This window comes from Accipiter gentilis, chromosome 15 (assembly GCF_929443795.1).
Source record: "Accipiter gentilis chromosome 15, bAccGen1.1, whole genome shotgun sequence".
Lineage (NCBI taxonomy): Eukaryota > Metazoa > Chordata > Aves > Accipitriformes > Accipitridae > Astur > Astur gentilis.
The window spans coordinates 5,016,235-5,140,442 of NC_064894.1; the positions used below are offsets into that span (position 1 = coordinate 5,016,235).

General features: G+C 43.2%; 1 protein-coding gene and 2 long non-coding RNA genes across 7 annotated transcripts; all 3 read right to left on the reverse strand.

Annotated features, from left to right (window-relative positions):
- Positions 1-35,135: 35,135 nt before the first annotated feature.
- Positions 35,136-50,467, reverse strand: OGFRL1 (opioid growth factor receptor like 1). 4 transcript variants are annotated; one of them, XR_007508238.1, is made up of 8 exons: positions 50,029-50,467; positions 48,109-48,195; positions 47,479-47,560; positions 44,274-44,352; positions 44,115-44,181; positions 43,827-43,972; positions 37,055-42,268; positions 35,136-36,676 (listed from the first exon to the last, which is right to left on the reverse strand). XR_007508238.1 is itself a non-coding variant. In XM_049818188.1 (8 exons), the coding sequence occupies exons 1-7, from the start codon at positions 50,314-50,316 to the stop codon at positions 41,509-41,511; spliced, it is 1,509 nt and encodes a 502-aa protein (XP_049674145.1). In that variant the 5' UTR covers positions 50,317-50,467; the 3' UTR covers positions 35,136-38,761; positions 41,502-41,508. The 4 variants fall into 4 exon arrangements, 3 of the variants coding, with proteins under 3 accessions (XP_049674145.1, XP_049674146.1, XP_049674144.1); XM_049818188.1 differs by having other exon boundaries at positions 35,136-38,761; positions 41,502-42,268; XM_049818189.1 differs by having other exon boundaries at positions 35,136-42,268; positions 47,479-47,557.
- Positions 50,468-52,607: 2,140 nt separating this feature from the next.
- On the reverse strand, positions 52,608-59,131 carry LOC126046165 (uncharacterized). The gene is made up of 2 exons (XR_007508241.1): positions 56,203-59,131; positions 52,608-54,759 (listed from the first exon to the last, which is right to left on the reverse strand). It is a non-coding gene; the product is annotated as an uncharacterized LOC126046165 (long non-coding RNA).
- A 24,335-nt stretch (positions 59,132-83,466) lies between these two features.
- Positions 83,467-121,633, reverse strand: LOC126046164 (uncharacterized). Of its 2 annotated transcripts, none has more exons than XR_007508240.1 (3): positions 121,289-121,633; positions 113,738-113,849; positions 83,467-83,660 (listed from the first exon to the last, which is right to left on the reverse strand). It is a non-coding gene; the product is annotated as an uncharacterized LOC126046164 (long non-coding RNA). The 2 variants fall into 2 exon arrangements; XR_007508239.1 differs by lacking the exon at positions 83,467-83,660 and adding an exon at positions 94,828-95,292.
- Positions 121,634-124,208: the final 2,575 nt, after the last annotated feature.

A 124,208-nucleotide genomic window follows, 5' to 3' on the forward strand; every position in this document is an offset into this window, starting at 1 on the left:
TTAAGACACAATCTGGTTTGTTTCATTTGTTCCACTCTTGCTTTTTTGTTTGAATCCCATCTTATTAAAGTGGTGCAGAAATATGAACTGCAGCAGATATTTAACAGACATGATAATTGAAGTTACAGTGTTGGAATTAATAACCAGACTAAAATATATATATATATATATATATAGTGCTTTATCAGGACCACAAATTGCCAAACATGGTAGCATTTTCCTGTCCAGAACCCCTCTCAGATGGCAGTGTCATGCTGAGCTGATTTTCCTTGGCACATCAATTTCCATTTTGGAGAAAAGAAATTTGATCTTTGGACCTTGGATCCATCATACCACTGACAATTAATGATATTTTGAAAAAGGCTGTACATCTCAAAATCCACAAGAATATGTCTGGCCTGTAGCATAGCAGGAAAAGCAAATTTAACTATTGTAAAAATGTGCCTCCATTAGCCTCGATAACAGAAATGCAACAATATCTTGAACACTTCTAGTGTAAGAAATAAACAATAAATGGTTCCTGAGCAGTGCTTGTCACAAAGAGAGTAAAGCGCTTGCAAGGAAAAACTAGAAAAACAGATTTTTCTGGGTCTTTCCCCATAAGCCCACCACTTACCAGTGCTCTGTGATCGTGATGGGGACATGGTGCTCTTGTAAATGTTGCCTCTCAGATGAGATACGGGAGTCTTGATCAGCTGTATACGGGACCTGGCAGAGAAGTTATAGGGAGAGTTATTAGCCAGGAAAACGGGACTAAATCCTTCTTGGGTAATTTCTCTGCATTTAGTAATACCTTCAGGAAATGAAGTTGCTGTTCTTCACTTTCCGTTCTAAAATAATAAGTTACCTTTATAAATTGTTGGTGTGGAGCTGGATTGTGTTCCCCCAGGACGAGATTACTTTCCAACAGGTCCCTTATATAAAGACAGCCCTTAATTTAATGCCTTTTCCATTTGCCGTTGAGGTTGTCCCTGCCGCGGCAGCCAGGCTGCGTCAACCACGAGCGCTGCGCTCTGGATCGACCTGCGATGTGCCTGCACGGAGCAGCGGGCTGCCTCGTCCCCCGTGTTTCCACGACCCGTCTCAGGCCTGGGTTTTGGTAGGAAGGGACGGTGAAAATTCACGTGAGAAATAATGGGAGTGACACTGAAGGAAAGGGAGTTGAGTGGGGACTGGGGAGCGGGAGAGGGTAAGGAAAAGCAGCGAAGCTGAAGCAACTGGGAGACGTGAGACGGAGGGGTTGCGCTAAAGGCTGAGCGAAATTGCGCTGTCTTCTCTGAACGGCCATTGATTTCCCTTCTGCCCACGGCGGCAATTTTGCAAGTACTGTTACTAATTTGTCCAACTGTAAAAAGTTCAGAATGAAACTCTTAAAAGCGAACCTTTACAATACAGTCTCTAAGACATTTGGGGAGCTTTTAAATTGAAAAGTGCTACATTAAAACTAGGTTATTAGCAGTAATTACATGTTACAATCTTGCAAACCTCTGGTTCCTTCATTCCCATCATCAAAGCTTTTTATATCACAAGGTTTTTATTCATTTAATTGTAGCCTTATATTAGACTTGTCCTGCATTTTATCTACCTTCGGTTTCTGGAACAATAGCTTATCCTTTCAACTATGCAACTTTCGAGTCCCTTTGTAGCATGAGACAAAGATGAAGATGCTGAGTTGATTCACAATAATTATATTGTTCCGTTGTAAAGAATCGCAGAGCACTCTCCTTGAGTTCCTTAATAAAGACCTAGCTGTAATTAAGCATTAGTAAGACCTATTAAAACGTTAGTCTACCTGGAAAGTTGGTATCCTCACAAAAATTCATATCTTTGTTCTCCACTTTGATCGTTGTTATATTAGATGCTTTCTATGTAAATTAACTAAATGTTCTTTTTGAAATATTGTCCTCCTTTAAGCTTTCCATGATTAGCTAGAACTTTGACTTTCCAGCCGAATTCAGTTTAGCCTTTTCTCTCTGCAGCATACTGCAATTCCAAACTGCCTTTTCACTTATCCACTTTCACTGAGCTCTGAAATTTGGCCAATATTTAACATCTCCCCTTGGGTATCTAATCATGGGCTTAACTGAGGAAACCCAAAACTCCTCGTCTTCTCTGTCAAATTCTCAAACTCTCTCACTCTCTGCTACTGCTGCCATTGTCCCTGTGTTGCCCTCGACACTACGTGGGGTTTATTTTTCTCCTTTCTCCAAACATTCGGGCCACATTTAAATGCAGCAGAAACTCCCTCTAAAGCGTATTATCGTCGGTGCTTTGCACACTGTCATGCAGGACCCTCCTCAGCTCCCATAGCAGCTAAGCCTACTGTAACACATTTGGTTCCTTTTGCCCATATTACTCCTTTCAAAACTCTCAGAAGATGAGACAAAAGCCAGCGTGTTCCCCAGGCAGCAGCCCAGCTCTCCCACCTTGCTGGAAGTCTTCACAGGTTCACCCTTTCCCCTGCTGAACCTGAGATGTTACACCTCATGGCCGAGGCTTTGCACAGTTTCACCTTGTCCTACTTTTTTGATTTTGTCTCAGAACATGTCGCCCTTCTGCCTTTCATTACCATGCTACCAGCTTTGAAGGTTCCCTTCTCTGCCTCGCTCGCAAAAGACTGTCATCTTCCTCGCACGTCGCTCCTGGTACATGCTGCACTTGCCCTGCGGTGAGGCCACGATCCTGTTTAAAAACCTCCTCAAGACATCACTGCCTTCTGCAGCCTACATGTGTAGCCTCCACGAAATTAGTCATCCATTAACAGCCAAGACACACTGAAGCTGATAGTCTTGGGATTTTCTTATATTATACTTACAGAGTCAGACCTAGTGACTTTTTGGAAGCACAGAGCTGTGTTTTATGTAACCACAGCATCGTGATTATTCATCTTATCACTGTGCTCATCGTCCATCTGGTTCTTTACTCTTGCCACTTGTTTTGAATTCCATTTTAAACTCCTTGGGGCACAGACGATGGATTCCCATGTATCCATAGCCTTTCCAGTTCCAGAGGACCTTGTTCCCAGTTGAAGTAAGTCTTCGGGTGCCATCACATCTCAAATTATATTAAAGAACAACAGTAACATTGATTATGTTCCAGAGTAACAACAGAAAGCAAAGTTAATAGTAGCGCACAGGACTGAAGTCTGAAGTGTGTTTCTGGACAAGCAGAAATAAAGCCAATCCCTAGTTTTCTTATTAATCCTCAATAAAAAGATTCCAGGATAAGAGACATCCCACAGCTGCATTCTTACCGGTGGTCAAAGCAGTACCTGGGACAGACAGACAGACACATGACTGTACAGTGGTCCTAAGGCTAAGCGTATTTTGGTATTTTGCCTTTCCAAGTGAATTGTTCCAATTATGATCATCTTTTCGTATGCGTCAAGATACTTTAAATAGTGTTAGGCGGCTGACTTTTAGGAGACCAAGCGATACTGAAGCTGTGCTATACCATGTTTAAAGGGTTAGCATTTTTACGTGTTCTTAAAAACCGAAATTGCTCGGACGAGGTTCTGTGTAGAGCTGTTCACAAGAGGAGACAACTTTCCTAGAGGAAAGAACCGCGCAGCCCGGTGTGGAGCTTGTCGTGAGCCAGTGGGCTGTCCTGTCCTGCGGCATGCACTGAGGGAGCACGGCCTTAGGCAAAGCCTTGCAGCTTTCTCTGCTGGGTATTTCAGGGATTAGAATAGTACCCAAAAAGCACAAGTGGGATCTGAAGCTGTCATTTTGGCCTAAGCTGTAGCACAGCTGTAGGAGGCTGGAAGGGTACCATAACCAGATGGGCAGACACTTGGTGGCGCAAGGAAAGCCCATGCTGCCACGACAGTCAAATGCCAACGGCTGCTATAAAGAGCAGCAGACAATATCAGATGTGTCACTGAACGTGAGATACCAGTCTGCTTTTCCTTCAGGAGGGGTAGCGATGTCTAATAGTTTTAGCTTCTGAAAACTTAGGTACATTGGTTGCTGCTAGAAGCTGGGGCAGAGTTCACATGCGGTCCCCTCAACTGAGAGCTTGTCTGTCCTTAAATTGAAGTTATTAGAGTTACTTCTGAGAATGGTATTCAAATCACGCTTTTCAAGATGTTATAAAAGGAAACAAAAGGTTTCAGGTGGACTTTTGGCGAGTCTCCTTGAACAGGCACCACGATCAGGATTCAGAGACCACCACGTGGTTAGCCAGGACGGGCGCGTTACACGTGCCAAAGGCTGCGGGGAGGAGAAACGTGCTCTGAAACGTAGTGGTACAGGAGTCAAAATACACCCTGGAGAGGCAGCAAAGTGGGGATGCTGGGAAGCTGCAGCATCACGTCTCTGCCCCTGGGACAGGGATATACGGCAGCTCTGACACATCTCCGTAACAGACTGTATGCTCGTAGCACTGATTTAATTTCACAAGGTTTCCTGTTGTCTTCTGTGCCAATCCCCAGGAAAGTGAGCTCTGTTCCACGCGAGAGGATCATCGTCTGGGCCAACACAGCCTTTCTCCCCCTTCCTAGTCTAATTACCTTGTTAATTGTGATAGTAACATTTTGAGTGGATGTCCCACTGAAATAACGGACAATCCACACCACTTACTCTTCCTGGCATTAGTTTTAAAGCAATGATCTCTAACGACTTATTAATCCCTATTCATATGAATAATCCCAGAGGCATCAAAGCTCACGACTTTTTCTTTAGGTAAAAATATAAAAAACATCTGGGACTGCTCTGCAAAACTTTGTCTTTACTTTGTACTTTATTTTTAAGAGGTAGCAGCTCTTTTTTTTGTGATGGCAACATAAAATGGTAGAAATAGGAGAAGCAGTTAACACTGAGAGATCTCAAGAGGATTTTTTACCACTTGGGCCAAATGACAGGTTGACTTCCCAACCTCGTTGAAGGCTTAGCACTAATCAAGTTATATGAAAACATAACCATGCATTATCAAACACATCAATAAATGTCAAACACAAGAATTCTGGCAAAGCTTCTGTACAACTTATTTAGTTTAAATGGTTTTAATTTCTTTAGTTTTGCCTTTTTTACAGAGCTCTTCTGGTCACTGAATGAACAGTTGTGAACAATTTCCCAGGCATGTTACGCGCTATTCTTAAGACTAATCCCTGTCCTTTTTCTTCCAATGACTTTGCATGTAAATGGTAAAGTAAACAGGGACTTCCAACCACCGCCTGTGTTTAAGCGAAGCGCAATTTATAGGGAAAGGTCTCTTTTATTAGAGAAACTGATATAGTTGAAGAAAAATTAACTGGACAAGATATTGTGCCTGTAAGTCCTTTTTCAGGTGATTAGGGGTTAGAGGATTGGGGGAGCCCTGGAAGGAGAACTTGCCTAGCAAACAGCTTTGGAGAGGGTTTAGTGAGGGGAGAAGACTCTGGAGGCGTTACGGAAAGGAGCTGATGTTCGTTCTTCCCATCCACACAATGAGCTCCTAAACCTCCCTAATCTCTCTAGAGTGCAGATGCTGCTTTGTGAGCTTTATATTTTAACTACAGCCCAGTGACAATTTCTGCTAGTAGTTGCTCAACTTAGTAAGGTTTGACCTTTTCATGCAGATGAAAGTTGTAGCCAATGTCATTTTAAAATCCTAGGGCAATTTACTTTAGTGCTGCAGCATACACCAGAAAATAATATCCTAACTAACCAAATGTCAACAGAATGCAATTATTTAGGACAAATAAAATTACATCTTGAAGGCAGACCAGAGTATAGTCTTAGTGGAGTCTTCTTTATGAAAAAAAAATTGCCTTGGTGGGTTCTGTTCAGGAATGCATAACTTGTTCAACCATGCCCCATCGCTTGTTATCAAGTGAGATATTTAATAGATGTGATAACTGTAAAAAGACAGTAAAATTATTAGCCTATCATAACTTCCTAGGGACAGTATTTTTTTTTACAAGACTGTGCATACTGAGTGGAAATACATAACGGGAGGTAAGGAGCAACTATTTTATAGTATTACCTGTGAAATCCCCCTTACTTAACATTTGCTGACATCGCACTATCTCCCATAAATGTATTGCACGTATTTGTAATAAAAGCAAAATTTAAAGAAGAAAATAAATCACTGGTGTCCACGTTAAGAAGTAGCTTTTTTTTGGCATCATCAGAAAAAGCAGCAGCGATGCCAGTATCCCCTTTTATACAAATGTGCGGGCTAGAATTTGCCTTTAAATGCTGGCAACTGCGGTACCTCCGCTGGGATGCAGCGGGTGCATCCCTTTGGATGCAGTGAGCGAAGAGAAGCACGAAGCCCACCTGGGCCACCTCCTCCCTCCGTACCAAGGTGGACAGAGACGCCTGTTCCCAGGCACAAGCCTTGCCCAGAATTTCACACCCTCCTCTGCTGGGGGCTCTTCATATGCCCTTTCTTCCAAGAAAGTTCCTACAGTTCTCAACACACAGCAGGTCAGGGAGGATCGTGCTGTCTCTTGCTGGCTGTTATATGATAGAAGCAGTAAGAGGCCCCAGCTAAAACCAGGTTTTATTGCGCAAAAATAGTAAACGTGCTTGCCTTCTCTAGCGTGAGGCTCTCACAGCCTAACTAGCAAAATAGGACACATTTACATTTCCCCAAAGAAATCCTTTTGCTCCTCGTGTCAGAGGCTATTTCATCTCAGCTGTGGAAGGATTACAGGCTCAGCTGGGGAGGGAGCTACAAAACCCTCTCTCGCGAGCCCAAACTCTTTGAAGAGCTCCCTGTCCTTGCTGCATTGCAGGACTGGTGGGCGACCTCGAGGGGAGCGCAGGAGCTGCCCACAGGCCTCCTGCGTGTTTCCCGGGGGGGTGGACCAAAGGAAGCTCCATGTTTTACTCCTGTACGGGTGTGGGTATAATTCAGACAGGAAGATTTCTCTCCAGAGATACCTTCGTTCCAACATCGATTATTTAGCCGCACGCTGTCAATCCTGCTGCTGGTGCCTCAGCCAAACTGCAGCTGACCAAGGAAGAAAGATGATGCTTTCTCCTCTCTGTCCCTGGTGGACAATACCAAATGACCCTGCCCGGCATTTGCCTCTGCTACATTTTCTTGTAGCTGAAAGGTGCAGATTAACCCTGCAAAATGCATGGAGTTACTCTGAGAGGAATAAACAGTCTTGGTCGAGACCTTTTGCTTACCCCACACACTCCCCTTAGAGAAGGTAGCAGAAGGTGACGAAGAGACACATGTGGGTTTGGGTCTTTTTGCATGATCCATGTATAACGGGAAGAAAAAGAGTAAAGAACAAGCCTGTGGAAGCTCCCAGGGTTGCTAAACCGTGCGGTGGCCGAGGCAGCGCAGGGCTGCCCAGCTGCTGCGTGCGCCCTGCCCAAATCCGTGTCGGGGGGCCGGGCCATGGTGGAGGCATGTGGTCCTATTCCTCCTGCATCCCAGCCATGACAGTGGGTAAATGTCTCAGCCGTCTGCCTCCCAATTTATTTTTTATTACGTCTTTGGGACTGAGAATGTTTCTGACCCTGTGTTTGCGCAGTGCCTCTCTTTCTCTGGGGCTCGCTGTCCTTTTAGCTGTCCCTAGAGAAATTGTACTTTTAATACATACCATAAGGAGACAGAAATAGGGTTTTTTCACATAGCAGGAGGAAAAAAATGGCAGACATTAAATACTAAAAGTAAAGCAGAAGGCTGCTCGTCATTCTTTCTATGTATTTCATTTTAGACTAGGATTTGTAATTTATAATAAAGCAGTAAAGTTTTATGAATTCTGGTATTTTTGTTTTACTTCCTACTCAAACTTTTGAAATGGGGTTAGCAAAAAGAAAAACAAAGAAGACAATAATCTACAGAAGTGCTAGAAATGGAAGCACAGGGGAGCAGTTTGAAGCTGTACATCCAGCTGTGCAAAAATGTTGTGGTTTCTGCTACTGCCTCAAATTGGTCCTGGTTGTAGGGCTCAATTCACAGACCAGACCTGGATGCCAGTTCTGGTTTTCTAACCAATTTAAGTTTAACTCTCTGTTTCCTCTGCTCTTTTCATCTTTCCGCTAACGTCAGTCACCCTTGCTGTCTCCTGTGGTCCTCCTCGCCTACCCATCTAGGACCACCTGTCCTGCTGCCCAAAACCATTCTTTCAGTGCTTTCAGGTCTTCCAAATTGCTTTGGAAAACCCCCAAAATGGCTAGGAATGTAATTTAGAAGATTTCATATGTAATAAAGATAAAGAGTAAAGGATTAATTGTTTGCATGTTTTGCTTCTAGACATTGAAAATCCACATGCTGCCAAACAACTGTCTTTTAGCAGCAGCTCTTGTCCTTCCCATCTCCTCCACCCTTTTATCTCATAATCACCACCACTCACTGGGTCATGCCAAATATGTATTTGAGCTCCTCTTGGCAGGATCTCTGTCCTTACATGTTTGTCTGAGGTGTGTAGCGCATACCTGATGGCTTGAAAAATAAAGCAGGTGAATCATATTAATCTATTAAGACATGACTTTTAGAGAACTGAGGGTGGAAATTTCCCCAAAGCTCTGTGGATTTTTATGGGTGACTCCCAACCGCAAATCTCACAGAGATCTAACTCTGGGTCTGGAGCAGGGCTGAGGGGGTAGCCCACAGGAAAACTGCATTAAGGACAGGAGAGCTATGGCTCAGGTGCTAGGATGAAGCCCCTCCCTTGTTAGGGAATTAATTTCAAAATAAGCAACTCTTGAAAACTACTTTTGAGACAGCCAAGGGCAGGCAATTTCTATCAGAGAGTGACCCAGCAAGGCAGCGTGCCTCCAGCCAAGATTCTCACTGCTGTAAGTCATCCCCAGGTATAATCACGGAGCTCTGGCAAATCTGGGGTAGGATCTGTTCTGGCAGAAACAAAGCATCGACCTTGTAAAAGAAGTCTTGCCTATACAGTGAGTGTGAAGATGGATCCTTGCTGAATATAGGAGCAAAGAAAAGGATGACGTGCTGGATGGCAGCAGTAGAGGTACTTATGCTGATAAAGCAGCTAAAAAATGCTTAAAGTCTTGCCAGCAAAAAGGTGAAGAGAGTTTAATTAACAGACCGAAACCCTTTAAGTGACCCAGCCCCAAGCACAGGGCTTTGTTTATTTGTAGCAAGGATGTTTAACATTACCCTCATGGTGAAGTCACGTTTTATATTTACGGTGCAGATGTAAGTGATGACACAGATCTCAAGGCAGCGGTGATGTGATATTCAGTGGTGCATGTTTGATATTCAAAAAGAGAAAAGCGCTCTAGCTTCTGAATGTACTTTGTTGCCATACTGGAGAATGTTTTGGTGTTTCCATCACCCATTTTGGCCATTAGGCCAAACGCCTCAGTGGTACGTTCAAGGAAGCTGCAGGAATGGAAGATCAGCTACAGCATCAACGTTTTGGTCCAAACCCTAATCTTTACTCTACTTCTCTGTAACATTTATGTGCCAAATGCAGCAGTCTGATGTTCACTCATCTCTGCTAACCACGCTCAAACACTTTCAGATTTAAAAAATCACTTGGTTTTAATTTCTGTCAATCTTTGGATAAGGTCTGATAGATCCGAAGTGATTTCAAATTACAAAGATGATTCGAACTTTGCAAGTATTCTGAAATACACTGTAATAAATCCTTCCATTTCCTCTCCCGACACCCTAAGCCCCCAGGGTCTGTGCGATAACCACTCCTTTCTCCAGCCTGCTTCATCCTTCAGTGAAGCAGATTAATTTAATAACCTTAACATAGGGAATTTTGTATCTCTCTAATCCCCACAAGTTGGAGCCCTCGATACATATACCCTAGACACTGGCAAATTGAAACTTCATTCAGAACCAGAGCGATGGAAAGACCAAGGGAAATCGTGACACCCGTCAGTTCCCGTGGCAGCTCTGCTGCCGTCTGGGCTCGGCGGGGCTGACAGCGGGTCGGATCCGAAGGCGTCACGCTCCGAGATGGACCGAAATGTGCAGGGGAGCTGAAGACACTGAGGGAGCGTGAAGGCTTCCCTTGGACATCATGCTGTAAGGGGAAAATAATTGAATTAGTCTGAGGCTTGGCTGATGTTGACATTTGCAGCGAGAGGAGGCAACTTGTAAGCTTCTGCAACCTTCCGTCCTTGCTGACATAAAGTAATATAGCTTGTTCCTTGCAACATCTTATTCACTTAACATTTCAGATACAGTGTCTGAAGTACCTTGGGATCAGATCCACTCCCTACATAAGCCTAAGCTACTAATATAGAAGGATACTTTTTATTTCTTTGTGATGCCCTTTCCTCCACTCTCACTTTAACGTGAGTTTTGGTAAAAACCCACCAGATTGACAGCTTTATAGACTGCAGCTCTTATCCGGATAACAAGTATATTACAAATAGCAGGACGCCAGCCGTCCTCCTTGCCGCGCTATCCAAGCGAGTGCGTACCAGGGAGGAGCTGCCTCACCGGCGAAAAGTTCACTCACTGCAATGCTCGTTCAGTTTAGAATTGGTTTGTAAAGGTTGTTAATTGCTGTTCTAAAGTAAGCAGTGAGTTCCCTTGAGACTGGAGTTAGAGCATAAAAGTGCTGAAGAAGGGACCACCAGCACGGTATTAATTTCACCTAACTTTAAAGATCTTCAACACAGAGATGAGCTACTTGTCCAGAAGTCCTGCATAGTCCAGGGAAAGAAAAAAGGACCATCTAGAAGGATTTGTCTCAGGTACATTGGATCTTGTGTGCCTTGTTTGTATGCAGATACCTACATTGCAAGCACCTGAATTTGGATTGAAGAATCCCATCCTAAATGACATTTAGATGGCCAGAAAATTTTTTTAGTTTTTTTGCTGGTCTAGGTCAAATTCAAAGCTATGATTTCAAAGGGGAAAAAAAAGATGTATGCTGTGATTAAACTGTGATTTTGAAAGATGCTGTTAGTCCACTTGAAGTACTAAACTGCCACTTCAGAATGGATAATAATAACAATAAAAAGCAAAAAGGAATATATTTCGCAGATAGAGTGCCCTGTTTCCAGAGTCTTAAACTGCCCCCAAATAGTTGGTATTAGTATTATTTATTATATTAATTTTACCTGCAGAGTGCCAGAAACATTCATGCAACTTCACAGGGGAATAAAGGTGACGGGCCATGGTTTAAGAGCTTAAAATATTAATGAGACTAAACACAGGAAGTGATCACAACAAATGAATGGCTGAAGTGCGGCATGGAAGAATAATTCACAGCAGCATAACAGCGGGAGAGAAGCGCTTTGGGGTGGCTATCCCTCTTTAATTCCTCTTTGGCTCCTCTAGTTACTATTTTGTATGTCTGAAAGGGGTGATAGAAAAAAGTCAAAGGGCTTGCCCAAGAGGAAAAAGTGCCAGAATTGGGACTATAAACTACAGGAGTTCACCAGACCTACCTCAAGCCACTGTAGCAAATTACTCTCTGAAGAGTTCACAGCAGTGGAACAAGTAAAAGTCTGAAAACAGAGTCAGGTAAACAGTTCATTGTTCCTCTCCTTATTGGAAGAGGTTAAAACAACTGAAATAATAGAATTTCACTCAAACATTCCCATCCTGATGGGCAAATTTCAGTCCAATGTAATTGGAAATGGCATTGAAAAACCTTGATAAAAGGGGTTTAGATGAGAATGCTAACAAAGAGCAGTAAAAACTGGCAAGGCTAATGCAAGATTGTTTTTCCTGCTGTCCCCGCAGTAATTTTCTAACCCAAATATTGAATTTCTCATAATATTTGTTAGGTATCTCCTGAGGGATGCTGTGAAAACTGCCATTCAGCTGCTGTAAAGGAATCCTTATTGTCTGAATCGAGGAGAAACATTCAGCTCGTGAGCACAAACTGAGCTGCTTCTATAACTTCCAAGATTTTTTTTGGACAATGTTTTTCTCATATTATTGCAAATTATGGGCCCAATTCACCTTAGGCTACAATAAACTATGGTTTTAGTATGTTCTGGGAGAAAGATGATTGATTAGGTGCCTGACAGAACACACGCTGAATTATCTAACCCTTTCCAGTTAATTAAGATGTCTTCTGGGATGACCTGTCAATAGCAGCCCTCACACAGCATGACAACCCTCTCCTCAGGTCCTGACGGTCATCACCATTTTTGACCCTTCTACACAGATACCCCTCAAAATGACCCAAGATCATCGTTAAGGAAATACACATATGACCTTCAACCAGGGGTGACAGCATAGAGTTATGTGGATGGCTTCAATCGAAAGACGCACAAGAGACTGTGTGATAAGCCAGAGTATTTTTCTATAACGTTATTAGCAAGAAAGCCACAGCAAGTGGCAAAGAGGTTAATAGCCATGTACGAACCGGGCATGTGCAAACTGGGGATATCCAATGAAGGAAACCTTGCGCCTTAAACAGGAGGTGCAACTACCAAAATTGTTACAGGTAGGTCTGTAACTTAAGGCTCTTCCTGTATTTTATCTAGGGCAATTTCTCTTTTATTAATGGCACTGAAGGAAGGACCCTGTGACATGTTATTTTGCTGTTATTTAGAGTGATGTTTCTGAGTGCCACCAAATGTTGCAGCAGAACCTGTGTTTATCCAACAGAATGTTCAGGAGGAAAAAGTACTCTGTGCAGGTAAGAAATTATGTTTTGGGGTGTCTAAAGAAGGGCACAGCGCGGTGAAGGGGGGGTGATGTAGTGTGAAAATAGGTCACAGGAGAAATGGAACTGATTTCTGAATAAGGTATAGAGCATGTGTACACACTATGCTTCCATATACCACATAGAAAACTGATTATTTCTTTGAAGTAGCAGAAATAATCACATCTACATCTTTTAAGGAGGGAGTGAACTGGGATAATACATTGCTCTATAGCACGAAGTCTTACAGCATATTACAGAGAGATTGTGAATAACGTTGTACCATCTGGAATTCTATTTCTCCAAACCTTATATGTTAAAATAAAACTAATCAGTGAAATCTGAAATCAAAGCAGTCCACATTGCACTGAATTTCCTGTTGCTAGGCATCACTTATTCATACTGTGAGGCAAGGTGTTGTTTTGTTTCTAGTATCAAAAAAGGTGGTAAGATTTTCCCACCTTGTAAGCATTTAAGAAGGCAGTAGAACAGATAGGCAGGTGCCAAAAAGAAGACTGGCTACATCCATCATCCCAGGCAAATACAATAACCCAATCCAGGGAAACAGACTGTTCCCCATGATCATGTTCACACTTTTATGCTACCAGTTTTGTTCTCAGACTGGCAGGCTGGCTCCTATCTACTTAACCTTGGTTTGAGCCCAGTACCTGGGATTTCACTGTAGCATGTACTGCAGGAAATCATCGAGTTCCAACCTGAAAAGTGCCAAGAAACGGAGAAGCCACCCTTTCCCTGAAAGCTTTTCCCAAATTATTCACCCAGACTGCTTTCAAACTGAATGTGACTGGCTCTAGCTTCCAGCTACCAATCCCTTCTGCCTTCTCTTTCTCATCAGTAAAGGATCTTTCAGTACCTCATCTTTTCTCTCAGATAATTACACTATAATCAAGACTTCTCTTCAGTGTCTGTTGGATAAACTAAATTCATTGAGCTCTCTATGAATATCACTGAAAGGCTTTTCCTGTAGCTGCAAAATATTTCTGATATCATCTCCAGCATTTCAGCATCCTTGAAAAATCGCGGACATTGAAAGTAGAATTCAAATAATCTAAATTCAGTTGTCTAAAACACAGGTGTCTAGTCTAACATAATAGTTGTGGCGCTCTCTCCAGCCAATGAAGAGAGACAGACAGTGCCAGGAGGCAATTTATCCCACCCCTCTCAGGCACTTTGGACAGTCTGGATGCCCCGTGAAGATGTCTAACTGAATGCACAGGATGTCTGAACAGCTAGTTTAGAGTATATGCCTGTCTTTTAAATGGTGAATGCTAGTCAAGATGTGTAGCACCACAGAACTGTACAAATTCACATATCAATCAGAGAAGAAGATATCACCTCCCACTCATTCCTTACTTCTACTAGTAATACACCCCTCAACAGAAGTAGATTTTCCACTTGGAATTTATATTCAATTGCTCCTCTGCTATGAGCGCTAAATCCATTTTTAGAGGCACATTTACAGCATACGTTCACACATTCCGTAAATAGGCCTATGCACTCCCAACTTCTGGATGTGTATTTTTTATTTTTTTTTTTATTCAGTTGTTACAAAAATGCGTGCTGTGTGAAGATCAGCTTATCAGACACATCCATTACGACTCCCTTACCACCATGTCCTTCTCATTGTCATACACGTTTAGCAACACTTCATGCTGGTGTGGGCCCTAGAAATGCACTATACACTAGGACGCCGTGTGCTGGCAATAAAATTCACAGTGATGTCCCCGCTTTGGAGACATTACAAAGTAAAACAGCACATCTGTTCATCATTCATTGCAAATGGTGTAACATCCCATATTGCTTTAGTTCGGAGGAGAAAGAAGGAAAGAAACACACCTCACCGAGTGAATCTGAAGCCTGTGTTACACCGGCGCAGTACTTCGACAGGGACCATTATCGCAAACCTCTAAGAGAGGATTTGATGGAGAAGGGGATGCAGCGGTCTCAGATCACTTTGAATGGTGACCGCGGCAGGATGGCTTTTCTTAATCCAAAATTTTGTACAGCAAGATTGCAGCTGTTACAGTCTTGTCCAGACAAAACAGCTGCTGAGATAACTCCAGCTTCTTTCACATAATCCCAGCAGTTTAAGCAGAAAATACCAGAAGCTGCTGCTGTTAAAAAATACACTCTGTGTACAAATAAGCTGGCTTGCAGAGCTGTGGCTCCCTTTAAATGATGTGGAGGACTAATGTTAATCTGACTGCAGCTCTTCACAGACAATGCTGAAAAAGCTCCTGCATTACCACACCAAACTGAAGCTCATTTTGATGGAAGAAATGTGACAAAAATGTGCAGAAATGCCACTTCTTAAATCAGCATACTCGGATATCTTTGTCGGACATCACCACGCTCAGCGGTGACTTTGTCAAAGCTCAAAAGAACACTGCTGAAGCATTTTACGTGTTTTCAAAAGCAGTTTCCTCCTCACTGGAAGGATTAATACTATTCAGATCAAACCATCTCTGCTGGAGTAACAGAAAGGTCAATACGTATCTGATTTTTATTCACCAGGCAGAGGACAGTTTTGTAGTATACCTTCATGACAGTAGCTCCTTTTACCGTGTTACAGAATCACTTTTAAGAAAACAGCTTGTGTTTTGAAATCAAATTTGCCACTGGGGGAGTGTTTTGCTGTTGATTGAAAAGCTACTGCTGTAGAATTGAACTGAAACTGAATTTAACTGAAAAGAATTCAGTTGCTGTGTCTATTTTAATGGGGTCAGAAATACTATTGTTTACATAAACTGCCAAATTGAGAACACGAATACTTAGATGTCTGAGCTACAAAGGTTTAATCCGCAGTTTAATATTGGGTTCAATTTTAGGACTTGGGAATAGAACAGACACTGCACTTCATGAAAATGTCTAATAGGATAGGCGTGAAGTCACTCTGGCAAGAGCTGACATTATTTCAGGTCCTAGTACCGTGAGCACTACTGTTACTGCTGCCTCGGTTCCCTGCTTCCACCCCCGTGGCAGAGATGGCTGAAAGAGGACTTGAGCAGTCCTAACCCATTCCCGTGCAAATTCTCCATTTTAAGTTACATGGCAGATCAATCTAGTTTGGGATAACCTAGCTGATTTTATTTTAAAGTGAATTAGGCTGGGAAACAGCAGTCTCTTTGTAGAAATGATATGATTTCTTACAGATTCTACATGGCTCAATGTGCCCTGGGAAATGTATAATGGCCAAGGAAGCAATTACAGCTTTTGTTGTGATATGCATGTAAAATCACTGCTTTCAGCTGAATCCTTGAGTGCCATAAGTGGAAACAACCCTATTTATTACCATTTAACCCGCCCAGTGATTCTGCATCTATGTCTGTGCAGGACACCAATTGCTCTAGCTTGATGTTGGCCTTCATCGCTATGTCAGTGCTAGTAAACAATATGGACAAAGGGCTGTTACCTAAAAAATGCTCTTTCTCCCCAAAGAAGGGTGACCTTGCCCAGTGTGGTGGGTTGACCCTGCCTGGGCACCAGGTGCCCACCAAATCCGCTCTATCAATCCCCCTCCTCATCTAGACAGGGGAGAGAAAATATAACAAAAGGCCTGTGGGTAAGGATAAGGACGGGGAGAGATCACTTACCAGTTACCATCACGGGCAAAACAGACTCAACTTGGGGGAAATTAACTTAATTTTTTTGCCAATCAAATCAGAGTAGGGTAATGAGAAAATGAAACACAAATCTTAAAACACTTTCCCACCACCCCTCCCTTCTTCCTGGGTTTAACTTCAGTCCCGACTTTCTCTGCCTCCTCCTCCCCAACGGGGAATGGGGGTTGGGGTCAGTTCATCCCACCTTGTCTCTGCCGCTCCTTCCTCCTCAGGGGCAGGACTCCTCACACTCTTCCCCTCTTCCACTGTGGGGTCCCTCCCACGGCAGACAGTCCTCCACGAACTGCTCCAGCGTGGGTCCCTTCCCCGGGCTGCAGTCCTTCAGGCACAGCCTGCTCCAGCGTGGGTCTCCTGCTCCAACGTGGGATTCCCCATGGAATCACGGCCATCTTCAGGCACATCCCCCTGCTCCGGCGTGGGCTCCTCTCTCCCCCGGGCTGCCGGTGGAGATCTGCTCCCCCGAGGACCTCCCTGGGCTGCAGGGGGACAGCCTGCCTCACCGTGGTCTTCATCCCCACGGGCTGCAGGGGAATCTCTGCTCCGGCGCCTGGAGCACCTCCTGCCCTCCTGCTGCACCGACCTGGGGGGCTGCAGGGCTGGGGCTCTCACACCTTCTCACTCCTCTCTCCGGCTGCAGTTTCTGTGTCTCAGCAACTTTTTTTTCAATTCTTAAGTCTGTTCTCCCAGAGGCACTACCACCGTCGCTGATGGGCTCGGCCTTGGCCAGCGGAGGGTCCGTCCTGGAGCCGGCTGGCATCGGCTCTGTCGGACATGGGGGAAGAAGCTTCCAGCATCTTCTCACAGACCCCACCCCTGTAGCCTCCCCGCTACCAAAACCTGGCCACACAAACCCAATACACCCAGGGTGCTCACCGGGAAGCTGCCTGGGAATGTGCTGTTTGACACGGGCCCAGGCTGCTCCACGAATTACAGAACAAGAGGGACAGTCCCCGAGCGGGTGTTCGGGTCCCTTGTGCCCGGCAGTGCAGGTGTAGCCCAGAGGACCTGAGAAACAAAATTTTTCCCTGCTTGAGCACAACTGGATGAAAGACCAGATACATAACTCGTGTTTGTAACATGGCTTGACACCTGCTCCCTGAGCAAATCTGGGTTCTGATTCGACTTCCATTAGCATCTGTTCAGACTTAGAGAGGCCAAATCTTTCATTAAGCCAGTTATTAATGTTCATGATGTTGAAGTTCTTAGTTGTTTTTAAGTACTGTCTTAGCCTGTTCACAACTGACAGCAATGTACAGCACAAGTTATATATTGAAACTTTATAGTTAGAGAGACTTTCAGGTTATGTAAATGGAGCTTTGGGGATGCTGAATAATGTTATCAGCCAATATCCTATCCTTCTTGTTCTGTACTCTAGCTGTGGAGCACGAGAGTTATATTTAATATTGATAAAGTGTATTAAAAAGGCTGGTTTTAGTGGCTTCAGCATGTGTTTCTTAAAAATTAAATTCTGTTTCTATTTGAAAGAAACAACAGAAAAACAGCAGTGACAAAGAAAATATCCCTAGGGAAGTATCTGCTTGAAATTCCAGATGGAACTGAGAAAGGCAAAACGCAGCTGTCCCAGACAAAGGGCCCTGATATGAAGAGATATTCTCATCCTTGCAGTTATTTCCAGACTTCACATTTTTCAGGTATTCTCTGTTTCCCTATACAGTTTGTTTCTCCTAGAAAGCCCAGGCATGGAGCAGAGCAGCTATCGTACCAACGCGTAACAGAAAGACGGTGCTCGTCCCAAGAGTCTGAGGATGGGATCTAAAATACATGTAACTATTTATTTAGGCAGAATGTAAGGAGGCAAACAACAGGTGCCTTTTTTTCCTTGCACACACTTCCTTAGGGACCAAAGCTCGCCGAGGCACACCTCTGACCATTATTACATGCTGTTACAAACAGGTTGATAGGTATCAGCTACAGACACTCCAGCACTTCTTGCTAGACATCCATACCAAGATTGGGTTTTTTCCTGCTGTTAGCCAGCTAATATATACTCTTTTTTTTTTTTTTTCCCCTCCATTTTTTTTTTTTACTCAATTAGTTGTTTCCTTCATGAAAAGCTAAGGATGATTTTTTTTCATGTTAAATCTGTGCATTCTCTTGTCAGGTGGATCAACAACAAAAAAGGTTATGCATGTACAATAATTGCTTTATGCAGGTGAGTCATGCCCTGATTTGCTTCTGAATCTAGATTTTACTTCAAATATTTTGCTCAGGTTCCTTTGTGCTTTTTTTTCTGCTACCTGCTGTAAGAGTTAAACACTCAAATTTCCTGTGATTTAAGCTCTGAACAGACGGGTTAGAATAAAGGAAAGCATTGAGAGAGACCAAATGAGCCAGTTTTCTGTCACTCTTTCCAGGCTGATTACAAGTCTCATACTGTGCTATGCCCCCTTGGAGTATTTTACAAAAGATTTAAAATCTGTTGAAAAGGTAAATGAAATTCATCCAGAAAAAAAATAGAAAGATTTTTCTGACAGTCTTTGTTCTACCCAGATAAGGGACCGCTTCTGTATCATTTACAGTCTTCGTGCACAGCAAAGCTTGTTGACGTTCCGAGTGGCTTTAAGACAGTGTCACTGTACTTGGGAGACACCCTAGCCCACACCACGCTTTTTTCATGTTGGAATCGCCCTCCCCTCCAAATGGTTGCTGCCGCTTCGTGAAAAAAAATTCGGTTTTTCAGCCTTTCCCACAAAGCCTGTATATTATTCTCTGAAAAGTCTCATTAAAAAATAGGAATTTAACCATCTTTCACTTGCCTGAGTTTAAGACTGGGAAATAACAGGAGTGACATAAACTGTGATAATATTATTTTAATCACTGGGTTCTTTTAATCTGCAGCACATCAGAGGTAGAATAGCTTTTCCTGAAGAACAAAGCATTCAAATACATATTTTGTATTTTCCCCCACTGTGTTAATGAAACTGGGCAGGTTTCAAGGAAATCAAATTAGTCTCCTCTTTAAATATTCATTAATTTAAACAGGAGGACTGGAAAATTGGTCACTAGCTATTCAGTAAATAGCACTCTCAAATTGGCTATGTCCTTATGATTGCTATGATTTTTTTAATAACATTGATTTCTTTATGCAGTGAAAAAACATATTGATACAAGCACATTCAGGGCCATTAGTACGGTTATTGTTCAGCTGTTTTCTGTAGGGCTCCTGCTTAAAAAATGATACCTTGATGTGACCTTGTACATAATTTTTGAAGGTATTAAGTAATATTCTCGGACTGTCAAACTAGCGGCAAACCTCAGGGAGACCACAGCCAGAAACGCCGTAAAACTCAAAACAAAAAAGATGTAAGCACTTTGGGAAAATGTACCCTAAACCCTATTTTCGATGAAACAGACTCTTGAATGTGTAAGTGATTCTTGAACGTGCACCTTATGCTGTTATTTAGTTGCTTATTAAAATGCTACTTATATTGCAGATACCTGTATTACAGACCTGCCATATTTCTGTCCCAGATTTCCTAGGCAGAATTCTACGAACGTGCCCACGGCGTCTGCGGTGGGCCGGGTGTACCCAGCCTGCCACGCATCTACTGCTGGAATGAGGAGGATTCGCAGAGTAAGTCTGAGGTCTCCTCCACGCGGTGGGCTCGCTGAGGAGCACTGACCATCTGTCCAACACACGAGCAGTACATCTGATGCCTCATCATTCAAGTGCGTCCACCAAAGAGCTGAGCTGTGGATGCATAAGGGACGTTTATTAGGAATTTGGGGAGGATTGGAGAGGCTCCTGCCCTTGACTGACTGCTGGAGGTCTGGAAATCCAGGACTAGCATCTGGAGTCTTCTTTTTCCACCCATACTAAATTTTCTGGCTGGAAAAAGTACATCACGTGGAGAACCTTGGTAACATCACTTTTACGCACTGTAGGTAAAGCCCAGGGAGCATTTGAGCTGAGAATGCAGGAATCATTGATATTCACCCCCACATCACATAGCGCCTGGTCAGGGAAGATGCCGAGCGCTACCAGGAATCCCATCCTCGATGTACAATTAGTCTGTGCAATTTATCACTTAGCCAGTTCTTCGTTTGTTGGTCGCTGGCTGCTTTCGCGCAATGATGAATGAAACTGCCCGGTATGTTAAAGGGAAATTCCAGAAGACAAATGAGACGCACAGCTATAGGTCACAAAAATAATCCTACTTCCTAATCTTTACAGGAATACTTTACTCATAAAAAGAAAAGAAGCAGGAATATAAACATTCTATTATTACAATGTTTTCTTTGTAAAAGCCACAAATACCAATTTTTCTCAGATATTCTGAATAATAAAGTTATTCCCGACCCGCGGCAGTAAAACAGGACTACATTTTTTTCTTTTGATTCTAGAAATGTTATTTCACTGAAATCTGTGCTATAGAAAATGGTTGGTTCAGGACAGACAGAAAAGGTGCAGCCAGAACTCCTGAAATATAATTTTTGGAGAAAATACATGAGTTGGGCCAAGGAGGCAGGGTACCTAACACATTGCTTGGGGTTTATGTCCTTGACTCATTCTTCTATCATTCTCAGCAGGGGATGGAAATTCTGCCTGGGCTCCAGAGGAGGAGGTTGGTGATCGGTGACCTGAACCCCGGGACACAGCCCTGTTGCACGCGCGTGTGCACTTCACAGTAGCTGGGAAAGACTTCGGTGTCTGTGTAACCCCTCTGCCAGCCATCAGCAGAAGCCAAATGCCATCGTAAGCAAAAACGTCCTGGTTCAAGTCTTACTGGTTTTTTTTTAAAGTTAATAAACAATTAAAAACAAACAAATAAAAAAAGTTAATAAATGATTTTTTTAATAATATACCAACAGAAACATATTTTAGCAAAAGGAAAAGAGAATACGGGGATGTACTGGGTGCACTGGCCAGGTGCTGGCAGGGGGGCTGCAGGGTGGTCTCTGTGAGGAGCAGCCGGGGCTGCCCCGTGGGGGACTCCAGCCGACCCACCGCAGGGCATGGCTGAGCCCCTCAGTCAAGATGATGGCCCCTGGGGGAAAGTGTGTGTAAGAAAGAGCAAAAATGCCGGAGAGCAGAGAGGAGTCGGGAAAAACAGTGAGAAACACCCCTGCATGCTCCCAAGGTGAGAGAAGAAGGAGGGCAGAAGGCATTCCAGGCACTGGAGCGGAGATTTCCCCTCAGCCCATGGAGAGGACCGTGCTGGAGCAGGTTCTCCTGAAGGACTGCAGCCCATGGACAATCCACACGGGAGCAGGGGAGCAGCGAGAGGAGGAAGGAGCAGCAGGGACCAGGTGTTAGGGACTGACCACAACCCCTGCGGCACTCAGGGCAGGGGAGGCAGAGGAGTTGGGGATGGAGGAGGGAAACTGAGGCTGGGAAAAGGGGGAGGTTCTGTCTTTGTTTCTCAGCATCCAACTCTATTTCAGTTGGCAATAAATTAAATTAATCTTCACCAAGTCCAGTCTGTTTTGCCTGTGATGGTAATTGGTGAGCTATCTCCCTGTCCTTATCTCAACCCATGACCTTTTTCATCTTATTTTCTCTGCCTGTCCTGTTGAGGAAGGGGAGTGAGACAGTGGCTAACTGGGCATCTAGCAGCCGGCCAAGGTCAACCCGCCAGAGAGGAGCGTGGAGAAAATACTGCATCTTCACCCAGCTAGATATTTACCCCAGGGAAAAAAAAAGAACAAACCAAACCCCACTTCTTTCTATCTAACTCTACCAATCCTTTGCCTCACTTTCCCTACATGCTTGTTTATGTTTATAGAGGCAGTGGATCTATGAATATTCATTTTCTCCCTCTCTAATGTTATCTGTGCTTACTGTTGGTGAAGACACTTAGCCTGGCAATGCTTTGAGTTTTGACGGTCTGCTTCAGCTGGGGAGCACTGGGGCGAAGCAATGGAGAACCTGAAGGCAAAAGAAATCTTCCCAGGTATCTGTGGAAACAGGCAAACCAGGGGGACAATTCATTGCCACAAGCAAAAGGCAGTTATCCAGGGCTGGAACTCAGGTAAAGGCAGCAGGTTATGGCATTTTCATTCATTTTGCTTCAATGGGTCAAAACACTTAACAAAACCTGTTTTCTTGGCACTAGGGGTTTTCCATGCACTAGGCTGTCCACATGGCTGTAGACAATAGGCCAGTCCTTTAGGAGTCTGTGAAGATTTAGGATTTTTTTACTGCTTTTTTGTCATATCCAGCACAAGCATAGACTAGGTGATTTCTTTCCTCTTTGGAACTGTCCAAGGAGAGCTTGAAGCATTCACAGAGTCCTACAATGTCTCTCATTCAGTTTGTCTTTTTTAGGTTAACAGTCTGAGTCTGTTCAATATTTCTTTACAGGTCATGTTTTATAGCCATCTCAGCATTCCTGTTGCTCCATATCATCCTCAAAGCTGAGGTACAAAACCTTGGATCGAGACCTCTAGGTTTCACATTATTCAGCATTATTAAGGCTGAATTACCATAGCTCCACAAATCTATTCATACGACCTGTCACTAAATTACCTGTGCTCAGAATTTTCCTTCATGCTCCTGTTGAGGAAGATCTGCTTACATTCATTTGTCCTCGTATCACAGAATCATGGAATAATTCCATTTGGAAGGGACCTCGGGGCTGTTCAGCCTCTGCAAAGAGCCTGTCAATCTCTTGCTCGTTCTCCCTGACGGTGTGCAGCTGCTCACCTCCTCCCCAACTCCTTCGCCTGCCAACAGCTCCTCACCCAGGGCATGTATCCCGTCACAAGGACACGGATGCTGTCCCCTGCCTGAGACTGGGATGGTGGCATCCTCCCCCAGAACTCCATCTGGGTTGAGGTCTTCGATACGCTGAGGCCCATGCTCCCTCCTGGGTAGTAGACCATGTCCCATGGTGCCTCACCACCGTCTTGGGCTTATGTGTATAAAACCTTTCTGGTTTTAGGTAAATATACTCATCATTTTTATATTTTGGTTCTTCCAGTTGTCCGAAGAAGGCTTTATCTACTTCTTCCCGACCAGGTGGTCTGTAGCAGACCCCCGTCACAATGTCATCCATGCTGATCTACCCTCTAACCCTCACCCATAAGCTCTCAGCTGGCTCAGCACCCCTCCAGAGGCAGAGCCAGCTGCATCCCCCCTGCTATCTCGCATAAAGACAACTCCCAGTTGTGCTGATTTTCCAGCAAAGGTATGAGATCTCCCCCCATCGTGCTGTCATGTAGGCTCACCCTTATTTGGGTGCATACCCTTAGGATGGGCCACGTTCTGCCTTACACTGATTACAAAGTCTCTTGTCCACATCACCCCACACCCTTTGCTTGCCAACCGCTCCCTCACTTGATTATAGATCATCATCTCTCTCCCCCATCACTTCTAGTTTAAAACCTCCTTACCAGGTCGGCCAGCGTGTTGGCAAAGACATTTTTGCCCCACTTGGTCACAGGGATCCCATGTCTTCCAAGAAGTTCTCGATCATCAGAAAGGCTTCCAAGGTCTTGAAGACAAATCTTTGTTGTTGACACCAGCCGTGCAATCCCTTGTTGACCTGTAGATCCATCCACTTTGCCTCAAGACATTCCCAAGGGAATGAGGAGACACCGCTTTGGTCTCCCACCTCCGGCCATCCCACCAGGTGGGACGGGCAGTGCTGTGAGGGTCCGTGTCCTCGCAACATGGCTCAGGCTTGGCTCCCCAGCTGGGCTGGCCCCATCTCCGCCCCCCATCAGAGGAAGAGCCAGGCCCTGTATGAAAGGAGAAGACTTGGTTAGGTTGTTTGGGGTTTTTTTGTAGCCTCTTCTTTAGTTTTTCATGACTTTTTTTTTTTAATATAAAGGGTTATTCTTTTCCCCACTAACATTTTGTTGGCAAGCTTTGCTGGTACTTGCCTAAAGGAAAAAGATACACCAGTGGGGAGGGGGAATGCTTCGACAGTAAGCTCAAGTGCCATCAAGCCCAACATGGCTTTTTTGTCTTGAACAAATGTAGGTGAGAGGCTGCTGCCTTCGAGGCCTGACTGAAATCAGACAAGAAAACCAACAAACTGTGAAGACTGTGACCTTTCTCCGTGACAGAATTGAAAGGACAGTTGAAGAAAAAACTCACAACATAGTTCAAAGTTCTGAAAAGAAGAAAACAAACTGGAAAAGTGTGGTGGAGAAAGTTCTGGACTCACAGCACTTAAGTACAGGCTCAATTTTGGATGTGTCAGTATCCCACTGATCTCAGAAGGTCTGTTTAGCGAACTGAAACACATGCAGTCAAGTGCTTGGCTTAGCTCATGTACTTCTCAAAACACCAGGAGGTATTTCAAGCAAACAAAAATTCCATCAGTGGCTTGCTTATGGCTCAGACGAAGGTTTTTAAAAGGCGATGATTTTGAAAACCTGGAGGCAGAAGGCCCTGGGCTGGCTGGGAAGAGTGAGGTTTTGTTTTGTGAATGAGTTATCATAGTGTCTCCTGATTTAGACATAAGCAGTTGAAGAGGTGACCTGATTTTTACATTGAAAAAATGTTATCGATGTGACTAATTGGAGACTGGAGGCAGGGGAGAGCTTACAGGCACAGTAATTGTTCTTGTCTGATCAGAAGGATCAAAAGAGAATCCCTCAGAGAGCTAAATTAAAAAATGAGATTCCTGTGGCATGTTGATCATAAGATTGATTTTTTCTGGACATGCCTGGACAAGGAGAAAAGAGCTGAATATGATTAAACACAATTTTGCTGTCAGGGAGCTGAGGAATTTGTTCTCTTTACTACACGCCTTGTTCTATATAATGGTCACATTTCCATTTGTCTGCTCAACAGTTACCCTTTAAAAAAAAAGATACAGCTATTCTTTCAGGAACAGAGAACATACTACCTGGCTGTGAAATATCTGTGTTTATAGGCATTTCAGTGTTAGGGATCTGAGTGAATGACTGCTAGCAATGACTTTTAAATTGAAGAATTTTGTTTCAAGACCACGTTGACCCTCTGCCTTATGGCTGAGGACGCATAAAGACCACTCACATAAACTCCCGTGGGATCACGGCGTGCATGCAGTAACCCCAGAGTACTGAGGCCAAGGAGTGGGAGACCTTTGGAAAGCCCAGCCCAGCCACCACCAGCCTCCCAGTTCATCCTCCGAAGCCTGCCACCAGTCAGCACTTGGCCCTGGGGATGTCTGAGCTGCTGTGGCAGTTGATGCTGTGGATGAGCATGTCTGACTAGGAAAAAAGAGAGAAGATGCTGCTGTCCACTTTATGTTCACTCCTGTCCGCACGTGCTGGCATTTCCAAAACAGGACCTTTTTTTCCCCTGAATACTTCAAATCTTAATGCCACCAAATGCATATAAAGTAAATGAATTTACAGCTTTGTGATGGCGCACTGTACAAAATGCCCTTGGGAAATTCATCATAAGGGAATTTCTTTAGTATTATACAGCCTTATCCAAGAAAAGCCTCAAGGGGGGCAGATCCTGGTACACACACATGGGACATTCAGAGCAGGATGTGTCCCATGCCCAGCAAGTGCAGCTGGGATTCACTTCTTTAGGTTGTGCTTCAAGGTCTCCTATTTTTTTCAGCTAAACTGAGGTCTTACCAGGCAGGGACACAAAAACTGGTAAAATGGATTAAGTCAAGGATGGGCTGAAAAATTCCCAGTCCTTTCTCTTGAAGTAGGAGAGCAGTAGTGCTTGTTATGTCCCTCTTCTTGTTTTTCTAGTTGAATTCTTCTTTTTCAATAGATGCACAGCTAGCTCACACCACCCTGCTGACAGAAATAGCTGAGTTTCCTTCTCTACTTCTTGCTTTACCTTCACCACGGTACATGAGATAGACAGATACACGTACGTTGGTCTCCTTCTTAGTGTCCTCTTGACACACTAGTTACAGAGTAGTCTTCAGTGTTGAAGATATTTCTGTTAACCACTGCAGGCTTTTCTAGAGAGGTATCTTGTTAATGCCAGTGCCAGATCTTTGCATTCCTCTCTGCTGTTGCTTTTATCACCCATTTCTGCTAGCTAAGGATAGAAAAGCCAGCGCTGCTCTCTGTGATTGCCCTTTCCCTTTTGAGGCATTGCACTCAGTGCAAGCTGGACATAAGATGCATTTTTGTGCGCTGCTTAGCTAGGCACTTCATCTTCTCTGGCATTCGTGTCTTGCTACGTTTTTCTTCAGCTTAACTAAAGGGGTTTGCAAATTGATGTGCTACAAATACTAGTGTTTTCAGCTCTGGAGTGAATCCCAGAACAGAGAACCAGTATTTTTCCATTAAAAAAAAATAAATTAAAACCCGACTTTCAAACATGAAGAAAAGATTTAGAAAATATAGTATTCTACTAGAACAAAATGCTGATTTCTGTTTCATGTCTTGTGGCATGTATTTCTCTGTTGTTTCAGTATTACAGTCAATGATCAAAAATAGGTCAGTTCCCAAACCACATAGGACTGAAATGTGTAAGTTCGAAAAAGAAAGAAAGAAAGAGGGCAAGGAAGGAAGATACCATTATTTGTCTTCCTTTGTAAGTCTGGTTTAACTAAACTCAGACTAAAAGTTTTAAGCTTTCCTAATGCCCCATGAGAAGTAAAACCATTTTAAAATAAAAATAAGACAGGTTGAGCTTTCATGTAATTACCAGTTTGTGACATCAGAAGAAGAGAAATTTATCCTTTGGCTGATCTGCAGGAAAGAAAAAAAAAACCATGTTATCCCATTTCACAGATGAGGAACAGAAACATAAAAGCCTAAACTTTCCCTGTCCCGCTTGAACTTCCAGCTGGGACAGCTGTGTGAGGAGCAGCAGTGTTCCCTTTGGCGTTCACGAAGCGAAACCGGCACCTCCAGAGAACAGTTTCCTAAGGCAGCAATCATGCTACCTACATGAATACGCTCAACACTAACAACTCAGTGCTTTCACAATCACACGTGAGAATCCCAAAACCACAAACTGGTTCAAATCAGATTTAAGAAAATGCACTCGGGGGTTGTTCCATTTTCTGCAGCTGTTAGGTAGAGTTGGGTCACAGTTTTTTCTTAACCATACGACCCGAAAAGACTTTTTAAAAATATAACTGTAAGATTCTTGAGTAATCCCACATCTATTGATGTTAAGGTTTTAAGGAAAAAATGAGGCAGCTCTCACAAACTTCAGACTAAAGATGGAGAGCTGGCAACCTTCTATCTCCCGTCTCCAAATGATAGATTTGAAATGCCATTTTTTCAGCAGGGCTTCCCTCGCCTGACTGAAATTTTTTCTATTGTTGTTGCATGTAGCCAGCCTGACCAACGAAGTGGTAATTCACGGCTGGCCGGCTGCTATCAGATGCTCACCCTGCTGTGTGTCCCTGCCAAGGCTCTGCACACAATTCGCTCTATTGAAAAGCCAGCTCACTTCCACTTGCAGCCAGCTCTATTCATATTCCTCTCAGAGTTAGTGACAATAAATATTATAAAATCACACAAATCCAGATGGTGTGGGTTGGAGTTGCCAGCTGTTCTACCGCTTGTGAATTGCCTCTCTTGTCCTGCAGCTTGGCTTCCACAGAAAGCATCTCATCAGCTTCCTATGGTCTCATTGCATTTCTCTACAAGCCATCCTCATCCTGAGATATTTTCCACTTTCACCATAGATATATGGGAGAGAGAGGCAAAGCAAACTGGAGACAGAAAAATCAAAGAACCTTTCACCTAAGAAATGGAGGATTATTTTTCAACTAGTGACCTTAACCGCTCAGCAGCATCCCTGTTTTCACCTATGAAAAGAGACTACTTTAGGGGTCCGGCTGATTTTTACTAATTCTCTTTCGTAGGAGACTTAGAGCTAAAAGAGAAGCAAAGGTTCTCTAATCTTGCCGGTAGCTATCATTGCAAAAATTGGGAGGAAGCCAGTGCCAAATGTACGCAGAAACTGAAATGCTGTCACGACCGCTGCGAATAGCGTAGCGTAAATCCTAAACATTGTGACGATTACCTTGTTTTCGCTTTGAGTGTTTGCTCTGAGTTTGGACTCTTTGAGGCCGGGGTGGTATCTGCAGTGAAGTTACTGTTCAAATGATCACCAGGGTAAGGAGAAAGACTGCGACATAGCTATGCTTAGCAGTGCTGTCATTAACGTAGTTGTGAATATTAACACGATTAACAAATGTGCGACTGCCATTAGTTTTGGTCCTCATATTGGCTGTCGTCTTAGGTTTTTTGTTGAAAAGGAATGCAGACAAGAGTGAACAGGAGGCAAGGGAGGTGGGACGAGCCCAAAGCCCAAAGCCAGGAGAGCGGGGGAAGAGAAGGCCTGAGCCCAGAAGAGCGAGCAAAGCCACCAGCTTTGGCTTTTGGGACATGCTGGTCAGCAGGCTCTTGGGCTGCGGTGCCCGGCGGGAGCAGGCACCGGTTGGGCTGCAGATGCTCAGAGCTGCTGGTGCTCTGGCTGGTGCCATGGTTTGGGGCTGCGGTGGTGGGACGAGGGTGTCTGAGGAGGGGAGAAGACCCTCAGGGGCCCTCCAGGCAGGTGTCTGGGGCACCAACGTGTCTTACCAGCAGTCTATCTCATTACATTTGCAGCAAAGACTATTCAATTACATTGGTTAATCTACTCTTTCTCTTGTAGAGCTACAAAATTGAAAAATAACAGTGAGGCAGGTCCAGTCAAGCCATAAGTCAAGTCATCCGGAAGGTTTCAGTGAGGAGCGTGGTTGGCCAGAGGCACGGCCGCAGCATAGCTCAGGCAAAGCAAAGCCCAAGGATCAGAGGTTGAGCTTAACCCTAACACCAGCTCCCCGGCAGAGCAGGGGAGGCCCCAGTGAGGCACCTCACAGTTCTTTCTCCCACAGCTCTTTCCACCACAGTCTGACCCCAGGTTACAGGGCTGCCCTTGAGCACAGGCAGCCAAACGCCTCGTGGGACATTGCAGAGCCTGCTGGTGTACTCGGGGCCAAAAAAAATTAAGAATCGTAAGGACAGTTGCTCCACTGGGGTCTACAAGAGTGATTACTGGCCCTTGAGGGAATCCTGCTCAAGGTAGGCTCAGAACTTTTGAATAAAGCTTTTAGCTCACGTTACAAGAAGGTGAAATTAGATTTGCAGATCCATAAACACATCAGGATTCTGGAGGCGGCAAAAGCGTCTTTTGAAACATTCATCATTCCTACTTATCTCCAAGTCAGCGACATCCAGTCAGTTCTGGCTAAGAAAGCGAGTAGGAGAGGAGGGGAGCGCCCACCGCCAGTCTACACACAGCCCACCTCACAACGGCATGAAAGCTCCTCTTTTCATCCCCCAGCCATTACTTCAACAGTATCCTTGGGTAAAAACCCCTCCAATCCAACAGACTCTTTTCTGTGCCTTTTCTCTCAGCATCCCTCCCTGCAGCTCTCTGTAACATTTCATTAACTCCCATCTGCCTCCTGATGCTGGAATTTTACCATCAGAGCCTACCCAGAAGCGGGACATCAGGCATCTAGGAAAACTTTGACTTAATAGGTAAGACTTAATAGGTAAGCTGCTTTTAGGGTTAGGCAGCCACTGAACTGGAGTTATCTGGGTCACAGATTTCACATTTGCTATGCTATTTTTTTTTTTTTTTAATTTTATACTTTCATTTCATACCAAAGGGTTCAGTCACCAAAGTCCTACCTTCACCTTTGCTCTTAGACTGCTCATACCAAAAGACTGAGATTTATATAATCACCCAAATTATTTCTGGCAAAAAGTGGATGATGCTTGCTGGGATTTATTCAGGTGTCCATGGAAGAGTCGTCTCTGGCATAGCTTTCATCCTACTTCTAATTTCAACAAACAGGTCCCAGAAGAGTCAGATTCTCTCCAGCAAAGATCCTTGAACTACAATGTGACTCTTACTATATAAATTTATCATCCTTCCGAGTCTATATGAAAAGATCTTTGTAAAGTCCTGGCAAAACTCTGCCTTGAATTTGCCTGGTAGGACTCCTCTATTATCTCAGTAGCAGTGCAGCAAATGAGTCAGCAGAGAATGTGCCACTGGGTATATTACTTAATCATTCACATCTGCTGCATTTGGGGACACATCTGAAACAGGCATCGGTGTTCCCAGCCGTGCCCCGGGGAGACACTTACTTACCCTATGCGGGTGTGACTCAGCAACATTTCTTAATTATCTGATGGTTGCAGGAGATTTCAAGATTGAAATTTTGTCAGCAGCATTTTATCCAAAGTGGTGAAAAGCTTCTATAAAGCACTACTGGGACATATTCTTCCTAGCTTTATGGCACTGGGCCTTCATTACCATAAACAAACTCTGATACCTGAGTGTAGTCTTTTGGGGAATTTCATATAAAGCCACAGGAAGGCTCACTGCGATCGCTCACGCGTGTGCCCTTCCTTACAAGCAACGGTACTCCCCCACGCAGGCTGGACCCGAGGTGGGCTCTCTGTCTCCCGAAGGACGGTGGTCTTCCCTCGCTGCCAGCGAGGATGCGCTGCCTCGGCACGGGGCTCACGGCTTTCCTATCGTCTCACTGCGTGAACGGAGCTTGGCACCGGGTGTCTGCACAGTTTAAGGGTGGGATAACAGCGAAGGTCTTGGAAAATGTGGGCACCAGTTGAGCAGAGTCCCTACAACAGCTACCAATGCACTGATGGGCCGTTACCCATCCTTGAAAAAGTGCAAGGAAGAGACCTGGGAAAAGAGTGTTTCTGCTTTCAGCGAGGCAGCGGCAGCTGAAAGGGACCAAATCTGGGGGTGGGGAAGAGAAAACAGATGCCCATTTCAGATCCAGCTTTCCGGACTGAAGCGCTCTTGGGTGTGATCACTTCCACGACAGCGATTGATGCCATGAAGGGCAGAGGCCACCAGTGCTGGTGACACAGGTCAGCTCCGTGGTGTCGGACACTCACAGTCGGGCACGACCGCCGAGCAGGGATGGCTGTGAGCGTGCGATGGCAGTGATTGAGGATGAGTAAGAAGCAACCACCAGCGTGGAGGGTGTTGTTGATGCATGTCAACACAGCAAAGGTTTGTTTTACAGTTTAAAATGTAAAAAAGGTGTCATTATCACTGTGTCCTTACCATGAAAAAAAACCAAAACAAAACAAAAAAAAAAGAAAGAAAAAAAAAGAAGTCTTATTTTTAAGTAGAGTTAAAATGTGGGGTTTCATGATAACCTTTTCAAAACTGACTGAAGAACTAGCCTGCTCCTGAGCTTCCTCTGGATGCAGAGAAACCCTTCATAGACTTCCTGAGAAGACTCGTTAATTGAGTATCAGCATTAGGTGCCTTGTCGTTTTGGAAAATTCTACTACATTTCTGCATTTTTAGTTAACCAAGTACTACAGATTTGCCTCCAAGTGACTGTGGGTCCCATGTAGGGCTGAAGGTCCCAAGTCCTAGTTCTCTGAAGTAATTCAAGGCCCTAATTTCAGCTGCCAGTTTGGAAGCAGAAAATTAGAAACTTCCTTGTTTAAGCTTTCAAAGGAAATTGGAGAAGTGAAAATGTGAGGTTTCTTTTTTTTCTATTTCTATTCTGAAATTTGAAACAGCTGCCACAAAATGTTTATAACCATACATAGTGCTCAATAAATGTCTAAACCTGGAAGGAACTATGCATGAATTATGTCTGATTTATACATTAAATAAAAATAGAAAGAGCCAGTTGAATTTTAAATGTTCTTCCTACATTCACTAAGCCTTGGAATTACGATGTCTATAGAATATTGCCTGCAAAAACATCTAAAGAACTGCAGATACTATATCAAAAGACTTTATCAGATAAGGCAAATACTTGGGCCTAATTAAACCTTCTTAAATTGGCTTTTCATAGGGAGAATTATTGGAAAATAATTTTATTTTTAAGATCAGCCCATAACATGCAGAGGAAGATTAACCACAAGGCAAGGTCTGAGCTGCCGGTAATTGCTGCAAGTAATGGCACTCAGGCAGGTCAATAAACTCACCGGGCGCGTAACTTTGCCTGCAGGAATCAGACCCCCGTGGGGAGGCAGAACAACCCCCTGCCCAGCCCCGGACCCTGGCCATGAGTGGCAGATCCCAGGCCAGCTCTGAGATGGTCAAATCTTCAGCTCATCTCCTTGCAGGGAAACGAAGCATGTTTGATTACAGCATCTTTGGAGAGGTGGGAGCAAGGCCATGTTACAACCCTGACCCAAGACTCTGCTCGACTGGGTCTCTGTGCCAGCCAGGAGCGACAGCCTTCCAAGGTGGGGCCAAAACTGGGGTCTCCGGTGTTTCCGAACACCCACTCTTGCTGCCCCCACCGACGTGAGCCAGGCTTTAAAGAACAGGCTCTATGGAGCTGAAGTGCAACTTTCATATATGGTACAAACCAGTCAATAAAGTCATAATAGAGTTTTGACTACAATGTAATCCACCTCAGAGGATATGGAAGCTAATGTTTAAAAAGTGGTGTCATTATATACCTTTACTTAGTCGCAAAATACTTCGGTAGATACTTTTGCTACTGCCTTGGAGGATTATGTTTAAACTGCAGATACTCTCCAGTCACACGGATTTAACTTGGAAGTGATAGTCATAGAACAGTTTGGGTTGGATGGGACCTTCAAAGATCATCTAGTCCAACCCCCCTGCCCTGGGCAGGGACACCTTCCACTAGACCAGGTTGCTCCAAGCCCCATCCAACCTGGCCTTGAACACTGCCAGGGATGGGGCAGCCACAGCTTCTCTGGGCAACCTGTGCCAGGGCCTCACCACCCTCACAGGGAAGAACTTCCTAATATCTAATCTAAATTTACCCTCTTTCAGTTTAAAACTGTTGCCCCTTGTCCTATCGCTACACTCCCTGTTAAAGAGTCCCTCCCCATCTTTCTTATAAGCCCCCTTTAAGTATTGAAGGGACACAATAAGGTCTCACTGGAACCTTCTCTTCTCCAGGCTGAACAACCCCACCTCGTTCAGCCTGCCCTCATAGGAGAGATGCTCCAGCCCCCTGACCATCTTCGTGTCCCTCCTCTGGACCCGCTCCAACAGGTCCATGTCCTTCTCGTGTTGGGGACCCCAGAGCTGAAGGCAATATTCCAGGTGGGGTCTCACCATAATGGACCAGAGGGGGAGAATGCCCTCCCTCGACCTGCTGGCCACGCTGCTTCTGATGCAGCCCAGGACATGGTTGGCTTTCTGGGCTGCAAGCGCACATTGCCGAGTCATGCCCAGGTTTTTGTCAACCAACACCCCCAAGTCCTTCTCCTCAGGGCTGCTCTCAACCCATTCTCTGCCCAGCCTGTATTTGTGCTTGGGATTGCCCCAGTCCCATACTACTTGGCCTGTATTAATCCCAGGGAGTGAAGGTATTGAATATTTTGCCTTCTGGTTTATTACTCAGCCCACACAAACAAAGCAAAATAAATCCATCAAAATGTAATTTTAGGAAGAGTATTCCCAGGTTTTGTTAGCTAAATCACATTTTGCAATTAACGTGATCGTTATAAACATTTTAGGCCTTGCTCAAGATCATCCATGTATATCAAAATAAAATATTTTCATCCCAATTTTATGGCACAGCTCTGTTAGAAAAATACTTCAGCAAAACAACAAAATCAAAACAAAACCTTGTAGTTTAACTCCCTAAACAACAGAGGTAGTTTAGATTAATTTCAGCAGTCTCCATCGCCACTCTACGCATAATAAAAGCGCTTCCCAACTCTCCTTGCACAAACACAAGCATCGTCATCTCGATCGTTCCTTGCCGTGTGCTATTCCCACCAGAGCAGAAGCACGCTCTGTGTGCCCCCCGTGACCTTAACAGCTGAACATTTCCTAGATTTTATCCCCCAAAATAAAGCAAAGTAGGCGAATCCGCGCCCTGAGAGATACGCACATATTTCCATCCACCATCGTATTTTTGCGGAGGTGGGGACAGAGTGGTTGGCTCCCCTACCGACCCAGCGGCACGGACAGATGTCGTGTCGCTGTGTGCCCAAGCGGGTGCCTGCCCCTTTGGCTGGGGGAGGCAGCAGGCGAGGCGCGGGGTGCTGGGCCCATCAACCCCGTGTTCTACCTCCTCCAGAAGCTGGTTTGTCTTAATTTAACTAGGGCCAGCTAGACTTGGGATATCGGTCTACGCTCTTACCTTTGTAACGAGCCCCAAGAAAACTTTTCAGACGTGGCTCTGGCACCCACGAGCATCAGTGCTCTACCCAGGAACAATCTTTTTACTGCAGACATGCTCAAAGCCTGGAGTTGCTGGTACGAGGGCCGGCAAGTGTCTCCATACAGGCCATGGCCCTTCTAGTTGTGAAATCTATGCTCCAAGGGTAGGAGAGGGTAACTGCCTTGCAGCCGGTCTTTGCCAACGAGCAGATGAACCATCGCAGTTGCCTCAGGGAGCTGTAACTGAAGTTTCTGGGGAAACAACATGCTGACACATCGTGTTATTGCCTACCAGTTTGAGACCATCCCTGGGTGACCTGACAAGGTGGAGGTAAGTTAATATAGCCACATTAACGCCAAGCTTCATTCGAGACACTGACCATGTACGAGGCCCTCCTTCCACGTAAGGAGCACCTGCTCCTCCTCGCTTTGAGAAGAAACGTCTGAGAATAGGAAATCCTCTCCAAACCTGCTGAGCCCTTTAGAGAGCTACATAAATCTGCAGTCCCACCGTGCGAGTAACGGTTTACTACAAAACGAGGGCGCAAAGTAGCTGAAGCCATCCAATTCTGCAGCTTCAGCGCAGGACAAATACAACCAGCGGGTTAAATGTTTCCCTGCTAAGTTTAAGCAGCAGTAGCCAGTTGCTGGCACTGCTCCAGGGGGTTTCTGCCTCCACCATCATAACGGATATTTTACCCTTTAATGTTAACAGTGTTTTCATAGTATATATTTTTCTTAAATTAAAAAAAAAAAAAACCAACAAAACCCACACCACCCGAGCTTTTCGTAAAGCTCACTCTGGGCCTTCCCTTGTTCCTCTGCTATCTATGGTGGTTTTGCCACTGACAACAAAAAAGGAAGACCAGAGCCTTTAATGCCCTACTTTTAAGTGTTAATACATTTACAGAAGACTATACAAACAAGCGCTGAACAGCAATTACACATTATTAGAGCTACACAATATTTGTACATGTTGCTAAAACAATGCTGCTAAATGAAGAAGCTTTATTAGTTTAGAGTTTTTGGCTGCTGTTATTAAAAATATATTTACCTGAAAGGAAATCCAAGTATTTAATTTTACAAACGATTTAAAATATAGCAGTAAGCAACATAAACTATTGCTTTTTATGTTTATACAATTTTTTTGGCATAACACTGCCATACAGTTACAGAATTATAAAATATATCTTTATAGTGCATTACAAATCCAGAAACTGGTTACCACTCCTACCACATACATATGGTATTGGTACTACCAAACATGCACGGCATTCTGTAATTAAACACTGCAAAGGAATACAGAGAAGAGAGCAGGACCATTCATAAAAACTGACATGTAGCTGTTTCATTTTGCAAGTAAAAATTGTTGGGGTTTGGTTTGGGTTTTTTTACTGCACTTTTTTCTTAGAATACATTTTAACAGTGAAGTCTACGATATTTCCAAATTTTATCAGTGCAAAACTATACCTAATCACCTGTTGCTGAACTCAAACTGCATAAAAGGCAAACAACTATGGAATAGGTTAAAACACAGAAAAAAGAGCAACTAAGGATTAGCAAACATGCTTCAGCAGGTCCCCAAAATATAAACGCCATAACCTTTTTTACTGCAAAACAATAATTTTCACATAGTTAGCCACAGTAGTAAATACATTCAGTATATTTCACAATAAATTTTTGTTGATGAATACGCCACTAGACTTGTAAGCGTGGTAGAATTAAAAAGTGCTGAGTTTCTAAGAAGTAAGAGACTTCTTTCAGAACAATTTGCCAATTCTCACATTTGTTATTTTATAGCAAACAGCTTAATGCTTTTGAAAATAAAGGTGAAGATAAATGTAAAGCCAGAAGAGGTCTCTATTTAATTGGTCTCTATAGCTTTTGAACTATATTTTAGGAGTCCATTAGGTATGGCATGTATTAAATATACTCTTTAAAATAAACTCTTCCTTTCCCCGACGGTCTTAAGTAAGTATACTTAAGAACGTGGGCTGTAAAAGGAACACAGCTTACAGGAAAATAAATAGTTCATAGGCAATACAGAGCACAGAGATATTAGAGACACACAATTTACATTCCCCTTGGAGAACTGCATCTAAGTACCTGTTAGTAGTCAACCTATGGTGTTGACCTTGACATGAATGGAGGGCGGGTTACTCATGCTCAGGCCTTTTTGACCCATCCCTCATTTTCAGGCACCGATGGCCATCAAAAACACCTTTTGAGCAGTTACTCCAATTGCAATTTGAACCGGGGACTCGTATCAAAATAAGTTACCAAAATGTGGAATGAGGAGTATGGTTCTCAGCAAAACCCAGATAGTACTTCCATCTTCTACATGATCACAGCGTTACACCCACTGATGCTGGTGTCTCCACATCCAGGGTACCTCACTCAGATGTGGGCTAGGAATAGGTTTTGCCTTTGACTGATCTTGCTTTTACACTGATAGGAAAAAAAAATAAAATCTGTTTTGCAGTTGGAATCTGACTTTTAATACTTCATACAAAAGGATTTATGTATAAAAATTTATTCAGAAGGGACAAGCAAGATAATATTGTCATCAACATAGGACAAGTTTTCTTCCTAAGCAGACATCTTCTGCCTAAGGATAGAAACACAGGACATTTTCTGCCTAAGCAGGTATTTTCTCACTAGAATCTCCTACGGCTTTTAAAAACTGTCTTGAAGTGGGTTACTGTGCATCTTGCAGTACTTTTAGTAACTGTGTTTAAATGCACTATCAATTCTTGAATAAACAGATCTGAGGCAAACAAGAGATTCCTTTTCCCACACAAAACAGAATTAAAACATGGAACTCACAGCCACGAGGGATTGTGGAGGCTGAAAGAAACCATGAGCTCAAAAATGGAAAAATTCCTGGAGAAAAATGGGGTCACCTTAGCTGTTCTTTGTTTCACACCATCTGTTGGTGGCCACTGCTGGAGGCAGGATACAAGGCTAGAAACATCTTTGGCTCTGATCCACACTGGTAGTTCTTACGACAATGTACATCATTAGCGTGATATTGTCACACTTTTATTAATGGCAAAACTTACTTCATATACTTGCTTCTTATTCATAAATACTGCTTTTGTCAAGGAAATTCAACATGGTATGTTACCTGTAAAAGTATGGTGTAATAAGAGTTACATTTTCACTTAAACATGTATAACTTACTATATTTTGTGATCAGTAGCATCACAACAGTCAGGAAAAGAAAGGTGCAAAAAATAATTCAATTAAACAGATATACATAAATTTTATTTAAAAACAAACAAGACCCATTTTCCATTTGAATCTAGTAAATCTCCCTTGACTTACCTTATTAGCTCATCCATCAAAATTATACAAAGCTTCTAAAGTCTGTAAACTTTCTGGTTATAATACAGGTATATGCAACTGCAGATTATTAGAATTATCCTGGAATAATTCAAGGAAGCTTACACTAGGTTACATGAAATATTAACTATGATTATACAAATGCCTAATACATCAGACTGCTGCAATCATAGAGCAGGAAACTGGGGAGCTGACCAAGCCAGGGAACAGCTCTCAAAGGCTTATTGCAAATATTTTTAGCATCCTTCAGGTTCATGCCTTTAAATATGAGCAATATGGACACCGAGAGCTCAGTTCTGCCTAGACACATGCACACGCATATCTGCTCTTCTTATCTGAACGGTCTGCGGTGCACACCTCATGTACCCAAGCTTTCAGTCTCTACACCAACACCGAACCAGGTACCAAGGCAGAGTTACATCCTGGATAGTACGGCACAGAGCTGTAACTAAAGTGCTGCATTTTTGCATGATTTGTACGATTGCCTTCACTTCCACGCATGTACTCAGTAACATTTTGTCAAGTTGCGCATTCATATCTCCTCACCGCAGGATACATAAAATCAAATTCACAAAGGCATGTGCATATACACGTTACTTCTGCTTACCAGTACGAGAGGCTACTCAGATATACTTATTAGGAAAGAACACCTGTATGGGAGATTTTGTTCAATTAATAAATTAATAGCTCAGATTCCAGTAAAACACTGGGCCAAAACACATTATCATAGTAAGTACACAGAAATCCCTGAATACTTAAGCATAATAGAGAGACAAAACTAAGTTTTAACAGTGAGCAAATGTGCTGACTTTCTTTGCACATCCTTGGTTTCTAAAGTAACAGTTAAATAACGAAGTACTGGCACTTATGAGAATACATTCATTTCAACATATACTGTACTGTGAACCTGAAAGCCAATACTTAGAAACTTCAAGCAGAGGGTGCTTCTGGTTGCTAAGGCCATGATCCTGTAATGAAATGCATACAGTGCACCCACTTGATCCTCACAAATCTCAATGGGATGCTACACTGTATGATTGCCCTGCGATGAATCCTTCTTTTAAGCACTTGCAAAATTAGAAGAAACAACTCCTCCATGAAAAAGAATGATAAACATCACATTTTACATAGAGCAGAATTTGTTAGTCAAAGTTGAAGTGTCCCACGGGAGTAATTCTGTTGATAAAGCTGCAAGACAAAGATTACAGAGTGCAAGAGCCCACTTGACACAAAAAACCTCACTTACCATAGTTCTTTGTAGGCAACTGGTATGCCACTACTCTTCTCACTTCTATGAAAATTGATAGAAATATACTGAGTTGAGGATTTAAAAAAAAATAAATAAAAATTGCAAACTTAATATAAGGATATGAGTCCCAAAGTTCTTGACTGTATTTTCAGATACACTGGGCCCTTAATGCAGACAGCCCTGCCAGATTAAAAGTACATTAAGTACTTAATTAGGAGTAGAGAACCAGCAAGCATGTACAGGTGAAAGCTGTGTCACAGTAACAGAATACCGTACTGCAGAGAAATCTTTTGGATGCACATACCAAGAGCTTTCTGGTCTAAAATTAGAGCAAGATTTATCTTTTTTTTTTCTTTTTTTTTTTTTTTTTTCAGTAGACAAAAGATCTCCTGAGGTCATCGATGTTCAATCCAATTACAGTATAAACATAATAACACCCCCAGCATCCCTTATTTCACTTGAACACCATGCGTTTTTTAAAAGTGTTTAACCTTAATACTAAAGTCCATAAATTGAAGGCTCTGCATAACTACCTACCTTATAGTTATGTTCCTCATACACAGTGTATAAATTTTCCTTAGGCCATTCAAGAAATAACTATGTAAAAACAATGCTATTAAGTTGGCATGGTTAGGCACTCAAGATTTAAAAAGTCATAGGCAGAACATAAAGTTGTCCTCCCTGTGCGTACGCGTGGGGTCAGAGTCCTTAACTACACGGACCAATTTTATCTCAGCCTTTTCCTGTCCACTTCTGCTCTGAAGGTCAGAGGCAAACACGGACAAGGGGATCCTAGATCAAGTCTAGGATATTGTGAAAGGCTTCTCGGCACCATTCCAGCTTTAAAGAGGCAGTGGCTGCAAGTGGAATTCTCTGGGGCATTTCTGCTCAGACAGACTTAACGCCTCCTCGAGCAATCTGGGTTACCCTTAAAAAAATCCACACACATACATTCCTTTCCTTACAAGTCAGCACAGGAGGAGGAGGGATAGGTCTTCCTTCTTCCCTGCCTCTTTAGGATGGAAAGAGCCTGATCTTTGTCCATGGGTACCAAGATCTCTAACTGCCATTCTATTTGATCCCAAGAAACAGTGCTACCTGGGGAAAGCAACAGATGATGCACTGCCGTGATGGGAATTAGTGAAACAGAAAAATACAAGACATTTTGTCTATGCTCTGAAACCCCTGAAGACTTTGCCATCTTAAGTTATAAGACTTCAATAAAGTCCTGTACCACTCTCACACACACTAACTGTAGTTAGCCACTTGCCTCGTAACATTTCATCAAAAATACCTTAAAGGCAGTAGATAATATATACAATTCTAAATAGAAAATAGATACAGAAGTTGTAGACTATTTTAGGACTGTAGAAAGTGTGAGTTCTACCTGAATTATTTTTTAATTCATATTCAATTAACTTGCTGGGTACTATCTTGTTTGACTGAATGGCATGAAGTCAGAAGAGGCTACTCAGGGAAAGCAAACAGTCCTTCAGTAAAGAAAGTTGGGAAAGAACTTAACTGGGAAATTCCTACTTGCTGGGCTCCAGCTGGGCCAGCAGACTGGCCTGCCTCAGATTTCAGCTGATCATCAAAATAATATTAAACTGTGAAAGACCTCTGATAGAGAGCAAAGAGACAGCTGGAAGGAAAGCATCAGGACGGCCTTTCTCTCCCAGACCAGCAAGAGGGTGTTCAGCATTGTGCAGACCTTACCCAAAACTGGCCAAGAAACCTCCAAGTTCAGGTAAGATCCAGCTGGACCGGCCTGGTGACATTGTCTCTGATGGCTTTGATGATGAAGCAGTGCCTTCTGGTGAAGACACTGGTTTTCAGCTGTCCAGAGGCTTTCTAGGTGCTGAACCCAGCTGGGGGAGTTGTTTTGTTATAGCTGATCATCAGAGAGCTTTCACACTGAGACCAAATCTGAGTGATCAGAGATATCCCTCCCCCCAAATTAGCAGTAGCAACAAACGAGTCAAGAGAAGAGAGAACCTAACAGAGACTAAAAGAAGTCTAAAGCACAACTTCCTTTGTACCCAAAAGCTATGGATACAGTTTCATTGTAAATTAAACTTTAATTCAATGTACAATGATACCCAGCTGCACGGGACATTTTAATACCCATTATGAAGTGTCTCCGACAAGGATGCTAATCTAAGGTAAAAGATGCTGTGCAAATACTGCCTTTAAACATGAACAGAGTTCCTAAAAAAATATCCACTAGGGAAAAAACTGTGCTCTTGAAAGAATTTCTAGTCATTTCATAAAAGGAAATCAACACTTAAAGCATATTAAAAGAAACTCAAAAATTCCGATGTTCCAAGGCCTTCTAGTAAGTTACACTTTTTTTTTTTTTTTTTTTTAAATACTGGATTAATTTAATTTAATGGCAAAAAATAGATAAGCTTTTCTATGCAATCTGTCTGGAAAAGATAATGGATTTCTTAGCTTTGAAGATACACAATTGTTTTAAAGAGCCACACCTGGTTGACTGCTGATAAACAACTGAGTTGAAGAAAAATAAAATTCATTAACCAAACAGAAGCCTAATCTGATGCATTCACAACAAGCATAGTCTTATGAACATTTTATACTACACTAGATGGAAATTTCACCCAAAATGAAGGAGCAATGAATAATTTGCTTCATTCAATATGAAATATAATGATTTTTAACCTCAGACTCATGATTTGAGCTCATCCTTGTTTTTCGTGGTGGTACCCCCTGAAAGCATATCCTTATCAAGATTATCTTGTAGTTCTGCTGACGTGTTATTTGAAGAATTCTCAGTGTCACATAAATCTTTCTCTATAGTGTCTGGGTGATTTCCACAGTCACTGTTCAGATTTTCATCATCTTTTTTGGAATAAGAAGCATCCTCCTTTCTGTCTGAAGTATCATGAATTTCTTCCGATTTTGAAAGCAGACCGCTATCGGTATCGCTGTTCTTTTCACTGTTATTCTGCCTAACAGGATCACAGTTCATTTCTTGTTCATCCTGGTCGTTTTCTTCCCCGTTTTTTGTGAGTTCTACCTTTCTTTCTTCAGTTGTTTTACCAGCAGAGCTTCCACTTGCTGATGTATTCTTAGGCTCTTTTGGTTTCTTATGCTTAGGAATATAACTATTGTGAATAGAAATCGGAGATGCTGGCTTTTTATTTGTTTTGCTTGCCTCTGACTTCTGTTTTCTTGGGGGTCCCCAGATAAAATGCTCTGAGGGCGTATAGTGTTGCTGGGCAAATCTCAGGAGTTTCCTCCTTTCTCTTCGGTCTCTAATAGTATACACAAAATATTCTAGAGCACTTTGCTTAATGTTAGGAATGGTATCTTCCACAAGAGCTTCATGGAGGATAAATTTTACCAGGGGAGATTTGAAACTCTCATATCCAAGCTCGCCAAGGCTTTTCAGAATTCGAGTGATTCTCAAGTAGTTGTGTTGAGACCTTTGGAAAAAAAGGGTGAAAAAATTCCATTGCATCAGAACACCCCACCCCCCCACCCCCCATTACAGATACAGAACTGGAACTTCAATTCCTCACTCCTTTTTATCACTCCAGGTGTGTACTTCAGGCTTCCTGTACTTTAATTTCTCACAGCTGCTGAAGCCTGCTAGCACCTCCTTTGCTAGGATGTTGTGAGTGAAAATTAGTGTCTGCAAAATGTACTGAGGCAACAGGCTGACAAAAAATAAAATCAAAGCATGTACTGATTTTGATCCCTTCTGCTGTATGTATTCTTTCTGATGAGAAAAGCCAGTCACTTCATAAAATACAGGTTTTGTAGTGTATTGAAGCAATACAGCTATAGAACAGGATCCATTGCACTTAAGTTATTTAAAAGCTGGGTCTCCAGTCTACACTAGCTACCTGCACTTCTGATACAGTCAGTGCTGGGAGATAAACAGGCATCTCTGGAGAGCAAGTCCCACTGCCGTAAGAAGTGTCTAAGATAAATGGAACGAACTATGTTCTGGAAGTGTTTATGAAGAGCTCTTTCTCTCATAAAGTACACCTAAGTAAACAGTAAAACTTAAATGCCTAAATTTTAGATGGCTAAAATTAGGCAAAACCGTCCCAGTTCCTGACTTAAAACTGTGTAGCTACTCACTGGTGAGAATATAGCAATTACAGTGTAAAAATGTGCAGTGTGTCACACCTGAGCTTCCTGAAACCCTGTTTTATCTGTGGCCTGAGTCTGAGCCCACATCCCTATTGGCTCATATAGTATTTAAGTAAAATTAATAACAAATTATTCCCATTATTCAACCAGAATTACCCATCAGCAATTCTACCTAGGAGCTTTCATTTGCGTGGGGAAAACAAAATACTGCAAGGAAACAATCTTCAGCTCTAAGGTCAGAGGTATTAGGAAAGTGATCACAAGATGTGAAAAGAGATTTTGATACAATTAATCCACATGGGACAAAATTCAGTGCAAACTTATGCTCCACACAACGCCGATGAAAAACAACAGATGTGATTTGTCGAAATTTGGGCTAAAGTTTGACTTAATGCGTGATTAACCTCTCCAGTTAAGCACTGCAATTAAAAAATATTAGATACATAATATTTCTTTTTTTGAGGAGGGAGGGAAATCTTGTTATTTAGCTTCCATACAGGTGTGGAGAATTTGGCTTTTCTCAAAACGTGAATACAAAGGTAAACCACGTGTCCTTTCCAACTGAGAAGCAGCACTTTGGGATCAGGCGAAAACGCGTTCAGTAGCATGACTAATTTGGAACTGTGATCTTCTTCAGCACCATCTGAAGTTGTATTTTCAGGGAATTCAATGATGTCACTTAGACTGGTAATGGGCGAGAAGCACAATCAAAAAGAGGGGAACGAGCAACATACACATGCAGACACAAGCCAGGCATTGGCTATTCCTTTTTCTCTTTTTCCTGGCAATCTTTGGAAAATACATCTTCCCTTTCTCTAGAAAACAAAAGGCTAAAGACGTTCTATGGCAATTCTAGAGAGTGGAGTGCATGTCATTACTTACTCATTCAAATGCTGAAATCTTTCTTGCCAGTTAGCAGCTCGTGCTACGTTTCCAGTTTTATCAATTAGTTTTATTCCAAAAAACTCCAACATCATTTTGTAAGCCAAAAGGAATCTTCTAATTGCTTCTTTTGTTTTCTTGAATTCCTAATAAACAAAGAATACGTCCAAAATTCTAAGTGGCACTAAAGCGAGTACTTCTGCATTGTGTAAAACAACTCTACAGAACAAAAAGCAGTTATGTATCAAAATTAATGTGATGGTTTGTATTGAGCTCAATTTGTATTACCTCAATTTCATATGTGGTTAATTCTTTAGCATAGAAGTTCAGACCTTGTTCCCTCAGTGGGAAAAGCCTGTTAAAAGAAAAAGCACATTATGGCTCACAGTATATGAACACTTAATCAAATTAATGCTTTGAAACAGAAATATGGAGTAAGTGACCAACCACTGTATGTAAGTGTGGTTATGTTCCAGTTTTTCATAGTCTCCTTTCCATTTATTTAGGACTTCTTCAATATAAACCCCTGCATAAAAATAATTTGAAAACTATTAGGTAGCCATCAAAACCAGCATTCAGCTACATAAAGTACATGCCATGTTAACCAAAATGATAGAACACATACTTTAATTGTTTTTCACATACTATGTGAAATAAGGTCTATTACAGCCATGAATAAATTCATTTTAATTTAAAATTAATATAGTTACTAAAACTTAATTAAAAAAATAAGAGATATATCAAATTTCAATATAAATAAAACCAACTGACTTATACTGAGTTACTTACCAGCAGAGGGTATGTGACAATAGCCTCTCTAAAATACACTTCTCCGAAAGTTCTCATGTCCTAGATCCCTTTATCACACTGACTGGTAATTAACAAAGCACTTACATACAATATTGCATTGTGAATCACCTGTCATTGCTTTAACATGACAAAAATCTGCATCTCTCTCTATCTCAACTGAGTAGAACAAAGCCTCAACTCTAAGAAATCTCCCATTCCAGGAATCTCACCAGCTGCAAATAACATTACGATTAGGAAATCTTTCTCAGCTAGCTGTGGCCAAGAGTCTTCCTACCATTGCTATGAGTTTGACCTTGGGTTCTCAGGTCATGCTCAACAAATGAGAATTTCAGCTTTTAGTGGTCTCAAAACAGTTGTGGAGTTCAGTTTGTTCCTCTTGGAAAGACACAGTGATAGAAAAAGGGGGCAAAGTACATGCAGAAGGAAATTAATCATTCTTCACACTGAGACCGTGCTCATGAAATTCAGTCACAGGCCAGGGCACTTTTCCAGGCACTGCACAAATACACAAAGTACATAAAAGGATGTTCCTTGTTCCAAAACCTGTACAGTTGCTTTCCATGAATGAATGGTCAGCGTTAGCCTGTTTCTACTCTGAAACCAACAACAGTTCTATCACTGCGGCATGCCCTCTCCCAAAGTCAAATAGTATACGAGTGGCCTAAAGAGCCCGAAGTCCCACACAGATAGTCCCCTATTATACATTTGAGATCTCTCTCTCTCTCTCCCCCGCCCCATGAAAATTTCCACTTGAGTCTCAGTGACAAAGAGGAACTCATTTGGTACTTTTCTTCAAGAAATGCAGAAAGCCGCCAGTCAAAGGGGCTGCTAAGAACGTCGGGTTTCCAGTGCAGACAAGGCTGGAAAAGGACCTTGGCAAGAGGACCTCCCGCCGCCACCGCACTGTATCCAACCTGCCTTTCAAGTAGTGGAAAACTTGCTGCTCAATTCCAGGGCGGAGAGACAGACAGGCCAGCTCTGAGTCAGAACCACAAGCTAAATCTGTAGGTCATGGAATTAAACTTCAGATCTAGTACTGTGCTAGAAATGTCTTTTTTTAATAACATTCCCCAGTAGTTCAGTCCCTAACATGGTAGCTTAGACTCCGAACACACTCACAGAGCCACAGACTTAGGTCAAGGTGGTGGCTACTCTTTCCCATCCTCAATAAAACCTTCTGCACAGCCAGAGTTCACAGCCATCGACACTTCAGCCTCCATGACCTATGAGCTACTTTTGACACTACCTACTGTGGTTTTCTCCTAAAATACTAAAAGAACTTTTATTCTTTACAGATTTTAGGTAACCATCTCTTCTCGTGGCTAATCCTCTTGAATTTCTCCTTCATTTTGCACTTTAAAGGATTCCAACCCGCCCCAACCTCTTCTGGCTTTCAGTTTCAGGTTCACATGGACCGCAGTGGCCTTCTCTTTCTTTCTGTATCTGTTCCCTGCGTAGCGTCCCCTGAATTTGCTACTTCTGTACCGGTAATTCACAGGTCTAACTCTTCTTCCCGTCAAGCTAAAAACACAGCATCTGCCTGTGGGTATCTAGATAAAGCTCAAGATGATGAAAACAAAGGTCTTGCCTTCCTTTCACATAACCTGACTTGTTTTCTCACTTGCTGAGGATATTATCACTATCTTGCCTATAAACAGCTCTCATCTTCAACTTTCCTATACGTACATCTTTACATCCCTCTGCATAACATTCCTGCCCACCCAGCTTCCTACCAGAACTTTGACATTTTGCACCTCAACATCCCTTTTCCTGACCTTGAAAAGCATCCTCTTGTCATGCTTACATCTACCCTGAATGCTGCTGTTATGATCATGTTTCTAGACAGCCGCTTTTTTACATTGCCTCTTTTTTTGCTTTGCATTCTTCCATTGTGAAGCCCTTTTCTGTAACATTAAACAAAAACTATACGCCTTCACTTCCAAAGCCTTTTGTGACCTGTCCCTTCCTACCGTATCAGAACCTATTTGTTGCTATGAGACTGATCCTGCCTCCGACAGGATCCTGCCGCAATGGCAGCCTCCACATCTCACTTCTGTACTCAGATGTGCACTTCAGTATTTCCTCCCAAGCTGCTCTCATGCCGAGAGGATCTTTCTACAAACACCTTCAAAGTAACTTCCTCCTCATTCTTCTAAAACTCTCAAAAGCTTATTTTCGGCCTGCAAATTTTTTTTTTCCCCAATGGCTAAGCTCTTTTGTGCCAAGACTCCTGTCTGTCATGCTAACCAAGAGTGTTTTATTGCCTCCTTCTGCTTCCCCATCTGTCTGCTACCCTCTTGTCTCTCATACTTTGACTGCAAGCTCTCTAGAGCAGGGTTTGTCATCTTTCAGCTAGTCCTGTGCTTGTGCAGAACCCTGCGTATGAGGTTGCTGCTCCACTACCAAAACCACTAGGGACTTTTGAGAAATAATTGTATTATTGTTGTTATAATAATCTCACATAAGGTAGTTACATTCTTTTTCAACACCCTGATCCCTGCCACTCCTATTCAAGCAGCAAGAGTTTGTGCAGCATAGTGGAACAACTTTACCTTTGTTTAATACAAGGTAACGCCACTACTGTAAAATAGTGGTACAAACAACACCCTGTACTATGTCATGCTGAAAATGCATGAGCATTTTCACCTCCTCCCTAGAGCGAAAGCTAACTCTGGTTTAAGCATGTTATCAACACGCTACTCCAAGACGGGAGGTTCATCTGGTACAATATATAACTATACACCTTTAATTTCTCAGCACAGCAATTATCACTAGTTTCATTTTGTTACTATTATTAGTGAGCATTCTTTTGTTATCACTATTATTGCCACAGATTACTCACCATCAGGTTTAAACGGGATTTTATTTTTGTAAAAGCGGAGATTGCACAAGTCATTTTGATATCGAAGATCTTTAAAGTTCTGCTAAAAGAAAGGAAATAGGACATTATCAGCCTACAAAAACCTATCAAGAGTATCCAGAAAGTGATATTGTGCTCTTTGAATAATTCGAGGACAAAAAACATCTCAGAGTTGTTTTAGGAACCACAGAGTTTCATGCACTTAAAGACTCAGTTTAAGGATTTGCAAGTTCCTTCTGGCTGGTACCTTCTCCTACCAAGGCAGAGGTTAGAGCAGCAAGCATAGCAGCACCTTGACTTCAGTCTCAAGGAACTTGAAAGACAAATAATAAGAAGTCCAAACTCTATAATTTACCCTCTTCAATAGTCAAGGCACAAGCCTATTTCTGGGCTCCTACCACTGTTCCCAGGCTGACACATGCACGAACACCTGGGACGAAAAGACGTTGCGCTAGTTTCACTCCTCTCCCCCTGGCATACGTTGGGCCTCTGCATCAACTTTTTGATTCTCATTTCTCATATTTATTAGGCACCACAAAGGTTTAGGAATGCTTGGGTTGTGTGCTGTCTTCTACTGAAAACGCGATTTTAAACCATAGAATATTCTCTTACTGGATACTGGTGTCGGTACTTGTATAAGTCTCTTGCTGCATAGAAGCTTCTCTTTGGCTTGGCTGTCAGTTCAGTTCCATCACCACCCTGAAACAGTCAGAAAGTAGGTAATAACCATACACAAACACACTAAGTAGCGACCTTCTGTAATATTAAAATAATTATTTTTCATGATGGATTTCAGCAATGTAAACAAACAAGAGCACGCGTTTGCCTACTGTTTGGTCAAACACTGCAAATCTCCCTGCTGAACACTCAACACCACACACTTTAAACCTAAATTAAAAAAAATAAAATACAAAAGCAAAACTATGAAATGTCCTTCCAACGAGACGGAATTGCATTTAAATCAACAGGTTGATTGTAATTTCCAAATGCAAGACTTCAAAGTAACCTAGCAAGTGCTGGCATGAGATAAGTAGCTGAACACGAAAATGCAGAGACACTACTCATTTTGAACAGGAAAACATACTATTTGCGAAGACTATTTATCATGTGTACATTGACTTAATTGCTATCGTTGCATCCTGTAGAAGAAAATGAATAGTCATGGACAAGCCAAATTGCAGTTCTAACACCTTCTTGAACCATTTTCTATTATTTGTTTCTCAGAACTTAAATTTAAAGCCCAGTAATAAGAACAACAAAACCCCAAAGCAAAAGCCTGCTTAGAAAAAATATATATGTAGGAGAACTTGTACTGGCCTCCCGCTGTTCGGAAGCTGTGACCCGAAACAACCCGAGCCCATCAAGGTCAATGGAAATAATCCCACTGACTTCAGAGAACAAGCTGCACGCATTGAAGAAAAACAGAAAATGAAGCCTTAGTGTACAGAGACTTCAACTTGCTACCAACAACTTTATTTTCTTTGTAATTTCTTTAAAACCATACTGCAGCAAAGGGTTTTGTATTCTTCGGTCTCGTAAAATAAGTCTCTGCACTAAAACTAAAGGCCAAAGGGGGGGGGGGGGGGGGTCGCGGAATTAGTCCTATTCCTTGCAATACACATGTAATAGGTTAAAGTCAAGCCTAAAAAGGGAAGTTCCCTGTGACTGCACTGAACGTTTGCCTTTATTATTGCTCATCCCAATACTTATCAGTAGCACGTTAATGACCAGCGAGCATCTGTTTTCATTCTTCCTTTTGCAAGACCTACGGGCAACACAGGCTGGCTTGAGCAAGTGACGCCCCTTGACACTGTTATCGGGCATTAGTATCACCATCTATCAAGCAGAAAAGGGAAAAATGCTTACGCTTATTTAATTTTGGGCTAAAAAACTACACCTAACAGGTCCACCCTGCCTTCAGTTCCAACTCCAATAAAACTCGGGGCAAAGCAGCCCTTGATTTCCTTAGGGTCGGCACGCTCAAGGGTTCCTAAAAGAGAGGAACTTGCTCCGAAAATTCCTCACCTCGGACCCACCAACCCGCCGCCACGTACGCTCCAATGTTCAGCTTTTTACGCCGTTCAGTTAAGAGGCCGAGTTCAAGACTTCCTTGAAGGTAAAGCAGAACCCTCCCCAGAAGAAGCGGCAGCGGGACCGACAACGACTTCAAGGCCTCATTTTCCTCCCAAGAGCCCGTTACTATAACGGGGGGGAGAGGAGAAAAACCGGGCTCGCCTCCACCTCAGGCGCGGAGCCGGTTCCCTCAGCAGCCGCTCCGTGCAACGGCCGGGGCCGCGCGCCGCCTCGCCTCAGCCGCCGCCTCACCTCAGGCGCCGCCCGGGCCCGGGCTGCCGGCCCCGGCCCTCGAGTGCCGCAGAGCGGGGAGGGCGGGAAGGGAAGCGGGGCTGCCCCGGCCCGGGGGCTCGGCTCGGCTCCCCTCGGCCCGCTCTCCCTCAGCGGCGCGGAGGACCGACCGACCGGTCGGTCGGCCGGCCGCCTCCCCCCACCGCGGCCGCTCCTCCCCGGCGGTACCTGCTCGGGGCTGGCGGCGTCCGCCTCTGCCCGCTCCCCTTCCTCCGCCGGCGGCGAAGGGGGCGGTGGAGGCTCCTGGGGCCGGCGGTCGGCGGCGGGCAGCTCGGCCGGTTCTTCTTCCCCGCCTCCCGCGGCGGTGCACACCCCCTCCTGCTGCTGTTGCCGCCGCGCCGGCGGTTCCCCGGTTTTCTCCACCGCCTCGGGCTCCGAGTCGGTCTCCCAGGTGGAGTCGCAGTCCTCCACCGTGGTGGGCTCCTTGAAGCTGACCCCGCTCAGGAGGCTGCCCATCGGGCAGGGCAAGGGGGGCGAGGGGGGGCACGGCCGAGCCCGCCGCGCCGCCCCGGAGGCCGAGGGCTGGGGAGCGGCCGCCGGCTGCCTACGGCTGCGGCATGGCGGGGCGGAGCGGAGCGGCGGCCGGGGCTGCTCCCCCCCCACCCCAGCCCACGGACAGGCGCAGGGCGGAGCTGGAGGCGCCGGGATTTCCACGGGAGACACGCACGGCCTGCCCGCCCCCTTCAACACCCCCCACCCCGCTCCGCTCCGCTGGTTGGCGGCGCGGAGGGTTTGCACGGGGGTCTGCCCCGGCCGAGGGGAAACGGGTGTTCGGCGGGGAGATCGGGGTGTCCTTCTCTTGAATGAGAGCCCCGTGTGCCCTAAAGGGTTTCGGGGAAAGCCCCAAAAGGGGGGGGGGGGGGGGGGGAAGCCCTAAAAGGGGGGGGAGAAAGCCCTAAAAAGGGGGGGGCCCTAAAAGGGGGAGAAAAAAGCCCTAAAAGGGGGCGGAAAGCCCTAAAAGGTTGGGGAAAAAGCCCTAAAAGGGGGGGAAAGCCCTAAAAGGGGGAGAAAAAAGCCCTAAAAGGTTGGGGGGAAAGCCCTAAAAGGGGGAGAAAAAAGCCCTAAAAGGGGGAGAAAAAAGCCCTAAAAGGTTGGGGGAAAAGCCCTAAAAGGGGGGAAAGCCCTAAAAGGGGGAGAAAAAAGCCCTAAAAGGTGGGGGGAAAGCCCTAAAAGGTTGCGGGGAAAGCCCTAAAAGGGGGAGAAAAAAGCCCTAAAAGGGGGCAAAAAGCCCTAAAAGGTTGGGGAAAAAGCCCTAAAAGGGGGGAAAGCCCTAAAAGTGGGAGAAAAAAGCCCTAAAAGTGGGAGAAAAAAGCCCTAAAAGGGGGAGAAAAGCCCTAAAAGGGGGAGAAAAAAAGCCCTAAAGGGTCACAGTGTGGATGTTGCTCGTAAAGAGCGGGGACTGCCCCAGAGCAGCGTGAAGGAGATGCTTGTTTGGTGACAGAAGCAGGCACAGTACCAGTCGTCCGCGTTGCAGCGAGGTGGACCACAGGGAATATACAGGTGGCGGAGGAGATGGGAGCGGAGGGGGGAATAGGGTGGTAACCAGATGGTTTCGGCTCTTCCCAAAACTCCGGAGAGTTTGGGGATAAATCCAACGTGACATTCAAGGACGGATTTGGCAGGGGCAGTGGCAGGGTATTTTGTATTTGGCTAGAGCAGGCCTTTTGGACAGAAACACTGCCTGGAGCGAAGACCTGATGAGCTGAAGGCTTAGCACGTTGTTCCAGTGGCTGCTCTCACCCTCGTGATTAAAAACGTGTTCCTCATTTCTAACCAGCGTTGTCAGGCTTCAGTTCACACTCGTGGATTTCTGCCTTTTTTCCCCAAAGACAGTTCTGTGGTGTCTGGTATAGTGACTGCTCCTAAAGATAGGCACTACATTGAGTCATCTCAGTCCTCTTCTTGGTAAACGAAACAAGTTGAGCCTCTTCAGCCTCTCGCCGTAAATTACCTTCCCCGTTCCCTCACACGTTTTTGTGCCTTTTTTTTCTGCTGCTGCTGCTGCTTCAATGTTCTAGGGTCCTCTTCAAGCGTAGGTACCAACATTTTAACTGGATGTCAGGATCATCAGTGTAGAGGTGATATCATCTGTATATATTCTTGTTTCCCAGTCCACCCTCTATAAACCGAAAGATGATTGTAACTCAGGTTGCCGCAGCATCACGCTTAGATGCATTGGTATCACTCCCACACGTGACCCTCCTTCAGGTTCATTTGAAGTGTGCGAGCTGCACGCACCGGCACCGAGGACCAAGGGAAGTTACCGGGAATACCCTGGCTGTTGGGCCCCAGTTTGTAACTCTATTTGCAGTTAGATCTCGCCTCGATGCAGCCACAGCTGCGTGGCTGAGCCGTGAGCCTGTCCTACGGCTCGGTCCGCCCATGCCTCTGCCTCCCCCCACCATCACCTGCCTTGGCCAAGACACTTCTCCTCCTCCTCTGCTCTTCATGGAGATCAGTGAAGCCCATTCAGACTTTCCAACACCCTTTAGTCAACATCATGCCAGCCGCTGCCCTATTCAGGACCCAGCTACTCCCACTCAGTCCAAGATCAAACCTGGCGGTCCCAGCCAACACCCCCACCCCAACATTCAGCCCAACACCCCCTGCCTCTATTTTAGCCCCAGTACTGGAGCGGGGGTCCCCGTTCCACAATAATGGTTGGGACAACAGGATGATCAAACACAAATTGGTCAATCTTGCCCACTCTTCCAGCATTGAAAATGGTCGTTTACCTTACCAAAGGATTTAAGAAAAGTGACATTTATTTACCAGTCTTTACCCTGACATTTCTTCCCAGCTTATGGAAAATCAAAGCTTTAGAAACCTCCAGTGCAAAAGGTTGCATCTGAGTCTTCATTTTAACAGCCATCAATGGACCTGTTCCTATACCATTTACATACACTTTTGACCTCTGATACATAGTGAAACGATGTTACATAGTTTAAATACCTCTTCTCTAGTATATCTTTTAGAATACGAAATATTATAATTTCATTTGATGCTGGTTAGTTCTTTTTTAATGAGAAAGAGAGTATGAGTGTTCCCTATTTGCCTCCATGCTATTCACAGTTTTATAGACCTCTGTCACTTCAATACCTATTGTTTTTCTTCCAAGATGCAAGGGCCTATCCTATTCAGCCTTTCCTAGCATGAAAGCCATTGTGTTCCTCTCATCATCCTTGTGACCTTTTCCTGTAGGTTTTTGAGGTCTAGTGGAACTTTTTTGAAATGTGATATCTAGGAATGCACATAGTATACAGGAGGGTTCAGCCTCATTCTTGCCAGTGGACAGTGTTTTAATATGGAATAAAAAAATCCCCATCAGGAAGGCACAAGAAAGGTTATAAGAGGGTAAGCAGTAAGGCTGGATGCTAGAGCTGCACTTGGGGGAACGCAGTCCTTGATAAAACTCATGCTTATGTCTCACATTTTTGGAGAGTTCCTTCTTTTTTGGCCTTATCTGGACGAAGAGCAGATTTGTTTCCTGCTTCCACAATACCTCCTCCCACGCTGCTGGCACAGATTGAAGGAACTGACTTCAGAAATTCTGATGTCTGGAACCCATTTGACTTGACTGCCTGCTGACTACCTTCTTCCATTGACCAACATCAACTGGTCCCAGTGTAGACCAGCCCTGCTTCCCCTCCCCTGCTACAGCTTTTGTCAATACTCCTTCACGACTGCACTTATACTAGAGACAGCAGAGCCTCAAAAGCATGCCTTGTGCACGCATCAAAAATCAGGTGAAGATTTTGATGTTATTTAGTTTGCATGGCAATTAATCCCACAAACTGAAGATCTTCCTGCAAGAAATCTCTGTCTCTTGTGCAAATAACTGCACCTTATTATAGAAAGCTCAGCTCTACCTGAAGGGCGAAGCTGTCAGCCAAATGTCATCACAGAGCTTTAGGAGGATTTTTAAAGGATCTGGATCTCAGACCACTGACAAGAACTGGGAGTCAAATTAATAGACTTGGTATTGCTGTGGGAAGCCAGTGCCAAGAGCAGAAGTCTGCTTTGACTGACTTACAGCAGTCCCTGCTGCTGAGGTGAGGTGATGGAGTTCCCTGAAGTACTGGGTTGTATTTTTGGACTAGGTCTAGCACAATGCTCGCACGAAGTGACAGAAATGAGGCTGGCGGGAGCCTAATTCACTGGTGGTGGATTGCCAGGGTGGTGCAGGTTTTCCTAGCCAACCAGAACCGTTGTAAGGCGTTATTCACTGCTATAAAGGAGTTTATTACCAGCAGGTAGGCTAGAAGAACTCTCAGATTAGAAACTAAATTGACTGATTGTTAGTACAGCACTTTAAAAAAGGGCAAGTGGCACCAACAATGCAAGCCTTCAAAATGTTTCAAGTACCCAGACAAATAATACCCGTTTTAGCTGGAGTCAGCTCTCATGCAATTGGTTTTCATCCTTTAGCTTGCCATTGGGCAGTGCCTAGTTTCTAAGTGAGTTTGCTCAGGAAAGGAAGATTAAACAGTTCTTGCGTAGATCAACATCCAGCAAGAATCGCTAGTTAGACAGCGATGGGGCATCCGCTTTGTGCCTACTGAGAACTGGCTGCACCGTCGTGCAGCTGAACAAGGAGCAGAGTTCCTCCCCTGAAAGAGTCACCTGCTATTTTTGTCATCAGTTACTCGCAACCGTCTCTTAGCTGCCCAGAAGGACACGGGTTGGACCTTCTGAGATCAGAATACTCTAAGCTTTGGATGTGGTGGGGCAGATCTGTGTGGATTTTTCCTGTGAACAATGTCTTCTTTCACTGTTGCAGCGTATTGCTGGTTCTGGTTGTGAACTGGAGGCAGTCAGGATTCACGAAGAGGCTCTGGCACCTTACATAGCTTCTTAGGGTGGTATTTGAGAGCTTGAACGGATCCCCACAAGACATACCTTAATGAAAAACATTAAAGAATTAATTTCAGTTATCTCACAGTTGTAACTGGTAGTCATTTTTGAGAAGGTGGTAAACTTTTGGCACTTGAGTTCACCAAAGTATTCCAGTACAACGGAAGATGACTAAGTGCTAAAACCAGCAGGACCTGTTTCTATGAAATAGTCTGACTTACCCATAACACAGGCGAGAGGCGTTCTTACCCTACCCATTTTTGAAGAACAATAGAAGATGTAGGTAACTGCAAACCTCCATACATCGAATACAGACTTTCATAAGGCTTATAAAAAGAAATAAGCATTTTATGTCTGGTTATATACATGTATATACATTTTAAACAGCATGGATTAGTAAAGAAAATTTTTTTTTTTCTTTCATGAGGACATGGTTTTATAAGGACTTCAAAATAGAAACCACATCACTTTCTGGAAGCTAACGCTGCATGTATATCAGGGTGATAATTGTAAATTTTTATTAAAAATTAAATACGAGGTAATTGTAATACTTCATCATTATCTTGGGAGGATGTTTTGAATAGAATACCAGAGAGGTCCATTAACAACTCTGGAGAGTCTTACCAACCTAATATTAAGGTGATATAAAGCTGGGAGGGATTATGCATCCTTAGAGGATATGAGTAGACTACAAAACCACTTTGATAAATGGCAGAAGATGGCAAAATAAATAACATTGGTAAAATGAAATTTAGTCAAGGTAATGTAAAATGATTCATATCAGATACTTAGACATACAAAGGTAGATTTTAGAAATGCAGAAAGGCAGCAATACAACAGAAATATCTGGAGTTACTGTATTATTAACATACATTCAGACAAGGCTCCGAATATATTTGGACACCAACATATATTTGGGCAAGTGTCCAAAGCCAGACAGGAATGACAATGTTTTGTATGCCATAGCCGTAGCTGACTGGTATTTTAATGTGGTTTGTTACCGCATTATGTTGGCTTATTTTTGAAAGGAACCGGGCATTCTCAATGAATATCTGCCTATGGTGAATTTTAGTTCTCTTCTTTAGTTCAGTAATACCTCAGATTGCTAAATGCCAAGCCTGATGTAGTATCTATAGGAGGTGAACCTAATTTATACAGTTCTCCATAATTTTCCTCTAGTGAATGTCATTGGAAATGATTAACTAACTGGAAACTCAGAAGTCAGGTTGTATATTTGTGTAAATTTGTTTCTATTGAAACCTGAAATTAATCTGCAGCAAAGACTTCACATAGATCATACTAGACATTACAGATCAGCGTATTAAGCTCACGAAAGCAAGTGGAAGTTCTTCCATTTTTCACTGGGTTGTGATTACAACCCTGAAGACCTTAACTAAAGCCCTGTTTATTGCACTGTCTCGTACTAGGGCTCTGTAAAAGGTCACAGCCAAGGTAAGCACAGAACAAATTAATAAAAGAGTGTATTACCTTCAGATGGTCTGTCTAGGTGGTCAGAGAAGTAGTCTCAGTCTAGTCCTTAAGCCTCTAAGACTCTGCTCAGTTTCTTCCCAGAATGGCCGTTCAAACGTGGCACAAGAGTGCAGCCAGCTGCTTGAGAGGAAATTAATGCAATTGTAAGAAGCAACACGGCCTAAATGAGCTGCTGTGCAGCAACCCCTGATTTATAGCTAGGGTCCTACATTACCCTTGCGATGGACTGAAACCAGCTGCTTGGGTTAGCACGCTCAGCTTTCCTGCAGCAGGGCTTGACTAGGGTGCATCAGCAGGTCAGCTGCCTGACACCGCTGATAAGAAATGACATTTACTCGCCAGAAATTCACGCAGGGTTAGGTGATACCATTAAGTTCTGCTGAAGGGCTCCTGGACTGCATCAGGCAAGCTAGTTAATTTTGGCAGTGGAACCTGGAAAGAGGTTCTTCTTCCTGAAAGACAACCCGAGAACGTGATTCAGAAGCCCAAATGTAGGCGTCTAAGTGCCCTTGGAGATCCCTTAGCGTATACCTCTTCTGCTGCAGAAGGGCACTGGTGCTCCGTAGGCTCAGTACGTCCTCGGTATAGCTGCCAGCCCCACGCAGTCATCTTGGCTACTCTAGGACATCTCAAAGGGAACGATACTCCTTGTAGGTGTATGCTTATCGCATACGAGCGTAGGCCAACTACGCCTATATGTGACCGGTTGGTTGGCGGAATCACTCTGAGAGCTGCCTGGACTGCACTGACCAGAGCTCCAGTTATCTAATGGGCGCTTACAGCCCTAGGTAGCTTGTAGGCACACATCTATGCGTAAACAACTATATTTAGGTGTTTTACTACATACTCGATCCTACTGCCCCTAATCTCCCTGAGCACCCATATTTCTGTGGGGAAGGCGTACTACAGACTGTCTTTGCCACTGGATGTGTAAATGGACATTTCTGATCTGACAGCACACAGTATCTCCTGTCTTGACTTCCAGAATTCCTAAACCAGGCACTTTCTACCTGTGCCAGATGTAGGACTTGACTTATCAGTGTACTCAGAGTAGGCCTAAACCCCCCAAAACTGTGTGGTTGTGTTCTCCGGGACATTAACCAGAGACACAGACTGACATACTTCTTGAGCCTGAGCAGGCTTCTTATTTAGGGGATTTATATGCCCTGAGGCATTTAACGTGTAGATGCCTGGGCCTGAGATAATCACACAACACTCCTTGTGTAGTCAATGGAGAAAAACGGGCATCTCCAGAGGATGATCCATACCATCGTAAGACAGGCATTTTAAATATGTAAGCTAAATCACTGAAAAGCTCTCAATAGAGCAAGCGAGATGGTAAGTTTAAGAGATGAAATTCTGCTTCTAGTGACACTGGAGAGCTAACAAGGTGTAGGGAAGATCTTTTTCTGAGATGGAGAATCTGAGTTATGCATTAACAAATAATGGTAACAAATGTTCACTTTAGGAATCTGATGCAGTGACCAAAATTATCTGAACACAGTGAGCATGTGCAATATTCCAAAATTAGCCTGTTTCATTCTGTAATACGCCGTGTTACAGCGTGAAGCCACCTGGCAGCTGGAGTGCAGGCAGCCTTTGATGTGCTCAGGAAAGACATCTCTATTCTTTCACATCGGTGTTTGACCAGGCTGAATGAACCAGTGGCATCCAAATGGGCTCAATTCCGTCCTGAATAAAGAGACAAGCGAATAAGCACATCACTCTCCTTTTGCACGTGGCAAAGTGGGCCAGCAAAATATTGGTGGTAATGTGCTAAAATACAATGAGTGCTTTGTCCTCCATCAGTACATCATATCCAGGAGTTTGCTTGCAGCTGGATTTGGGAGGAATCAATTTGTCAAAAAAAAAAAACCCCAAAAAACAACTAGGTGAGCTGGGAAATTTCAGGATTTGGGGATTAACAAGTGAGTGCAAATTACATGTGTTAATCAATGGCATTGCTAAAAAACACTAAAAGCAAAACTAAAAACCCCCACATTGTCACCATAATTACAGATAAAATCAGAATTAACAGTGCATAAAGCTGCTAAAATACATTGTCAAACAAAGGTCATTACAAAGCAAACCACAAACCAGGACACAGGCAAAAGAGCACAGCCAAATCCAGACTCAGCAGGCAGAGCAGAGGACAGCCAAAAAAGAAAAGGACTGATCCAGGCCAGGGATGGGAAGCAAGGAGCAGCTTCCTTGCTCAGTAAACGCGGCTTATTGAGAAGACAGGAGGAGCCTTACCAAGAGGGTAAGAGCAACTAAACAGTATACTTGCTTCATCGTTGTCATAACCTAAAAAAATCCCCATACTCATCCTACAACAGAAATATATGGCTAACAAACCAGAGGCAATTTTTTATTCTTGAAATTGATGTTAAAAAAGGACAAAAACCAATTGGTTTTTTGTAAGAACATTAAAGCAACAGCATTTCCTGACTTGCGGTGCTTTGTGGTGGTGTTTCTTTGTAGTGGGAGCTACGAGTCAAGATCAGGAGATAATGTTAACATTGTAAGGAATGCAGGAGAAAAAAACACCATGATGCATGTTTGTGCTCATTAAATGAATTCTTCAAAGGAATCAGGATGAAAACAAAGTAAAGATTGCCAGCCATGCATGAGTAACAATATTGAATGTTCTGGATGTTTTTTAACAGAGCTGGCTGAAACCCTGACACAAGCAGTTCACCCTCATGCAGGTGTTCGCAGTTTCTAGACTGCAATGATCATCAACCTGTTCTGCTCCACATGAAAACAAGGATTAATTTTTGCATTACATTTCTACAAAATTTGTCACCCTCTAACACCACTCATAGCTCTCCTTAAGCAGGAAAATACTTGACAGGTCTGAGGGCCTGCCAGAGCGAAAAATAAAGCATCCACTAAGTGGTAGTGTAAGCATCATGTTAAGGCTAAAAAGATAGAAAAGCAACAGCCCTTTTCAGCACCATCGGTTTGAGCAGACACAGTGGTGGGACATGTATCTAACTTGTAACTGCTTCCGTGTGTTCTTTCATTTACATTACAAAGGAATGGTTTTGGCAGAAAGTCGGTGTAAGCAGCATTCATTATTCCTTTAAGGGCCTTGATAATTCAGTATGTTAATATGCTGCAGGCTACCAATGCCGTCAACCATCCACCAAGATATAAATTAAACATTGTTCCAGCATCACTATTTCTCTGCGCAGTCCTGAGATTAAACGGGATTGGAGCTCAGATCATGGGGTGAAAAGTTGTGATGGTTGATACTTCTGTGAGACAATTCGGGCCAGGCAGAAAACACCGGGAACTGAATAAAACTTGTGAAAGAAGCCATCATTAGCACACTGGGTCAGAAAATAACAGAAAACGAGACAAGTAATTCAATATGACAAAAAACTCCCCCCAACGCTCAAGAGGAATCCTCAAGTACATCTCTGAAGTCTGGCTCAGGTACAGAAAGGAGGAGTGGGCTTCTTACGCAGCTTTGGGCATCTACAGCATGGGTGTCTCTAAATCATCGCTCAGAGTCCCCTTATGGTCAGTGGAGAAAAACTGGGGCTTTTGGGTCATCAATCATTTAATCCTAACATAGACGTTTAAACTAGGCCTGATGAAGTGCCTCTTTCTTTGTCTTTTTTATAAAGGGAGAACAACTGACTTACCTACAGGTAGACATCTCCACTGAAGATACCTAAACTTACCCAAGAAGAGATCCATCTTCACTACCTAGACACATCTTAATATACCAGGCTAAGCTTGTTCTGCTTGGCCATCTGGTGAATGACTGACAAACTCAGCGGGTTTAAAGGACTCTGGCAAAGCTCGGTCCTGCCAGGACGGCAGCTCCGCACTGCAGCGGTGTCGCACAGAACTCACAGCGCAACCCTCAGCACCCAACTTTGCTGCAGTGAAGTAGCTGGCGAGCCTCCACAGACTTGCTCTATGGGGAATGAAGAAAGAGGGAGACTGCCATAGCAAGAGATTCAGAACTCTAATCGGACTTTGGTGCTTTAAGCCTGCATCTATATTAGCGTTTTAGTCTGGATCACGAAAGCTTTTAAAGCCAAGTTCCCAAGCCTTCCACCTAGTGGGCTTTGGTTCACATGATTCACTCACGCAGTCTCGGAGAACATGAACTTTATTTTTTTTAGATCAAGTAAACCAGAAGATGAAGTCCAAGACTATACCAAATATGCTCCAGATGCAATGGGCATTCAGTTCATGGGACCAGATTAGGACTATTCTGACAAAAGAAAAAAAAAAAAAATCCCTAACATTTTTATAGCGTGTGTGTCAGCACTGACTGTTTTGCTCTTCAGGTGTGCCATTTGTTTGCACTGCCCGCTAAGGTAACGTAAAGTGAATAGGGCCCTGGAAGAGTCCCTTGCTCCAAGCACTGCTCATCAACGGCCCATTGGTGTATAATTACCAACACTGCTTTAGCCACAAATCCAAAACACAGCACTCCATCCCAGCCAGACCACTACACCTTGGAGCTAATGCTCTAAGCGACCATTACAAGAACTGCTTCCTAAGACATTATCTATGAGCGCCTTCATTGCTTCACAAGCTTTACGGTCTTCCTCATGCAATGTATTTGCATACTTTCAGAGAAGTTACAAAACTCTCTATCCTTCCTGTAAACAAATGGACACTTTGATTCTCGGGAAGAAAAAAACTACATGCTTTGCATGCTTTGTTCCTTAATAATGCAGATTAAAAAAAAAAAAAGAAGAAAAAAAAAAAGATTTGGCATGTTTCCATAGTTACTTCTTTTTAAGACTAGTAAACTGTTTCAACCCTTCATAGTTTAATCTGAGTATGTGGTTGAAATTGACTTTTCCTGAGAAGGCTACACTGAGTTAAATTCTACCAAAGCTGCTACCAAAGGATCAAAATAATCTTTTTACTTTAAAAAAATCAACAAAACAACCCTTATGAAGTATATTGGAACAAGGATATCTCACTAGCTGTTTGCTGTGTAAAATAGGTGTATTAAGGAAAAAATATCTGTAGAATGACTTTAACTCTACACCTATAAAATTCAAACTTTGTGGCACCGATTTGCCGAGATAGCATAAAAACACCAGAAAGGCTAAACATAATGTTCTGCAAGGAACCACAACACACTCATTTTTGCACACTAAATACAAAACTAAAGGGACACAATTCAATACGTCTCGATAGCTAATGTTTTTTTAAAACCAGAAATTTAAAATCAATCCTTGGGATCTTTGTTCAAAAGTATTCCTACTTTCACTCAAATAAAATCAGGTAATAAAACAATTACAGCTTCTCTGCAAGGCAACAAAATAACACAGACAATTCTGGTCCTCTGTGGGTATCTCTGTGTGTAACACAGTCTCACACATTGACGTAATACTGCTTCTTCATTCTCTAACCCTTCCCATTCATTTGCAAAGGAGGTGTAAACTAAAATAACCAAGAATTCTTCTATCGAAAGCATTTACTTCCTCCTGGAATGGAGACAGGTAGCAAAGTTAAATGATATAACAATTTAGAGAAAATCATACAGCTTCAGCTGGGAACAAAAAGTTACATCCTTCCTTATGCCTACCTTTCGTAACAGCAGCATCACTCCCGTTCTACTTGTAAATGAACCTCTTATCGCTTGTGTTAAACCAACATCCAGTGGTTCCCATCAAGGATGCTCCTGTACAAAGCCACAGCAAGCTACGTCCCTGGCCTTGAGTAAATCACTTGAGATCTCAGTTCATGTAAGCACTGCTGCGAAAGTCATAGAGCGTATGGCAGTACAGCGGCGCTCTGCACCTGCAAAACCAGCTCTAAATTAAGACAAAACGCAACCGAGGGATGTGAAAAATGGAACACGGAGAGCGTGGGAGGCTGAACGAGATGGCTAACAACGAGAAAATGGCGTACCTTCGCTTTGGTGGGCTGCAAGCAGAAGGCGCAGGACTCGGGGATGGATCACTCGGTTTCTTGGCCCCTGGGTTTACCTCAGGTTCCTACCAGGCATCAGCAAAAGTCTGTGGGACGCCGTCGCCCGGCTTGTGCAACGCTATTGCCCTACACCCCCTGACGTGGACGTCAGCACCAGATTCCTGCCCTGAGGGCACGGACCAGAGGGTCTGGCAGCAGAGCCGACCCCTGCTTCCCCACCTGCAGGTGGGTTTGCTTGCTGCCAAGGTAGAAGGTTTGCACCCAGGCTGACACCAGCACAGGCTACAGAAATGCCCACACCGCTGTCCCCCGGTGGGTAGCTCCTGCTGTACCCACTCCCCGCAAAGCTGAGCCACCGGCTACAAAGCGCAAAGACAGCGTTCAGTTGATGTGGCACGCGTGACGAGGCATCCAAAACAAGAATACAGCATTGTCAAGGTAGTGGGGTAAATCCCACAGTAACCTAAAGAATTTAGCTGAGAACATGCTGTGTAGGATCTCTGCCTACTTGGCCCAGCTAGTGAAAATCGGCTTTCTCCCACTCCCATATCGAATTCTTTGACCCTAGTGTGATGTTAACTCTGCAAATATCTACGCTGAGCATTCCTCCAACGCCAGGCAAGAGCTAGTTGTGAAGCCATTCTTTCAGCTGCTGCTCTTATACCAACACTTGAGGTTATCCGAATGAAGATGTACACCATGTTCACAGGCTCTCGGCAGAATTCTTCAGTGGAGTGTGCGTGGGGGGGTGTGATTCTCAGGTGTCTGGTAACGTCTGAGATGTCCAGGGGAATCAGAGATGCCCAGTATAGCAAGATATGACACAGGGCTTCTGGTAGACTTACACCCTAAAAGCAGCAGCTGTCGGCCAAGCAGGACACCTGAGGACATCTCAGTTGGCAGACACATTTGCATGGACAATTTAAGAGACAGCACAGGATGGGACTCTGGTTGGAAATTTAGATGTTAAGTATTTGTTTACTTCTGTGCTGTGTCTCCAAGCTCCACAACGGTTAGTGGGAAATCTAACCAACATGGTCTACTGTAGTCAATGACAACCTAATCAACACAGCTCAGGAAGCCTAAAATTGATTTGCCTCCTTGCAGAGTAGAGACACGATGGCTAGTTAGCTGATGCTCTCTGCATTCACTGAAATGAGAGTATTCGGCAATAGCAAGGCTGTAGACACCTACACTGTGGGATCAGTCTCAAGCAGGATCTTTCTCACCTAGCCAGGGCATTTTTGACAACTGTGTTCTATAAGACAAAAAAAGCTAAAAGCATCATTGCTTAGTTTATATTTTCACGGCAGTGCATTGGTTTGGTGATGGGTTGTGGCAACTACAGCAGTGAGATATTCACACAAGAACCACATTGCAAATAGGTATCACAAAAAAAAAAAAAAAAAAAAAAGCCTTTCCTTACTTATTAGAAATGTTACAAAATGTTCCTCCTTTTCTTTTATGACAGCACAATGACAGTCCTGTTTATGTCGTATCTCTCCACTGAAATGATCCAAAGTCATAAAGCCTCAAAAAATTCCACTGAACTTAGATAGTTGCTAAGCTAAGACTGGCATCATCCTGACCCGGGCTGACTGTATTCCCCCATGCATCTATATCCATCTGCTATTTTCCTTCTGTTATGCCAAGATTATCCATCATTTGGGGCAAGGGAATGCCTTTTATTTTGTGGCCGTTCAGAACTAAGGAATAGGTGCTACAAGAATACAAATCATCAGTACCACAGTGCCTGTGATGATTTATTCTCCCCTACGAGCTTGCCTCTTCTGCAAGAGACCTGAAATCCTTGCATGCTTTTTATGAAGAGGCATGTACTTTTTTAACGCTTGCGCATCCAATAGCTGGTGAAAACAATTCAGGATAATCAATCTTTTAAGATTTACTGCTAAGCATCAACATACTCAGCGGAAGCCAGGACTACTGGTTATTTTCTTTAGATTAGCAACAGGTGTCAGATATTCTTGCCAACTAAAACCAGTAAAGACATGACAGGTATGCAAAGGGAGAGCTGAGCATGGAGCAAACCAGGGGTAGGTTTTGTTCACGGGTCAAGCATTTAGGCCAGGAAACAGGTCGAAGCCAGTAGAAGAGACTGGACTTCCATTACAGAAGCTTTCTGCTCATATTTGTAAAGTAATTACATCAGTAATTCTGCAAGAAGAAATCTCTGAGAAATCTGCTCCCACTAAGGAAAGTGCAGTAGCTATGGTTACTGAGCAAACGGGGAGAGGAGGCAAAGCTGAACCGTCGCTCTGGGCACCGTACACCATTTTTAACACCAAAAGCCTAGTTTTAGCTTTACAAAATACAACTATGAGAACAGCCACCCACGTTCCCCATTACAGCGTGTGCACGTATATATGTGTGTGTGTATATATATGTCTGTGTGTCTATGCATGTGTGTGTGTATATATCTATCTATATATATCTATAGTAGGATGAGGGGATGAGAAAGAGAACAAAAAAAGTAATCAGCTTTTAGAGTGTCATACAACTATGAAGTTCGTGACGTACTCATAGGCAACAATCTTGTACGCTCGGTTCGACAGCCCAGGGCCAGCGCCGCGGGACTCTCCCCAGGGAACTTCTGCTGCCACAAAGAAGAAATGGGTATCTTCATTTGCTCCTGAGGATTCCTCAAGAGGTACAAGCAGTTCCCTATAAAGGAACTAAGTCTACATTGCAGGCTTAGTGCAACCCTTCCAGAAAAGCTCCAATTAACCTTAAGGCTAATGAGCGTAAGTACTACTTGTAGTGTAGCAGCAGAATTACGGAACTTGGCATGTGCCATAAACCCCCCCGAGAAACTGGGTAAATATTTAAGCAATTAATCCACATTGAATTTCACATAAAATGGCTTCACGTAGTCATTGAGCTCATTAACTGGCGTTTTTCAAACAGGGTGGGGATAGTTTAGTGGGCTGCCTATACGGCCAATTCCCCAGGCAGGGATTCGGACCCAGGTGTACCTGCATAGCCACCTTCACATCTTCGATGGCAATGCCTTAACGCCATACCTATGCCACCTGATCAAAGTCCTCTCCCCAGTGGCCACGAGCATGGCCCATTCCACCTCCTCCCCACGCTGCTGTCTCTCAGTCACCAGAGACTTACTGCAGCGCAGTGCCTGCCACGCCGTCCGACAAAGCACCCTGGACGCTCGAGTTCCTGGGATATCTGGACAATATGCCTGGCTGTGCCTCGGTGCACACCTGCAGTCGAATCGTGGTTTCTTTAGCATACCATGTAGACATAGGCGCTGTGGCTGCAGTTCAAATTAGTCATCTAGGTTTCCTCTTCAGTCCCAAGGAAGAAGCAGGCACCGTCATCTCACTCATCTCAGGCACCTCCTCAGCACAAAACCCTTTCAAGGTTTTTATATCACTAAGCTAGTTATCTAGACTCCCTCTGTAGACTAGCTATGAGTTTGGTCACTACAGCTGGGTGAAATTAATCCCGTCCCTTACTAGAATCCGTTTCCTGAAGGTGCTTCATTCCGGAAGGTAGAATGGGCTGCTTCCAGTTTGTCCCCGTGAATCTCTTCTCCAAAAGGACAATAGGATAGCAGCGGCTGTTTGGTAACAGCTAGAGCAGGGCTTTCTGCTTTAACACCAACTTCTAGATAAAACAGTGTCTAATACCACTGAGACACTCTGGAGTACGCGAGATGTCCAGGCAGGGCTGGCAGACATGACACGAGACTTTTGTGAGACCAGTGTCCTTTTGGAGCAGTAGCTGGGAACTAGGAGAACATCTTGGCTAGCACTGGACACCTAATCGTGTCTACCTGACGGCTGGGTGCGTGACCTACCTGTAAAGCCAAGGCAGACGTAGTCAAAGGACTCTGGAGACTGATTCAGCTTGATCCACAACAGACACCACTGCACCAGAACACCCATACAAGGTTGGTAGGTAGGATGCAGGATTTAACAGAAACTCCGACTTCTGGAGCAGCAGCTGGAGGCCAGGCAGGATATCTAGTAAATAACCGCACATCTGTGCTTGGGGATCTCAACTGAGCCTATAGATTCTTGTTGCTTCTGTGGGCCGTTACTGGAAAGTCAAAGCGTTTTACAAGAAGTTAAACTAAAACCTGTACCAGCTTTCATCCACCTGTTTCCAAGAGATGGCAAAATTTAGTCTTCTATTCTTTTCTTATATAAAGTCTTTCTAGACAGTAGAGGCAGTCTTCAGGGTAGTTACATCTGCAGAGGGCTGGCCCGTGTGACGCTGGAGTCATGAGATACCGGTACCCTTTTGGACCAGAAGCAAACAGCCAGACAGGCCTCGGGCAGCAGTTGCCTATGCTGGATAAGCAAATCGCATTTATGTCATGGGCAAGATGCACATACTTTTAAATATTTAAGACATAAGGTTTAAATTGCTTTCATCTTGAAAACGAAGATAAACCAGTATACATTTAGTTTTAGGGCAGCAGGTTTTCATGGAGGGCTTCAGTTTCTAGCATCTTTTGGCACGATCACAGGCTGAATTCAGTTGCAATACAAATGAAGTTATGGGAATTCAAACCCAATTTCTTTCCAACATTGAAAAGAATAAGGCTTCCTTTATTCAAATCAGTATACAGACCTCCTGCACTCATACAAGAAGGAAACTTCTTTCTATGCTATAAGTAATATTAAATCAAACTGAAGACTTAAGAAAAGAATTCAGAGTAAAAAAACAATACTACAGACACTGGTAAGGAATTTCATCTTAACCAACAGAGCTCAAGAAAAATGAATCACAGAAACTCTCTCATCTTGAGAAATTTATGCATCCTATAATCCCCAAAGGGAACAATCGCATCTGATAAAAATCTTTAGACCAAAATTAAAAAGTAACAATAAAGCTGACAGAACTGCCTGAAATACATATTTTAGCAGAGAGTTATTAGAAAGTCAGCATAAAGTGCCTCTTAATCATACTCATCGTGTATCTAGTGGCAGTAAATCCAAGCAACCCTAGTTTCATATACCTCTGTAGACTTTATTTTATTGCTTACTTGCTTAGTAAATTTAAACTAGGTATATTGGCAATGTGTCTAGGGTGTCACCTGGAAAAGGTAAATTTCCATCACTCATTATGAACCTGCTTTAAAATATCCAGCGTTTGGAGCCAAAGGCATGAGTTTGCAAAGCTCAAATTATTGGTCAAACCATTAAAAAGATCCATCTTCAGAATATTTTTAGTCTTGGTGCAGTCACCTCAGTAACTCTGCTTTGAGGGGCACTCAGAAGTTTTAACCAGGGGTAGTCAAGATCTTAGGGAGGAAGCAGCGATAAACCTCCAATCCTCATCATTTCCACTTTTCATTTCAACAGAGTATCTACGAATCTAAACAGAAGATCTATATATACTACCTACCACATAATGACTTAGCAATATTGTCCATAAAAAATTATAGTGAACAAATCAAACCAGCAGCGATGTGTTATTGAGCTAAGGGCTAATTTCTGTCAAATTCTGGTCACCACATCTTTGTTAACTTCTACGTGACTTTTCCAGGAGAGAGTGCCCACCAAAAAGCTTACTCTGCAGGATACCATTTGGTATACAAATTGTAAGTAAGAGGCTTTGCAAATGTATTTAGTACATTAAACTTTTCAGTTACTAGCAATTCCAACAAATGCTTTAGAAGTTAAGAGTCTCTGAATCCCATAATCTCCTGGATCTCCCAGTTCCCCCAGGAAGAGACAGATAAACCTGGACTTCTTCCCAGTCCCACTTGCTGAAGAATGAATAGCAGTAACATTGCCAGAGCAGGATGTGAGGAAACACGCAACGCTTTCCATCAGGAACCATGAAGTCCCATGTCAGATGTCACAAGAGTTTCCGAGCTGTTTCATAGTGTTTTAACAAGCAAAAGGAAAAATTAATTCAGTGTTTAAAAATTAAACATTCAAGTTCTCATTGTAATTAGTGTTAAAACAGGATGGAGAATTTACATAATGTCCGACAACAGGCTTTTACATGCCAGTTGTAAATTATTTTTTAAAGCCAGTTATTATTTCAAATGTTCAAAAACTTCTGACAAGGGACTAATTCATAATATTGGATTACTGGTCTTAGTAAAATGGACACTATTGTCTCCAAAAGCCTAAATTATTGTGAAATCTCAGATGCATTATGTTGTCTGCTTTCAACTATATTTAACACTGCTTTATTACTTAAAAATACAACTTTGAAAGTAAGATGACAAGAACTAGATTTATTTGGCCTAAAGGGAGAAGAATTAAAGGAAACAGCTAGATAACTATATAAATATTCACAGAGAAAAATAATGAAAGGGAGAGAAATATTTCCACTGGGATTAGCTGTAATAGTGTAAAAGGCTAAAGCTGAAAAAAAAAAAAAATCAGTTTAAGCTCTGTATCAGGAAAAAGTGTTTTTGAAGACACTAATGTTGGCTGGACAGAGAGGAAACTGTGACTGCTTTTCAAGTGAATCAACCGATCCTCTTCCTTTCCTCCCTCCTAGGCAACTAGAGGGGTTCTTCAGCCCTTTCAGGCCTAATTTGCTGGGTTTTGCCATCTGATTCTCCAAGTCAAAGAGAAGCAGTTGGCTCTTGTTATCTTTCTGTGAGTCACTAAAATTATTTGAATAGTTGAAAGATTACAGGATGACAAACTCTTAGGAGCTTCTCTCCTCCAGTTTCACCCACTGCATGGATACCATTAACCAACGGAGAAGACGTCTTAGTTTCTAGATAACTTTCAGGAAGGTATGAAGACGGATGAGGAAGGTAACGAAAATATTGTGGTACCTATCAACGTACTCAGGCAGCGCAGGACTCTGAACCTACGTGAGATCCTGCCCATCAGAAGTACTGAGGCACTGCTGTAGAGGAGGTTTTGAGGAAACAGATGAACACTGGAGGTGACTATCAACTCAGTCCCTAGGTGGTGGGGAGGTATTCAAGATGGCACGATATCCTAAAGAATTATGCTTCAGCTTATACAGAAACATCTGCAGTTAGTCCTCAGGGCATTCGTTTTCATTTTGTGAGGTGAACAGGACTGTGCCTGCATATATGGCTAAAAATTAATAATTGGGTCTTTCTCTCATAAAAACAACACAGCAAAATCTGTTGTTCTGTTATTAACGTCAGAAAAAGCAATATCACGCCCTTCCCCAAAACAACTGCCACAAGAGTATAATGCCCCCCCTGTACCGCCCCAACAGGTTGGCATTTATGGATAAGTAATGCTGCAAAAGATGTTCTGGAATGAACTGCAAGCACAAAGGCTTGGCTTCTCTGGTTAGACAAAGCTGTAACATCCACATACCCAACATCCTCCAAAACCCACACGAAGAGATCAGCGCTGCCCTGTAAAAGACAGGGTGAGAGGTCCCGTACACTTCCCACTGAAACAAACAGAAACACACTCAGACTCATGGAGGGAAAAAAAAAATAGTTCATGTTTGTTGGAAAGAAACAAACCTATATATATATATAAAAAAAAGGTACATATACATTAAGCTAGAGAATAGCCACCAGGCTTTAAAGTATGCCAGGCTGTTTCTAACATGGATAAAATTCATGTCTTTGTTTTGACTGAATACCATACTACTAGAAGGTCCATAGAAAAAACAGAAAATAGTGTGTCCATGATTGATTTTTTTTCCTCTCCTTTCTGAGAGTCTCCTGCTTCCAGGTGCAAAAGAGAGAAAGCAAAAGAGAGAAAGCAAAAGAGAGAAAGCAAAAGAGAGAAAGCAAAAGAGAGAAAGCAAAAGAGAGAAAGCAAAAGAGTGTGCCTTGTAAAATCTGCTGTGCCAGCTGAGTGGCTTGCAGTGGTAACCACCAGCAGCAGATCGGTAACAACCCACAAGTAGGCAAGGTGGATCTCAGCCTCACAGCAATTTCCACGCTGATTTGGATCACCAGAGTCCCCGTATCCAAACACGTCTGTATTAGTTTTGGAAATCAGACCTGGAGCTTCATGCAATTAATTAGTCAAGCTCCTGTACAAGGACAGAGATAAAATCCACAATGAGCGTCTGGGGATTTTATGCTCCTTTTCTCCTGCTTCCTTAACTACTCCAAGCATGACTTTTTGCTTGGGTTTTCTGTTTGTTTCTGAAAGAACTTGCGCTTGCCAGTAAGCAGAGATGGGGACTGTGCAGCAAGTTGTTGCCGATTCACAGCAGAGAAAAGCAGGGCTCATTCAATAGAAAGTGAAATTAAAACCCAATTCTGTTTCTCCACCGAAGCTATTTAAAAGAAAATTTCTTCTGAACTGTGACCTCTGACAAAGGAGGAATAAAAACATCTTTCTTAACGGAGACAGCCAAAATACAGTTAACTGGTGGTTGAGATAGAGAAATAAAGATATATTAAAGCAGTCAATCAGTTTGTATTCGAAAGTCATCCCAGCTCTCCGTCCTGCCTTTTATGACAGCTAGATCCCAACCGCACACTGAACTCACTGTGCTTTTTCTGTATTCTCTGAAGACTTTGGAGGCTAAAAATGCAAACATCACCGAGCTCCCTTCATAATGAACATGCTTTTTAGGGGCATGCTTGGAAGCTCGTTAGAATTACCAGGAATGCACTAATTTCCACGGACTTTGGATCAGGCCAAGACTCCCTTGGCCAAGATGTAACACCAAATGACTTGGCTCTCAACGCAATTTTACGGCAAGTACCAGCAACAAGGATTTGCATCTAAACCCACACAGCTTTCTGCAGCACGTGACATGAATTGCTCCCACAGGAAGACGCTTCTTCCAAGTTGTGTTATCAAGAAATATTCCCTGCCTTTGGCATAATTGTTCAGTAATATGCATTTTGTGTATGGAATAAAACAGAAATGCTGACGGGCCAGCTTTTATGGCTGCTGACACAAACTTTCTGAGCGTAGCTGTGTAAGATCTGCTGACACAAACCTTCTCCTTGAGAACAGCTGCGATTGCCTGCTGCTTTGGGGAGGGGATGGGGTGGGCTTTTTTCTTTCTTTTTCTGCCTCCTGCGGAGAACTCCAAAGTGCTGGCTGTGCTCATAGGGCTGAAGTATCTACCAACGCCTGGTTATGCTACAGATGCGAGCATCTAAAAGACAAAGTCAGTTCCCCTCCTGGCTTCATCCTCCATTTGTCTTTCAGATTATTTAATAATCCCATGCTCAGCAGTATTTGGATAAGATGGACCATATCTAAAGTGCTCCAGTTAAAGCTGAACAGAGCATTATGCGTATTCTTCTAAACTGATAAGCACTAGGGATAGGCAAAATTCCCACAAAGAGTCAGATGCAAGGCACCATTTACTTGAAGGTTAGTGAGCATATTCACAGAAGACAAGCGCAGCTAGAGGGTAAGGCAGCAGCTTCTCGGGCTCTGCATTTCAGGGCACAGCTAGCATATAAGTGTTTTAAAAGATACTCGAGGAGCCTCCCAGCTCCCTGTTCAGCACAGATAATGAAGAGCTTATGTCTCCCCTTCACCAACAACAAAGTGCTTAAGGATACGCTTAAAAGCATTTTGCTGATTTAGGGCCTCGGTAACTTGTCTGCAACGATCTGGATGCCCACAACTCCCCCTTGAAAGGAAAAGTGCATTTGGGTCCTGGAGGAATTGATGTGCATTGCAAAGTCTTTCCTAACAGTTGCCACAGCAGAAACCTCATGGCTTAATTTAGATATCCTACAGCAATTACTGCCAAGTCATGCCTGGGTTGGTACAGTAGGCATTTTGAAATTCAAGCTTTTCTAGAGTTGCAAACGTTCATTTTATTGGTCCTACAGTTACCCTAACATAGCGCAAGGTTAGTCTTCTGACTTTCTAACCACCCTGTTATTTACAAATGTCTGAAGCTCACAGATTTTTTCAGCAGAGCTGGTCCCTTCCTCAGCATGACCATACTCGGGAGCGAAGGCGCAAAGTGCAGCACTCACCAGAACGGTTTGATTGTTTATCCTGAGCAACAGTCTAGAGCTCCTGAAAGAGCAATTGAAAAAAAGTCAAACTAACACCTTTGCACAATCACAAGTTACAATTAAAAAAAAACAACCCCAAAACCAGTACTTGTGCTGTAAGATACAGTAAGACTGGGGTGCTGAGCCTGAGTCAAGCGTGCTTTCCCACTGGTTGCAACAGAAGTTGTGTGTCAACAGACCTCAGGCACACACTCAGAAATGCATTTTTTTTCCTTCCCCATTCATGTCAAAGATGATTAGACCTTGAATAGTGTAATATCTGTCCGGTGAAACCCCCTGCGTTGCTGACAGAAATCAATGGAGCCACGTTGCTGAACTCAGTCGGATGCAGAGAGAAAGCCCGGGCGGACAGATGAAATACCGCAGTGACAGACAAGCCAGTACGCTGGGCTTTCTTGTAATGCAAATGAACAAGCCTTGCCTGCTCCCGATCTTTTCTTCTAAGAACCACAGAAAGTGAACCCTTCCACAGCTGCCCAGCATACTGACTTTATTGCCCAATTCTATACAGAAATTTCGATAGAATAATTTATCTTAAATTTCAGCAAAATGAAAACAGGAATCAAACTATTCCCCAAAGCTCCAGGGTTTAGAGCTGTCCGCAACCTTTCTTCAAATGAAAGATTTCCCTCTCCTGCACCAAAGGAATAATATGGAGTCTCATGCCAGCCTTAAAAAGCCATCTTGGATGGTATAATGTTATCATCTTGTCCTTTGCTGTCTTTCCTCAAAGATTTCGTCCAGAATATAGTGGGACAGAGAAGGTAGTATTCGCGAGGTGACAAAAATAAACTGAAAAGCGTTAGCAAGACGTAAGGTGCAGTCATAACTAGCCTCTGTCAACTGCGCAGCTTGGAGCTGGACCTCTATCTGAAAAAGCAAACAAGAGTTTTGTGCTTCTGCTAGTTTGAAGGTCTTACCTCTCCCCACCTCTACAAACACGGGGCGGGGGAGAAAGAAAGAAAAAAAAAGGTTTCCAAAACCTACAGACTGATTAGCAGCAAGACTTAGGTACTGAATGCTGGCACATTAAGAATTTTACAAAAGCAAGTCCTGTCTTTCTGCAAGCTGTTGTAAACATCTCTGCCTCAAACCCCTCCAAAAATAGGCCAAATCTGCTATAATTCACAGACTAGCTAGCTGCAAAAATATTTCAGAGTGCCTTAACTATCTATTGCCTAAATCCTAAATGAGCAGGGAGACAAAGTCACCCTGAATTATAGCAGAAAAATCACTTTTCCTGTCCCGAAACAGAAAACAGCAGTCGGAAAACAGGAGTTATTAAGCTCGGCTACATCCTCACTCATTAAGACCCGACCTTTATTACTCCATTGTTAGCTCAGATTATTCCGTTTCTCCTCGGGGAGCAAGGCCACGTGGACGGGCGATGGCAGGGGAGGCCGGTGGGACCGACCCCCTCGTACCGGCACCAGTCCAGCCAAACAGGCCCCAGAGAGGACTGAGGGAATCATTTTATTTCTTTTAATTCTGCCGGTAGGGATTTTAGATTGGTTTTTGGCTGGACGGAAAAGAGAGTGCGGGGGGAAAACAGCAGATTTGTGTTGTGCCAAACCAGCAGCAGCACTGAAGACTGGGGTTTTTTATTATTATTTTTTAGTGTTTCGGAGGCAGCAGGGGCAGCAGCCCCTCCTGTCCTCTATCAGCTCCACAGTCTCCAGCCACAAAAAAAATCCCCAAATATAAATCCACATTATCAAACTCATTTTCCACTCCGTTCTCGCAGCCCTGCCTCTGGTCCCCTCGCACCAGCCACCACAGGGACCCGCAGGAGTACAGACAGCTCCATTTTGTACCTCAGCACTTGATGAACCTTATAGACGCTGCAGATCTACCTCCAAAACACCGCTCCGGAGGAGGACAATGTTCAAAGGAGGCTTTCCCAAATCACTTGTTGATAGAATGTTGTTCTTAGAATAGCTTGATTTGGCGCAGGTGGTTTGGGGTAACATATTTGAATCCTTGGCTGCTTTATATATTGCTTTTTGTTGAGAATGGCCAAGAAGATAATTAACTCTCCCTCTCAGAATCAGGTTGCGAACCCTGGCATCTTCCTTTGATGGTGCAGGGGCTTTGGCTACGGGTGACCAGGGCAAAAGGCTTCTCCTTCCAGAGGAACGTGACCCCACAGACCAGGCTCTTAGCTGATGACCTTGCCCTTTCGAGGCTGAGCAATAGCTGGTTGTCAGTGGACTGATGTGGGAGGACCAGTCCTTCCTTCACCAAGGGAGAAACCCATGCAATAGGACTCACAATACGTATAGACGGTCTTTTCCAAACAATTACAAGTTCTCCCTGCATCAGCTGGACACAAGCCTGTTTCAAGCTAAAGGTCTATCAAGCCCCATCTTCAAAAAAGGTTCACTGGTACAGTACTTCCAGTTTCTCTCTCACGAGCCCGCAAAGGCAGAGCAGTCTCACATTTTGCTGCCTTTTGATTATATACACACACACACATTGCCTACTTTCTGCATTCTACACCCTCTTGTGCAAGATTTCATGCCATCTCCTCTCCTGCGAAATCAGCTGCTGATGCTCTTATATTAAGTAGCAAGCTCTGTCCTTCCCCAGGTTTGCTCTTCTCTTGGTTTCCCAAGACTTCTCTCTACTCAAGCCATCCTCAGGTTGCTTCTGCTAAGCCTTTCTGCAGTCCTGATTCTAGGTCTCTTTCTGCTGGCAACCATTCCAGCTTTAGCCCCTCTTGAACCTTCCTGGACACCTACCTCTTCTCAGCCCAATTTCTCTCAGTTCCTTAGCTACGAAACACAAGATGTAGGAGACAGATCAGCTGAGAGTTGGTCCTCCGTCCCCCTTAGTGGGATCGGGCACACACAAACCACAGTCTGGATCCAAGCACATTTCTCAAATATTCATTCGAAGTAGAGAATATTTCCACAAAAAGGTTTGGTTTTCAACAAATTGTCAAGAACTTGTCTATGCCTAAAAACTGTCTGTTACTATTAAAGCAGAATGTGCATTTCAAAGGCAATGGATGATTCAAATTATTTTTGGAAGCTCCTGTTCTATTCACAGAAGCATCACAGAGAGCTGTTCAGAACAACTCCATGTATAGGCAAGTCCCTGGAGCCAGGTAACAAGCCAATGTTCCTGCTTAAAAAAGTGAAGCTCTCTCTCCCCCTGCCTATACCTTTTGATGTCTCGGTTGAAATTCCCTTCAGAAGAGCAGACATTAAAAAAACACCTTAGATTGCTAAGCCATGTGAACTAGCCCTACTGGTGACAGCCGTATGCATTTGTCCATCTTTCAGGTTAATCTGAAGAGAAATGAAACTGGACAGACCTGTGAAGCTTCTTTGAAGTTCAGCAGGGGAGTCGGAGGGGAAGGTTTCACGGACACAGAGGTCCAGCCTGCTGCTCCTGCCCTGCTAACACCTCCCTCCGTACCAGCCCCAGCGCACACAGTCCGTGACCGTCTCTCACATTCCCGCAGAACTAGCGGATGGTACTAAACCAGCAATATGAAAAAGCCTGCGAACGCCTCACCAAAAATCTTTGCACAGTATAGGAATCTTGACTCAAATGGACCGAAGCAAAATCCTTACTTCCCCCTCTTCACTAGATGCAAATACAGAGAGAGGGCAAGAGGGGAGTAAAACCAGCCTAACGCTGCCTTAGACAATTCCAAAAACATCAAATAGATCAAAAGAACCGCATGATCTACTAAAAAAAAAAAAAAAAAGCAAGCAAAACCCCCAAAGCAACACCCCCCACAGCAATCAAGAAATCATTGTGAACTTTTATGCACCTAAAATCCACATATATTTTTCAGACTGCTGAAACTGGGAGATGATGAAAGCATAAACTACCTTTCCTCTCATTCCAGATTAAAATGTGAAATAGAAATTGTTAAATTTTGTTAAAATACTCAAAATAAGTCTTGCTTTTAAAATTAAGTGACAGACCACAATCTGAAGCAGGAACTTCTATATTCCTTTATAGGTAATTACCTTACTTGCTGTAAACAATGCATTTGGCATATGTTCAGACAACATTCCAGCCTGCAAAAATACTCAAAGAAACCAAACACAGGTATACATGTTTTCAAGCCCTAACCAACATTTTCCATTTCCCACCTCCGCATTTCCACAAATTTGTTCTATTGTACATATTAAAATCTTACATTTGCCCATGAAAGACCTTAAATCAACTCGGTTCAAGTCTTTGAGCCGGACCTCTTTCTTTTTCTGCCAAGAATCTGGAGTTTCTTTTCTGGCTGCCAATAATTATTCCGTTCCTGTAGACAAAGACATAAATCTGTGCTGTTCTCCATTTAGATTTGTCTTTAAAAATTCCATGGGGACTTCAGGGGAAAACTTTCCATTCAGTTTCTCTCTGGAGTTTCCTGAACTGACAGTTCAGACATCAACTTGTCTTTAATACTTTTCATTTTTGATCCTTTTTCTCCCCCACTTGGAAGAGCTCAGCAGTTCATAAAAAAAAAAAATCTTACCAGATATTTTCCATTCAACTTCTTTTGCCCTCTGAGTTTCAGTCCTACTCCTTTCCTATCCTAACCAAGCCATATGACACAGCGAGTTCACATAGCTCTAACCAAATCTCCGAAATAAAGAGCAGAAGAGTCCCACAAAAAAGCATTTGAACTAACACACACACATCTCTGCAGGAGACAGAAACATTAATGATAGGTAAAAACACGCTGTCAGCATAAAGTTTGCCACTGGAAGTATCAGAAAATAGATCTTCGTTAGCAGTAGAGCTTGTCTCCCAAGGTGGAGTATCACCAAGCTCCCCTCCGTTTGGGTACTTGCCGAGACTTGCAGAGCATGCAAACTTCAGGGAGGCTGATCACAAAAGGGAGCTGATACTTTCACTTTCAAGAGGGAAAGTAGGTGATAAATACACCCCTGGAGAGCCCTTTCCTGGGGTCAGAGGGGAGGCACTGCAATGGTCATCAGAAGCACCAGGGTCCCCAGAAGTCAACACGAAGGACTCCTAGCCGTGAACACGAGTGGCTGTAGGACTTTTCATGAGTATCAGGACCTTTCAGCAAAGAGCAGACAAGTTTGGTCACTCCTGGTTTTGCAAACCTATACCCTATGACACACGCTTACTCTGAGTGGCAACCAAGACAACTGGTTTTGTCACTTCTAATTTCAAAGGCTGTACGCTACACACAATTACCCCAAGGCAATAAAACATGATCTATTTCAATTTAGATTTGATCTGCTCTTCCATGCAGGCAGCACAAAGAATATTGTAGCATTTAATCAATTAGAATCATAGAATCCCTGAATCATTTAGGTTGGAAAGGACCTTTAAGATCGAGTCCAACCGTAAACCTAACACTGCCAAGTCTACCGCTAACCCATGTCCCTAAGTGCCACATCTACACGTCTTTTAAATACCTCACATTAAAGTGCATATAGTCAAGCTGCAAGATCTTAATTAGCAGCTCCCTTAATATCAATGCAGTGAGTACATTCACTGCTAAGAATAAAAAATAATAAATCTACCACTGTGCATATTTAATCTGTACTTCGTGAACTAAGCATAATCCAGTGGCATCTCAACATCCTTACCAAAACCGTTTGCAAGCTAGGCAAGTTGCACAAAGTTCAACTATTTATGAAGTTCATCGCTATACAGAGCCATCTATTTCTGGCCAAGGAACAGAACATGAATTTCATAGATCCTGGAATTGTTTCATTTGTCAATATCACCCTATCCCTTGCCCATGAGAGCAGAGTTATTTTAGCAGCACTTTTTCAGAACACCTGAGCCAGCAGGTGCTTTAGGCTATAGAGAAACAACTGGAGAAAGGCAGACTTCAAACGATCCAAAGCCCAGAAGTCCTTAGTTAGTGGCGATGCTCGCTGTGTTTCTCCTGAGCTAAGAGAAAAGAAACAGGGTCTGCTGGACCTTCCCGTAACCTAAGAATATACCCAGGGTACCAGAAAGTGGGGTGAGGCCGGCTTGGAGCTGACTTCCACGCTGCCGTAGCTGGGCAGCCCTCAGTACCCCGGCTGCTGGGGTACGACCGTACGAACCACGGGCTGCCCTGTATCACACGCTTAAACCCACCACTCCACTAGCAGAGGTGCCGTGTGCCCGCTCGGCACCTGTGGGAGGACGGCATCACACCCGAAGCACAAGAAGGAGCTCTCAGCAGCCTTTACGATAACCCTGCCTTAGGTCTTGTAATAAGCACATCCTTCCCGCTTCCCCAGCGGTACAACCGAACAGTGCAATCTATCTAAAACATAGCGAAAGGCTGGAACACAGCGAGACAAACCACCTCGTGATGGTATGATTTTGGGAAACACGCTTCGCCGCAAAGAGAGAGACTCCTAAACAACGCGCGCTTCTGCGCTTACAGAGGAAGCGCCGTCATCTTTCACAAAGGAGAAAACAAAGTGCAGAGAGTCTTGTCCAAAGCCAGGATCAGAGCCCATCTTTCCGCAGTATTATTTTAACAGCCTAACAACACGACCAAGGCAGCAACAAAAATCCCGTTAACTGTAACAGGAACAAAACTGGATCCTCTCCTGGAGGGGAGTCAGTGCTGCAAACGTAAGGCTTATGCAACACAGCCGCACTCTACTCTCCCTTTTGGAGAGGTAAATAAGGTGTAATTTAACTATCATATTACACTGTTTAAAATAAGCAAGCCCTCAGCTTCTCTTCTGAGGTACTTTGTAGTTACAGACTGCAATGCTTCACTGAAGTTTGCTTATTACATAAAGTGCTTGCTACAAAAGCATATTTCCATTTAATTCACCCTAACATCCTTAAAACCAAAGGTCAAAAATACAGAAACAAAAGCCTAACTGTAGCTAAGTAGGTCTTGGATGGAGCCCAGAGCTGACAATGAACCAAAGTTTCACACAAGAATAAAAGAAGCTTCAGGTTTTGTGTTCTGTTTAATTAAATGTGCTTTATAAGAGAATCAGTTTACAAAAAAAGGTTTTTAAAACACAGAACCTAATTTTGAAGAAAGCCTGAATCAAAGAAAAAAGAAGTGTTTGCTCACTTTTTAAGTTAATGTATTTTTAGAGCTTTAAAAATCTTTGTTTGCATATGAATGCATATTTGTGTGGCAGATGTCCCACACCTGTTTGCATTTTGCAGGACAGTTGTTTTTACATGTTTTTATCTCAATCCTAGCACAGATAAAATTCGAACCTAGAATCCCCTCTCTCATTTCAGGGGCAGTTATGACTGAAGTCCACATAATGTGTTTTTCTTCTCCTCTTTCACATTCAAAGCAAACTCTTTTTTTCTTCTTCCATGTAGATATAGGTCTTCAAAGTTAGAATAGCTTGTCACAGACCTTTAAATTCTCCCACACTGAATCAGAATCAGGGACAGTGAGATTTACTGCATAAAATGAACTCTACTTTTGTATAAGCATCAAGGACAACTGCTGCTCTCTTTTACTGTATCATTGCTGCAGTTTAACCCCAGCCAGCAACTAAGCACCACGCAGCCACTCGCTCACTCCCCCCACCCAGTGGGATGGGGGAGAGAGCGGAAAAAAAGTAAAACTTGTGGATTGAGATAAAGACAGTTTAATAGGAAAGAATGGAAAAAAAATAATAAAAAAAATTGGAATATACAAACCAAATGATGCACAATGCAATTGTTCACTATTCACCGATCGATGCCCAGTTAGTTCCCGAGCAGCGATCCACTCCCCACAGCCAACTCCCCCCAGTTTATATACTGGGCATGGCAGCACGTGGTATGGAATTCCCCTTTGGCCAGTTTGCCCTGGCTGTGTCCCCTCCCAACTTCTCGTGTCCCTCCAGCCTTCTTGCTGGCTGGGCATGAGAAGCTGAAAAAATCTTGACTTAGCCTAAACTCTACTTAGCAACAACACACTGATGTTTTCAGTTATCAACATTATTTTCATACTAAATACAAAACATAACACTATACCAGCTACTAGAAAGAAAATTAACTCTATTATCCCAGCCAAAACCAGGACAATCATCAAGTAAGTGTTTACACTTAAAATCAACAATATATTATTTTCCTCCTTTGGAGGATAAAGTCAGTCACCTCTCCTCCCCGTTCACCTCTCCTTTCCCTCACTAGCAGCTCTTTGAAGCTTTTAATACAATGTTTTTCTAATATTTCACTGTTAAACCTCAAGGTCAGGTCGCAATCTCCAAACAAGCAACAGGGCTACCCAAGGACTCCCACACATTCCTTCTTCCCACAGTCACTCCCTGTATTACCAAAACTGGATGTTAGGCAATTACCTAGAGCAACTATGTAATCAAGAATGTAGCTTAAAAAAAAAAAAAAAAAAAAAAAAAAAAAAAAAAAAAGAAAAGAAAAAATTCTGCTTCACCTCTGTGTTAAGAGTTTATAGGGAGAAAATCACAATACCTAAACTTAAGTTTAGAAATAAGGAAACATGATAGAACCGTCCTCCTCTTCATCATAGAAAAACAACCCAAACCAAAACACAATCAACGCAGCATGTTGAGCTTAACATGCAAGAATGATATTGTCCTGGGTAGTGCCAAGAATCACTTGGACCAAGTCACATTTGCATCTTGGCAGAACCCTACCTCAAGGAAAAAGAAATAAAATAAAAAAAAGCTCATGCCTACAATCAGCAATTTCCCACAGATGACTTGCTGTGGTAGCTATCCAGATTACCTCTCCATGGACCCAATCCAAAACTCATTACTGGCAACAGGCTTTTGAAACAGCTCTGTATGTTTTCTCACAATGGGAAAGCTCTATATTTAATTGATAGACTGGAAAGAATCTTAAACTCTTTGAAGTCTGAGATTAACAAGAGAAAAGGACACAACGTTTGCCTTTAGACTGGCAAGTGACACCTGGGGGAAAAAACCTCTGTGATCTAGAAATAATGCAATTTATACAGTGCTCAGTATGGCGGCAAGTACATCAGAAGATACCTTCACAATTAAAGGCCTAGAGGTAGCAAAATTACTGGTTGCTCCCTATTTCCAACACAACTTAGTTATTAGACTTTACAAACAAATCTTTCAGAGAAGCATGAATGGCGTTCTAAAAATGAAAAAATTTAATTAAAACAATTTTATCTGAATTTATTTTAGCACCATGCTTGCAATTGCATTCAAACAGCATTAACAAAATAATTTAATATCAAAATACGAAAATATACAAAATCCTGTAATTTCACCATTTTATTGTTTTAGGATTTCATAACCTATTTAGAATAAACTCTGCTCTAGCTCTTCAGAAAAGTGGCCATATTTGAAGGAATTAGCATTTTTAGTAGCATTTTAGCCCACAGCACAGTAGTGGAGTAAGTCATTACTCAGCTGGTCTGCATAAAAGCTGTTTTGCTTATTTAGTTTTCAGCGGGGTCAAGCCACTGAATTAGCTCGCAGTTTAAACAAACATGGTCAGCACAAGTAAAAGGGCAGGAAAGCGTGGCCAAGGAAGAACGTACGAGAAAGACTCCAGCGGTCACCTACACTGATGAAACTGAAGACGGAATTTCACTATTAAATGCTCAAATAAGTAACGCTAAATATAGCCAAGTTTTTCCCCGTTGACACAAAATAATGATTCTAAACCCAAAGCAAATTTAAGTGAGAATAATATAAAAAAACCACAGCCCACAAATTCAGGATGTTGCCTCCTTTCAGGAGGTTGTCCCTCCTCAACAGCATAGCCTACAACCAGTATCGCCATGCAGCGGAGGATGTAACCGCGCGCTCCACCACCCTCGGAAATCTCTCTCTGCCGAGGGAACCATGTGCACGAGGAAATGCTACCCTCTATCGTTTGACTAGTCTGAACAGCTAACGCCTCCTTAAAATGATCATTTTAGGAGGCTAACTCTGCTTTTTCTCTGAAATTCCTGCACAAATCATGAGTTAAACCCCCACAAACCTGAAGCGCCGGTGTTTGTTAGCGCACAGCCAGACCTCAACCTTCTTTTCACTCATCGACTTACTCCTTGGCTACAGCACTCTAACGGGCCCTGTGACTCTGGCTTGCCCTCCGATTGCTTTTTCCAAAAGGAAGGCAAGCCAGAGCCTGAAAAATAATTACTGCTTCAAATAATTGACTTTTTTTTTTTTTTAGCTCTGCCTAACAGTTGAATTCTTTTTTGTCCAAGTTGTTGAAGTACTACTTCAAACACTTACACAATCTTTTACCATTCTTCTGTTGTCTTCCCACTCCCATCACTTTCCAAACCCTGATATTTACACTTTTAGAACAGCTCTTATTTCAAAGATTTTATATTTAAATGCCTTTGCTAAAGAGCTGAAGCAGCAGGATCTGCAGACAGAAGAATGCTATTGCAAAAAGGAGCTGGAAAGCGATCTTTGAATTCAACTGTATTATGAAAATTTCTTAGAGCACAAAAGGTGTCCCCTTCCATAAATAAGAAAAAAAGAAAAAAAAGAGGAAACAATATTCTTTCTGTGAAAGTCACTGCTTAAGAAGAGCTGCAAAACTACACTTCATGAGGATTTCGACCATGCCAGCAGGATATTAGATTTAAAAGGAATTTTTTTTTTTTTCAGCTTATTCTACATTTAAAATGAGAAGCTCTACTTGTCTAATGGCAAATAGCATGCAAGAAACACAGGGAGGAAGAGGAAGATTCCCAGGACAAAGTACAAAGAATAATACAGTCTGGGGGGCAAGTGGCAGGGAACAGCAAGCGGAAAACACAAGGCAAATACCTTTGTATCTTTAATTCAGTTAATTTAGAGATGGAGTTAATCAGTGTTGACACCTCTGATGGGTTGACACCCTTTTGGGTAGGAAACAAGAATTGAGTGAATCTTAGAAAACAAAACCCAAACATTTAAGGTTGATTTTGATTAAATACACTACTGATGTGTCAACCTGAGGATGTCTACACTGTAACTTGTATGTACCACCACCTATAAAAAAACCCAGCGCGACGGGTCTGTTTTAATCACTGCTTAAGGATGAAAGTATTGTAATGTATTATTGCTACTATTTAAGTTTCCCTCAAGCTGGCAGTGCAGCTAAAGCATATTGTAAGGCCCTTTTGACCTCAGTCAGAACGTGAGACACCGATGACATGATATAATGCTATTATTTGTTTACTGACACCATAATGTAAAATATGAAATACAGGTTGTCAGAAACACAATCAACACAGGGCTCACAATATTCCACCCTTGTCCTCCAGACGATTTCCAAGGCAGGGAGAGTAAACAGCCTTCTCCCAGCTTTCTTAGTTTCCACAGCTGAGAGTGTAGGATGTTTACAGTACCTGTCACTCAGAACTCTCAAAAACAGACCAAATGTCAGCAGACCTAGTACAGACTTCATCACTGATTGCTGGAAACACGCAGATGTCAAGTAAAGGGAGGAAAAAAGCCCATACCCATGACTGTTTTATACCACGTGAATCCAAATCAATGTTAAGTCCTTTGCGCGCAGGTTGGGAGGTGTAAGAAAAGTTCAAAATAAAGCTGAGTTTTGGCATCTCCAGAGGACAGCCACTGTTATTGCCACCGTGGTATTGCAAGGCTTCCTGCCAGTTCACTCCAAAGTACTCCTGAATGTCTTGAAGTTGTGCCTGCAGAGAAGAGAGAATTCACCATTTTAGTAAGTGCACATAAATACACTAACAAACAATCAAGCAGAAAAATTGTATTTGCATTCCATAAGTAAAAGTAGTCACGTAATTCTTCCAAAGGCTGGAAGATTTCAACACAGTTTAAAAGCAATAACCTAGAGTGCTGGCTTAGAGGAATGCCTACAATATTTGGGTTATTATTAATAATCGGAGGAACGATGGTTCTGGGACACCTTTGAATACTGTGAAAAAGAGGATACTTTTAAAGACATGGCTTGGTAAATTAAAGAGTTCAGTATACAACAACAGATTACTTAACAGCAGTCTAGGTATATTTGAGATTATATTTTCAGATTAAGTATTCAGTTTCCTTAAATATATCACCTCTAAGGGAAAAGGAAAAGACAACATAAAAAATGAGAATCCAATCATAAATAACAAAAAGTTTTTCTCTTGTAGAACAAAAGCCAAAATGCTCAGAAGAGAAAAAATTCCACTTAAACAGATTTTAGTACAACATCAGAAACACTTTGAGACAAGATTATTAATAGTTTCTACTTTAAAAAACAATGCATGTGCAAAAAAACCCCATGTGCAAGTGACTGGGCACCTGAATTTTCTTACAGAATCACAGCAACCTACGTTAAGAAAAGTTAATCTGCTATTGAAGAGGCAGAGGAGCTTTACCCGAGAGCTTAACACATAGAAGGCTGCCCCAATACTGGCACTGTTCTCACCACTATATGAACACCATTTATAGCACAGTATATTGGCCAGGTTTCTGAAGAAACTGGCATAAAGTATGTTTCAGTTGGATGAAAGTAACTGTACAATTTTCTCCTCTACCATTACCCGCATCTCATTCCAGTACCTCTGAAAATCAGGACGCATATCTAAAAGCCCAGTTCTTGTGGCCACAAAAAAAATCACTGGTGAGGATCCCTTTGGTTGAGGCAAAGAACTACAGCAGCAGCAGAAGGAAAGAAGGGAACTATGTAATTGCACTGCCCACTTTAGCATTCATGAGAAGGCCTAGAGATTTGCAGGAGCCCGAGAAGTTGAAATAAATCTGAAGGTACAGATCACCTTCGCCTTCCCATCTGCTACAAAATAATAAAAACCACAAGAGCAAAGAAGGCAAAAATTGCAAGAATTAAAAAGTTTCCTTCTCAAGCTGTCCTGAATAAATCAGTTCTCTAATCAGCAGCTAAACAACCTACACTAGTTCTGCGCTCAGAAGATGCATTTCTCCTAAAAAAACTCCACTAAGTTTACATGTTGACTGGGGCCATGGGTTGGATCTCTCAAAGACACACAGCAGAAGAGGGAAATCCCTGTCCTTTAATCAAGCAGCCAAACCAGTCAGAGTGCCAGGAAAACTTGCAAGAAACCCTGGTGTTGGCTCAGCAATGAATCCAGCAGAAGAAACAAAAGCATAAAGTACAGAAAATCATAGAGCTGCACCCTCAGAGCAAGGGAAAAAAAAAAAAAAAAAAAAAAAAAAAGGAGTAAATCTCAGAATAATCCAGGTGTGAACACCTCTCAGGAGGTTGCCTAGTCCCAGCCACTACTGGAGGCAGGGCCAGCTTTGAAGTCTCATGTGAACAGCTGCTGGAGACCTTACATTCCTCATTCAAGGTTTTCCACATTAAGTATGATTTGCAGAAGACATTTCAACCTTTTACAAGAGAGCAGAAAAATAACATTGTGGTAGTCTCTGACTGAATTTACCACAGTACTCTCAACCTTTGGCAGCCAGGCATCTGATATTTCTATTGTTCACAGATCTTATTTTGATCCTCTAAGGGCTATGATGAAATTTTTTTTTATATTCAAGTGGTCAATCATGATATCAGATTGTTTTGCATCTTTTATTACTGTTGGTTAAAATTTCTATTTACTATTATTTTATTTTTCTGGTAAAATTCAAACTTCAGGGCTTAAAATCAGACAGTTGACTTTGAAAATGCTAACCGATGTTAGACCCTCTAACATTAAAACAGTTTTCCCAAGTTTAATACAGGGAAAATAAATGAAAAAAAAAAAAAAAAAAAAAAAGAAAATTACACCACTCCTCCCCCCCCCCCCCCCCCCCCCCCCCCCCCCCCGCAATAATCCAGTATGTCCCTAAGGAAAAAAAAAACCCTAACTGTAAATTCAGAGAGCATGGATATTGTATTTGCTAAAAAGTAAGTAGCAGAAAAAAACCCCAAAATGCCTGCTTTGGCTTTTTTTTATAGCAAGAATGAATTCTGCTTTCAAAATAAGCCTATGAGCTATTGGAGCTGTTGGCCTCATATCTAAGAAAATTTATGAGAGCTAGTGCAATAACAAGCAACATGCTGTCAGCACACAAAGGAAGAAAACTTGTCAAGGCAAATGATGCAGTGACAAGGAAATAAACAGGTGAAGGAAAAAACAATCCAGAAATTCAGAACAAGAAAAATCACAATAAAAACTAAGCAATATACTATTGTCTCATACTATTATGGAATCCCAAACACTTTTGAGACTTACTATATATTCTCCGGCTTCAGTATTTAAATGAATGACATAAGTGACTTAGGACTTTAAAAGCCAGTTTTGCATATATACTTCAGATACGCTTCCCACCAGATAGTCATAACAACTTCAAGCAATTTAAGGAAATCTTCTGGGAAAAGCATTCATATTCAACACAGTATTTCCTATTCGGAAAGGTTTACATTCAAAACAAGCGACAGGAGAACATGACAACAATGAAATGATTACAGTAAGCACAGGTCCACTATATTTCTCCTGCTTCTCTGTTGACTGCCTTTGACTTCCAAACCATTTCAGGTGACTAATTTTTACCAGTATTTATGAAGTCTGAACGATGCTTCTAAGGTGAGATACTTGGGGAGGGGTAGGAAGCTACACGCAACACATCCCTTTGCCAAAATAGATGCCTACCACTTGCCAGGCACAGTTCTTCATCTATGTCTAGGTACCCAGAGAGCACAAAAAAACCCCCAACAACAACAAAAAAAACCCAAAACAACAAAACCCCCCACCCAAAACACCAAACCCACCAGCTTTCATTGCAAAGCATGTCCTTCTATAGGTGTCTGAGAAGAAATAAAGCTGGCAATTTGCCTCCAAGTCCTGCGCAAAACTAGGCTAAAATTCTGCAGCTGAGGGAGTTAAAGGAAGGCACTACCTGCACAGATAGCCACACAGGTGATCATGGTCTCAGCAAAGCTATTTATCACAACAGTAAGGACAAACTGCTGCAAAAAAAAGCCTTCTCCTCCAGATCTCCAAGAGGCAAGGTGTTAGTGAAACAGTTATTTAGCTGATCCTAGAATCTGCTCTCCCTCCCCGGCCTTCATTATCCTACTCTTGAGGTTTACGACTGTAAACGATAATACAAAGTGCTACAAAAGAAGCAGCTGCTGAAAGAATACGGCGCTACAACAAAACCCAACCACCCCAAAACCCAGCTGAAGCACTGCCCTGCCGTCACCTGGAGGAAAGAGATTCCGAATTGCACAATGCAGGTCACGCTATAAAGAGGCTGCAGTCGTGCATTTGCTTTCATTTCACAACAAAGCATGAAATGGAAGGACTGAAAAGAAAACCTATTCTCTTCCCTTTTTAGCAAGTTAGATATTTAATTTCTTGTGATGACAAGAAGTTGGGCGCCAACACATGCAAATTACTCACTGCTCACTTTACAGAACATTTGTTACAGTCAAGAACCACTCGACTATATCAGCCAACAGCAGATGACTGGAAAATAAAGAAAAATGACCCTTAGTTTGTGAACAGGGAGAAAATTATCTATAGTGTGAGGTATAACACCTTTACAGCTTTGTTGGATGAGCCGACATCCTGCTACTTTCCATGTACTTGGAGCCCTCTGAAAAAGCTTCTCTTTCTGCTACCTCTGCATCAGACACACCACCGTGGGTGGGACCTACCAAATGGGGAAAGCATCACTGAACCTCATGAATATTATGGCATTAGCAAAACTAATGAGGCATTATTTATATGGTGAGCCCTCTTATACTGCCTTTTACAAACGGAAAAAATTCAAAACGGTCTCCAAAACCTCCCTCAAAATTCATCTCTAATGCGCACAGGGAAGGCTAATCTGCCTACAACGAGGCTACTGGATCCACCTGCAGCGACCCACTTGAGGGGCAAAATACTTGTGCTGTAACCCCCCTCCTGAATACAGAGAGCTTAAAAAGCAGCAGGCCTAGGGAAGACTTCGAAGTATTTCAAACTCTTCCTTCCTTGCCTGGTGGAGTCCTGGAGTAAAGACTGCGTGGTCTTTTACATTTGGAGATACATCCCAAATCACCTCTTTCGCTGAGCAACCAGCAACATACGAAGTGCAACAGCCACGTCAGTTTGAAGGAAGGGCTGAGATTTGGACTCGGGAAGGAGCAGACAGTGGCAGGCATCCTTAGAGCCTAGCTAGGGTCTGGCGGATCCCCCTTCATACGTCTCCATCCTCCGGTGGCAGCTGTGAAGACCACAAACCGCTCACTTCTGCTGCTCTCCTACTGCATGAAGCAGCGTTTTTCTCAAAATTGCCAAGTTTTTCCTCTCACCCGCCTGCTCCTGGAAGGGCGCGCAGCTTCAGTGAACAACTTCTGGTCCTGGTAACAACGATCTGTTACTGACTTTCTCCAAAAACAACCCTGGCATGATTCTAAGATTACTTCAAGCCTGTGCCAATGAATTCTATGTTTTTTCCTGTCCTGATCATTCTGTGTTACATTTTGGATACGTGCACTTACATATCTGGGTATGTAAGGAGGAACCCCAGGGTCTCTGTTAGATGGGGAAGACCTAAAAACGAAGGTGGATCTCAGAGCTTTCCTTTAGCAACTGTACGTGCCTTCGGCTTTGACGAAAGAAAACTATCCCATTCTTTTCCTTCACAAGCCTTGCAGCTCTTTGAAGGGATGGGATAAAACATAAAATAATAAATATGTTTCCTTTTCTATGTAACTGCTATAAGACACACACAGAATAATAAAAAAAATATATCTGAAACTAAAGTCCTTAGTACATTTTTAAACTAGCCAAAAGAAACATTAGTTTCAGTAATTTTAAACTTTTTTTTCCCCCGGGGAGTCAGAAGCAAGACAGTGGGAGAAGAATAGCCACCACATAGAAGCCACAAAATACAGTGGAACAGCCCAAAATACAAACGCAAGCAGACTGTGGATAGGTAATTGCCACCCCCCCCCCCCCATCTTTCTATGAAAAAGATTTCAAATACCATATGAATATATAAACTGCCACCAGATGTCAGTACAGCCCAGAGAATTGCTAGTTCAACCCTTCACTCCAGGCTGATAAGGATATTTATTTAACACACCCCCAGCTGTCCAGGTACACAAATCCAGCCCTGCCATCAGTCCTGAATGGAAAGAGTCACACAAAATGGGAAATCTCACTTTCATAGGGAGAAGCAGCCCCTGGTGCATGCTATATGATCTCATTTGCATGTTATCAACTTGCAAAAAAAAATTAAATACAGAGCTGGAAGAACAGGCATCATTTTCTACTGCCGCAGGACATCAAGAACCAGCTTGATGTTAAATAATCTTCAATTAAGGTTCAACGCCCTCCTTCCTCACGCTCGTCAGACTCTCTAGCTACGGCACACGTCTTCGCCCCACACGTTCGCATTCCCTCTGTTTCTAGATAACCTGAGTCTCCTTAGGTTATGCTGCAAAGTGTTGGGGAATATTTAGCAACGAGGTTGCTAAGCTAAATAAAGCTTTTCTGCAAAACAAGCTTTAGCATGATTGTCCTTGTGGTACAGCAGAGGCTTCTTCTACCTTCTCCCCGTCTCATTGATTTTTGACAAGAGTTGTAAGGAAAGTGTCTCCAGAGCATCTCCAGCTGAGGCGATTTTACTTAGAAAATTCTAACAGCAGCATTTATCTCATTTCTTCATGCAAACAAATATGAAAATTTACAATTTCTCAACGGTAGAAATTAGTTTCAGCAAGACAAATGTGGCACAAAAACATTTTTGCTGCTCAATGTCCAAATTCAGTTACGCATTTTGCTACTAAAGCTAATAACCAGGAAAGTTTCACAGGCTACTTAAAGGGCAGGACTTACTTTAGACCATTAGTGCATAGATTAAAAACAGTCAAAAAAGGAATGAAACCACTCCTCCATCCTAAATATAACCTTTATTATTGAGCCTTCACAAGAATTTTCAGCTTTCCTAGTTTATAGATTGAGCTTTCTATCCTACCACAATCAACAAGTCTTACTCTTGAAGCAAAAACACATATTAAGAGAACACTAGATTTTGTAGAAACCAAGCAAAGAATTCTCAAGTGACATCCTGATTACTGTTTTGTGAGAAATATGCAAGTAAGCAAAGCAACAAAAATACATTGACCTATGGAATTTTACATTAGGAGAACTTTGTTTTTAATTCATGTCTAAAGTACAAGAGTAATGTAAGAAACCAGGTTTATGGTTTGAATGCTGGCTCATTGCATGACTTTACAAAAAACCTCTCCAATTTTCTTACCAAATGCAGTTAACTCAGTGCACATATATTCTTACAGTCCAACGTAAGAAACTTTGAAAATTATATATTTTAAGGAAACTTTATGTTAAATTAAAAACCCGTGAACAGAAAATGAACTTTTTAGGCTGACGGCTAGGAAGGGAATTTGCTGAAACATCTCTGTCATGCCTTATAGGGCAGTCTTAGCACAGCTCTGAGGCTTCAACTTAAGTTTTAAGCCTATCGCACTCTTAGACTTCCTTTGTATGGTATCATATCTCAAGTAAAATTGGAAGAGCAGCAAAAATACAGATAGACAGAGTCTTTTTTGGAGCATTTATATTTTCTTAATATAGATGCTGGACAACTTGGATATTACTATGGAAAAGAGAAATAAAAAGCAGAGGCAGGCAGCATCCTAGAAGATTTACCTTAATAATTCTGAAGGGGAGATAGAGTACAAACTACCTAGTAGTTGAGCAGCAGCAACCGCAAAAAAATGAATCTGAAGTAAATCGCTTCACAGGAAACTCCCAAACCACTTAACATGGTATCAAAATTATGTCCAAAGGAAAAGCGCCTCTAACTTTGTACCAAAACTAAGCCCTGGAACCTCCCTCCAATTCAGGTGAGCTACGTAGTCTCAGAAGTTTCTCTTGGAGGAGTCTGATCACAGACTCGGGAGGGAAGGCAAGTTTTGTTGCAAACCTGACTAAGTGCTTAATTAAATATAAAACCTACAAGCATGTTTCACCTTGCTTTTGAGTTTCATCAGGAAACCTTTGCACAATTCCTATTTTGTTCCATACAACTGCAAGCCTTTGTCAGGTTAAAACAAGAGGTAATTTATGTGCACTCTCTAAACTGGAATTTTTAATTCATGAGTCTTGGCTCTAATTGTAGCAAAGACCCTTGAGGCTCATAGTTTCTCTCTGTTAACTTCTCTCCCTCAAATTCTCTACACGTAAACACTTGTTTCTACAACAGCTCTTCTGCAAGTCATTTTTCCTCCCCTTTTTGCACGTTCAAAACATGAAAAAACCAACCCCAAGTGCCTCAGTTTTACACGTGCCACTTGCTCAGTCTGAGTTCGATATGCCCAGGTGACAAGTACTATTCCAGTCACTCTCTCTTCAGGAAATCTCAAGAACATTACTAGCATCAAGAGGACATGACTCAACAGCCAGCTTGCACACTCTGCCAGAATAATAGAATAGCTGGCCCCTTTTCCCTAGGAAATCTAACTTCTTCAAAATCAAAGTTTTCAGAAGGAAAGAAGAATTTCAGCTTCTGCAGGAGCAAAACTGCAAAGCTGCATTTAAAAGCTACTTCATACTTCACATCAGCAGCAAAACTTGAGTAGAAAGAAGCTTACAGTCAGTTACTGTTTAGTGCAACTTCATTTCCTAAAACCTTTGAATTAAAAGTTTACCCTTGAGCGTCAAAGGGGTTTTTGCGTCCTTCTCCAAATTACCTAAGCTACGTTCAGCTAGCCTCTAACATTTCCTCTACACCCACCAGGCAGCTAGTTCTGCTGCTGAATGAACTGCAGCAAACGGTATTCAAGCTGTGTGACTTTGATAGAGGCTGGCATTTCAATAGTTACAAGGCAGTATTTGCATAACCGACCAGATGGAATATGGTGGATGCATCCTTTTTCCTCTACTGAAAAAAGTTCTAGATAAAGATGCTTTTAAGAAAAGGGAAATTGCCAACCTAAAATGTTGTCATTTTTACGTGGACAAGTAGGAATGAGGTTTGGCACAATGCTTGAAAGACTTGTACAGTCAATTTTTCTTGCCGCTGTTGGTTTAAGAGTGCTATTAAATTCACAGAGCAAGAATTAAGCAATGCAGGAAGCATTTCCTATTGCTAATGCTTAAGGTTACTATAACCATGTTAAAATAGTTTTGTTGGTTCATTTCTTTTTAATGACATTCCTTTTTTAAGGATTTAGAAGTAAGTTTTATGGAAATGTATGCATTATTAGGGAATTTCCATCCTTTAGCTATTTTCCCCATTTTAGATCCTTCAATCTCCTCACCTCTTCATTCACTACCCAGATTTTCATTTAATCTGTAAGCACACCACTCGCCTCAAGTTTCACTTTTCTATTTCCATCCTAGACCTTCTTCAGGTTAACTTAGCTAACAGTGTTCTTGCCAAAGTCCAAAGATATTTGCACTATTCCATCCCCATGCATTTTGAGTTGTCAATCATCTTTTCTGTGACAGCCCAGACCTAGCTCTCTTATTCAGCTACTTCCCTGCACCCCCCATCAGAAGATCTTCGATTTGTTTTTAAAGCAGAGATCCTGAAAAGCTCTTCTGGAGATTCAGTCTCTGGGTGATCTACTTCGCAATTTTTAAAACATTGCCACCCTTGTGAACATGGTCCGGAAAACTGCCTCTACTTCAAATCTGTGTCCAATGGTACATATGAAATCTTTCTTCATCTCTCCATCGCTTCAAGAAAAATATGCCTGCCAACTCAAACACGTCATTAATACTTGCAACTCCACAGACCCAGACCAACACCCAGTCTTGCAGAATCTTTATGCCTAAAATCTAAATTGCAGCCCTTTCAACTGATCCTTACATTTCTGTCCCATCCAGTGACTCTTCCAGGTTCACTTTTACACAACGTTCTCCAGTGAAGGAAAGGCAAAAAATCTTGCTGTGACTCCCATCCAGAAAACTACTGCCAGAAAGAATAGTCCTAAAAGTCATCCCTATACATTCTCTTATGACTACTCCTTCTCAGTTGAATCAAACAGCAGCTACTGTCATGGGCTAGGCCTGCCAAGGTCTACAATCATCCTTCCCCCCATTAAACCACCTTCTCTACCTCCAGTGATCACAATGTCAGCCTCTGCCCCCCACGGTGCAGTTTCTCTCAAGCCTCATTTGTGGTTTCCTCTACATTGCGCCTTAACAGAAATGCAATTTCCAACTCCATAGCCTCCCGCACAGTCCTCCTTCCTCTTCACGCTGCCTACGAAAAAACATTTAAGTAATGAACTGGTGTTACTGGCTTACCAGCCCCACCAGCGCTGCCTTGGCCCGTGCTCCCCCCGGCACATCCACCCGTTGTGATCCAGAGCTACATCAGGGATCTCGCAGAAACCACGATGCTCAGCACCGCCGCACGCTGTAGTCACACTGAGCAACTGACAACTTTTATAAGTTATTTAGCCCATTTTAGGCTCAGGCTGCCAAATCAACACCACCAATGAAAAAATTTGAGAGCAGTAATAGGTATTACTTGAAGCAGCAACCCTAAAACTGAAAAAAGGATTTAAACTCACCACTTGAACATAAAGATAGTACCAAAACTCACCTGAACATACTTCCTTTTCTCCTAAATAGGCAGTAAACTTAAAACTTCTTCATTAGTATTTCGGTGAGGCTCATCACTATGGTATGTGAGCAACCCATGAAGATCAAGTTGCTCATCTGTATTAAACAACAGTTGCTGCGGGATGAAAACAAGCAGGGCTTCAGTTTTACAGAAACTCAGCTGAGGTTTCTGTTTGGCAAAGACGATGTATTTGAAACAAGGCATGGATCCAGATCCCATTTGATCTGGTTTTTCCGGATGCATAGATTTCAGGTAAATTCAATAGCTCCTCTCCCTCCCCTCCACGCAACACAAAGCTTTTTCCTCTGTGTACTAACAGGATTAAGTGTCACATTTAAATTTCATCAAACTCCGCTTTGTTTTCTCACCCCCTCCCTCAATTAGCAGATTACTGCTGAAGTGGGCAAGGAACACACAGCTTCTCCCACTCCTTAACATCACGGACACGCTGTGGCATGAATCCAAGCTCTGTTTTCCTGCAGAGGATATAGCTCCTGTGGACGTGAACAATCTCCAGCGAGAGCTTAACGCATCGGCCCATTTCCTCTGTTGGAAGGGAGTCTCCCAACTCACACTCTGAACAAACAGAGTCCCGGAGCCAGCCCATGGACAGTGTTTACAGAAACAGCAATGTCACCGATAGGATACTTTGGAACAAAAATAGTATGAAGAAAAAAAGAAGCAAGCAGCAGTTTGGGGTTTGGTTTGTTGGTTGGGGGTTTTTTTCATTAAAAAGTAGTAAATTAAGCATTAGTCAAATGTTGATACATTTTTTTAGTTATTTTATATGAAGGCTTCTTTAAAAACCACATCTATTTTACTGCGGTTATAGTAAATCTTATGCTGAACAAAGGAACTGAAAGGTACCAATTTAGCAACAGTTCTGTATTTCCATCCCCACCTCTCCTCTTGCTGCCTAACTTATACACGTACAAATAAGGGGCTCAAATAGTGCCAATACAAAACAAAGGAATACTTTTTGGTTGTGTTTTTTTGATTTTTTTTTTTTTTTTTTTTAAATGCACTGAAAAACTTTGTATTTTCACAAAGTTTGGGCAGTCTAAAGGCAGGGGTAGCTGAAGCATTTACAAAGGTTCTGCACCATCTGTAATTCTTCATATATGCACTTTGACAACCCTATTTAATTAGCATCAACCTTTCACCACTTAGCATGCTGCTAAGTATTAGCCTATTTTTATTTTATTTATTTTAAGGAAGTGGAACAATACAGTGATCATCAAAAATAGTACATCAAAATAGTACATGCTGTACCCTATATTTAAACAAATAAACACAGACAACTATAATCCAAGGGTAGGATATATAAACCCTAAGCTTCACAAAGTTCATGAGAACTACAACTTTCAGAAAACCCCGTCCATCTGGTAATTGAAGAGTTTTCAAATCTCCGTTACTAACACAGGAATAAAGCAGAAAGCTGTTCTCTGCATGCATTTTGCCCACGCATCAAACTCCTAACATCCTACGGTCAACGTATAAGACAAGGCAAGCAGGCCTAAGAGAAAAACGCATCACATTTTTTTCTTGTTTCTACCTCACTTCCAGCCCTACAACCCGCCTGATGACTATGACAGATGCGGCTGGTAGGAAGCAGGAGGCAAAGAAGCGTCGGTTAGAGACAACGTGGATATCCAGGCTCCATCCGAGAAGCAGGAAGGAAGAAACCCGGGGGTCAGCAGCAGAAGATAAGGGCAGAGACAGGCTCCAGCATAAGAATTTTCGTAAGTAAATGGCCTGGCAATGGAAATAATATTTTTAAAAGTTTCCATGCCTCCTCCCCCATCAAGGCTGCTAAATCGCATCCTGTTGCCCCGCTCAGGGCTGTGAATCATTGTGCTAACCTGGAATGGTGCCACTCACCTCCAGAGCTTCTTTCTGCTACGAAGCTTAGCAGGCTACTTCTCACAAAAAGTAATTTACAAGAAACCCCTTCTAGACCCAACCATCAAACAGTGGACAGAGGCTTTGTTTTCCTTCCCAAGTCTTACAACACCAGGAAATCTCAGAAGCAGCATAGGAAAAAAAATGAAATAAAATTTAAAAAAAATAAAAATCGAGCGACCACCTACGGTTCTGCCTGTGCCCTTCCTGGCTAAAGATGAGAGCAGGCAGCTAGTATTTCAGATTGCTCGATATAAGTGACCTCTCCAACCACCACCCCATATTAACTTCCTGACCAAGCTAAGTGAAAGCCTGCCAAATATTAAAGGGAGAAGAAAGGGATGTAAGCAGCTCCGGTACTTCCTTTCTGGAGATATTTTTGACCAGCGCTGCAATTCTACGGGTCTTATCTGAAGAACTGACATGTTAGGCAGGGTTCAGCAACAGCCCGATTTTACCTTCTGCGCTAAACGCAAACGCGAAGAGAGGGCTGATGGCAAGTGCCACACGGGCTGTTTGTTAGGAGGCTACGCGAAATAATCGGAGCGCCTTGTGATGAGATGAAAGAGCCATGATGTCTACCTTCTCTCCTATTCTGACATGTTTCCAGCTAGAAATACCCTACTCTCTCTTCAAGATTGCAGCGACTGACATTTGCCTGCTCACAGCCCCGGCAGGCTGCACAAGCTGCACTGAAACTACCACCGGACAGTATCAGAAATTACTCTGTCGTCACCATTAGCCACTTCAGCAGAGGTCAAAACCCAAATTTAAGCAGCATGGTAACACATCCACCCTCTTCATAACAGAAAATCTGTCCTGGTGCCGTTCATGCCAATGTCAGAAAACTTTGTTCTCGAGAGCCCAGCAACATGACACCTCCCGCCAACACAACAGTAATGTCGAGAGATGCTAAAATGGGAACCGAAGAGGAAGTTGAAAGTTAAGTTAGGTTCAGATTTTAAATTTTTCAAACAATAAAATCCTCCATTCTGAAATGATAAATGTGGAAGTGAAGACTGCATAATGTTCAGTTTTACATCACGCATCTTCAGATTCTTTAGAAAGGTAGACGGTTGACACAATTTTTCTGCAGCAGAATTTACTGCAAACAATAGTAATTTCTCTGACCAGATTTGAAAGCATACACCTTGTTTTCTAAAATGCAAATATTTTGTTCTTGTTAAGTTTAAAGTGACTGGAAAAGGTCCATTAGTTACTTCTTTGGTCAGCTCAAAGAAACTTTCCCACCAGCAGATGGTTCTCTCAAGAGGAGAAAACTGGTTCCAGCAAATCAATTCCAGCAAATTAAAGCACAGTATTAGCGACACAAAACAAAATGCAATCAAATCAGAGACACGATTTATTGCTTACAATGAGAACTAGAGGATTTATACCTTCAGATGTCCTTTTCAGTAAGCAACTGAAATGCAATGCAAACTATTTCTCAATATACAATGGATGTCACAACCCTGATTTGGTTCATGATGCAATTTTTAGCACATGCTGTTTCCACTCACATACTTCACACGACAGAACAGATTTGCTGCAGCCGTGGAAACATCTTTAGAAAGTCAAAAACGACTTACTTTTAAAGCAAAAATGCTGTATCCATACATTAGACGTTGAACTGTACAAGTTTTATTAGGAGCTACTGAATCTCTAGCAACAAAGATACTTCACTATTATCTAAAACAGACAGCAGACACTCTACAGATGCAGTTAGGAGCATTTACTTATTCTACAGCTTTCCTAGAGGAGAATGCATATCTGCATATAACACTATCTCGTAACTCAATACCCCTGGCAAGTGTAGTCTGCCGCCAGTTTAGAAAACTTCTCTGCAAGAGAAGCATTGACAATGACCAAGTCTAGTCACCCATGTTCCCCTATATAAGACAGCAAGTGCCAGAAGGTTGAGGGACTTAAAGCACCAATACCCTTCCCAGAAACACTTTAAAATCTGTTTTAGCTACGATGAATGAGTACGCTTAGTCAGTCAAGAGAAACTGTGGACAATAAGCACTTCTGAACTCAAGGCAGACCGCGTGCACCTCACGGTGCGGACCCAGGCAGGAACACGTAAGCTTCAGCCCCGCTGCGCAAGCGCCTTCACGAACATCAAACAGCCGGTTGGCAGTGGAAAAAACCCACATCTATAACCACAGAAAAGTAGCAGACAGGCTTAGAACTGGGTCCAGCTGACACTACTGCAAGGAAGATGCTTTCCATACCTTTATTTTTACACTTGCAGGTTTTTGTCTGTGTCCTAATGAGAAACAGTTGCCCCTTCTTCCCCTCAACACACGTCCACTCGGCAGTATAAGGGCTAAACCAGTCTTAAATCAGCGATACTGACAAAAGATCCAAATCATTCTGAAATAACTCTATCCTCATAAGCAGCAAATGCAAAATGCCTGAGGCGAAAATGTGTTCAGTTCCAAATTTTAATCATTCTAACTCTGTACCGAAGCACTGAAACGCGTTCTCCTTTTTCCTAAAGCTACCCATTTAATTCCATTTAACTAACGTGGAAAAACTGCAGATCTTCCTGCTGAGAAGGAGAAATGCTCAGATTAGAAAACTTGCACATTATTTTTCGATATGAGTTCACAGCTCCTTTACAATCGGATTTTCAACTCAGCACACTGACATGGAAGGAAGCGTAACAGAAAAATAAGATCTTTTAGCAAAGCTGATACCTGAATTCAGTTCCTCCCAGGAATGAAACACCCAACTTTCCAAGACAGCACCAGATATGTTTGTGTAGTATCTTTGTGTCAGAAACAAACAAAAGAACAACAAGGCTTCTCTACAGATTTCCTCATACAAGACATGAAATCCTTCTGTGTAGATAGTTGCTATGGTGCAGACTTAAGGGGGAAAGGAGGGTAGATCAGAATTCTTGTTTACAGGTTTCCAATATACTCCATTTGATCCATCTTGACATTGAAACCCTTTAGCTTCCTGTCTTTAGGCTGTCAGATGGTAGAGGACAAACACAGCGTTACCAACTTCACAAAGCTCCCACGTGTTCTGCATATGGATCTACAGAAGAACATCCACGTGGATTAGACGACAGACAGGAGGGACAATATAGTTTCAAAAAGAATAAAAGCCATACTAAATCCTGAGAGACTTCTCAAGGGAAAAGAGACTTACTCTGGGAATGAAATGCCAGATTATCTTTGAACACTGTCAACACTTCACCACAATGTAACACTGCACAGACCTATAAAAAAATACGCCGTTTTGACATTCTCAGGCGAAATCCTGATTCTCCCTAGAACTTCTTACATGGGTTTTATCCAAACAGGTATGCCTGGCTATTTACAGATTCAAGAAGAACAAGACAAAGACATTCAGGGTAGGATTCAACTCCCAATAAGACACCTAAACCACATAAAGACACATAAACTTCCCCTACAGTCAAAAGAGCCTACAGAAAGATTCAGCTTATCCTACAGCAGACACTTGGGGTGTAATTCAGGTCCCTAGACATAGGTATCTGCTGTCAGTTTAAACATTCTGGGACTTCCACCTCACTTGCAGTTGCCGCTGTTGTAAACCCTGCAGGTCCCAGGTTGCATCCATCAGCATTATCCAATTTTCACCAGTGCTTTAGAGATCCTAACGGGCACTATGTTTAGGAAGGTGACCAGAGGGCTGCTATCCAGGCCTCAGTGGCTCTACCAACTAAATTTTTACCGACTCTGAAGAGAGCGAGCGTAGAAACTTGGTGCAGAAGTATAAAACTTAAATATTTTTCATCAGTCATGAACAGAATGCACCCTCTATTCTTTCACCAATTGACGAGATGCTAGCTATCACTTGTAGAATAGTCTTAGGCTATACATTATTGGGGTTTTGGTACTATGTAAGAGATTTGGCCTTTGCAGTAACTTCTTTAGGGTCTGATCTTCTAAAGAAGCAGCCAAATGTAATTTCTTCCCTAGATCAATTATTCACTTGCCAGAAGATTAGACTAGAAGCTTTTTGCCAGTCTTCTACACAAGCTGCCCGCGTGAACTGCCTTAATCAACTTCTCTTTAGTATAGTGCATAAAACCCACTCATACAGAACAGGTTAGTTCTGCCATTCAGTCAGTGACCTGTCTGGTTCTGCCATATATTGTATTTTTACTGAACGTGCAGGGTGGGGTAGAAGCAACTAGAGTATCCAGGATAATTCCAAGGTTTAGGAACTTAATGATGCAGTTTTCCTAAGTACAAGGTTCCCTGCACAGACAGAGATGCCTTTAAAGACCTCCAGAGGGAGATGCTGTCTAATTTTTGGCATCTAAATTGCTTCGAACATCCATCTTAGGCATCATTACTGGCCACACCAGCATCTTGCATAGCTTGAATGTTCTACTCTCTGTCAGGTTAGGAATACAAAATTAAAAAAAAATAAATAAAAGAGGAAACAAGACCTATGACAGCTTTCAAATTCCACAGCAGTTTTCTTGCTGTCTTTAGACTGCTATTTATTCATCCCCACCCACTCCACCCCCCAAATGCTACTGTTTGCCATCACCTATTTCTCTTTCTTCACCTGCTTACTTTTGCACAAAGTGTAAAAATACTATTTTCCGTATCATCACATATACCTGGAAAGCTTAACTAACGCCTCAAACCATTTGCTCCCTACTGCTAGCAAACAGCCTGAACTGAAACCGTACCATCTAATCTGTATTTGTGCTACTACCAGCACAAGAAATTTGAAGGGGGAAGAAAAAAAACCAAAACATACACTGAAGGGTATTAGCATAGACCTCTTTCCATTATTCTTTGGTTCCTCTATCTTCTGGGATTTGTTTCCAAGAGAAGATAATTAATCTCCTGGCTGTTAACCCAGAAGCCCTCCTGACTGTGTTCTGTCTACAGAAATCAGACCTTCACCAAGGCCAGACTTGGACAGAACAACCACTAACGTTTGAACACTGGAGAAAGCATTGTCCCTTCACTGTAAGGTTTACAAGCACACGCAGTCCTCCTTTCCCATTTATTTAACAAGCATCTGAATGATTCCACTAACGTAGCTGTAACCCAGTTCTCAGAGCTCAGAGACAAGAGACGCTGTGCAAGGAAACCACCCTGCACCCAGCGCTTCTATAGCTATACTCATTACACACAATCCACCCAGTAGTAGGAATGTTTAGGAGAGTCACAACGTTCCCATGGAGAGAGAGCTGAGATCTTGTCTGAATTAATTCCAAGTCTACTGAAAACAGAGAAGAGCTTTTCCAAGGCAATTTTGGCAAGTATTTCCAGCAGTAAGTATCCAGGCTTGCCAAACTGCATTTGGATTTTGCTGAACTTATTTTATTTACTTGTTCAGTATGCTCGGAGAAGTAGAAACATTTGTTGCTGTAGAGAGTTTGGCTTACTTTGAAGACCTGGAACAACACTTAAAAGATGAATCAGAGACTGACTGACTTAGGAATTTGATCTATTAACCTCAGCTCGTAGTGGTGTCGTATCCTGAAGTGTTAGAAGTAATCCGTAGCTCAGCTACTCCAGGGCCGAGACCGGACAACTCTCTGAACTCTCAAATGACACTTTTAACGCGTTATTTTTATATAGCCAAGTTCTACTCCTTTCAAAAACACCATCCAACACAAGCCATAAGAGGACCCTGAAGATCCTCTTTAGGAGTCAAAACAGCACAACCACATTTTCTGACAAAACCCGCATTCTTCGCTGACTGCGTAGAGATCAATCCTAAAGCCCTGACTTTCAGAAGACATTAAGCATTCCATCTCTCCTGCTCAAAAGCAAAGTTAGGGCCCCCGGGGACACCTTCAGCTAACGGCCGATCCCTCCCACGCTGTGGTCCCCCCCGGCTCCCCACAGGGCTGGTCAGTGCTCCGCTTCCACCCTCGCGCTGGGGCACGCAGAACGAATGCTTTTGGTCAGACCATCCGAGGTGCGTACGCTGCTGACATCGTGCGCCTCACCGTCACGCTCAGCTGCTCGACTCAAAACCCGGACTGAAAAAAAAAATCAAAGCATTTCAAAAGCATCATCTGCAGTGCTCGTTTTCAAGGTTTTGGTACCGGTTTTTCCCATGTTTGTCCATTCCACGTTTTCAGCTTTACTAGCTTGCTTTTTCTCATTTTCCTTTTTTTTGCTGAGCAAGACATTCCTTCTTCGTGCCTCCCTCTATTCCCCTATCTCTTAGCACTCCCCACTACCTTGCCTTCCCTTTTCCAACACAGAAGCTACATACTAGGTCATAGCCACGGTCCAACTATCCTCAAAAACACATACTGCTAGAGAAAAGCACAAAATACCACCCAGGCCTACGTTGTGTCATTTTTCTAACTCCTCACTGTTATAACATAAATTCATCCTGGAGGCATAGCATTCCACATAATTCTTTCCTTTGCCTTTTAAAAGCACATATTCTTACAACTCCTTCAACTCATCATCCAGTAGGCACCCGCAATGCATTTTTCACAAACAGAAAAGTGAACTATAAACACACCTTAATTTTCTGATTTCTAAACATGTATATATACATTTTGGTTGCGTTCAAGAGGAACAGTACCAGCTTGCTGCCCAAGAAATACAAGCACACTGCTATATGACCTGTTCCCATCTTCATTGTACCTTTCCAATATTTAATTCACTTGTAAGCTAACAGGAATAACTCTGGTTTCCTCTAAGTAAACCAACAAAAAAAAAAAAGAAACCAAGAGAAGATAAAGAATCAATGCCTACCTCTCTCCACCCCAGGGAAACATACCACTCAACAACAATTATTCATTGACAATTATAGTTTTAAATCTGTTCACCAATGTTTAATCCCTCTGAGACATCATATTTAGACTTTTTACTATTTCAATTTTTTTCCATCAGGATGTTTGGGTTGCCAAATCCAATATCCTGAAATAAATCATAAAGGCTAGTGTTTGTATGAAGCTACTGATCTGCCTGACTTAACCTGAAATAAAATTAAAAGATGACACAGTAGATGAGTTCCATTTCCCAGTATGATTTACTCCACTTACCTACTTTGGTCCAAGTCCTATTTCAGTACTTCTGTCCAAAACCATGTCAAGCTGACAGCCTATAAGCAGTCATACACTCTACTCACCCAGTTAAGCCCCAGCACAATTTAGTCTCTACCTGTAATTTGGAATACTCTAATTTTAGCTTAGCAGTCCACAGAGTTTCTCATATTACTCCTCTCTAGCTCCTTGATACAAGTTATTGGCATATTCTAAGTTACATCACATTTTAATAGCTGTTGTTAAACACGCTCCTGGCTTGCTGAAGTGGAAAGAATGCCATCAACGTTTGTATCTGACTAAAATCTAGCTTTTTAACTGCATACCTGACAAATCTATCAAGTATTGTTGTTTTTAGGCACTGCTCTATGACTTCGACTTCTACATGGCATCAACATTAGTTACTTTTGTTTCTAATAAAAATCTTTCTTTCTCTGACTGTCCAGCTGTCCTCCCTCCCTCCATGTCATTTTCTTACTAATTTTATACATTGCTTCATTATCTGCTAATTTATATTCATGGAATAAAAGCTGACAGCCATCTATTTAGGGATTTCTGGTGGCAGGAGGAAGGGAAAGAATATTTTTAAGAGCCATTTCCACCTCTATTCTCAGACATTTTATCTCTGCTATCTCCCTTGATTACGGATTCTTCCACAACTAGTAAGATTTTTGTAAGCCATTCCAAAGTGCTCCGCTTTTGCTGTTCATATTTCATCTTTCACTTTGTGTTGTTCAAAAGCTTTCTACCTTTTGAATTTCCTCCTTTGAGAAAAAGGGTTGTATTCATCTGACCACATACGGACTTCTATAAGCCAAGATACCCACACCTGAGCTAGTTATCCTAGACTTACTTTGAAGATAAAGGAGAGAAATAAGCAGGGCAACTGGGGACAAGTCATCCCACTCCTAAATATGTATCTAAAATAAATCATATAAATTGTCCTGTAAAAGGGCCTCTCCATCTTCATTAATGTAAGCCTAGAACAGTCCAGCTCAGACATATATAACTACAGCACAGCTCTAGTAAGTTCAGCAATGTGAATCCTTTTCACAGGTATTTCCTACCAACTTTCATGAACAATTAAATCCTCACAGAGCATTCAAAGGTAACGATAACTACACAAACCCACTGTGGGACAGAGAAACCACATTTCTAGTGGTTTTCCCACCTTAGGACAACACCTTACTTACTTTCAGAATCTTAATTCCTATTTGTTTCTTGGTGAAGAAGCTTAATTGCTCAGAAAATAAGCAAGTAACCATTTTTGAGGTACCCAGCTGATTCACATATACCTGTATTTACGTGACCTGCCAAACGGCTGCTATACCATTTCCAGGGCCACCTTTGGTCAGAGCTGTACACCTGCAGGGTCACAGCCCTGGGCCCCATCTAACAAGCCCTGCAGAATATATACAGCCATTCCAAAAGGGTCTGACCTGGGTCTTTGAAATATTTGTGAAGATGCTGCTGTGCATGCAGACTTGTTGGAGAGGAGCTGGAGAAGGTTTAGCATGGTTTAGCAGACAGGACATTGTGCCAACCCTGCAGAACTGTTTGAATGTTGCTTTATACTCTTTTCCCCACTGGTCCTACTTGGGTCTTGCCCTATAAGTCTAGGACCTAAGCCAGTTTCCTTCCTTCCACTGCTTTCCATGCATTACATAGAAGCTCCAGTTACTGGCTTGAGTGTCTCAAGGAACATCACTATTCATACAAAGACCAAAAACTCTCATAGCAGGTACAGTTGCAAGGAGTACGGCATCCTGCTCTGGGGTCCCCAACACGAGAAGGACATGGACCTGTTGGAGCGGCTCCAGAGGAGGGACACGAAGATGATCAGGGGGCTGGAGCAGCTCTCCTATGAGGACAGGCTGAACGAGGTGGGGTTGTTCAGCCTGGAGAAGAGAAGGCTCCGGGGACACCTTATTGTGTCCCTTCAATACTTAAAGGGGGCTTATAAGAAAGATGGGGAGGGACTCTTTAACAGGGAGTGTAGCGATAGGACAAGGGGCAACGGTTTTAAACTGAAAGAGGGTAAATTTAGATTAGATATTAGGAAGAAATCCTCCCCTGTGAGGGTGGTGAAGCACTGGCACAGGTTGCCCAGAGAAGCTGTGGCTGCCCCATCCCTGGAGGTGTTCAAGGCCAGGTCGGATGGGGCTTGGAGCAACCTGGTCTAGTGGAAGGTGTCCCTGCCCAGGGCAGGGGGTTGGAACTAGGTGATCTTTAAGGTCCCTTCCAACCCAAACCATTCTATGGTTCTATGAGGTAGTAAGTACTGTTGTAAATGTGTTTCACATAGGCCTTCCCTTATTTCACCACTGTTTAGTTAAGCTGTTAAAAACCCCTCCGTATGTTTTGAAAACATTTCAGGATGTTGATGACGAGCATTTATAGCTATAGAATTAATCACTGCTATGAATCCCAGAATCACATCAGATATGCAGAAAGGCTTTAGGGTTACATAGCTTTCAACAATCAAAATAGAGGAACTTCACAGCTCATTCTAGTCTCCATACATTAAATTGCTGACACACTAATAAGATCCGTGCTCTAAAGAGCGAGCAGCATTTGCTCTTAACTTAAACAGAATATTCGGTTGCTTTATTTTTTTTCAATGAACAATTTTTGATCAAGAGGTTCAGATGAGCACATATTCCACGGAATAACGTCATAAATAAAACACAGCTAGAATGCTTGAAACTAATTGTATTAAGAACTTCTAGAACACAAAGCTGGTCTACTCTGCTCAACACACACATCTAGGCAACAGGTGGAAAAAAAATGAGCCATTTGCACAGCCTCCTTTGCCTCTTTCTTCTTCTTCCCTGACACACGTACACATACATGTGTGTATACGCATATGTACACACAGTCAAAAATACAAGGCAGAGTATATCAGCCTTGTATAGTAGAATTTCTTAATATAATTAGTTCCAAGCACATATATATAAAGAAACATAAAGGATATACATGTTGCTATACAGAATGGTGAAAACCTTTCTGAAGGAAGTAAAATGTTTTCACCATTCTGCACAGGATAAAGCAGGCAGTTTCCCCAGAAGTGGCAGAACACATCAGAAATGCAGCTATCAACTCTGCAAAGTCAACACTGCAATAAGAAAATATTAATCCTACTCTCAAAGTATACAGAAGGTGATGAGGGCAAGGGAAAAAAGAAGTACTATAAACATTATTGTAAGAAGATCTCTTAACGGCTTATGGCCTTCAGAAGAGTGCACAAACTCTTCCCAAAGCTTTTACTACAACAATGTAGTTAGAAAGATTGTTGACTGATTAGCCTTTTATTTCTGAAATTGAGCAAAAAAGTTTGAAGAGTTTGAAAAAGACAGAAAAAGTTCAAGCCAGTAATGGAGAACAGCATTACAGGACAACTGGATGTGGGAGTTAATACATGTATAGGCCGTGATTGCCTTGAAGACAAAAGCAAGCAGTTTAAGTTGCATCTAATGAATAAAGGTGAGTCAGGGGAAGGCAGAGAGACAAGTGATCTGGTGAAAGCAAACAGACAAGAGACCTCTGCACAGCATCCTGGAGAGCTAAAAGCAAATCCTCTGCCCTTACACAAGACAAGAATAAAAATAAAAAAAAAAATTAAAAAATGCGCAATGAAGAGGACAGAACGGCTCAGAGCTCCTCCAGGCAGATGCTGAAAGACCAACTATTGACTGAAATATACCTGGATATCCAGAAGAGACTGCAAAAAAACCCTGAGCAATATCCCTCTCTTCCACTGATATTCTTGGCTTGCTATAGGCAGAAGCTCTGAAGTTCATTTTCTATGCTCTGCATTATCAAAGGAGGTATGTATTTAATCAAAGGGGGGAAGAAAAAGTCTTCAGCAACACAAGACAGAAACTTACTGAAAATATCTCCAATTTACTCACAAGAAAAATCAAGTGCCAGTGACAGGAAGTCTGAATAGGAGCAAAATGCCGGCCATCCATATTAAATCAAGAGAAGTATTGTTAAATAAAGAAGCTACATCTACATCCACAGCTAAAAAAGATGCCTCAAGCCATCATCTGGAAAAACACTATGTCACTGCACGGCACGTGGCTTCCTTCTCATATCCTTTGTTCGTTTATTTGTTTCATAATAACTGTTTGAAGCTTTAGGAAAAAACAGAACAGTCTGTATATATCAGTACAAAAAAAGGAGTGATTTCATGCATCTTGGTCTATAAATTACTGCTTAAAGGGAAAAAAGTTATAAACCCAATTCAACTCAGAAGAATCATCCTTTCCAATTCAGATTTGTTGTAGAGCTACAGGATTATTATCTTCTTTTACTGCTTTTAAACAAAACAAGCACATTGTATAACGCCTATTTCACATATCGTTAACAAAGAAAACTCCCCAAGAAGCATGGCTATTAAACACTGTCACTTTTCAGGCAAAGAGTTAAAGCACATATCTGAACAATTTACGGTTTTGAGTGTGGCTTGAGTAGGAACAGCAGCGCAGTACTGAAAGCTTTCCATTCACATCATCAACTGTATTCTCTTCATAACAAGTGCATATGTAGGCAGATGGATTGTGGCTTTTCCAACAGCTGCCCCGTCATTTTAAAGATGATTTCCATAAACAGCATGTGCGGGTAAGTAGCACTGGTTGACTTTCCCCTTTTCCTTCTCTCCTTCCCGGCCAGCAGACAGAACTTCTGCAGAGTCAAAACCGGGACCCCTCAGACAAAAACCGCTCTTCCCTTTCAAACAGGGCTGGGAAGGGAAGCGGCTTTTTTAAGAATACGTCCATTAATTCAGTAGAGGGGTGAAGAGAGCTTGACTTTACCTACCCAAATCTTGAAGCCAGGGCCTGAAAGCAAGACCCTGCCTTCCAAGTGAGACAGTGACCTCAACAAGTACCAGGTAAGACAACATACACCAGCATTCAGGGTAATGCAAACATAGCGGGCAGCGTCCGCCACAGACAGAAATTAAGGACCACTGCTCTAATGTTCTTCTGAAGTTTAGCCCTGGCAGGTTTTAAGAGGTAGCTGGCAGAAGAGCGGGTTACGTGTCTGAAGCTGTTTTTCTGGAAGAAAACTCCTCATGTGCATGTAGTGAGATTAGAGGCTGAAGAAAACAGTCCCAACGTACTACTACATTTTCCAAGAGGAAACACGCTGAACTTTGAGACGGTACGTAATTCAGGAAGAAGAGTAATAGAATGGGTATTGAAAGAATTTCCTGCCAAAGCACAAATACTATCAATATGTAAATCTTCACAGGAGGTACTTAATGCTTTTGATATTAAATACTCTGCCTATAGCAAGTTCTCTCCTATTGCTCAATCCTCTTCTTCAAATACATAGCGAAGCTTTCCAGATGAGGAGATTATGTCAAGAATCCTCTGCCTAGATAGCATTTCTCAAGTGTCCAAGTTTCATGAATTTCATTGCAAGGTCACTTAGGAAGTTCTCTGGGTTGTCAATAAAGGCGGTTCTAAGCCCAGAAAGGTTGCAGAAGCACTCACCTAAAAACTTTGTTGAACTACAACTCTCTTCGTTACTGTCCTACAGTCAGTTACTGTCAACAGTAACACCCATCTCTATCGTTCACAAATATAACCTCACTGTTGTCAGTAATTCTCATTTCTCTTTTGCCATAGATGCTCACAGAAAATTCAGCTACTTCTACAGTGAATGTAAGCCCTACCTCTGACATCTACCTTGGCCCTGAACTTGGTCAGTAGTACGTCACTAAGTTTGCAATACTTTTAAGTCAAATGTTGCATTCATATTGACTCTTCTTCCGAGTTCACTACAAGCTTTTCAGAGTTTCTCAGATTTGCAAGAAAAGGCTTTTGGAAACCTCCGCCCATTTCACCTGCTCCCTCTGCTGTACTTTGAAAAAAAGATCAACCTGAAAACACAGCTTCATCAGAGTCTGTCCTAACTTCAAATGCACATACCATCCAACCAAACCATCACCTTTCATGATATTTATAGCCAGACAAATAACTGGCTAAGAAGATATGTCTTCTGTCTTCATTTTAATTAGGCAGACAACTCAAAGCCACCTACACACGCAGACAGTTACTCCGAAGACCATCCCTCTGCCCCCTGGTTCTCCTCTCACTCTTCCCGTTTGTCCCCTGCCCACACCATAGGGATTCCACTTTGATGCCACTGGTCTCGAATTAGACTGTAATCCCTTGTTGGGAGAGCTTGTACCTTACTACTGACGGTGAAACACGCAAGATGATGTACAGTGCTAATCCTAACAGGAGCCTTCAAGAACTACTGAAACACAATATAAGCTGAATCTACGGCAAGTGTATGAATCTAGACTGAAAGCTATTTGCAAAGCATGGATTAGTGAAGTCTCCTCAAATATAGAGCATACTTTTTTGACACTGCACACACTGCTTTAGCTACCAACATGTCAATAATGTTTTATAACAACTCCGACCAGGACATTAGCTCCTTTAAAAAAAAGTCAGAAACTCCACAGAATCTTAGGTTATCTGTGTCTCATGTGAAACATAAAAGGACAGATTAATGCACAGATTATGTCCCCTCATACTTTTATATGAGCATGCATACATATATGAGAAACAAGGATACCGATGACAAGAAAAAACAAGTTAACAACAAAACGCTCTTTACTGAAGGCGTAGATATTTAACATACATACCAACAAGATGCATATCTTCTCTCAAGAGTGAATACACTAGTGCTTTCAGTATCAACTTAAATCAGTTATATGCTACAACCTCACTGCTCTTTTTCTGGTACGATAGCAATCATCGTTAAATACCGTCCCAATCACATAAACTGTTCTCTATGTCCTGGGGTCATATTTAAGCACAGGGGTCCACCCACACATAAAACTAGTTGGCAGGACCGGAGTCTTGAAATTGTCTCTACTGACTTCTAGAAAAGTATGAATCAGCATTCAGCACTTCCTCCTCTTTTTGAAAGGGAGGAGGGAAGAAGAATGAAAGGAAAGGGAGAAGGGGGAGGATCACTGAACCTCAGACAGCTGAGACGCTGTGATACATCAGAGATGAACCTGGTCGCATGAAATCTCCCTCACCTCCCCATCGTTTTGTAGGGTTGGGCCTCATCCAGGAAAAATTTTTTTTTTTTTTTTTATACTTTTCCTTTCCACAGTTGCTTTAATTGGTGTATTTTTAGTTTCCATAACTCCTCTAAGTGATTGCTTCCTACAAGGCTTAGGATTTCAAATTCTAAATGAACCATTGCAGAGATGCTAAATATGTGAAATAATCTTGTAAAAACTTTGTAGCAGAGTCTGGAAACGAAGCCAAGCAACCCGTACAGCCAAGCAAGCTGCACAGAAACTCACCTCTGAAAACTCAGAATTGAGTTTGCAGTTACAAATATAACCTAATTGATTTCATTTCTGCTCTTTTTCCTAGCAGAGGTTGGATAACTTCTAGATATTCAGACACAGACTTCACAAGAAAGATTAAGCAGTACGCAGTTTGGCCTAAATTCATATGTCTGTGATAAACCAAATAGAAGTTTTAAACAGACAACTATGCTTTAGGTGTCAAACATTTCTTGACGTCTGTGGCAGTTGGCAGCTGCAAACATCCGACTGAAAGCCCCATCTGCTGCTTCACAGCTTCCAGTCGAGGATGTTTACAGTCGCTCACTGTCAACAGCAATACACATTCCTCAGCTGTTTACTTTATATTATTAACATGCAGAGGCCTCCGAGCAGGTTAGTTAAGATCGCTACAACTTCTGTTGCTGTCTTGCTACCCACAGATGTACACGGGACTGTTTTCATAAGTATTTACAAATGAAATAAAAGTACGACTTCCAGAGGGACATTTGCAAACAGCCAGGCGTATTTTCTCTTCAAGCATTATACTTCCAGAATTATGTTGCCTATTCTACATCCAGTAAGAATTAAAATAAAGAGATATGAAAAGAGCAACTTGCTTCGACTGTCGCATTTGTTTTGTTCTCCAAGAGACTAGAGCAATCCCGTCACGTTCATTACATAAACTGCACTACTCCACAACTAAGTTTGCTTATCAGCACAGTGACTAAAGATAGCAACCAGCACGAAAATAGAACCAAACCCTTTCTAAGGGTATTTCACTACAGTGTCTAGGATGGATTCCTTCCCAACAGAGAAGCGGATGCGAGGGAATTATGTGATACTAGAAGTTAGTTTATGCAACACTTGCTTCCAATTAAAACCGTGGAAAAAACCCACCCAACCCACAGGGGACTGTGGGGAAGAAGGAGGAAGTCTTGTAGCAAACTCTGCAAAGGCTTCAATAAAGTTCAAACCTGTTAGAAGATATCTACAAATTATCCGAGCTAAGCAGTTGCTGCTACACTTCACATAGTTGGCAGAATGGCATTTCTCACCAAATGAAAAAGCCAAAAAGATTTGGCATAATAACGTCCCAGTTGTACAGTTCTGCTGTTTGTTTTTCATTCTATCTCCCATTTCCTTATTAAGTTAATGATGGGGAAAATTAAAGATTAATCACTCAACTATTTTTCTGAAGTCATATGAAACCGCAGCAGGCAAGCAGAGTGATTATATCACTCTAATTAGAAGGTGTTTTTTCGTTGAAACTTTCTTGCCCCCAAATGAAATTACCACACTGTAAACCGAGTAGGTTATGAAAAGACCATAGCTGGAACGCAGAAGCCCGCGGCGTATTTACTCAAACTGATAAGTGTGAAGGATCTCTATAAATCACTTTCAAAACTCAGGGTTATATTTTCTATACTAAGGTTAAGAAAATTAATCTTTCAGGCAGCAGGTGAAAACAAGCAGAATTATGTTGGGGCCTTTCCCTTTATTCAATATCAACTTTGAGCTATTAAAGCTTCCTAGGGAACCACATTTTCTCAATGGGTCAAGTCACTAGGGAAACAAAGCAAACTTTATCAGTGCTGCACAACTCCACATTCCAGGAATTCCTAGCACTTGGCATCTGTATACCACGCCAGAGCCACGGGATCCACTCACCCTCTCCTTAACACAGCTACCAGGACAAGCTATGAAACTCTCAGTAAGGTGCCCAACTTCACAAAGCTGCCACGGCGAGGAGGTACTGACATCCCTGCATGAGGTCTCCTGAAGGACAGGAGGGTAAGAAAATATATTTCCTATAACAATACTTCTGAAAAAAAGGAAAAAAAGAGTTCCTCTTCTGGCAAGTTCCACCTTGTTTATCACAAGCCAGCTAAGAAAAACACAAACAGTCACCTTGCAAGACAATATATATGGACTGTAAGAAAAAAAAAAAAAAAAGGCAGCAACAACAAAAAATCCTTAGGTGCAAATCACTGATTGCAGAATTAAAAGATTTCAGCTTAATTACACCTAGTCATGAAACAGAGATTAGCCTTGCATTTGTAAGTGCACCGGCCCAATATCTACAACATAAAGGGGGGAAAAGTAGGGAGACTATACAATCCTACTACTTGGAATTAATTAGATGAAGGACATTATGTCAGCAACAATGTGTAGTTCCACTCCATGTATGGCTTCCTTTCCGCTTTTAAAAGACATCAAACAGATCATATCTGTATGAAAGTCAAGGCAAGGTCAGTCTAAAACTGTGAGGCATTTTAGCACAGAGTATGGACTGTTAGGCAAGAGAATGCAATCAGTTATCTTTACTGCTCTGCTTTTTAATTTGTACAGTATTCGTATAGAGGTGTTTAGGCAGAAAGCGTCCAAGACTCGAGTATCAATTAACAGGCCTTGATACATGCTGATCTTGATAAGGTTTTGAACAAATACAGGTAAGAAAAAATGAACAACATTCTAACTTTTCAACGTCTTAATGAATTTACATGTCACAGAAGGAGAAAGGGGAAAACAGGTGGTGCCTAAGCACAATTCAGTTAAAAAAAATTCAATTGTTTTTCTCTCACTCTTCTGAAATTTCCAAGCAAGATGAATGGATTATTAGTGAGATTATTGGATTATTGTGAGACCCCACCTGCAGTACCACATTCAGCTCTGGGGCACCCAACACAAGAAGGACATGGACCTGTTGGAGCGGGTCCAGAGGAGGGACACGAAGATGGTCAGGGGGCTGGAGCAGCTCTCCTATGAGGACAGGCTGAACGAGGTGGGGTTGTTCAGCCTGGAGAAGAGAAGGCTCCGGGGAGACCTTACAGCAGCCTGCCAGTACCTAAAGGGGGACTATGACAAAGCTGGAGAGGGACTTTTTACAAGGGCAGGTAGCGATAGGACAAGGGGTAATGGCTTTAAACTGCAAGAGGGTAGACTTAGATTAGATGTAAGGAAGTTCTTCACTGTGAGGGTGGTGAGGCACTGGAACAGGTCGTCCAGAGAAGTTGCGGATGCCCCATCCCTGGCAGTGTCCCAGGCCAGGTTGGATGGGGCTTTGAGCAACCTGGTCTGGTGGAAGGTGTCCCTGCCCATGGCAGGGGGGGTTGGAACTGGATGATCTTTAAGGTCTCTTCCAACCCAAACCATTCTATGTTTCTGTGATCGAGAAAAAAAAAAAAGAAAGAAACCCCCCCCCACACACACACACACACAAAAAAAGTAACTAAACCAAAATTATCCAAGTGCTGCTAGAATTCAAAAACAAGGCCTTCACATTTTTCCATCACCTTCCATACAGATGAAGTGATATGGAAACTCAGACAGGTAGATTAGTTTTTAATCATATTAGAATAACACTGGAATACCAACAGATAAAAACACAAATTCAAAGCTGCATAGAACTTGAAAAAACTTGACTTGTGGCAATTGTTTCCTAACCTGCTTTGTAGCATACATTTTCAAATTTGCTTGTTAAAAGTCTTAAGATCATCATTAAATATGGGAAAAAATTATTCCTCCTCTTCCTGTCACTGACAGCACAGGAAGATTAAGCACACATTACTTATATGAACTCAAGTTCACAGCTGTTATGATACAGCATGAGTATCTCCAACTGTTGCCGATTAATCCAACTCTCCCAACTGCATTTGAACTCACTCTAAAATGCCTGAAGAAGCAGGCTCCCCCTGCACTGAGCAGACAGTTACAGACAAGTAGTTGAAATTACGCACCAAATGAGATACAGAACATCCAAATGTTTGGGAACGAGATGTCAAAACTATTGGTAAAAGTATGAACAAAATGTAGTGCATTTTCTTGAGCCTCTTCCCAAGAGTCTCTCCCCAATATCTAATCATTGGGGATTTTAATCAGCTTTTAATCCGTCTAGGTGAATGAATACTACTGTGGACCTCAGTAGAAATATATCTGGAGAAAAAACAAGAACTTACTTCTTGGATACTAGCTGATCCTACTTCAGTCCCCTTCACGTGAGATACCCACACCTCTGGGGAGAATTGCACTCGTTGGCTGCTGAAGACTGCTTCTCAGATTTCCAGGAATCTGTATCACACACATGAACAGAAGTTATTGTAATTCCAGTAGTTCAGATCACATAGTTCTCATTATTAGGTCTGTCTGCAAGAAGTCAGATAGCTTTTAAGAACCATTATTAAAACTGTGTCCTTTTCTGGTATGGTCATTTAAAACTTTGACTGTGTTTAAAGTGACACATTACTCCTGAATGCAGCTGTCTCTCAATTATAGGAGATAAAGGTTAACTGCCAAGGTAGTATAAGTATTCAGAACCTGTGTTGAAGCAGTTAAATTTCCCACCACAGACAGGCATAACAACTTCTCTTATTTATTATTTTAAGAAATGTACAGATTACACAACAAAACCAACCACATAATAAATCTGAGATTAAGCATCACTTCAGAAAAGCAAAATCCCCAGAGTCCTCCTAGTTAAGCCTTTAAGAAAGGGAAGGAATTTATTCACGCAGTCATTCTGGAGGAAGAGGGACATACAGAACCCCTCTGTAGATGGATGGATGGACAGACACACACATAAGACAGAACCAGATTATTAGGAGAAAACCAAAGAAATAGACAAATAGAGATTGAGAAGAGCATGGAAAGAACACAATAAGGGAACTAAAGTAAACCAATCTGTAAAAGGAGAAGGATACGCACGTGACAGTTCTGGAATCTCAGTTATGAGCACACAACAAAAGCAAAAGATATGCAGTAAGTAGGGCTTATTAACTGAAATGTATATATTCAAAATATATTATTTATCGATTTGCACTCCTGACACCTTTTGAAGGTACTTGAACCAGTATGTGACCGCATTAAATGAGGTTGCCTTTGATAAACACATCTCTGTCAATCAACCAGCTCCAGCAACAAGTGAAAGCTAAGGAGGGAAATCAGCGATATTTATGCTCTGGTATAGAATCAGTGAACAATACAGTGGCGTTTACTCCTCTACGTTTCGGTGTCACAAGGGCACCACTGTGAAGGCCACAAACCTTACGTACTGGCCAGAAAGAAAGGTGCAATGGGCTCCGCTGTCCTTTCATATCAGCCGGCAGAAGCGGGTGATGCCGGGTGGTACAGAGTATTACCCGGCTTGTTGGCAGAACCGACTGACCGCCCTGCCGGTTGCTGTTCCACCGCGGAGCGGAGCAGGTGACTGGCCTGAAGCTCTGCATAAGTATGCATTGCTGTGTCAGTTCCCAAGGCAGAACGTTTAAGTCAGTGGTTTTCTATTTCAGATAAATACAAAGACCATGTACCGGCTCAACACAAGAATAAAGAGCGTATATTGGACAAGGAAACAGCCCCCAATGGCAATAGCGCCTTCTCATGGTTACTTGGGAGAAGCATTACCCAAGAGAGCGTAACATACCAGATTTAACAGGGTGAACAAACTACCCATAATCAGCCTCACTGTCCATATTCAAAGGGAAGGCGAAATACAGCTGCAGTGAGAACAAGCCTCTGGCACAGGGGACTCGCACTACAGGCAGCAGGTGGCCCATATCCGAGATTCCTGCACACAGGAGGGAACATATGTTTGGGCTGACCAGAGCCATCCTCAAACACAAAACTCTGCCCCAACATATTCCAAGAATTTCTAGGACACTTCCATCCTGTATTTTGCAAACTGTCTCCCAACTCACATTTCTTATGTCCTTTATTCAGGACATCTAATCTGCTCTGAAGTCACATCTCTGGGGAACGTATTTTATACCCTGCTGTACTCTTGAAGAAAAGCAGGGACTGGAACTCCGATCCTTGCACTGGTCCAGTGAGCCACACCTCACACGCTACAAGTTTACCCTCGTATTTCTGACTTCAGGGTCTGGTAATTAATGCAGGAATCGATTCTGCTTGTCCATAGCCGGGAGGCAGCACCCATCCCAACTCCCTTGCAAATACAGGGAAGGCCATTTTTCTCTTCCCATCACTCCTTCCCTTGTACAGAGCTCAAACACACAATTAGGACGTAAAGACTCAGAATAATTAGCACGATCATAATGATTGTCCTTCGTCTCCTGTAGATCAAAACAAATACAGCCTCTGACCACAAGACTATTTTTACATAATGTGATCCATAGTGAACTGCATAAGCCCAAGCCCCAGACGCTGCAGAAGAGTCTGCAAGGCTTCAGCTTACCTTTTTTTTTACCTATGAGATTGTGCAATACATTGATTACTCTTGTCCCAAAGGTACTTGAGCTTTACCAGAAATTAGTGCTAGATGCAAGAGAACTCCTGGGTACTGTGTTAAGAAATACATCCGCTAAAAGTGTGCAGAAAGCAACTTTGTTAACGACACCACGTGCTAAAGTAATTTACAAAATGTTTGTTTATTCATAGCACTACGCAAGTAAAACGTAACAGCAACATTTAAAGAACAAAACTAGAGTTCATGTGCAGCACATGCATTAACCTTTGCACACATACAGGCTGGGGCAATACACCTACTCAAGTCCCATTCTTCATTTATTTCCAACAGCCTCCCCCTTCCCTGGGTATAACCAGGCTTATGGCGTGCGGGAACAGAACGAGGCTGAACATCAGCCTCAAGCTAGTTAAACACTTGCTTGTTCCCACAGTTTTTAATTAAATACTCTGACCAATCAGATAAAATGCTGACATCATACTGACAGGGCCACGAACCTGAATCCTGTTGATGTTACACTTTCAAATTTCTCTTAACCTGTATTCTCATCAGCGTCAAAGGGTCTTTCCTGCCAGCTCTCCAGAAGCAGAAGCTACAAGAGACTAATATTCACATGGAAAAAACATCCACCAAGTTAAAAAGTGAAACAATTTAGTCCTACAAAGAGAGAAGAAAGCATGAGACTGACCACAGAGCCGCATGTGAGAGACTGGGCGGGGGGGGGGGGGGGGGATAGGTAGGAAGAGGGTACAAAGACAGAAGAAACCCTACTGCTAGCTTCAGGCATTGGGAACCTAAACTTATCCTCCTTTCCCACCTCCACTCCAAAATTTCCAGTATAAGTCACAAAGAACTACTCTAAGTGCTACCCCCACACAGCCTTCTACAGATGCAAACAAGTGACATAACTGCATTTTGCTCCTGATCAGCAGAAATAATAGCCCAGAAGTTACAGAAAAGGGGACAGGAGGACACCTATGAAATAGTTTTCTATCCAAAGAACTTTTCTGATGTTTATTAGCAAGGAAAATCCCCAGTGGATAAATATAGCTTTTGCAGTCAGCTAAAAATTAGAGCTATTAGAACCTATCTTGACAGCTCCAAGAACAGCTCTCAGTTGCTTAGACTCGTAGAAAGTTTATAATCAACTTGTCACCAAAGCTTTTATTTTGAACATGTGTCATTGAAGGAAAACATTGAAGCAAGACCAGACTTTACTTTTCAAATGTATTAATAACTAATCCCCTTTGGCTTATGTCAAGCATGTCACATTAGGACGGCTTGGGCTCACCTTGACCGGTGAGTATGTTAAAATGCAACTACACCCATCTGCATTTGCACTCCAACTTGTGCTTCTTTTAAATTTCAAATGGTTACAGAGGAAAGGCATCTGTTGGACTAAAGCTGATCAAGACCTCGATATTGTCCTGTTTTATTCAACATGAAGCGTTACAGGCAAAAACAGTCTTGGAGAATAACGTACAACTTCTTTTCCACACACCTGAGTTCAAAAGAGAAGGGGAACTTTTCCCTGAAAAAAATGTACTTGCTGCGGTAGGTTCTGTTATCATAAAAGGTACATTTATGCAGTGCAAGTTCTTGGTGCAAAGGGTTATATATGCAAACGGCTGGATTAACAAACCAGAGCCGAGAATGAGCTTTTCTTGTTTCTGTTAATTTATGGCCCAATGTTACATTCCTTTCATGCAATGCCATAATCTTCAGTGAAATGACTTCACATTATCCTCCTCAGAGTAATCTAGGAATGCAGATATGAAGAACATCAGCCATCACCTTCATAAGACTCTCCCTATTAACCCTCAAGGGTTTAGGTGCCTGATAGAGTTTTGGATACGAATAAAACTTTAAACACGCGTGCTAAGCTGCTACTACCCTTCAAGCACACGACTTTCTCCCCGTGGGTACGTGTACCAACACTGAAGCCTTCGTAACATTGCTTGAACCAGTACCGCGTGTCCAAACCTCCATGCGGTTCTCAAATCCTCTGCTCACCCTGTCACGCCTCAACGGCCAAAACGCAGGAACGTGCTTTTCAGAGTGGAACTTTCAGATCTGTCCTTTACCCCAACAATAAAATCAGGAGTTTGGGAAAGGACCGGCTGCAGCAGAAACCTTTTTGTACAATACAAACTACTAGGACGAGAAGCGTTCAGGTTTAAAGCCCTCCTCGGTCTGCTTTCATTACCCCACTTGAATGCCTTTGCCCCTGTGGCGATGCCATCCGTGCTTTGTCCAGCGATTTCAACAGGAGAGGCTCAGCCCAGGACCTCCTGCCACCCAGGAGAGCAACACATTCAAATCACTCCTCCAAATCAGCAAGATGACCTAAAGAAGAGCCTTTGGAAAAGGGGACCCCGCTCAGGCGTCTCGTTCCAGGACAGCGTTTGCAACCGCAAATAATACGAATGGACCGACACCTTCGCCCAGCTAGACCCACGACCCAAGCCTCTACGAGAGCTGGCCTGCGTGGCAGACCTCTCGCCACGTGTCCCGGTGGTCAGCTGAGGCTCTCTGCTCCTTGTCCTCCGCAGTGGCCGGAGGACACCTTGCACGGCCTCTCCCTGCGGGTCATCCAGACGGAGCAGGTGCCAACCCCGGGCTACCGGGCGTGCGAGCAGCTGCAGGTCGGGCATCTGCACGCTCCAGCCCTTAAGCTCCCCTGGATTTCTTGCCTCCTCCTTCTGTCAACTGTACAGAAAGTACAGACACGCTGTTGGCATATTTATCTTCGCTCAGCTTTCTAAAGATTCAGTGAAACGAATCGCATGCAGCACTTGTATCTATTGTGCTAAAACAAACAAAACTCAACCACAGGATCTCTTCTTAGTATTCAAAGCACTTGCACGATGGTGGACGCAGCCCTGATGAAAGCGCTCCCTCGGATGACCCCCCCTCCCCGGGGTTTAACAGCTCCTAACCCTACGGAGCGGCAGGGCAGCGACTCGGCTGCAAACGCTGCTTGAACATCGCATCTGACTTTATGGTTAGGGAAGGGGATTCCAGCTACAAAAGCAGCATTGAGAAAATAGCTTAGGAAAGTACTTAGAAAAGCAGCACTGCCAGCGCTCTAACTTCATAAGTAGATTTATAATTAAGAGTAAGAGCTATTAATTAGTTTTCAATGGTAACAGCAAAGAGCTAATGATCTATTAGGAATCACAGACACCGCATTTAACATTTAGTATTTCCCTTCCTTTGCATGAGGAAACAGATAGACTTACACATTCAACATATGACACAAGAGGTCTTGACACACGAAAAATATTGCTAGTGATATTGACCTCACTGGGAAACCTATCCTTCGGAAAGTGAACATAATAGAAATTAATCTTTACCCAGATCTTTCAATAGCAACCTTATACGTAACGCTTCCATTCTCGGTATCTATATGAGCCTTGGTTACAACAAAGCTATGGACAACAGCCATAAAGCAGGTAGCATGCGTTTGAACTCGGGTCTATTAGGTTTGACTTTAAGAGCCAAGATTTTGGGGGGGTTTGGGGGAGGCGGGTGGTCATTGTTACCTTCTGCAATCAACCTATTTCAACTCAGCCTTCTCCACCCAAACAGCTGAAGTTTAGAAGAGCTTAAAAGAAAAAAAAGGGGGGGGGGGGGGGGGGGGGGGGGGGGAAGTGAGCCGTTGTGGTTTGACTCACCGCAGACACAGAAGTAACCTTCAAGGTTACCTTGCCCTATGTGCAGCCTCAGGAAGGAGAAAAACACAGTTTCAGCAAAGGAATTTCTTGCCTGGCTGGAGGCCACACCCGCCACAACAACTGATGGCAGGAAAGCATTTGGATTCACAACTCTACCCGTAGCACCCAGCCGGAGGCGAAGCAAAACTTTCTCATTTTCGGCGAAGAAAAGAAACTCTTGCTCAATAAGTAGCAATTATGCTGCAGAATTTATATGCTGAGCACGGCTGAATGTACGAACACCAGATCAGTCAACCATAGCTTTAGCGCTTTGAGTATGATTAACAGAATGAACTTTCAAAGGTCAATTAAATGTCAACACATTTTAAAGAGATATTCTTCTTAAGTTGGGGCGATGTGTAACAGTACCTTCCAAAGCTGCTGTGCCACTTTCACCTTAAAATTCTATCCATCCTATCCTTACATGCGCAGATATAAAGATGATAACTAATTAACCCTGGACAGAAAATAATGGCTATTTACGCTCCTGGCTTTCCTATCGCTAAGCTGCCTTTATTACTTGTGCCTAACCAAGTACGCAGAGACACTCTTCTCTCTCTCTTTCCCCAAAATTTCATTTCAACTGTTCAGGGTGCGAGTGAAGAGAGAAGAAAAGGAGCAAGAACAGTTTGAAAGTCTAATGATTTACTACATGAAAATGAGAAGAGGCTTTTGATATGCAATTGAGCTGCCTGGATGTAAATCTGGAGGAGGGGGGGGAGGACTGTAACAGAATTAATTATGAACACATTAATCATGATTTTAGTCAGTGCAGCGATACACCTTTCATCTTTTCTCAACATTTCAGGAAATTCAAATTTCAGGTAACTAGCTCAAGACATCTTAAAACTAACGTTGAAAAGCCGAGTACAGATCCATTTAAATCACCTCTCGAACTGGATGCTCAAATCGTTAGGTTTTTTTTTTTTTTTAAAAAAAAAAAGTCTCCACCTCAGTACAAAGCGAAAGGATCAGAATCCCGGCCGAGGCCTGACACCACCACCGTCAGGTTCGGACCCGAGCGGCGTTCACCCCGGAGGATCCGAAGGGATCCCTGGGGAGCGGAGAAGAACCGGCGGAGACCCCCGCTCCGTGCGGCTGCGGGAGGAGGACCGGCCGAGGAGTTTTTCCCTTCCCCGGGGGCAGCGGCCCCGGCCCCTCTCCGCAGGCAGGTCCGTGACTCCGGGAAGTTTTGGAAAGGGAATTTCAGCCGGGATTTCCCCGCCGGCACCGGCAGCCGCACGGCGGTTCCCCGCCGGCTTTGGAGCCAGGTAACCCCCGGGCGCCGGTTCTCCCAACAGACCGGGGCCGGGCCGACAGACCGACCGTCAAAAGTTTCGAAAAAAGTTCCCGGAGCCGGGGGCTGCCGAACCAACCCCGCACCCGGCTCCCTCCGGGTTCACCCGCCCGTCCCCTCCCCGCCGCACCTGCGGCCCCAGCCCGGCGCCCTCCTCGCCCACGGCAACCGCCCGGCAGCCCCGGGCAGGTGCCCCGACCCTCTCCCTCCCCTTCCCTCGCCCGCTGCCCCCGGCCGCGGGCGGTGAACCCACCCCGGCCCCCGCCCCCCCGGTCGCCGCTGCCCCGTTCCTTACCTGGCCGCGTCCCGCCGGGCCTCGCCCAACTTTCCCACTCCGGGCGAAACTTGCCGCGGGGCCGCTCCCCGCCGCCTTCCTCCTCCTCCAGCCCGTCCCGTCCGGCGGAGCGGAGCGGGGGCCGGGCCCAGCCCCCCGCCGGGCCCTGCCACAGAGGCGGGGACGAGGGGCGGGGGGGGGGGGGGGGGGGAGACGGGCCGCCCTCAGGCGCCGCCGCCGTCCGGGGCGGGCCGGGCTGGGCATTGTCCGCCCCCGGAGCGCCCTTCCCGGCGAGGGGAGGGCGCAGGCTGCTCCTCCTCCTCCTCCCCTCGCCATGTTCTTTGTTTCTCCGGCTTTCCCCGGCCGTTCCCCCCCACCCCGCCCGCCCCGCCGACCAGCGGGCGCCGCCTCCCCTCAGCCGCCCGCCCGCCCGCCCCGGTCGCAGGTGACCGACCGACCGGACGCCGCCGCCGCCGCCGCCGCGAGGGGATCCCGTGCCCGCTCCGCCAATTAGCTTAGGGGGAAAGGGGCAGCCCCGGCCAATGAGACGCCGGGGAGCCGGGAGAGTCTCGTGTGTGTCCCCCGCCTCCCTCCCTAGGGTGAGCCAATGGGGCGGAGAGCCGCCGGTAGGCCCGCCTCCCCGGGAGCGGGGTGGGAGCCGCGGGGCTCCGGCCCTGGGAGAGACGGCGGTGGTGGGTGAAGCTCCGGCGTGAGGAGCGGGGGTGAAGCGGGGAGAAGGAGCGAGGGACCACCGCCGCCGCGACTCCCTGACCGCGCCCCGCCGCGCCTGGGGGCCGGCGTCCCCTCAGCGGCGCGGCCGGGCGGTGGGTACCCGGGCCGGCAGGGCCCTGCTGGGCCCCCCCCGGCTGTGCCGGCCTGGCTCCTCAGGTACTCCTGTGGGGAGGTGGACGGGGGGGGGGGGGGTAGAAGGCAAAAACAAACAAAAAAAAAGGGGCTGGGGTCCCGCTGACTTCTGGTAGAGAGGGGAGCAGTGCCGTTAACCCGGACGGAACCGTCGTCTGCGGTGGTTGTCTCCGCCAGGGACGACAGCCGCCCCGGTTAGCCCTGCCACCGGTTCTGGAGCGTGAGGAACGCACAGGCCCTGCTCTACCCGAAGAGTGAGCGGGAAAGGTAATTCAGAGGTGAAAGCCGCTGTCTTGGGGTCTCGCTGCCTCGCCCACGACTACCTTACGCTCGTGTGGTGACCCACAAGTGTACTCCGCTCAGTCCTACCCAGTAAGTCACACGCCCCCCCGAACTGGGTGTATTTATTGTGTACTCTGGAAATACATAACCTCGTTGCTTGCTGCTTCAACTTCCGTCATGTTGGCCCAGGCCTCAAGTTTGGGCAAATCTTTTTTTAGGCCGTCCTGATCCTCCTTCCTCCTGGCTGTCCTTCCCAGCCCTGCCATCAGGAAGTTTCACCGGTACATCCCATAATTTAGTGCCAAGTTTGTGGGTGAACCTGTTGAACTTCGGTGTAACGCCTGATCCTTCTGGACCTTCCTTCTGCGAGGGAGCATTCCCTCTGTGGCATCTCCCTTTACCAGTTTCCTACCCACCCTGCGGCACCTCGCCAACACTTGGGAAATCATGTGGTTTATCCCACTTTCCACTTACACCTGGAAATCATGTGTTTTATCCTACTTTCCACTTACACCCACCTGTTTCGTTACTTTTTCCTTATACATTTGCTCTCAGTCCTTAGCGACTAATGGTGGCAGACAAGTAGTCCGCAGTTGCTTGCTGCTGATTTTGAAGGCTGGCAGTACGAGCGCACTGGTGGCTGGCCCACATGGGCTTCCCCCTGCCTGGGAAGAACATCTTCAGTGACTCTTGCCCTTTGATGAGGATTGCCGTAGTCGGAGTCCCCTGCCATAGACAAAAGAATAATAGACGCTAATTCTAGCTCGTATGCCGTACGCTATGTTTTGTGGCCATGAGAGAGCCGTCAATATTACAATTAACAAAAATAGATTTGGCTAAACTTGGATTTTTCTCCTGTACGCAGCACAGAGGTCCTTCTTTCTCAGCCTTTTCTCTTGAGAGCCAACTATCAGTGCATAAACACACTGGTGCCAGCATCCTCTCCTGTGTGCCTCAAAACATAGCCTTAGCTTAGACTCTTTGCTGCGATTCTGTTTGTCAATGAAGATCTGACCTACTGGGCAGACTTGGTACCTTTCTGGTGTATGAGGGTTTTAGCCCAGAAGTTCAGGTGTTGTTATTGTCTGTAAGGCTTGTCCTTCTGTCACAGCTGGGCACAAGTTCAGGGACAGAGCCCGGGCACACCACTGTGGCACAAGCACCTTGCCAAGGACAGTCCTGCCCCCAACAACCTACAGCTCAAATTGGACAAGCTTTAAGAGATGCTGAAGGAACAATGACATCTAGTACTTATACACGGAGTAGTTATCTGAGGATTCAGCCAAATCTCAGCAGTGTAGCAGAGAAAAATTCCAGAGTCACTCCGATCCATGCTCCACAAGTCCCTCCTGCAAAAGCCACATCCAGCTTCCCGGTATGTGGGTAAAATAAGATGTCTGTTGGTCACAGCAGATACATAGGTGATTTGCAACGCCTTTATGAGCTGCCACTGATTGAGCTGTGGTAATTGGCCGTGTTCCTGCTCACAAACCATTTCAAATGTGAGAAAAACATTTCCTAAGCTGTTTTCACAGGGTAAGAGGTGTATGCTAGCATCGCATCTCACTTCTGCCGTGGTGCTAAGAGCAGGGATGGGCATTGCTCCTTGGCTGACGTCCGATAACTCCATCAATGGTAAGCGCTCAGCAGGCTTTAACACCCAGATGCATCGATCAGAAGGCTGGGTTAGCCCAATCTTGCTGACCTTTGAAAAGCTGAACATTCCTGGTTTACACTTAAAAGAGCTTGGTAAACATATAAAGTTCAATCATATATTTAAGATGTGCGGGGTTAT

Coding starts and splice junctions, on each gene's coding strand:
- OGFRL1 (XM_049818188.1), bottom strand. CDS start 50,316: ATGGGCAGCCTCCTGAGCGGGGTCAGCTTCAAGGAGCCCACCACGGTG. Junction 47,561..48,108: donor AGTACCGACACCAGTATCCA/GTAAGAGAATAT, acceptor CCTTTCTTTTAG/CAGAACTTTAAAGATCTTCG. Junction 44,182..44,273: donor AACCACACTTACATACAGTG/GTTGGTCACTTA, acceptor TTCTTTTAACAG/GCTTTTCCCACTGAGGGAAC.